Source organism: Tachysurus fulvidraco, chromosome 6 (assembly GCF_022655615.1).
Source record: "Tachysurus fulvidraco isolate hzauxx_2018 chromosome 6, HZAU_PFXX_2.0, whole genome shotgun sequence".
In the NCBI taxonomy this organism is placed as follows: domain Eukaryota; kingdom Metazoa; phylum Chordata; class Actinopteri; order Siluriformes; family Bagridae; genus Tachysurus; species Tachysurus fulvidraco.
In genome coordinates, this window is record NC_062523.1 from 29,026,791 (window position 1) to 29,142,281 (window position 115,491).

At 39.2% G+C, this 115,491-nt stretch overlaps 6 protein-coding genes across 16 annotated transcripts in view; 4 read left to right on the forward strand and 2 right to left on the reverse strand.

The window, feature by feature from the left end:
- The window catches only part of tmem163a (transmembrane protein 163a), a 38,977-nt gene extending 26,174 nt beyond the window's left edge, over positions 1–12,803 (reverse strand). The window contains exons 1-2 of the mRNA XM_027152507.2: positions 12,186–12,803; positions 5,867–5,986 (exon numbers count right to left, since the gene is read on the reverse strand). Coding sequence (XP_027008308.1) covers positions 5,867–5,986; positions 12,186–12,303 — 238 coding nt within the window. The 5' untranslated portion in view covers positions 12,304–12,803. The remainder of the gene's footprint in view (positions 1–5,866; positions 5,987–12,185) is intronic.
- Positions 12,804–14,548: 1,745 nt separating this feature from the next.
- Positions 14,549–23,359, forward strand: acmsd (aminocarboxymuconate semialdehyde decarboxylase). Its single transcript, XM_027152308.2, has 10 exons — positions 14,549–14,806; positions 16,575–16,619; positions 17,783–17,879; positions 17,966–18,015; positions 19,020–19,256; positions 20,894–20,987; positions 22,018–22,113; positions 22,207–22,379; positions 22,946–23,044; positions 23,164–23,359. The coding sequence occupies exons 1-10, from the start codon at positions 14,750–14,752 to the stop codon at positions 23,224–23,226; spliced, it is 1,011 nt and encodes a 336-aa protein (XP_027008109.2). The 5' UTR covers positions 14,549–14,749; the 3' UTR covers positions 23,227–23,359.
- A 943-nt stretch (positions 23,360–24,302) lies between these two features.
- On the forward strand, positions 24,303–31,975 carry ccnt2a (cyclin T2a). 6 transcript variants are annotated; one of them, XM_047814741.1, is made up of 10 exons: positions 24,303–24,515; positions 24,837–24,948; positions 25,178–25,306; positions 25,636–25,696; positions 26,433–26,495; positions 26,743–26,788; positions 29,198–29,361; positions 29,441–29,523; positions 29,619–30,633; positions 30,733–31,975. In XM_047814741.1, exons 1-10 carry the CDS (start codon positions 24,358–24,360, stop codon positions 30,765–30,767), a joined length of 1,866 nt encoding a protein of 621 aa, XP_047670697.1. In that variant the 5' UTR covers positions 24,303–24,357; the 3' UTR covers positions 30,768–31,975. The 6 variants fall into 6 exon arrangements, with proteins under 6 accessions (XP_047670697.1, XP_047670696.1, XP_047670701.1 ...); XM_047814740.1 differs by having other exon boundaries at positions 24,312–24,515; positions 30,730–31,975; XM_047814743.1 differs by having other exon boundaries at positions 24,314–24,515; positions 24,867–24,948; positions 30,730–31,975.
- A 77-nt stretch (positions 31,976–32,052) lies between these two features.
- Positions 32,053–40,947, reverse strand: map3k19 (mitogen-activated protein kinase kinase kinase 19). 3 transcript variants are annotated; one of them, XM_047814738.1, is made up of 14 exons: positions 40,806–40,947; positions 40,238–40,496; positions 39,094–39,285; positions 38,610–38,770; positions 38,344–38,459; positions 38,116–38,219; positions 37,092–37,152; positions 36,376–36,439; positions 35,770–36,014; positions 35,660–35,691; positions 33,587–35,581; positions 33,397–33,498; positions 32,581–33,278; positions 32,053–32,450 (listed from the first exon to the last, which is right to left on the reverse strand). In XM_047814738.1, exons 2-14 carry the CDS (start codon positions 40,403–40,405, stop codon positions 32,339–32,341), a joined length of 4,050 nt encoding a protein of 1,349 aa, XP_047670694.1. In that variant the 5' UTR covers positions 40,406–40,496; positions 40,806–40,947; the 3' UTR covers positions 32,053–32,338. The 3 variants fall into 3 exon arrangements, with proteins under 3 accessions (XP_047670694.1, XP_027008179.2, XP_047670695.1); XM_027152378.2 differs by having other exon boundaries at positions 40,238–40,580; positions 40,806–40,946; XM_047814739.1 differs by lacking the exons at positions 38,116–38,219; positions 38,344–38,459; positions 38,610–38,770; positions 40,806–40,947 and having other exon boundaries at positions 40,238–40,780.
- Positions 40,948–43,638: 2,691 nt separating this feature from the next.
- kif5c (kinesin family member 5C) lies at positions 43,639–77,194 on the forward strand. 2 transcript variants are annotated; one of them, XM_027152377.2, is made up of 26 exons: positions 43,643–44,271; positions 52,152–52,239; positions 52,632–52,705; positions 54,926–55,030; positions 55,965–56,013; positions 56,106–56,161; positions 56,915–57,002; positions 57,142–57,266; positions 58,143–58,247; positions 59,434–59,582; positions 59,773–59,921; positions 61,086–61,252; positions 62,791–62,859; positions 65,423–65,629; positions 66,381–66,527; positions 66,875–67,063; positions 68,159–68,276; positions 68,546–68,622; positions 69,350–69,459; positions 69,724–69,825; positions 71,663–71,723; positions 71,805–71,876; positions 73,026–73,130; positions 73,210–73,426; positions 74,019–74,236; positions 75,970–77,193. In XM_027152377.2, exons 1-25 carry the CDS (start codon positions 44,146–44,148, stop codon positions 74,228–74,230), a joined length of 2,967 nt encoding a protein of 988 aa, XP_027008178.1. In that variant the 5' UTR covers positions 43,643–44,145; the 3' UTR covers positions 74,231–74,236; positions 75,970–77,193. The 2 variants fall into 2 exon arrangements, with proteins under 2 accessions (XP_027008177.2, XP_027008178.1); XM_027152376.2 differs by having other exon boundaries at positions 43,639–44,271; positions 71,663–71,876; positions 75,970–77,194.
- Positions 77,195–80,452: 3,258 nt separating this feature from the next.
- Positions 80,453–107,464, forward strand: lypd6b (LY6/PLAUR domain containing 6B). 3 transcript variants are annotated; one of them, XM_047814493.1, is made up of 6 exons: positions 80,453–80,621; positions 80,723–80,774; positions 104,245–104,377; positions 106,155–106,253; positions 106,403–106,533; positions 106,711–107,464. In XM_047814493.1, exons 3-6 carry the CDS (start codon positions 104,272–104,274, stop codon positions 106,879–106,881), a joined length of 507 nt encoding a protein of 168 aa, XP_047670449.1. In that variant the 5' UTR covers positions 80,453–80,621; positions 80,723–80,774; positions 104,245–104,271; the 3' UTR covers positions 106,882–107,464. The 3 variants fall into 3 exon arrangements, with proteins under 3 accessions (XP_047670449.1, XP_027008181.1, XP_027008180.1); XM_027152380.2 differs by lacking the exon at positions 80,723–80,774 and adding an exon at positions 88,152–88,256; XM_027152379.2 differs by lacking the exon at positions 80,723–80,774 and having other exon boundaries at positions 80,457–80,621.
- Positions 107,465–115,491: the final 8,027 nt, after the last annotated feature.

Sequence of the window (115,491 nt, forward strand, 5' to 3'; positions counted from 1 at the left end):
GTGAATGCATATGCTTATTGTAGATGATATTTTTCATATTTTGCTTTGTGAGAGGAAGAAAGAGAAAGAGAAAGAAAGAAAAAAAATGTGGAAGAAAGAGAAAGGGATAGAAAGAGGAGAAAGGTAAAGAAAGAGAAGAAAGAAATAGAAAAAGGAAAGAAAGAAAGCACACTGTTATATTTGCAAATTTTCCCCTATCTATCTATCTATCTATCTATCTATCTATCTATCTATCTATCTATCTATCTATCTATCTATCTATCTATCTATCTATCTATCTATCTATCTATCTATCCTCCACAAACATTTACAATCAAATGACTGTGTCATTAAAACAAATTACACAGGGTCTAATAATGAATCCAACTAATTAAAATTCAAAATGAAAATCCCATCAACGAATACGGCTTCAAGCGACATCCAGCGTAAATGACATTCAGCGTAAACAACCTTATTGTTCTTGATAATAAACTGAACTATTAAAATAACATTTAGCTAACATTAACACAAGGCTGTGTTGTGCTAACTTGCTATATCGAAAGTTACGGCTAAGTTGCCATGAATTAGCTAGTTAGCTACAATATACAGATTTTCTTTTGCTAGATTACATCACGTACATGTACTGCCTCCTTCTGAGTCCAACCGTCTGACATCGATACTTCTGGAGTTCTCGAGAGTAATTAAACAAAGCTCATACATAAACCGATCGAACTCACGATTCTGAATGTATCCCTAATGACAGTGAAGACGTTGAATGCTCTCTACTGTTCGGGTGACTGATCGGCAAACCAGTTGTTTGTTTTTTCCTGATGGGTTTGGTACTGCTGTTAGAAATTCACATCATTTGCACAAATTAATTAGACAGATCTAATGACATAAGCTTATTAGTAAGTCTGGCTTATTGTTCAGCTGACAGCTGTTTGATGAAGCATGCGCGCTTTATGTGTCTTAGACTGGGTGTATGTCCAATGATCCAGTATGAAGCCATATGCCTTATTATTATTATTATTATTATTATTATTATTATTATTATTATTATTATTATTATTATTATTATTTCTATAAGGTGGTGAATTTTTGTAGATCCCAAAACAGTGAAAACATACATATGAACAGATGCTAGGTGTTTTCTTTGGTTTAACTCTAAAACCATTTTTATTCACATTTGTTTTTATGGCTTTGGATTTATGGGACTAGTCTTTGCTGCTTTATAACTTTTCTGCCTTTTACTCGAAAGAAAACAACATGCAATTGCTTAATACTAATGCTACATAGGTCAAATTGGTGTTAGTATCCATTTATCAGGCTAGGCTAAGACGAATCATTCTTGATCTGATTCACACCTGATTCTTCCCCATTTATTATTAAAGCTTAGCTTGTTGTCTTTGATAAACCACCTCAACTGTATAGTCCGCAGGAAACACATAAGGAATCCTTGAATGATGTTGTTTTTACTGGAGTATGGATGTGTTTGCTACTTGGGTTTTGGAATCTGAACCACTGTACGGAGCTTTTATTGTGAATGAGCTCATATTCTTAAAACAGTTTCACTCTCAGCTGCATATTATAAACGCGCTGTTGTAATCATGTTGTAAGATCATCCAGTGAAATCCCAGGCCGCTTATTCAACATGAGATACCATCCTTGCAGAACACTTAGTTCTGCTTGTGTTAACTCGTCCATAACTACAAGGATTTCTAATCACAGTATCCATAGGGACTCAGATAAGGATGAGTTCTTCATAAACACACTTACTCTTCTCTCTGTTCTTTCGGTTCTCTCTGTTCTTCCTATTCTCTTGGTTCTCTGTTCTCTCATTAGGGGGCACGGTGGCTTAGTGGGTAGCACGTTTGCCTCACACCTCCAGGGTTGGGGGTTCGATTCCTGCCTCCACCTTGTGTGTGTGGAGTTTGCATGTTCTCCCCGTCTCCTCCGGGTACTCCGGTTTCCTCCCGCGGTTCAAAGACATGCATGGTAGGTTGATTGGCATCTCTGGAAAATTGTCTGTAGTGTGTGAGTGAGAGTGTGTGTGCCCTGCGATGGGTTGGCACTCCGTCCAGGGTGTATCCTGCCTCGATGCCCGATGACGCCTGAGATAGGCACAGACTCCCCGTGACCCAAGAAGTTCGGATAAGCGGTAGAAAATTAATGAACGAATGTATGTTCTCTCATTCTCTCGGCTCTGTCTGTTCTCTAATTCTCATCGTTCTCTTGGTTCCCAGTGTTTTCTCTGTTCTTTCTGACTCAATGTTCTCACTTTACTCTCTGTTCTCAGTCACCTGCTTATTAAAGAGAGAGATGTTGATCAGCAGAAGATTTCCCACTCATTTCTACCTGGACTTGAGATTGAAAAACAGGTCAGTGATATTACACCTAATTCAGTTGGTTAATAAATAAGTAACAATAATTAGTCTGTGTTTAATGAGTTTAGATACTCATCCTGATTGGGTTTGTAACATGGATTAAAATGACTTCCTCATGGTTATTTGTCCTCTAAGATGTCTGCAAAGGCATCTTAACTTTTTTCATGTATAATTGAATCCTTGGTCTGTATAGCCTTCATTAATCTTTGACTTGTGATTCATTATTATGAGGCATGCTTTTGGAACCAACAGAAATACTGCTTCTTGTTAAGAAGATCATGAAACCTTTCTTAACCTTTTGTTTCTGTGCACAATGCTATTTTTACCATTCTCCTTTTAATATCTAATAAATATTAATAATATCCGATCTGAAATCATTGCACTGATTTTCGTGGTTATCTCCTCTACATGGGTCAGCCACAAAGAACAAATTTGCCAAGACTGGCATTTGAATGCCATCACGTCTGGCCATAATGCAGTTCCTATCACATGACTTCCTCAAAACTCATAACACGGACAAGGGGGAGAACAAAGCGGGGTGTTCATCGTCTCGAGACTAGAGGGAAGGGTGAGGAGTCACAAGCCCCACCACCTGCTCATGTGACGTTACAGCAGTAGAATGACTAAGCACTTAAACGCAGTAAGATGCCCAAGGAACTGTGCCATAGGAAAGTTGGACTGATCCAGATTTCACACAGATATGTCAACAGAGCTGCACACAGCAAACGGTTGTGTTTGAATATAATGTAAAAAACTACTTGTAGAAATAAAACGACTGCTTAGAAGCACTGTCAGATATCGAAGGTGAGATCTTAGATCTTGGGAACTAAAGTTTGGACCATCTTTTGTTTTCAGTAAGGACTTATCTTTTGAAGCTCTGGGTCGCATCAGATAGACAAATAGCGTTTATTTCTTCCTCAAATAATGATGATACAGACATAAAGAGCTGAGCACCCTGAACACTATCTGTACTGTTTACTCTATGTATTAGTACCTGGGCTTAAAGATGCTTATTAAATATATATTGAAGAAGCAACCAGGCACCATCGTAATAAGATTAGAAGAAAGGTGTCAAGTCTATCAATGATCACAGCATGTCCAGCACATTCAATTCAATTGTCTATCTGTATAGCACTTTTAAAAATGGACATTGTCTCAAAGCAGCTTTACAGAAGCATGGAAACTAAATAAAAATTGTGTACTTAAGCTACTATTTATCTCTAACATTTATCCCTAATGATCAAGGTGGTGAGGAAAATGTCCCTGAGATGATATGAGGAAGAAACATTGAGAGGAACCAGACTCAGAAGGGAACCCATCATCGTTTGGGTAACACTGGGCAGGAAATAATGTCAAAGTAAATAATGTCCTTTCTACGACAGTTTGAATCGTGTGAGCAAGAGCTCCTGATGAACGAATAAGACGGCATCATTTCTGACTTCATTACAGACTTAACACTAATTCCTTCCTGCCGAAGACTTCAAATGGTCACTTCTGAAGAAACGAGCACAAAGCTGACCGACGCAACAGCGGTTCAAAGACTTGGGTCACTCGTGTAGTGTTTATACATTTCTACAGGTGACAATGTTTAAGCCTTAGAATGAGCAAAAGACACCAAAGAAATCAAATGCCACCCAAAAGAGTTGTGATCAGATAATCAATAAGTTGACGGTCATCTTGAGCACAACTGGCTTGATGGATCTTATTCTTAGTAGATGGTTCTCACAGATATTCATTCATTCATTCATTCATTCATTCATTCATTCATTTTCTAGCACTTATCTGAACTACTCGGGTCACGGGGAGCCTGTGCCTATCTCAGGCGTCATCGGGCATCGAGGCAGGATACACCCTGGACAGAGTGCCAACCCATCACAGGGAACACACACACTCTCATTCACTCACACACACACACACTCACTGACTCGCTCACTCATTTTCTACCGCTTATCCAAACTACCTCGGGTCACGGGGAGCTTGTGCCTATCTCAGTCGTCTTTGGGCATCAAGGCAATATACACCCAGGACGGAGTGCCAACCCATCGCAGGGCACACACACACTCTCATTCACTCACACACTCACACACTACGGACAATTTTCCATGGATGCCAATCAACCTACCATGCATGTCTTTGGACCGGGGGAGGAAACCGGAGTACCCGGAGGAAACCCCCGAGGCACAGGGAGAACATGCAAACTCCACACACACACACACAAGGCGGAGGCGGGAATAGAACGAAGCAAACGTGCTAACCACTAAGCCACCGTGCCCCTTCTCACAGATATTATATATATATATATATAAATATATATATATATATATATATATATATATATATATATATATATATATATATATATATATATATATATATTAAGTTACATCCATCTATCCTTACTGTGTGTATGTACACACAGTAAGGATAGATGGATGTAACTTAATAGAAAAATACTCAATGACCAGGTGGTGTGAAGTCGGAACAAAGCAGTATATCAGCAGTAAACAAAGCAGCGAATCAGCGATCCTAAACAAATAGCTTTAATAACAGGACAAAAACAATCAGCAGGATCATAAATGTTTTTAAATAAGATTTTAAAATGTCTGATATTAGTGGCAACAGAAAGGCTCTGAGATTAGTTTGAAACCTAAGCAAGCCATTTACAAGCTTCCTGAAACAACACTGAAGTTCATTTCATAACTGTGTGTGATGGCAGGAAAGTAGGTCAACAGTTAAAAGTGTGTCATGATATTTCCTGGATTAGGAATATAACTTCTGACTGAAAAGGCTGTCCACGTCTCCTTACGTGTTTGGGGAAGCAATTTATAATTTATCTATTTAAGTAAAATCCACTTGTTAAACAAATACATTAAGAAAGAAATACCTACATAAGCACATTGTGCCAAACTGGAAACTGTGAGACTTCCCTCAGTTGAACCTTTGGTTAAATAACCATATTATGATGAGAAGTTATAAAAGAACAGTGTGTCCTGTAGTGAGAAACAGATGACGCACCAGTGTGACCTGGGCTTTAGTTCCTCCAGCTGAGAAGCCTCCATTCACTACCTCTGGTACCTTAAATGTCATTGAGTAACAAGATAAAGAACCTTTTCTCAAAGCCAAAATAGTTCCCATGTCTCATGGAACAGCCAGTGTCATCGCTCCCAACTACTATCTTGTCTATGGAATGAAATGTCTGCTTGGGAGAAGGTACAATGAATGAAACTTTGGGTATTTTCTTCCAACACTCAAGCATATGTTGCACAAGCGAATGCAAAGTCATAAGTGTTCTAAAGTCCTAATTTACGATTTAATTTGCAAAGCCCATAGTGAGCTGAAAATGCCAAATTAATGACTAAATGGTGGAAAATTACCCTCCATTTTTATCTGTATCCAACTATTTAAACAAAGTCCAAATATTTCATACCTCCTTAAGCAGATACTGTGAAATTCATTACTGTTCCGACAAAAAGCAAACAGATAAAACAAAAAGCGTGACTCACTGAAGGCCGCCACTGCCAGGATGAGCGTCACCACGATGGAGATCCATGATACCCATAGTGCCTTCTTCCTGTAATTCTGAGCTTCGTGAGGCTTTAGACGCATGCTGCTCTCCAACAGACCTGACAAAAAAAGGTAAAAAAATAAATAAATAAATAATCAGTTGCACCAGGATCTACTTAATACACTGGCCTATGATTGAGCCATAAAATGTTACACTACTGCAAAGTGGTGCATGAAGACGAAACCCAGAAGAGAAGATCAGAACAGGAGCAAAATGGATCTGTTACCAGATGTATCATGCGGGCAGGTACATGATTTAGAGCTTTTTGGTTTTTTTCTGACTGCAAAACAAACAGTGCAAAGGAAAGCAAGCATGACATAATTTGGGGAGTCCTATGGGTAGCGTCTTTTTTGTTTTTCTTTAATTATCATTCACTTAGATTTTAACCTAGTATATCTTTAGGATAAAAGTATCTGAACATGTACTCTAATATCTTTAAGGATAGAAATGTTTAACAATGGAAAAGTTCATTCATTTTCTACCGCTTATCTGAACTTCTCGGGTCACGGGGAGCCTGTGCCGCAGGTGTCATCGGGCATCGAGGCAGGATACACCAACCCATCGCAGGGCACACACACACTCTCATTCACTCACGCAATCACACACTACGGACAATTTTCCAGAGATGCCAATGCATGTCTTTGGACCGGGGGAGGAAACCGGAGTACCCGGAGGAAACCCCCGAGGCACAGGGAGAACATGCAAACTCCACACACACAAGACGGAGGCGGGAATCGAACCCCCAACCCTGGAGGTGTGAGGCGAACATGCTAACCATTAATACCACTGTGCCCCCCAATGGAAAAGTTGCTCAGTAGAAATTTAATACATCTGTTAAAGCTCTACTTTCAGTAACATTTCAATAAAAAGGAAGATAAAGTTTAAGAAAATTTGACTTACAGCAAAAAGCAACAACGCAAGCATAATGAAGAACCCACCATCTGATTAGTATAGACCAATTCCATAATAGGAAGATATTTCTACAGATGCAAATTCCAAGTCTGCGAATTTATTCAATTCCATAAAAATTCCATTTAAAATTCCATAAAAAACACATTGTGAGGCAGTTTCCAAATTATGCCATAAATGCCAAACAATCCTCTCTGTTTCTCCGTACAGACGTTAATCAAGGGACATGATCCAATAAGCTGTGGAGCAATAAAGTCACAGAAAACAACCCACACACTGCCCAGTATCTCTGCAAAGTCTCTCCTTTGTCCAGTGAATGCTAAATGGTTTTCCTCCATAGCTAAACGCTTCACATAGTGATCACATGCTTCATGAGGTTTGGGATTAGTATGACACCAAAGTTGAAAAAGAAATCTAAGAAATGTGATCCCTCCTCATCTTATACTCTCTATCTCACATGATTTAACCCGACTGGCACACAGGTATACATTTAGTCAAAAGCGTAAGCATATGGTTGTCTATAGCAACAAAATGTTATGCTTCATTATTTTGATAAAAATCCAATGACACCCCTAACAATGGAAACTCTTAGAGAGAATTTTCTTACTTGACATTTATTCAAACCTGGAACCATGGAGAAGTGTGAAAGCTTTTTTTGGAACCTGGGAGCAGTTCCTTTCTGCTACACTGCTAACTTGCTAACTTGCTACATTATTTATTGTTTGGTGATCAGAGGATCTGGATTGAAGCCCCAGCACCCAAGTCTCTAAAGTGTTGATCAGAGGATCTGGGTTTAAGCCCCAGCCCTCAAGTCTCGGGGGTGTTGATCAGAGGATCTGGATTGAAGACCCAGCACCCAAGTCTCGGGGGTGTTGATCGAAGGATCTGGGTTTAAGCCCCAGCCATCAAGTCTCTGGGGTGTTGATCAGAGGATCTGCATTGAAGCCCCAGCACCCAAATCTCTGGGGTGTTGATCGGAGGATCTGGGTTTGAGCTCCAACATTCAAGTCTCTGGGGTGTTGATTGGAGGATCAGGGTCTAAGCCCAGCACTCAAGTCTCCTGGGTGTTGATAGGAGGATCTGGATTGAAGCCCCAGCACCCAAGTCTCCTGGGTGTTGATTGGAGGATCTGGGTTCAAGCCCGAACATTCAAGTCTCTAGGTTGTTAATCGGAGGATCTGTGTTCAAGCCCTAACACTACCCTAAAGCTGCCCTTGAGCAAGGCCTTTAACGCTCTCTGCTCCACTGGTGCTGTATCATGGCTGACCCTGTTCTCTGACCCCAACTTCCAAAGTTGGGATATGCAAAGAAAGAATTTCACTGTGCTGTAACGTATATGTGACAAAAGTAAAGTCTTTTATGCAACGGCCACAACGCTAACTGTGATATTCTTATAGTAGCTTCAACTCAAAGACCTCAGAGCTAAAGGTTACATTTAAAGAAGAAAATTGAAAAGTATGCGATTCAACAGAAGAAATTATAAATCAATAACATCAGCAAATAAAACCAAACATTCATAGGAACGGGGCACTGCAACTCCTTTTGTGGTGTGAGTGCTTACACTGAGAACATCGCCAAGGACTAAATGAAAAGAATGAAACACAATATACAGATGAATCTGGTGCCATATTTCAAACCTGTTTGTACAAATATGACGTATGGAATTGCAGAATTAATCTTCTGTCAGAAAGAAATTCTTCAAGATGAACACAAACCTCAGCTAAAGTGAGTTTATGTATTTGGACCCTGTATTGTCCTTATTGGATCTGCACAGAATGCACTTAAGACTATCCTGAACTTATTAATAACATTAAACAGAAGTATGCTCATAGTGCCATCTGCCTCATCCAGTTTCCAATTAGTTTGCTGGCTCATATTGTCTTTTACTGATGAGGTCAATTCTTCTAGTTATACCTCATATGACCACAAGAGGATGCATGATGAAAGACATACCTGTCAGACTCCCATCACTAAATTCCAGGGGTTTCGTTATCACGGCATAAAAACGCCCTCTTTAAAAAAAAATCGGCATACTACGAAGGACAAAACATGTGAATGTGTTTTGTTTTTATCTGCCTGCTTACTGTAACTTTCAATTTTAACTAGCTAGCTCAATTCCACTGAAGAATATAGTGACAGCTAACTATGCCTATATACAGTATATATGTATGGGGGAACGGTGGCTTAGTGGTTAGCAAGTTTGCCTCACACCTCCAGGGTTGGGGGTTCGATTCCCGCCTCCGCCTTGTGTGTGTGGAGTTTGCATGTTCTCCCCGTGCCTCGGGGGTTTCCTCCGGGTACTCTGGTTTCCTCCCCTGGTCCAAAGACATGCATGGTAGGTTGATTGGCATCTCTGGAAAATTGTCTGGAGTGTGTGAGTGAATGAGTGTGTGTGTGCGCTCTGCGATGGGTTGGCACTCCGTCCAGGGTGTATCCTGCCTCGATGCCCGATGACGCCTGAGATAGGCACAGGCTCCCCGTGACCCGAGAAGTTCGGATAAGCGGTAGAAGATGAATGAATGAATAAATGAATGAATGAAATACACAACCAAAAACTACGGTTATGGTTAGAGTTAGATTATCAAATAGGCCACGCCTACCCGATGACGCAATATCTGTTACGCTGTTCTGAAATCCCTGGAAATAAGTGCATCCCGTATGAATACACCCTGAGAGTTATCTCCATACTTGCATTATATTGACATGATCCTAACTTTTATAAGGTTTGTCACCGGAGAAATGAACATGAAACAAAAGAAGATTTACGATTGCTGCCGCAAGTATATCTCCAATTTGGAAAATGTCAGAACAGTCTTGTTTTGTTATACATCTTATTTGCAATTACATCTACTTAGCATTGTTTCTCAAGCTGGTCTGGCCTTCCTGTACCAGCCACTCTTCTGAAATAAACAAAACAACAAGGCTGGAAAGTCATGTTCCCTTTCTGACGCCTCTAACCATGTAGCATAGACATCATCAGCAAATGAAAAATCTTTATAAATTATTCAGTGGCACAAATTGATTGCTTGGGGGGATTTCATGTGCCACAGAGCAACACTGTGACACAGCTCTCATGGTCAAGGAATACTAATGCAGGCTTTAGTGGATGATGAGATGGTCACTTAGGATGGTGATCTGGAATCACGTTTTCCACGATAAAACAAAATAGGATGTTTCCAGTAAATAAAGTCTTAGCTTTTACCTTATTCTCACTATACTGCAATACAGTGTTGATAAGCCTTTCTAGAGTCATTTATGCCAGAACTCCTGCTGTGTCCTACTCTTATCTTCCTCTCAGATGAGTTGGATTGACTCGAGTGCCGACGGAGCCATGCTAATGAGACAGCAATGCCATTAAGACTACGGACTACGGTACCTTTGATGCTACATAGAAATACTTTCATTATATTAACCAAGACAAATCAGGTATCTCATGTCAGGATAAACAGAATGTTAGCAATCACACTCAGAAGAAGAACATGTTTTTTTTTTTAATGCATTGTGACTCAGTGTAGACAACAACTAGATGCTCTGGTAACTGTGTGTTATAACCAAAAGCACCCCTGACTATCAGACTTGTATGTGTTTGTTATGCTTTTATAATAAGCTCCACTCTTCTGGGAAGACTAGAATATGGAGCATTGCTCTGGGGATTTGTGATCAGATAGGATTTGTGATCAGCATAGCTCTGGGGGATGTGGTAGACTACCGATTCAGGTCTTGGCCCACTGAGCAGAAGGTTGTGACGTTAAATCCGAGGTTCAATTGCCATTGCTGGGCCCCTGAGCAAGGCCCTTAACCCTCAATTATTATGTATAATAATGTAGGTTGCTCTGGCTCTGCCAAATGTTGAATGTTAAGATGATCATTCAGCCACAAGAGCATTAGTGAGATCAGGGTCTTAAGTGGCTTAGGTTTCACTCAGTCTTTCATTCATTCGATCATTCGTTCATTCATTTTCTACCGTTTATCCGAACTTCTCAGACTCAGGCGTCATCGGGCATCGAGGCAGGATAGACCCTGGATGGAGTGCCAATCCATCGCAGGGCACACACACACTCTCATTCACTCACACACACACACACTACAGACAATTTTTTCCAGAGATGCCAATCAACCTACCATGCATGTCTTTGGACTAGGGGGAGGAAACCGGAGTACCCAGAGGAAACCCCCAAGGCACGTGGAGAACATGCAAACTCCACACACACAAGGTGGAGGCGGGAATCGAACCCCCAACCCTGGAGGTGTGAAACAATTGTGCTAACCACTAAGCCACCGTGTCCCCCTTCAGGCTTCCAGTTCATCCCAAAGTTGTTCATTGGGGTGAGTCAGGGCAGGACACTCAAGTTCTTCCTCTCAAACCTCAACACACCATGACTTCATTGAGTTCACTTTACTTCGTGCACAGGGGCACTGTCATGATGGAACAAGTTTTGTTGCCGTAAAGATATACAAAGACGTTCTATACAATTGTTTCATTCAAGGGTCATATAAGTGTGATAGTCAGGTGTCCACACTTATGCCATATGGTGCATATTAATTTAAAATAAAATCTTATTGGGAATTAATTAGTGATTTTATACATAATTATATAAATATATTTAAATATAATACATTTTATCACTATTGACACATTTAGGTACTATAGATTTTGGATATGTAGATATGTAGATACTTGTTTAGTTTGCTTTCTATTAATACTATATAGTTAGTTGTTTATTTATATATTTCATGATTTAAGACAACTGTTCATGTAAAATGTATTTTTGTTGTCATTACAGTATTATATCACATATGTATTTTGTCAGTATTCTGAAAGGTTACTTAAGATGAGATTTAAAACATGTTCAAGGTCGACGATTGTTCTACCACCAGGACTTACTGATACTGATTGTTTACCTTGGTATTTCCACCCATTTAATATCAGCATGTGCTTCCTAACAGTGTGGACAAAATCATGTAAATCAGTCATTTATTCAAAGTGCCTGAAATATAACACAATTTATTTCAAGTTATTAATATTATTTCTTCATTATCAAGAAGCCACAGCATGCAAGAAATGAACCTTATATACATTTTACTTTTAGACAGATTCTGTACTTAACACTGGTTTTTATTCTTTTTGTTTTTTTATTAATGGTATTCAAAGATTCTCACTTAGTTTCACTGTAATTTCACAGAATACATAAAGTGAATAAATAAAGGTTTACTGAAACAAAGGTTATGATAGGATTTAGCTTATGTGTTAAAGGAAGCTTGGGTGTGCGTGATGCTTTACGCATCTGGAGGTGTCCGAATTATTCTGAAAAGTAAACACAGAGCTAGTGGTAGACACGGGGATTTACCTTCTCCTTCCACGCTGTCGGTAATGTTCATCTCTCGGTCTCTCTCGGTCCCGATCCCCGACGCCGGGTCCACCACCAATGATTCCGGTACGGGACATGGAGCCGAGATATCGGCCATGATTCAGGGTGAAATAAGACCGTGTGAGAGTAGTGAGTCTCACACCATACAGGCACATCCGATGCCAAAATGCACCACAACACACCGATCCGTTATATCAATGCAATCTGTCGCACTGATCTGCGAGGAGTCGGTGTCCAAACCGCAGCGCAACACACCTACCGGTATCAGTCCAGTTATCTGCCCTTATCTGCCACGGTATCTGCCCGATCTGCCAATCTGATACACTGGATGTGACTCAGTATGTCTCCGATCTTCCCCCTACACACTGATGTAGTCCAGGATCTCGACAATCTGCCCCGAGTTCAGTCAATCTGACAATCGAGGGCGTGTTTTCTCTCTCCTTGTTTGAGACCAAGTTGTTCTCAAATGACTGAAATTTCCTCCAGAGCGGTTGATTGGACGTGAAACATTGCATGTGGACATTGTAAACAGTTTGGGAACAGCTACAGAACTCGTGCGTGTGCGTGCGCTCTCGTGTGTGTGTGTGTGTGTGTGTGTGTGTGTGTGTGTGTGTGTGTGTGTGTGTGTGTGTGTGTGTGTGTGTGTGCGTGTGTGTGTGTGTGCGTGCGTGCGTGCGTGCGTGCGTGCGCTCGCGTCCGTCTGCGCATCTGATTAGTGTCTGAAAAGGTAACTGTACTCCTAATTTAGTCATAGAGCTTCTTCATGCAGAATACAATGTTTCTGAATACTTATAGAAGGAAATGTCATGAATTAGGGAGCACTTTGTTTATTTATTCTTTTTTGGGTATTTGTTTATCTTTATTTGTCTGGATTCAGTGACTATCAGGAGACAGCAGTCGACCCCATCAATTATCATTGAACACAGTGGCATCCTAAACCGTGAGGAGCTGCTGATATGGAGGACACCAATTACTTTCCAGGAGCTTCCCTTGACCTATATTGTTTCCTTGTTGGTGCAGGCACATGCTCATGGAAGTAACAGGCCCTGTTGTAGCAATTGTGACAACATACCAACTATCTTGCGGGCTGCTGGAATGGCCATTTCTCACTGTGTTGCCTTAGTAGTAGCCTAATGCTGGTCTCCATGGGCTGGAACCATAGAGCTATCTTGAGTGCAGGCAGATGCTCATGTATGGATTAATCAGTTGGTACCTCCAGCAGCTAAGCTCAGCTGTGTTGCCATCAGCTCTGCTGACCACTTGTCAAATCTCACCACTGTGTTCCCAGGTGCTGGGTACAGTATATTTACACAGTAGCCACTGCACAAGGGCAGGTATGTGATCTCTGTTGATAGCCACGATGGTGACCTTTCCACATTCTCCTGAGACCCGGATGGCCGACCTCCAGGCTGGCCCTGAGTAGAAGATTCAGTGGTGTTATGGTGAATGATTTTTTTGCCTTCCCTTGTTACTTCAAATTACTGTAGGTCTCCTAAGTTCTTTCATAAAATGTGCACACTTTTTGAAGAAGGGTTGCAAGGCTTCTTTGAATATCTAACCTGTCTAGCTCTTTAAAGTAAAGCTCTTCTTTAATGTAAAGCAAAAACTACAAAAACTTGGTTTATTTAGTAGTTGTTGGTTTATTTATTTATTTATTTATTTATTTATTTATTTATTTATTTGTCTATCTATCTATCTATCTATCTATCTATCTATCTATCTATCTATCTATCTATCTATCTATCTATCTATCTATCTATCTATCTATCTATCTATCTATTTCTTTATAAAGAATGAAAAACATAGCTTCACAAGTAATATTTTTTAAATTAATGCCCATGTTACATAAAGTGGGGGGCATGGTGGCTTAGTGGTTAGCATGTTCGCCTCACACCTCCAGGGTCGTGGTTCGATTCTCGCCTCTGCCTTGTGTGTGCGGAGTTTGCATGTTCTCCCCGTGCCTCGGGGGTTTCCTCTGGGTACTCCGGTTTCCTCCCCTAGTCCAAAGACATGCATGGTAGGTTGTTTGGCATCTCTGGAAAATTGTCCGTAGTGTGTTAGTGAATGAGAGTGTGTGTTCCCTGCGATGGGTTGGCACTCCGTCCAGGGTGTATCCTGCCTTGATGCCCGATGACGCCTGAGATAGGCACAGGCTCCCCGTGACCCGAGGTAGTTCGGATAAAGCGGTAGAAAATGAGTGAGTGAGTAAGAGTTACATAAAGTAGCCAATAGGGGGCAGAATTGGTGCAGCAGTTGTTTGGTACTGGTCATGTTTGTTATTTTTTTACTATGAATGTTCTTGTGCCAGTTGTGTACAAAACACAACACATTTGCCGTATAATTAATATCCATATTTTCAAATAATATAGCGCTGTATTTCCTCTTTGACATGTTTAATCAGTATGGCTAGACACCAATGGGAACGTGGAGTGAATGATTTTGATTGGTTAGTATAATCAGGGAAGAGGACAAATGTTGACTTTGAGTTGAGCTGAGTTTCTGGTGCGTGGGCTGCATGGATCTCTGTGGGTTCAGGACTGAAGATGAAGATTGATATCCATAACCATATTTTGCCCAAGGAATGGCCTAATTTAAAAGAGGTAGGGAACTTTAGAGCTGTAGAAATATTGTTTATTGAGCAATTGTACAATGTTAATACACCTGCAGGGTTAGTGTAAGAGAACGACGATATAAAATTCCTCCCTTTTGTGCAAGATCGTCCTGTATACACAAGCTCGGGTGGAAAACTCTACAGCAATTGCAGGTTTTCTATCCAATAAGATTATGCATTTTCATTATTTTTGCCTTTATTTACATTCTCATGATTGCTATTTAATGAAATCACCTGCTTTAACAGTGAGTTCAGTAGAAACAGATGCTGAAACTTGCTTTTGAAATCCGCTCTAGTGAAATATTAATCAGTCAGGACCTTGGACTTTCTTGTTCATTTGAGTCAACAAAACATAGTAAAGGATAATCATTTGTCACGTTCACAAGATACAGGTCCACCCTTTATATACTCAAATGTTTTTAATAAAAAATTCTCAGAGCATTATTTATTTTTCCCTATTAGTTTACTTAAACTTTATTTTACCAGGATTTTTACCAGAAGTGGTAAACTAGACTTTTGGTACCCGTCCTGTCTCATTTGGTGCAGTGTAAAATTACCCACTAAAATGGTACCAAACAAAAAACCCAGTACTAGCTGATTAGTTATGTTGCTAATTTACTAATTTCATTTCTAGCTTACATGGAGAAACCACATATAAGCTGAGACCATAATCCCTTTCTGATCGTCTGAAGACACTTCCTCTGTATTTTTACCTGGAAGCAGTTTGTCTTTGATTAGATTCTCTTCGATTTAATTCTGTATTTGTAGCTATGGTTGTAGCCAGTGCTACTCAGTGAAAGTTATAAACCAGTGATTGACTCCTGAAGCGATCATTTAACCCTTATATGCTTAGCTGTATGCTTGGGTTGTGTCTTCAGTTGTGTGTTTCTTTGGCAAATCTATGGTAAATTATAAAAAAAAAAAAAGATTAACACCTAAAGCATTGGTTAGCACCATGCTACCATGTATATCAAATAAAATTGTAGCACTGCCATCGTTAACACTGTTCTGGTATAAGAGTTTGTTTGTTCCTGGCTTCTTGAATTTGAATTTGTCTTGTTTATGTTGTTTGCTGACTGTTTCTGACCCTGATCTTTCACAACATTCTTTTTTTTTTAAAAAGAGCTTAGCCTATTGATGGTTAAATTCATCTTATGTTCCTGAAATTCCAGTAAACCATAATGGACCAAATCTCAATTCATTTTGTATATCATATTCAGGCAGAAGTCAAAGCTAAAAAATGTATAAACACAATTAGAAATAATATTAAACAAGCCTGGGGGGTCACGGTGGCTTAGTGGTTAGCACGTTTGCCTCACACCTCCAGGGTTGGGGGTTCGAATCCCGCCTCTGCCTTTTGCATGTTCTCCCCATGCCTCGGGGGTTTTCTCCGGGTACTCCGGTTTCCTCGCCCGGTCCAAATATATGCATGGTAGGTTGATTGGCATCTCTGGAAAAATTGTCCGTAGTGTGTGAGTGTGTGAGTGAATGAGTGTGTGTGTGTGTTCCCTGCAATGGGATGGCACTCTGTCCAGGGTGTATCCTGCCTTGATGCCCGATGACGCCTGAGATAGGCACAGGCTCCCCGTGACCCGAGAAGTTTGGATAAGTGGTAGAAAATGAATGAATGAATGAATGAATTAAACAAAGTGTACAAGTGAAAGAAACAGCTGTGTAGACTGTATACTGGTTATAAATACTGTATACTGCTTTATAATAAAATCACTATCCATTAAAAGATTTTTCTATATTTCCAGAGATATGGATATGATGGATTTGTCCAGCTCCACCACCACTGTAAGGTGAGTCACACTAAGCTCAACCCAACGAGGGGATATTTATTAGTTTTATTAGGAGTTATAAGCATGTGTACAAAGTGTGTCAGAGTGTAAATTTATAGATGGAGGATACCTATTTTATGATGAAAAGAAAAAGAAAAATAGTGCTCAGTGATGGAAAGTTAACCAGTATGCTAATTTTAATTTGTATGCAAATAAGCATGCATTGCAGACTTGTGCTACATCTATATATCGACAGAGCAGCACCACTGCTTCCTCTGCACCACATTGCAGTAAAATGCTCTAATGCTCAGGATGGAGGTAGGGTTGGCTCACTATGGAGTTGGACTGTGTGTGTGTTGGCTTGTGCTAACTAAGACCCCTATGAAGAATGAGTGGGCAGCACAGGAAGAACAGGCTACCATTTAGGACATGGGGCCAGATGATGGCAGAAGTTCTATTAATGGGATTATAACAATGCTTAAGAACTCATGTCCTTTACAGTCCCATCATTTGTTTATAGAGTTATACTGTTCTTTCCTGACTGATTGACGGTTTGATCTGAGGGTTTAATCTGAGAGGAATGATGTGAAACACTAGATTTTGGCATATTCTGGTTGTTTGAGGTATAGTATAAAGCATAAATTACCCACAATGCCATTCAACATGCTGTTGACAGTGTCACCAATCTGATTTAAAAATTATCTCTAAATAATGACACGTTAGTCTTTTAGAAGTCTCAAATCACCACATAGATCACTAACAGCATTGCATTCTGGGACTTTTAGTCAAGCATTTTCTGCCTCTACTTCACCTAGTACTAAACATTAAGTGAGAAAGAAGAAGCTCTTGTATTTTTTGTTAGGAGACATTTAAAAGAGACAACATATGAATTCTATGCTACTAATACTTACTGTATTAGAAGACTGGATTACTTCAGCCATGGGCTCATTTATTCTCTCAGTTCTCCATCCAGTCTTTTGAGAAGAGGTTCATGCACTTTATGGTTGAAGCTGCTCTCTGGTGGTTGGAAGTACTAAAAGCACCTTAAATATTAAAATTCAACATAACCGTGTTATTTGTTTTTTTATTTTTACATCTGAGCCGTTAATCATGTGATCGATATTCGAATAAGATGTGTCCAGTTTTCTTTCTGGATTCCCTGAATTAATCTGATTATTCCACAGGGAGAAGCCGAAATGATAAAGGAAGGGAAAGTGTTCCGTGTTGTTCAGGAGAACTGCTGGGACGCCGAGGCTCGGATTCGAGACATGGATAAGCACGGTAAAGCTGTTTAAACCGAATCATAAATAAATTTTCAGAAAAACAGAAAAATTTAAATTCACACTGGTTAACTGGATTTCTTTCAGGGGTCACAGTGCAGGCCCTGTCTACTGTCCCTGTAATGTTCAGCTACTGGGTAAATAACACATGATATTCCACTTTACATTCATTCGTTCATTCATTCATTCATTTTCTACCGCTTATCCGAACTTCTCGGGTCATGGAGAGCCTGAGCCCATCTCAGGCGTCATCGGGCTTCGAGGCAGGATACACCCTGGACGGAGTGCCAACCCATCACAGGGCACACACACACTCTCATTCACTCACACACACACACACACTACGGACAATTTTCCAGAGATGCCAATCAACCTACCATGCATGTCTTTGGACCGGGGGAGGAAACCGGAGTACCCGGAGGAAACCCCCGTGGCACGGGGAGAACATGCAAACTCCACACACACAAGGCGGAGGCGGGAATAGAACCCCCAACCCTGGAGGTGTGAGGCGAACGTGCTAGCCACTAAGCCACCGTGCCCCATTCCGCCACTATAGATTTGCCTATCGAGAACGAACAGATATCCAACAAACAATTGTTGATATTAATAATCCAGCTGATATTAAAAAATATGGATAAAATAACATGAAGAACGAATTTTATTTTCCTTAGATTAGTAGTTTTTTTTTCTATTAAATTAATTTATCCAACCAGTCATGTGGGTTGTTGCCACATTAGCTAGTAATTTAAATTGTCCACATGGCTATAAACATACCAATAAAACGCGCTTGTATTATTCCTGTGTGAACACAAGAACAGTATATTTCATCAGCTTTAGTTTCATTATAAACCCGTGGTAGAGAAAGATTTAGTTATTTAGAAGACTGAATCAAAAACTTAACAGCACATGACTTGACAAAAACTGCGGCAGGTAGCGTCAGGCGGCAAAACACTGCATATACAGAAATCGAGCTGTAGTGTGGGAGAAATACTTGACACTGACAAATTAGCAGAAGCTGGAAATCAATCACCCAGGGTGAAAAGCACTATGATCTGCTGTCTGTATCTTTACCTTTTCATCCCCTGAACCGCTAACTTCTTCTAAGCTGCATTTAGAGAAAGTGTTGTGTCCTTCCATACAGGCAAAACCTCAGGACACACTTGACCTTTGTGGGATCCTTAATGACGACCTGGCAGCCACGGTGAGCCGATACCCGAAACGCTTTGTAGGCCTCGGGACTCTTCCCATGCAGGCCCCTGAGCTGGCTGTACAGGAAATGGGACGCTGTGTGCAGGAACTTGGTTTCCCGGGAGTGCAAATTGGTTCGCACATCAACACCTGGGACCTCAACGCTCCTGAGCTTTATCCTGTTTATGCTGTAAGTCAGGGTCAGTCAATAACATTTAAAATAGTGACACAGATTTTTTTTTTGTTGATAGTTCTGCTATATCTTGTTTAAATAATTAGCTGCGAATGAGCCAACCAGGAAAATGTTAAAACCTGAAACCAAGAAAATGAAGATTGTGGATCGCAAACCACTTAAATAAATAAATAAATAAATAAATAAATAAATAAATAAATAAATAAATAAATAAATAAATAAAATGTATCTGAAGATCAGGCTACTCTAGTTTTCCACTCAGGTACAGGTGAAGGTTAAATACACATCGCTTTCTGGATGGAGTTTCTGTTCATATTCTCCACATGGTTGTGTGACTTTCCTCCAGATTTTCTGGTTTTCTTCCAACTAGGGAGATTGGTGACACTAATGTGCCCTAGGTTTGAATTTCCCTGAATTTTGCCCTTGATCAAGAATCTATAGCGAATTGATTTGCAGAGAGAGGCTTTTATTTCTAAGTATGTTCTGTACGAATAAGAGATCTTTAACTCTGTACCGTAAACATGTACCATATTTAAATAATAATAATAATAATAATAATGAATACAAAAATATCAAAACAACACTACTTTGCTAGTTAAGCAGTTTTTATAATTGGCTTTAAGAAGTTTGGGGTTAGTGTTTTTAAAGTTTTTCTCAGAATTTAGAAGTGTTTAGAAGGCATTTGAAAGTTGTTATACAATATTAAGCAAAATAAAAGCAATAATTAAAAAAAATTAAATGACTACTGACATTAAACGATCAGATGCGGCTCCATGTATCTCCACTGATACTTTGATGTATGAACTGACCAGGATAATAAAGAGACCCAGGATCCAGATGTAAGAGTGTTGGCACTTTGGTTAAATTTAAGAAGAAGAAAAAATATTTCTACAATTAAATTGGTAACGTTTGACGAAACAATGTCGGATATATCGATTTTGTTAGATGCTACTTGTCTGCTCTGTGTTTGGTGTGAATCTAGTCTATCTAATCAAAACCAGTTTATTTTAGCCAATTTTCATATATTTTATTAAAATTATTAATAAATTAACGTACCTTCCATTTTTAGGAAATAGAATTGAATCACAGACCATGGAGCAGGAAATTCTCTTTATCACGTTTCACATTTTCAGGGAAACGTTGCCAGAGGTGGGGATCGAACTTGGTACTCCATAAAGTGTGTGATCAACCATGATGCAAAAAATCAGACCCAAGTGCATGATAAAGATGGATTTGTAGTTTATTGACTACATTATGTGACTTAAACATGATATAAAATCAACAGCATATGAATACCTGGATACATAATGGACTTACTTAAACTATAGGAGGCACAATATATATATAAAACAAAGTGCCTGAAAAATATATAGGGCTAAACGTTAGGATAAATGGGAAACAGGAGATCCCTGTAGATCCTGACATGATTGTAAATATGCTTCTGTGCTTTGATTTCTGTTGATCTGGCTCATGTATGTTAGGATTATAGAGTATGTACTGCAGTAAGTAAATGGCTGTAATGTTTAAAGGAAGCCTGTTTAAGATCTGCTGTATATCAGATAATAATATGAATAAAATAAGGTTGTTGACAAACTGCATATGGGTTCATCTATAGTGTTTGTGAACCTTCTCAGGCTGCTGAAGAGCTAAACTGTGCGTTGTTTGTACATCCATGGGATATGCAGACAGATGGGAGGATGGCAAAGTACTGGCTTCCATGGCTAGTTGGTGAGTACGAATTAATTTTGACAAGCCATATTTTCAAGCGAATTCGTTTTGGTCATTTAAATTTGATTCATTCTTAAAGGCCCAAGCATTGTGATTAGTGACTGTTTACTCAGAAGAAGCAGCCTTTATTTGTCACATATATGTAACAGCACAGTAAAATTCTTTCTTCACATATCCCAATGATGGAAGTTGGGTTTCTGTGTAGAGGTCTTCTCAGATCTAAAAAATTTACCCGACCCGAAGTGACCCAAATCACTTTTTACCTGAACCCGACATGCATAATTTTTATTTATTGTTTTTAAGAAAGACCCGAGCCGAGACAAACGCGAAAAAATTAGACCCGGGTTCGACCCGACCCGTTGGCAATTTTTTTTTAACCCGACTGGACTCGAAAGTTGCACACACCAGTCAGACAGAAAAGTAACCGCTACAGCGTGGATTCAAAATTGATTGACATGTCTGTTTCAACGAAAATGAGCTTACCACCAGCCACACGTCACCAGCCACATGTCGCAAGCAGTCTTGGCAAACAGAGGAGAGGTTGGAAAAGGACTTGAGTCAATGCACACACACGAGATACAGTTCGGGTCTTCTGGGGTCCGTTCGGTACAAAACACATTCATTTTAAATTACCCGAGACCCGATGCTGCTATTATTATACCCGACCCGTGTCCGAGGCACACGTGAAACTTTTAGACCTGAACCTGCTCGGGTCTCGGGTCAGACCTCAGGTTTTCGGATCTAAGTGGACCCGTGAAGACCTCTAGTTCTGAGCATAGGGTCAGCCATGATACAGCACCCCTGGAGCATGGATGGTTAAGGGCCTTGCACAAGGGTCCAACAGTGGCAGCTTGGCAGTGCTGGGGCTTGAACCCTATTCCTCCAATAAACAACACAGAGCCTTAATTGCTTGAGCCACCACTGCCATACTGCTCCTATTCAGACTTAGCATGTTATTCTTACATAATAATGAATTAACTGGTAATTTTTAAGGAATAAATCATTGCAGAATATGGACTCTTCCCTACAGGTATGCCTTCAGAAACTACAATGGCTATTTGCTCCATGATCTTTGGAGGTATTTTTGAGAGATTTCCAAAGCTAAAGGTCTGCTTTGCTCATGGAGGTTGGTTATGAAACACCCCAAAACACCCTTTCAGTTCTGATGGTGATAACTGGAACGCATATTGTACAATAATTCCTGCATCATTTCTTCCAGGTGGTGCTTTTCCGTATACGATTGGGCGAATCGAGCACGGCTTCAACGTCCGACCAGACTTGTGTGCTACAGACAATAAGAACAATCCACGTAAATACTTAGGATCGTTTTACACTGACTCTCTGGTCCATGACTCGCTCGCTCTTCAGCTACTCGTTGATGTCATTGGGAAGGTAGGACTTTCTTCACCATCTCAGAAAATACTGTATTACTGAAATATTATATATATCAATTAATTTTAAGTATATGTTGTATTACTAAATACAGCATTCAAGCGTATTTATAAACAACAGGTCACAGCCTGCAATTTCTAAACTTTTACAATTAGCTGTACATCATAATAGGAAATATAAGTTCAAGTCCTGCTTAGAAGTTCATACAGTATTAAGTCGTAAAAAATGTTTGTCTAGGAAAAATGGAGGCGTACCATCTCTTTTTTTTTTTTACTTTTTTTTTCAATATTTATGTACATTTTAAAGACATGTAGCATAAAAGAAACAGAAAGAATTTAACTGTAAATATTATAACAGACAGAGGTATAGATGCTTGAGGCATAGATGAATGTCTTTAACCTAGTGGACCAGTAAACTAGTGGACCAGAGTTAATGTAATCAATGATAGAGACTTAAAAACACTCTTGTACTTCTGGATAAGGACGTCAGCCAAATGCTGTAAATGTAAATGCCAGGTCTCTAAGACGGTCTTTACAATATATGTACTGTGCACACTTCCATTCCAGGATAAAGTGATGTTAGGAACAGATTACCCATTTCCTCTTGGAGAACTGGAGCCTGGAACACTGATAGAATCAATGTGTGAATTTGACAGCACAATAAAGGTACCAGGTTCCTACTGCTGATATTTAAATCCTCCCACAACGCTTACATAGTCAGCACATGAGAACATTTGATCAATTTTGAAAAAATTTTGTACACTTTTGTTTTCACTCATTTGCAGGATAAACTCCTGGCAGGAAATGCTCTCGAATTTTTGGGTCTTGAAAGGAAACAGTTTGAGTGATATGCTGATAATTCAGCTGCCTTTCTCATGGGGAAAGGACATGGGGCCAGAATCTAAAAGTAAAGGTGCTGAAGATTATTTAAAGATTTCTGGAGAGACATTTTCCATCAAATAAAAAATATTTTGAAAATTCTTTGGTGTGATTTGGTCAGTCAGTCATCATTAATTTCTGATTGTATAATAAAGTGTGTTTAAGGAATGAAACAGAATTTCTCTATGTCAAAAAACATAAAGTGGCAATATTCCTTCTCAGACAACCACCAATTATCAACACCATAATTATCAACAATTACACACTTTTTTATTGTCTCAATAACAAATGATAACAGATATAACAAAATACAATGTAATATTATTCAAATCCTGGAATAGTAACATAACATAAAGAAGAGAGAGAAAAATAAATACAAATAAAAAAATACAAATTAAAAATACAAAAAAGGGGTATCAAGCAATACAAGTAATTTAAAGAAATTTCCAGCTTAAAATGAAAAATGTTTGGTTTCTTTTCAGACCACTTTACATTTATGGATATGAAACTTTCCAACTAAAATACGCAGGTTTAAAATAGAAATATGTCATCCCCCCCCCCTTTTTTTTACTTTCCTTGTTAAAAAAATAACATTTTTTCTGTATATAAATTTTTGTCCCACGTTCGACATTGATAAAAAAAACAAGTGTACATACAATAATAAAAAAGGTGCACATTCTGTATTTATATTACAGAATGCACAAGAATCTGAAATATCATTTTTAAATTTTTGTAGAAATTGGTTTGTTGGATAAAATTTGGTGTATAATTTTAAAATATACTTCACTAATTTTATTATTATTATTAATTTCCAATTTATATTCTCAAAGAGTGTCACAATACTGCAGGACAGTGAAGAAACTCCCTAAAAAATGCAATAAATGATTTATTGTCTTTAAACCAGGGTGAAGCTAGTTTGGCTAGATGGCATACAAATCACGTCATAGGTATGGTCTATGTCACGTGACACGTGTCGAAAGACTACATTTCCCATGCAGGGACTACACACCGGATGACGCATAAGCGTAGTGCGTGCGTGCGCGTGTTGTGTTGCGTGGTGACGTCGACGCGTTGTGTACGACTGTTATTGTTGGAGAGCAATGGCGGCGCACCGGGGATCATCGAGCAAATGGTTTTTCTCCCGGGAGCAACTGGAGACGACGCCGTCGCGCCGGTGTGGACTGGAGCCCGACAGAGAGCTCTCATACCGTCAACAAGCTGCAAATCTCATCCAGGATATGGGACAGAGGCTCAATGTGTATCCTGAACTAATCTGTCTTAGCTAGTTAGCTTCAGTTCAGTAAGGTGGCACAGCCTTGGGCGCTGATGGCGCTTTTTCTCCTACTAGGCCGCATTTCCTCCAGCTTATTTGCGTCTTGTTTTATTTGGCGTAAAATTGTTAGTAAAGCTGTACTTTCTTTTTGTTTATTGTGCCTGGTTGCATATTAGGTAGTTGTGCTGTCTGTCTGAGGTGCTCTAAGGACCCTTAGCTTAGCATAGTTCAACTTAGCTTAGCTTAGCATAGCTTAGCATATGTAACACAAGTTGAGTTGAGTCCTTAACTTTGCGTGTCCTCCAGTTCATGTCTCTTCCTTAATTCTTACCCCAGCTCACAACTGACGATAAACACTGCAATTGTTTACATGCATAGGTTTTATATGTACCACTCATTCACCAAGTTCCACAGAAACGTAAGTGTCACGTTTCCTTCAGCTCCTTACGTCGATTCTACGTTCACACGCTAACACGCAACGTTTCGCTTTCTTTTCTCGTGGATGAAGTCTAGGATGTAACGTGTAAATAAACAAACCTTAAAGTTTTCCACACAGATCGATTCGAATTCGGTTTCCTTGTAATATACAGGGAGAGATGTAGACTTTGTATGTCTATTTGATTTCTTTTTCCCCACTTTTCTCTAAGATAATCTCCCCCACTGCGTTATTCTTGGCGGCTAAAGTCGAGGAACAACCCAGAAAACTTGAACACGTCATTAAAGTGGCGCACGCCTGTTTAAACCCTCAAGAGGCTCCTTTAGATACAAAGAGTAATGTAAGTCTGGGTAATTCTCTGTATTCTGTCATTTTTATTTCTTTATATCATGTCACGTGTTAAAACGTTTATTTCTTACATCCACTTTTGAATAAATGCTCAGTTTGTGCAATGCCGGTTTTTCCGGCACCCAAAAACCTCCCCTGCAAATGATCTCCCAGATGATCTGGGTCTAACGAAACAAGCACTCGTAATAAGTTTGCAGAAAGCGTAATTCAGCTGCCACAACTGTCAGCCCATGAACAGAGTGGTGGATGATACTGTGGGTTAAAGCTTATGAGGAAAGACACATTACAGGCATTATGTAATGATTGTCTATTGAACTTCAGGCGTACCTCCAGCAAGCTCAAGAGCTGGTGATACTTGAAACCATAGTGCTGCAGACTTTAGGTAAGTGGAAGTCTGTGTAAGGATGAATGAAGTATGTTACAAGCCAGCGACAGCTACATTGTGCTAAAACCCACACTCACATAGTTTCCTCTTTACTGAGCATTTTAAACAACCTGCCATTGTTTTAATAATCATAGGTGTATGATCAATGCATTTAAATCCTCTGTAACAGGATAAATGTTTAAGGTATGAGAAGCGAAGCTGATACGTGACTTATTACTCATGCATGCTATTCTGTATTGTTATATTTAAGCATGTGCTGATATAGAAGTGTGTTATTTTTTTCTTTTTTTATGTTTATTTTCTGTAATATATCGCACTGTTTACCTAAGGCCTCGAGGGAGTGGAAATCACCGAAAGACGTTAATAATCTTAACTGGACAACTCTCAGTAAAACGGTTAACGTTGGCCGACGTCAGGTGCCGAATTAAGTATGCGATTCCCAATCTGTCATCACTTCGTACACGGAAGGTCCTTGAACTCGCACCCCAGTTATCCGCCGCAAAAACGGTGCATCATTAAAAGCACTTTGTTGTATTGTGGATTAAATAACCGCTTATATCAGCACATGCCTAGTTATCAGCTCTGCTAGCTCCCTACTATTCATTCTCTAGGCTTAATGTTAGTGTATGCATTATTATCTCTCTTTTCTTTCTTTTTCCCTCTCTGTTACATTGAAGACTGTTCTTGCATTGAACTGTAGTCATATTTGATGCTAATGCGCTTTCTGTTGCAGGGTTTGAAATAACTATTGAGCATCCTCATACTGATGTTGTGAAATGTTCCCAACTAGTTCGAGGTAGAGACTTTGTTCCTTAACCCCTTTTTTTAACGGTCTCTACACTTTCCCCACAAATGTTAGCTTTAAGAATACTGACAGTGTTTGTGTGACAAACCATTTGAGCTATGGCTAAGCATGAAGTACAGTACAAGGAGAGGTAACCCCTGTGTTTTGAAGAGAACATTCAGGATATTGTTAGACACGCACCTCCGTTTTGGGAGTCTAATACGCTGTTTTCTTTTTTGTTTTTCTTTCCTCTTTACAGCAAGCAAGGATCTGGCACAGACTTCCTATTTCATGGCTACCAACAGGTTGTTATCCTGAACCTCATTTGTTGCACTGTGACTGCACACTATAGCTTCCTTTACTGCAGGTTCCCCTCAAAGTGTCCAACACCCTCAATGCGCCAGTGGCTTCTGGGACGCCTCTTCCCTCTGGATAACCGGGGGGGAGGTTCCAGGCGGTACCGGCCCCGGTCGCAGTGCGGTGTATTGTACGAGGGATCACTGTTGGCACAGAGGGGTCAAATGCACAATGCGAAGTGTAGTGGTGCTCTTGAACCTCACATTTGCTTGGTTACAGAAGTGCATTTGTCTAAAAAAAAAAAAAAAAGACACTTTGGTAGCCTGAATAGCAGCTAAAGATTACACAGATGTAAACATTACATAGAAGGCCTCAAGGTAAGTCCCCAGAGCCCTTTAAAAAAATTTTAACCGTTTTTTTTTTTTTCCTTTTATTTTTCTGTAAACTTTTTTTGATCAGCTGCTTGATAATTTGTCTGATATTCCTTATACATGCAGTGTTTTACTTGTTTTTACTGTTTTTTTTTTGTTTTTTTTAACTCGTTTAATTTTGAAAACCCATTAAGGACCTGTTTTAAGAATCAAATTAGAATATAATTAAAGAAAGAAAAAAAAAGAAACGTATTTTGCATAGCTGTTTGATTGGGTTCGAACCGATCCTGTCCGGTTCCCAACGTACCACAGCTCCAAAACCAACTCAAGCGTAAAGGTCCTCAACGGGTTACTCATCCAGCTTCCTTTGTGATTAATTTACCATTCAGCGACATGCTTTTAATATTTAATCCAGGATTTTAGTCAGTCTCTTTGTTATTTAGTGTTATTTCTATCTCTGTTTAAAAAAAAATCACACAATGTCTGGATGTGGGACAATTTCTTAATACATGAATTATTTACTTTGTTGAGTCTTGGTGTTTATAATAGATATTTAAAAGAGTATTTTATATATGTTTTATTATTATTTTTTCTTTTAACAGACTTTACTCTAAATGTTCATGAACCAACCATGTTGGATTTCATTGGCTCACTCAAAGCTTTGGAGAAAGAGTTTTGCCAAAAAAAAAAAAAAGCTTTTGCAAATGCAAAATATTCAAATCCCGAATAAATTTTAAACCATATGATTCACATATTTATGCCGCAGTTATAAGGGCTGTGCGGGACGTTCTCGCACGGATCATTCGCAAAGAATCCGATCTACGATCTCCGACGTCCTATAAACTCTCTCAGCCCTCGTACGATTAATAATGTCCTTATTAAAACATACTTACCGGAGTGATTCCTTCTTGCACTTCAGAGCTGAAGTGTGGCAACATTCAGAGTAAAGTCTCATTAGGATTTCCATCACATACACTGTTTTAATTTGTAATTGGCTTTGAATCTCATCCCTGCAGCTCTTCTTTCCCAGAATTATTCAAATGAATCAATAACTGTCCCATTTCCAAACATTGACCTTTTTTTTTTATTGGCACAGGGTTACCATCCAACGTTTACCGCGATTCTGTTTTCAAGTCTCAGTACTAGATTTGCATTTTCAGCATCTAAAACGTTCTACGAAGCAGAATTTTTTGGTATCTGTGACCTGACATGTTTCCGGATGTCTCCAGTGTTTGTATGTTTTTAATGATGATGATGATGATGATGATGATGATGATGGCGGTGGTGGTACGGAAATCTAGTGAGAAATACTGTATCTTTTGACTCTATGGTAGATATATGGATGGTAACTATAATGTGCTTAATATTACCTTCTCTTGTAACACGTGAAGGTTTTGCTCTTTTCAGGACAAACGCATGGCTTTTAAAAGAGACGTGAACGTTTAGTATATACAAAGCCGTCAAGTACGCACGCGTGGTGTTTTTATTATTATTATTTTTTTTTTGCAGAGCCGTTCTTTATTGTACAGCGCAGCACCGAAACGGATTTACACCTCATGGGTTTTGTGTCTCAGATGGGGCTGGGTGATTCAATCGTCTCTAAAAAGCATGACTGACATCCTTGATACCAAGGATATCACTCAGACCAGCCATCATTTACTCAAATAATTAGTTTTACTTACATTTCCGGGAAGATAAAGAGAACGCTACCAGACGGTTTATAAAATAATCTGGATTGTGATTGTAACGATCGTTGTAGGTTGCGAATAAATGAGCAAAATGACAAGGAATGTTTCTGCATATCACCCAGCCCTTACATCAGATAATCTCAGCTTCCTGTTTTTAATAACGTGAATTTCTCCTGTTTAAACACCCTAATTACACAGTGTGCCATGTCCAATCGATTGTTTGAACTAGTTTAGCCTTTACTTTACTTAACAATCTAAAAGTTTACAGATGTATAAATGATTTAAAGAGCCTACTTGCTTAGTCGTGTGGCTGATGAAGGTCTGCTCTCTGTTTGTTCTCCTCCTCCTCTCCACGCAGCCTACACCTCACCACGTTCTGCCTGCAGCACAGGCCCACAGTCATCGCTTGCGTGTGCATTCACTTAGCCTGCAAGTGGTCGAACTGGGAGATCCCTGTTTCTACTGACAGCAAGCACTGGTGGGAGTATGTGGACAGTTCGGTCACACTTGAGCTCCTCGATGGTGAGTGGACCGGTTTTCGTAAGATCACGTAAGACATTTACATACACCGATTACTGAGGTGTAAAATCTACTTCTGCAGAATTGACACACGAGTTTCTTCAGATTTTGGAGAAGACTCCCAGTAAGTTAAAGAGGATTCGAAACTGGAGGGTAATTAGTTCTGTGTGTACGGTATTTATTTTGTAATGATTTGCATGTCATTTTAAGTTCAGTGGTTTAGAGCATTGTGTGTGGTTTTTGGTTTTTAAACCCCTCAGGCAACGCAAGCTGCCAAGAAACCTAAAACAGATGGAGCATCATCCGAAAGCAGCTCTTTTCCTGGCCCCTCGTTAGTCCAGGACCACTTGATGGTAGACGCCATTTCTGGAGTTACAGCAAACGCGACCTTTTCCAAACCTTCTACGTCACTTCCTATTTCCCTGCAGGCCAGTGGGCTTCCTTTGGACCATATTGCTACCACTGTACAAGGCTCTTCGTACAATTTCACAACCCCCGGTGACTGGCCTCAAGACCAAACCCACTCAGACCCGTATGTTTTCAAACAGCTTCCATTGCTCCCTCACCGGCCGGACAAATGCGCAGAGTTCACCGCTGTAAAACATGAACACAAGGCCAGCAAACAGCAATCTTCTGTGTACCTGCCTCCACCCACGTCCCAGCCACAGAAGATGTCCCTGGAGAAATATAAGGAGAAGCACGCAGCTGAATTAGCAGCACAGAAACGCAGGCAAGAGCAGCCGAGCATGGAATCCGAGGTCAGAGATTCGTATGGGAGTTCCAGCCAGGTCGAGCACCGAAAGTCACAACAGCCTTATGCTCTCGAGCAGCAGGGCGGCAGCAGCAGCAGCACTTTCACCAGCTCACCACTAAAGATGAAACTTCCCATAACAGGCCAGGAAAAAGTTCAAGGGGAGAAACGGGAAAAGGCGAGCTCGCTAAAGCTCCGCCTTCCAGTCCAGGCTGAGAAAAGTGGCACGAGTAAAGAGGAGCTGAAGATGAAGATCAAGGTTTCGTCAGAGCGCCACAGCTCGTCAGATGAAGGAGCAAGCAAAAGCAAGCATTCCAGTCCGCTAGTGAGCAAGGAGAAGCACCGGCACCACCATAAACATGGCTATACAAATCCACACCAGCGCAGCGTCTCCACCATCAAGAGCCCTGTGACCCTCGGTAGCGAGTCAGGTCAGGGCTCGAGCGCTTTGCATAAGAGGACACACACCGATGGCAGTCATAATCATCGCTCAAAAAAGAGCAAAGGCTCCAAGCCAGCCACAGGTAGATCCTCACTGCTTTCCTCTGTACAGCAGTGTGTCTCATCTCACAGCTGTGTTCTTAACCCCCTTCCCTTTTTTTTCCCCACCTGTTGCACAGCAGGTGGACAAGGATTCCCCGGAGAGCCGTGGTCCTGAACGGACTGAAGCACACACTACAAGGACTCGTTTAGCACGGTAGAACCGCTGTTAAGAGCCCACGGAATGAACTTGGGAGGACAACACGGTTCATACTCGAGAGATGATAAAAAATAATAATAATAATAATAATTGTGTAATTGCTGCTTTGTGTTCCATATTTCCAAGTGTGTGTGTTACAGGGCCATCTTGATGCAAATATGTTTCTCCACAGGTTAAAATTAAGAATGCTGTAAGGCAAGAAACGTGCAATTATTTCCCCTATTTTATTATTTCTATAATGCTTAACTGTAAGACACTGAAGAAATCCCGACCCCTCATTACCTGACACGCGTCCCTGAATTCGTTAGGATAGATGTGGTCTTTAGTGAGGCGTTAAAACGAGTGTTTATTTTTATTACTTTTTTTTTTAAGTCGTGTAGTTCTAAACACGCTACCTTTGTTGTTTTCCTTTTTGCTACCTTGTATGAGCGACGCATGTTTCAGCCATCAAAGGGATGAAAAATAGCGCCGTTTACAGAGAGTGGAGATAAGTGTACATACGTTTTTGTATGTTAAAAAAAAAGCTATACTCTAAATACTCAGGTTTGGCGCTGCTTGTATTATATTTTGGAGACGTACGTGAATCGCTACAGGAATCAGACGTGAGAGCCCTGCATGAGTGTCATAAGAGAGCAAGGTCCAACACCATGCTAGGAAATCCACCAATCACCTGGCATGAGCCTGTCTGAGGCTGTGCAGCTTATTACAATTCTTTTGTGACCTCCAATATGAACTTAAGCTGGATGCCAAAGGCTGTGCCTCAACAAAAAAAAAAAGAGAGAAATAAATATCAAATAAGGACAAGTATAGTGCTATGAAGTTTACATAACCTTTGCTGTGAAGTGCATTTAAATTTTTCTTGGCTTGACTCTGTAGCCTCCTTGTACAAAGCTGTAAATAAATAAGATATGTTTGAATAATTGATGTCGGAGAAGACGTGACCAGGTCTGTTCTCAGTGTCCAGTCTTTCATTTTCATTTGGTCGGTTTCTTCCATAGATTATTTTTCTTTTTGTACATGCATTCATTCTTTGTGGAGCAAGCAATTTGTGAGGCATTTTACTTTTCAGACACGTTTAGACTAGACTAGTTTTTTTTTTTTTCTTTATCCATTCATTCATTGCAATTAAATTCTAACAATAAATCACATGGTTTCCACTACTTCAACCCCAGCCTCTGTCTATGTTTTCAGTGAATTTCCCATACGGCTTTACTCCGGTCACGGGGGATTTGTGAGACGTCCGTGTTGTCATCATAACTTTTTATTTTGGTCATAATGTGAAAAAGCAGGATTAAAGTATACAGTTCAGACATGGCTGTACTATTGATTGTAAGATTTATCTACAAAAAAAATCTAAAAGATCATGTGTTTAACAGTCATATGTTCACGTTAATTTAATAGCTAAAAAGTGAAGATAATCTGTCCTACAGTACGTAACCACAGGTATAAACATAGTTGAATCCTTTCACAGCTTGAATCTTCTCGAGAGACAAATTGGCACACGTTCCTTTTGAACGTTTGTAGTTTTTCTAATGAGCGTAATGGTCACCGTTTGAACGCTTGCTACTCGCAGACCGCTGGAGGTGAAAGACGAAAGGATGCCTTAATAAATCTGCTGCCGACGGTCTCTGTTTCTGGTCGCTGCAAAGAAGAGCAAAATAAGGATTTAACGGCGTTTCTTCAAGCTGTTGTCTTTATTAGAGGGAGATTTTTAATGGTCAGCAATGCTGCTGTCTTGGTAATCATATTTGGAAGGAAACAAATTACTTACCTGATCAAACATGCTTGCACAAAACTTTTAGCTTCTGCAGAGAAGCCATCAGGTAGTGAAGGCATTAAACCCTTTTGGGCCCCAATATAGAAAAGAGCTGCCATCTTTCCCATATGTGCCAGTGGTGGCTTTCCTGTGGCCATCTCAAAGACCGTGCAACCAATGCTCCAAATATCTGACTTCTTGCCATGACCCGTCTCATTAATCACTTCAGGAGCCATCCAGTAGGGTGTACCATGCACAGACTTTAAGAAATCGCTACGGCTTCCGCTGCGTGACAAGCGGTTAAGGCGACGAGCGCAGCCGAAATCGATCAGCTTGATGACACCACTGGGCATGAGCATAATGTTGTTCCCTTTCAAGTCCCTATGGATGACTCTGTTATCATGAAGGTAAGTGACACCTTCTAAGATCTGGCATGTGTACAGGGCAAACACCTTTTCAGGCAAGGGTCCGAAGCGATTCAGGACATTCAAGATGGAGCCTCCTGGGATGTATTCCATCAGAATGCTGATTACGTTGCCGGAAAGTGCTGTGCCCAGGAACCCCACTATGTTTTGGTGATGAAGGTTCTTCAGAAGGTCTACCTCTGTCTCCAGCCGCTCGTACTCCTTCTCCGCCGTCTCTGAATTTGAGACGTCCAGCGTCACCTGCTTGACCGCGATCAACTGGCCTTGACTCGTGAGTCCGCAGTACACCTGCAATGGTCAGTGAATAGGTAGGTCAGAATTACGTTTTTTCTATCTACTAGTTTCTGTGTACAATATTTTGATTGCTTTATGTTTTTTTTAACTTTTTGACTATATAGTGACTTACAGTTCCATAAGCCCCTCTGCCCAGAATGTCTCCTTTGGTCCATGTGATTGTGTCGTCTACACTGGACCTCTCGGTACGATGCAGGTTAGCCAGAGGAGAAACCTTTTAGACAATAAAAAGATATTTTACCATAAATACCATAAATAATATGATTTAAATTTGCCCTGATGTATAGTTTTTATCGGTGTACCTTACTAAAAAGTTCCTTGAGTTTTAATGGAGCTTCATTTGACACATCTGGATTCACAGACTTTAGAGATTCCACCTCTCTTTCTTCCAATGAAATTAATTCTTCTGCCAAACGTTTCAGCAAATCATCTGTCACAGGCCCCTCGCCCACTTCATCTAAAATCTTTTGGTATAGAGGTGAGCTTGTCCTTTCGGTTGTCCATGTGTTGATCAAGGGTTGTGACGGGCGCTGAACTACAACGGAATCCTCTATTACATTTGAGAATGCGTCCCCTTGTAAGAATTGCATGCTAAGATAGGGTGTTCTGTATGATTGAAATGAGCTAAATAAATCTTCCTGATGATGGAAGTCTAGCCTTATGTTTGTGTCCGAAGGAACTTCTCTGATCATTGACAGCACAGGACTAACTTCGGTCTGTAATCTTGCGTCTGAGTCATTCCTCTCATCTTCCTCAGCGGTGAGTTTATGCTTCCTTTTCTGGTCCTTGTCTACTGTTCCAGGACTTACACCGGCATCGTTCTGTTTTAAATCGATAGCTAGATCGTGTTTTTTCATCTCGGGTGTTTGGATTTCCTTCCTTTTGCGTAGTTTACCTTTAGAAGTTGGGCACTTCTTTTTCTTCCTGTTACTTTCCACGGGTTTTTGTGCTCTCTGTTGTCCGCTTGGTTGTCTCTTAAATTGAGCAGCAGACTGCACCTGTTTGGACCTTTCTACAGAACTGGCTGCTCTAAGGTTTTCGTATATTGGCGTGGCAAACATTTCGAAAATAGCTGGTCCTTCAGCTGCCTGATGGATTTCCAGAAACATGTCACGATAACTGACATAGTCCAGAGATGATTTTGTTCTTTGTGTCCCTAAAATTCCCACCCTTTTTGCTTGCCTTGTTGTCTTCTTTGTATCCCGATTGAGCAGTTGCTTTTGACTTTGGGTTTTGTTCGAAGTCTTTTTGGTTCCGCTCAGCTTTCCTCGATACAGGGACTCTGGAGCCTTCCTCCGGTTTAAGGGTGCATCCTTGAGTTTTGGACCATGATTTATAGCTGCCATCTTTGGCTGCTCAATTTTCTCCTCACTATTAACATTACCTATGAATTCCTTCTCTTTAATTATAATTTTTGATGACCTTCTATTCCTTTTGGACTTACCATAGTCCAGTCTTTTATTTATTTGGTCCAAGACCATATTTGTTTGGTTAGTGTGAGATTTGCATGTTATTTCCTCATCGCTTGTAATCTTACTGGCTTTGCCTGTTTCTGCTGGATCATGATGCACTTCGAGATTCACCGGAGAGACATGGTGTTGGTCCGGGGCAACAAAAGAGCTGGACTGTCCATTTTCAGGTGCAGGTCTGGGCTCTGTTACAGTGTCCTTGGGTTCATCAAGTTCATTTGAGAAAGACCTTGTTAATTCTACACTTTTGTTCATTTTTGTAACATGACCTAAATATATTGTCCTGTTCTCCTTACAGACATTCAGGGCTTGACTTTTTTGTTGCGTGTCTAAAGTCCTCTCAGAAGATTCCACTCTTTTGGAAAACTCTCTTTGTTTTGTTAAGTCCTGCCTTTCTTCAGATTTTTGATGACTTATGAATTTAGATTCGATAGGCACGGGTTTATGTGAACGGATATGTTCTGTAATCCCAATATTCGTCAGTTGTTGAGCAGACGGGGGTGCTACTCGGGGAAAATGTGGTTCTGTCTGTATTTTCCCAAAGATTTGCTCTGTCTCCTCAGGGCTGTTCTCTTCCTCGTCATCTTCATCCAGAGAGCTTTGACTGCTATAGCTGCTCTCCTCGCTGCCTCTTCCTGTGCCCCTTGATCCTCTGCAGCCCAGTCTGGATAATGTCTCTCTCATTCCCTTGGTACCAAAAGATAAGAGACTGGTCAGCTTGGGTGCCAATGGACACCGGAAGTTTGCAAACACGTTCCCGTCTTTGTACTCTCGGTCAAGTGGAGCCAAATGTTTTGGAGTGCGTGGGCACGGAACGTGCTCTGCGTCCTGAATGTTAAGATATAAATGTTAAGTTCCAAATAATATCAGCGGAGTTAACTGCAAGACCATTAGGAAGCATCTTACTTTTTGTCCCGCAACATCACTGGAGCTGAGCCCTGTAATTCATTGAAATCTTGCATCAGTAACATTCATCGAGCGCACCAGTTACAGATTGCTTCTTACCCAGCACTTACTGTTGTGTATATTGGTCCGTACTTGTAGTAGAAAGTTTGCATCAAGTAGGGCCAAGCTTGGAGCTGACTGGCTAAGCTGAGAGAAATGTGGTACCGGAGGAGTCTCGAGTATGGATTTGGTCTTCTCCGTGAGCCTTGGAGGTATGGGCACTAAGGAAGGTTTTCTTGAAATATCATATGTAGGATACAGAATGCCAAATTTGGTAAAACATTTATTCCTCTCCTTCAGGCTTGGTAATGTGTGCCTAGAGAAAAAGGGATGTATAATGTATTTTGTTCTAAATCACTTTGAAAATGCATAGTCACGTTATTTCTATATTTCTATTCTTTTTATTCTGGTATAATACGATGACCTGGAAACAAGGTCTTATGCTGACAGCTGGTTGAACCTGTAACAGTATTCCTCTGTGGACCCTTTGTGTAAAAGTGAGAGCAAGACACTTGAATGTGCATGAGCCAAGAAGGCTTATAGTGGTTGTATGCATACAGGTGCAGCTCTTTAAATGCTATTTGTCCTACTGTGTTATAGTTTGTTCACCACCAGATGGTTATTTGAATGCTAATTATGGCTAATAATCTTTATGCCTATGTGCTCAGCTGGCTCACCCAGGCAACTTGCTGTTCATCTTGGGCTCCATGGCACTACGGAAGCACAAGGCGATGATCTTATCTGTGGACACATTGAAAGGTGGGTCACAGAGTAGCAAGCAGTAAATCATCTCTGTGCCAGGGACACTATAGTATTTGGATAAGACCGACAATTAAAATTACAAATAATTCTTTACCGAGGATAAACTTCATTCACACACATTCATAATTAATGCGGGTTAGATAAAGAGGTTTGCAAGACAAGCAATGCTACTTAAATCTTAGTAAACATATTTATTAATAGGATGACAATATAACCTTACCTCTGTCTGCTTCTTCAGCTGTTTTCAATTATTTATTTATTTTTAAATCTGTTTTTAAATTTTCCAAGTTTTGTCATGTGTAAGAATTATTTCCCTTGCACTTCAAACCTTGCACTTTGTGTTCTATCGGTCCTTACTCTGATCACTTGGCTGTTTTGTGCTAAGTGGCTCTGCTTAGTCAGTTCCACCCCTTCCATTGTCACAGTTGCTTTGTGGGATGGGCGAGACTTGTGAGTATCGATGTGTGTTGACAGGGGTAGGTTGGTGTGTTTAATGCAGTGGAGAGCGCAGCCTCAGGGGGTGGTTACGGAAAAAACAGAGGACAGAGAGCTACTGTATTTCTGTAAAGGCTGTGCAGGTGGAGCTTTGGCATGTTGTCTTTTTGGCTCTCAACGGGATACAGGGACTCACCTTGGTTGACATTGTTGTGGTCTTCTTCAACGGCGATATACGCAAACGGGTGCTTTGCTTCCTGCAAACAAGAGAGATAAAATGTTTTTCTTTGCTCGGAACATCTAACTGATCTGTTTGTCTTTGAGCTTGTATCCCAGCTTTTGATAAGAGTTATTATAGTTCGTAAATACTCTATAGACTTACATTGGCACATGCCATTTGTGTACATAATGCACCAGAAAGATTATTCAGTGGAGAAGAGCATAGATAGTAGATAGTAGAATAAATGGAATACAATTACCCCTATACCCTGTGGAAATATCAAAAACCTCTAAATACTGTATGATCAAATGTTTGTCAACTTCTGACCATCACAACATTATGTGCTTTTTATCCAAACTGTTACCACTGAGGGGGCACGGTGGCTTAGTGGTTAGAACGTTCGCCTGGCACCAGGGTTGGGGGTTCGATTCCCGCCTCGGGGGTTATCCCCGGTACTCCGGTTTCCTCCCCCGGTCCAAAGACATGGATGGTAGGTTGATTAGCATCTCTTGAAAATTGTCCGTAGTGTGTGAGTGAATGAGAGTGTGTGTGTGTGCCCTGTGATGGGTTGGCACTCCGTCCAGGGTGTATCCTGCCTCGATGCCCGATGACGCATGAGACCCGAGGTAGTTCAGATAAGAAAATGAATGAATGAATGTTACCACTGAGTTGTAGGTACACAATTGTATATGATTCCTTTTCTATTCACTGGAAACCGGTTCCAGTAAGGCATAAAACAAGTTTGAAGATGTTGGTTTGAGCCTTGACCTCAACCCCAATAAACATCTTTGGGATGGAGAGGAGATTATTATAACTACAGAAGGGGGGACAGACGCCATATTAATGCCCCGGCTTTGGTTTGGGATGTTCAACAAGCACGACTGGTTGTGATAGTCAGGTGTCCACAGACTTTTGGCCATGGTCACCTTATATATAGCAAAGGTTGATGGAGTCAGTTGTCATCTTTATAAAAGACTATTAAAAAGTTCAGGTGTCATACCCTCGTGTTGGTCGAAGTTGAGAACATGTGTGAAGAAGAGAGACTGTGGGAATTATTACAGTGTTCTGCAGGGAAATGAAACTCTGGCACTACGGGTGCAGGCACTGTTTTTAAAAACACAACACAAAAGACTGCATGAGTCTGCAACTGAGACACTAAGGACGATTTAGCGTAGACGAATCAGAAGCGTAGAATTTAAATTAGGGATTAAATTGAAATGAATCTCACCTGACTGAGTTTGATGTTCCAAAATAATATGGAGCAGCTCATCTTTTATTGAGCTCTTGATCTGAGAGACATAGGTAAGAACCGTGAAGCTCTTATGGTCTTGGATGTCCATGTTTCTGAAGAACAGACGATTGATAGTTTTCTGTTAATAAATGGCTAGGACTGAGACTAACTTGTATGAATCCGGTTGAGCCGAGTCTGTTTTTGTTTATACAATCTTTTCAAAGTCTATCATCGAGGAAATTAAACGAGCTTGGTTTCCTTACGCAGACTGAGCCAGCAGTGTCTTTACTACTTTAGTAGGATCGTAGTCCCATCCCATGGTGCCTTGAAACCCCTCAAAAAGATCCACATCCCTCACTGCCAGCATCAGTGGGGTCAATCCATTCTGGTTTTGGATGTTCACATCCACAGACTCTGTCTCAGTCTACAAGATAAAGACAAATCTGTTTGCCAGGATAGATGGCTTACTTATTATTTATACGTAATTTGGGCTTGGTTTCTGTTACCTTCCACTCTCACACATATAACACCTTTATTCGGACATGGGGGTGGTCGTGGATTGAAATGGGGTTATTGTGTTTAAAGTAATTGCAGATGGCCAATGTTGAAAGTCCACTTTCCAGTCTGTCACAATCTGAGTATCTGAACTGTGCTTCATTGTGTGGCAGTAAATAAAAGCATCTGAATGTGGTGTCATGTTTCCCACCTGCCAAATGGTAAGTGTAAGTCAGAGACTGGTCTGCTTACCAGCAGGTGCTCTAGGGTGTGAATGTCCCCTCTCCAAGCGACCTCTAAGAGCTGAGCAGTGTGGGCTAAAGGTCTCAACATGGCAGTCAATAGCTCCTTCTGTAGGTCTGGCTGACTGACATGCAGTGCTGTCTGGTTGCTCTGGTTGCACAGTGTTGCATCTGCTCCTCTTTCCAAAAGGAAATGCATGACCTGCATTCACACATGAATACAAGTACAGCTTCATTTGCAGGGTATTCGTCAAGTAGCACCATAAGGAAAGCTTCTGTTTGTTTTTGGCTTTACATAATGAAATCATCGGTCATGTGAGTGTTAAGGACAGCATGAGACTCGAGAGAATTATTCTCAGTGGACGCTGCACTCTTTCAGGATGTCGTGCTTGTTTTGAATCTCGAGCCTATATATATATATATATATGCGCGATGTAATCAGATTCATTAACTCATATATTTTACCTTGCACACTTGTTTTTCAGAGTACAAAACATGGCTAGTGATGTGACTCCTAAATTAGCATCATTAAGCATGTTATGGACAAGTTTAATGGTTGTAAACAAAGCATTCCCTTTTGACTCTCTTTCACTGAACGCTTACTAAACTCCCCTTTGGGACGAATGGCACAAGCAGATAAAGCCATTAGACATTATATGTTTTCACCTAGCATCAGACACTATAGCCAGAAGTATGTGCCTTAAAAAAAAGTTAGACACACAATTTTATAGAATGTCTTTGTCTGCTGTATCATTACTATTTCTATAGTAGAAGAGTGGAAGAACTAAAGCATCCTGCACATAGTCCTGACCTCAACACCTTTGGGATGAACTCCAGACCACCTCACCCAACATCAGCGCCTGATCTCATTATCACAAGTTCCCACATTCCAACATCTGGCAGAATGCCAGTGGGGCAAATAAGGGGGAATAAGTCTGGAATCGGATGTTCCGCAAGCACATACAGTATGAGTCCTTTAAATGACTTAAATGGGCCTCATCCCAAGTGCAACAAGAGGTTGGGAATTTTTTAAGGCAAAACACTCATCACAGTTTTCCTTTAAAGGGATTGATAACAGATTCAACAGCAATTTCATTTTACACTCACAGTATTTTGTATATTTTAGTTAAGTAGATTTACCGAGAATCCCTTACCATGTCAAGGCCCATCTGACACGCACTGATAAGAGGAGTAGAGCCCTCGGCATTGTGAGGCTGGTTCAGCTCTTCCCAGGAGTAAAGTCCATCTTCCAATCCTCGGGTCACTGCTTCGATCTCCCCTTTAAAGAGCACATCCACAAAAGTTCTTTCCTCTGTCTTCATGCCGCAATCGTCTTCAGGAGTTACACGAACCCAGATGCGGACGGAGGAGGGGAGCGGCTTTGGTCTTTTCACAGTCTTCTTTCCATAAGTTCTATATTCATAAGGTGTTCATAAGGTATATATGTAAATCTGTCATTCTCTCGCATGCTGCTGAAGTTTTAATTGTACATCAAGCCTGATGGAAGACCATGAGATTATCAGGATTGGACACGAATGAGTGTATTTGTTGAGTCACGGTCTGAATTATCTTAATGCTTGGCAACAGCAGTAAGAATTCCAGGGGATTAATGAGTAACTCTCATAGTTATGTGTTCTATGCACTCGTTTCTTACACATTACCCTCAAAATCTTTTTATTTATTTATTTATTTTTAATTTGTAGGAAAAATATTAACACTTACCCCTCAACCCAGCCGCTCGATAGCTATCCATGCAGAAGAATAACAAATATACGGAGCACATAAATGGTGCAGTCATACGTGTGCAGTCATATATTTTGAAGCGTTATTAGTCTTCATCATTCCCCTGTGCTTGTTTTGCTCTGCATAGAACAATGAGTTTACAGCCTGTTCCTATGGAGACGGTGGGGCTGGAGATCAACAGAGATCTCGGGTTCAGTCTGCCTTTGTGTTGAGTAAAAGGAGCTTTATTTTTCCCGGTGAACTTCAGCATTCTAAAAACTTTTCAGTCGATCAGGTAGACGAGTACGTTGTTTATAAAAACGCTTAACAAAGTGATCCGGTTTTTGTTTTTGATCCGTGCTTATTACCGCTACACACTGTCGAGGCTTTAAGCTACAATAAAGAACTGGTTCACTGTGGATCTAGAGCTTGTTCCATGAGCAAGATGGGAGTACACCCTTGATGGAAAACCACAGCAGGCAGCTCACTTATGTAAGGAATAAAACGCTGTGTGCGCTAAATAATCGTCTTATGCTCATACATTTTTAAAAGAACTTTTACATAACACAAGAACAAGTGTATTAATACAAACCTGTGATTTTCTTTGGAGCTGCGCTACTGTATGAAGAAGAAGCCTTTGTTTATTACAGACACATTACAGCACTTTTTAATCTTGTTCAAGGGCCCAACAACCGTGATAGATTGGAGATGCTGTGGAATGACCCCTCAACCTCCTGATCATTTTCAGCCACCACTTTGCAACATGAGGCAGCACTTATCCGAACTTCTCGGGTCACGGGGAGCCTGTGCCTATCTCAGGCGTCATCGGGCATGAAGGCAAGATACACCCTGGACACTCGCACACTACGGACAATTTTAAAGAGATGCCAATCAACCTACCATGCATGTCTTTGGACCGGTGGAGGAAACCAGAGTACCCAGAGGAAACCCCCGAGGCACGGGGAGAACATGCAAACTCCACACATACAAGGTGGAGGCGGGAATCGAACCCCCAACCCTGGAGGTGTGAGGCGAATGTGCTAACCACTAAGCCACCGTGCCCCGAGTTCAAACTCACTATGGTATAAATATGATATTTAGCATTGGATTGGGCATTAGCATTATTATATTATGAGATTTCAAAGTTATCATGAAATAAGAGAGTTTATCTAGCCAAATAGTGGAGGTGTGTTTGAAAGACAGGATTTGAACAAACACTCAATGACAAGGTCTCAAAATAATTGCACCCTGACCTTTGGCGCCTCACAAAGCTGAAATTCTTGGTAAGGCTACTATTCAGAAACTTTATATCAAAGGTCAATAAGTAAAATACGCATAACTTTCATCAAATTTCCTAATAAGCCAGAGGAGATCCATGGGCGACAATTTTTGGGGAGATTAATTACCTCCAGTGATTTGCTTTACCAACAAATATAAGGCAGAACCAGATGTGCAAACATTTGTTGATGCTCTCATAATCCAGGAGGATAAAGCCCCCACACATTGCTCAACAGTGGTTTGCTGGAACAAACTGCCATAATCTATATCCTCCATAATCATTAGGGTTAAAAATCTCAGAAACTGTATGGAAAGGTCTGGAAGGCAGACTGTGAAGTATATATGTACTATTTTCATCTTGAGACATGCAAATCATTCAGAACTAGCATTACAGGAAGAGCTGTTTTGGAGCATAGATGGATAGATGTGGTCTTTTGGCGCCTCCTGCTGGCAGGAAAGGTTAAGAGCATATTTTGCTTATATGTAAATATATGTTCTGTGAAAATACCTTAATATCAATAGTACTAGTAATCAACTACATCTATCTATCCATCCATCCATCCATCCATGCATCCTCCAGAACAGCTCTTCTGTTTGAACATCATCATCTGTTTGTGAACACTTTTTGTTTCAAAATCAAATTAGTATATTTATTTTTATTATTTTAATTTTATTTATTATTCTTATTTCATATCAGAGCTTGAAAATAGATCTTAAATGAAATATTGAAAAAATAAATGAATAAATAAACCTCTACCCTGCTGAATCTGCAGAAGGTTCTAGAAATCGATGCAGTTGTTTGTGTTCTTGTGCTTCTATAGTTAACAGGGCGTCAGCTGTATAGCATCAGTGCTATAAGGATTTTTTTTTCTCTTTCTTTATTGATTAGACTTATAGCTTGATAAAAAGCAATCGCCATCTGTTTTAGCCTTCTTCTCTTGATAGTCTGATATCTCACTCCTGTAGGAGATTTCTGAAGTGAGCAAAAGCTCAGACTTGTTATAAATAAATAAATAAATAAATACATTTGAGTTAAAAAGATTTTAATAGAAAAGCTAATCATTTTGATTTTATCTGTCTACTACAGTGTGCAGGAGCTAATAGCGAATGGTGCTGTGTAGAGAGAGATAGACAGACAGATGAAGTGTGTGTGTGCGCGTATGTGTGCGAGAGAGAGAGAGATGGAGTGTGTGTGCGTGTGAGCGAGAGAGAGAGAGAGAGAGAGAGAGAGATGAAGTTTGTGTGTGTGTGAGAGAGAGAGAGAGAGAGATGAAGTTTGTGTGTGTATGAGAGAGAGAGAGAGAGAGAGAGAGAGAGAGATGAAGTGTGTGTGTGTGTGTGTGTGTGTGTGCATGTGCATGTGTGTGTGTGCATGTGTGTGTGAAAGAGAGAGATGGAGAGTGCGTGTGAGAGAGAAATGAAGAGTGTGTGCGTGTGTGTGAGAGAGAGAGGTGTGTGTGTGTTTGTGTGTGTGTGTATGTGTGATTGAAAGAGAGAGAGATGAAGAGAGTGCGTGTGTGAGAGAGATGAAGAGTGCGTGTGTGTGTCTGTGTTGTGGGGTGTGGGGTTATGAGTGCCTAGTTTTCCATACCAGGGTAAATCCGAGCTCCACCTCGTTTCCCAAATCCTTATGCGAACTTTTATAAAATTCCGTATATTTCCCGTTTTATGTCATGGGGGCGCTGCTGACTGTCCATATAATCGCCGCTCTACTAACGCACAATGCGCATGCGCGAGATGAGCCTTTAAAGCCGGTATGCTGCGTGATGCTGATGCTGCGGTCAGTGTTTGGTCACTGAGACCAACAGCACGTTATCCAGAGCGTTAAAGACTCCGATCTCACTGCATCTCTGTTCTTTGTCACTTATTAATAGTCTGCTTGAAGCCGAAAGTGTTTACAGTACACAGGTGGAGAGTTTGATTAAATTAGGCTTTTAGACTGGATTTATTTTTCAAATAGTCATGTCTGAGATGTGCGACTGATCTCTACACCGCATCAAGTTTTCCTCCGAGCTTGAACTTTTCAGGACCTTCACCTTTTCCTTACTTGGTCAGGTTCGACATGGTGGACGCGGCGGAATGCGGAGTCAAAGTGATGTGCCGATTCAGGCCACTGAACGAGTCGGAAATCAACAGAGGAGACAAATACATCCCAAAATTTAAGGGCGAGGACACTGTCGTTATTTCGGTGAGTTAACACGATCTCACTTTTACTTTCCTTTGCTTGACCAGGGACGAAGCCCAGCTTTTCCCTTAATAACGCACTAACAGGAAATAGGAATCGAATCCAGTTGAACCCTGGGCTGTGTTCCAAATCACACAGTAACACATTAATATCTCGGCAGTGATGCACTACATGGTTAAAGGTTTGTGGACATCTCTCCATCACATGTTGAACATTTCAATGCCTCTCTTTGCTGATATAATAATCTTTACTTTACTGGGAACTCTTTACTTTCCTCCAGATGTTGGAGCCTGACTGTGGAGATTTGTGTTCATTCAGCAACAAGAACATTAGTGAGATCAGGTATTGATGAGATCTGGGGTTCAGTCGGTGTTCCAGTTAATCTCAATCATGTTCATTGGGGTTGAGTAAGAATCAGGGCTCTGTTTAGGACACTCGATTCTTCCACTCCATCTTTAACACATTATTGTGTACTTGTCTTGATGGAGCAGGTTTGGGCCTCTTAGTTCACTCGGTAGCAACAGTTTAGAGAAGGAACACATATGGGTGTGATAGTTAGGGGTGTACATACGTTTGTGTATGTTGTATAGTTTACAATAAAAGAAATGATTTGAGAATGAAAAGCTTTTTTTCCCCTCTAAATAGAACCAATTCTCGGTTTTTATCTTAGACGGATAATCCTGATATTATCTTTAGGTTTCTGTTTCACCAAATGAAGCTGTTACTTAGATTGCAAATTCATTTTGCTAATGAACTATGAACCGTAAATCTCAGCTGAGCGCTAGACGATTCTTCATCTATTTAGACGTAAATGACTTCGCATTTTTATTTTTTTTAATTATTATTATTATTATTATTATTATTATTATTATTATTATTATTATTATTATTATTGTCATTGTTATTATTGTTATTGTTATTATTATTATTATTATTATTATTATTATTATTATTATTATTATTATTTAGTTTTCCTGACTGAAAACACACAAAGATGTTTTACAATAGCCGAAAAATGTCAACGTGAGCTACCATCCAATCACATGCTTGTCACTATGCAGTCAGACTTTGTCAGTGATCGAGTTGTTGGTATGTTACCCAGACAAAATACAAAACAATAACTAAAATATTAATATAAAGAAATTAACATTGCAATCTGAAACTAAGCATTCAGTATGCACTGGATATTTTAAAACAATGGATGATCTTCTCGTGTTAGCAAGGATTCTTTTGATTACTAGCACATTTGAGGGTTTTTTGTTACAAGTATAACCAAATTGCATTGTGTTTTCATGCTGATGATGTCATGATGATGTCATGATGATGTCATGACAAAGACTTAGCATAACACCGATGAAAGGTTCAGACAAAAGCTTGAGATGTTCTTTATTCAGTGAGTGTGATTGTCTCGGCTGTCTTTAACCCGACTCAGACGTCCACATCACAAAGCTAATTCCCTTTGTGTTTTGTATTTGTTGTTAAGGATGCACAATTTTCCTCATGTTGATATTTAGTGTGAAGAAAAAAAAATTTAATTGATTGTCAGCTTTTCTACATGGAACAATTCAGTCAACTAGCTAATCAAATTAAGCCTAAAATGAACCCATAACCCCTGTATATTATCTCTTTTATAATCTAATCAACTCTAATCTTGTCTGCGTTGTTTTCTTGTGGTGCACGGTCTAATTTTATTTAAAGCCAAGTGAAGAGAATTTTATGCATAATTAGTTTTACTGATTATTACAAACCATCTCGGTCTCTCGGTCTCTGTCTCTATATATGAATATTGACTATATGTATATTGACTATGACATTAATATAAGCAAATACTAAGAGTTAACCAGAGTTTAGTACACAATTTAATGGAATCCTTTATGAATGAACTGACATGAATGGCTAATGAGAGATATGGTTGGATTCTAATCATCTGGCAATGGCATAATTTTTGTAAATTTAACTGTATCACTGGTCTGTATTGTTATTTATCGAATTATGCGCAACACTAGTTGTTTATCAAAATGTAAATAGAGCATGTACTTAATTTGTGTATAGCAAGAAAATAGGTATTTATCCCGTGTGTAGTGGCCATTGAGCAATCCGATTAAAAAATATATATAAATATTATTTTTATTCTGTTTTTAATTAATTTATTTATTTGTTTGTTTGTTTGTTTGTTTGTTTGTTTAGCTCAGAATAAAATCTTACCTTTGCTCATATTGTTCTTAGATCTTTGACATATACTTTGGTGGACAGGAAATTTCACCCTTCCCATTAATTTCTCTGTAGTCATTGAATAATTTACAGTAGATAATGGCTTTAATATGAATAACATTACAGCAGAACTAAATCGTCTTAAATGCATTCTGACAATTTTGCATTCTTCTGCTGCACTTGTTCAGGGATCCGTTCAAATTCACACAAAAGACATAAGATAGCGAAGCTGTCAAGTGACATAATGAGAGAAAATTGCTATAGAAGTGACATACGGTAAGAAAGAGATTTCTCTTGTTCGATATTCGTGCTTGGAATACAGATGAAGTGAGAGAGATTAAAGTGTCTGTGAGGAAATAAAACTGCATGTACTCCTGCTCAGACATGCTGTTCCAAACAACCAATCATGTGCCATTTTGTATGACAGGATCGATCCGATGAATGTGAATTTCCGTAGATGGTTGGGTCTGAATTTGGCACCAACACCATGAACCCATGGACAGCCCTTGTGTGAACAGTCCAGGCTGGTGGAGCTGGTGTCATGGTGTATGGGGAATGTTTTTTGCCACCCTTTGGGCCTATTTTGCCCCTTTTCCACCAAAAAGGACCAGGTGCTGGTTCAGAGCTAGTGCTGATTCAAAGTTGGTTCCACTGGTGAACCTTCTAAGAACCGGTTTACCTTTCCACCGGCTAGAGAGCCATCACAGAGCCGAGTGTGACGTCACTGTATACGTCTCACGTTTCCCAGTGCAGCACAGTTAGCGCAGCAGCGGCAAACACAAACACAACAACAATGGCGTATGTTGCTTTACTGTTAATGCTCATGGCTTTGTGAACGTACATTAGCATCCAAACGCGGCGAATCCAACGTGTACGTACAGCTCCGTGTAAATTGTATAAACGGAGGTTGTAATCGAGAAAGTACATAACATTATTTTATCATTAACACAGAAAAAAGTTAGCCTTAGCATGTAGCTACCAACTATCATGTGTGCTGATAATTGATCATATTGTGGTAAAGTAAAAGTGTATTAAACATTAGTAAACTTTAGGTACATTATCAAATGCGCTAACAGTAGCCCTGCCCACAGCTCCTGACGCAAGCAGTTCTTAAGTCTAGACCAGCAACGTTTTGGTGCTACTTAAGAACCACTTTTCCTGGTTCAGAGCCGGTGCTTTGGCTGTCGAAAAAGAAAGAACTGGTTCTAAATTAGGCTCCGGACCAGCACTCAAACTGCCTCGGTGGAAAAGGTTCATTTGAGTACAGTTCCTCATCATGTGCATCCTTTCATAACCACCATTTACTGATCTTTTAATGGAAACATTTATAATAATGCACCAAAACTGGTTTCATGAACATAACAACAAGCTTGATGTTCTTTAGAGATCTTCCCAGTCAGAACACCATTTTGGATGTGGTAGAGATTCTGGAGAATCTGCAGTAATCGTCTGATGCAGTTATACAGTAAACATGGACCAAAAGGAACATTTCCAACATCTTGTGGAATCCAGGCCTTTTTTGAGAGCAAAGAAGAGGCTTTTATCTAGTATTAGTATTAGCAGTGTTAACACTAATAATGTTCTCGGTGAGTGCATATATATACAGTAGGTATAAAGCTAGTTAATGTGTCTTTTTTCCCCATCAGCGACTAATGGAACGTTTGTAATCCTCCAAAATCGATATCCTTCAGAGGAAATCTGTTCACTCTATTCATATGCTAATAAGCCCGCTAGTATAAATCCTACAGATTTATAACGCATTAACGTTTTATTCTTTTGCAAAACCCTAATACTTGTGTATGTTTGTGAACGTGTTGATCTGTTGGACAGGGTCTTAATACATGCACATATATTACTGTCCTTGGACGTCTAGCTGTGGCTCATTAGCGAGCGTTATGAGGTGGTGAACTGTTCTTTGTATCCTGCTTTTCAGCCTGGAGGCTTTTGTGATCTCTGGGGTGCTGGGGGTTTCACCACAGGACTAAATGCAATTAACATAACTGGAAATGCGGAAAAAGGGATGGTCATGTTTTCTTTTTTACCGGATTTTAGTGTCGTCCGAAGGAACTGAGCACAAAGTATATATTAATGCATTGTTATGTGTATCTGAGCATTTCTATCTTTTTAAAATGTTTGTCTGTGGAAGCTGGTTTATTCAATGACACTTTAATCATAACAACAGAAATAATAAAAATCGGTTCGAAAATGGATAGAACTGATACTATTCATTCTATTCGAAATATACTTTATATATACTTTAATTATTCTCACTTTAAGTCTACTTTGATTTTCTGATTTATTACAATATACTTACATATAAAAATATTACTTAATATTATCAGTTCCTAAAAATATAAAAAAATATTACTTCTATTTTAATTAAATAATAATAATAATAATAATAATAATAATAATAATAATAAATACATATCTAAAATCACTTTTATATATACACTAAATAAAATACTTTTCATAATTAAAGTAGATAATTATAGAGAATAAAATAAAACAGACTAACAGAATTTTAATTATAATGGATTATTTATCTTTTATATAATGGGTGAGTTCATGTTATTTTTATGCACAATGTTGTGTTTTTTTGCAATTCGATTTATTTAAAATGATTTTCCATGATGTCAAATCCACTGTTGCTCAGAGCTTATGGTCTCGGGTCTTTCTCCATGTTTGATCTGTTCAATTTTCCCCCTCATTTCATCTGCAAGCTCGTACAACATTAGCTCAGCGTGCATGAAATGTGTGTTTCTGTGATGAGGGTGTGGAAGAGGTGTGAATATTTATTCTGCGCTTGAGACACATGCACATGCACACGCACACACACACGCACGCACACACGCACACTCACACACTCACACACACACACACACACAACCATATTTGTATTTGATGTATGATTGCCTTGCTATCTGAAATGCTGATTTTTTTTTTTGTTTGTTTTTGAGGTTTGTCTCATTAATTTATTTATTACTCGGCGAATATTGATATTGTTTGGTGCGTAGTGTGACATCTATACCAAACACGTGAGCTTCAGGTACCCTGGAAACAATATCCAATGCAATATCCAGTGCTGTGCCTTATTCATTAGATTCCTTATTCACACGGCAGAACAGAGTTTTGTAACTACTGTATTTGTGGCTGTGTTGTTATTGACACAGCATTTGTTTAGAGATTTAGGGAGACACTTTAGAGTATTGATGTCCTTAAGCCTTGGAATGGAAAGATTGAGTTCTGCAGCTGCACAGCTGCCCTGCGGAAAGGCCCTGACTCTCCCCAGAGCCCAGGCATCAATTATTGACCGAATGTAGACTCCGTTTTGATGCTTCGTCCGTATGCGTGCATGCGTGTGTGTTTCCTGCACACGTGTGGGGGTTTGCTTGCTCACAGAAGCTCTGTGTAAACTGTTGTGTGTGTAGGTTAGGTTAGCTCAGGCGTATATTCTGTGTGGCATATTGGGACTTATTTTATAGTATAGATGTTGTACGTTTATATACGCTGATAGTTTTCAGGTACAGTGCATAAGATTTAATTAAGATTTATTAAGAGAAAAGCACTGTTTTTGAAACAGATCCCATTATAGAATGATTTACTCCTAGTCCCTATAAAAGACAGCACCAATTAATACTGATGTTATAAATCACACCCCGAACAACATGTGGTCACTGTTATCTGACCGATTGAGATATGTTTATGCATCAAGACACACCAGCAATCATGTTTCTACCCTTTCAATCACACTTTCCATCCCCCTGCCACCTAGTCTTATCCGACAGCCAATCAGGAAGCTAGACGGCAGTTTCCGTGGCGACAGGGTCTGTTCAGAGAAAGCTTTTGAGGTCCCTGGACCCCTGTGTGCCTCATAACAAAGGACCTCAGAGTGTGACACAACGTTAACGTTACACTTCCAACATGTTGATTCATGAGTCACGTGAAATTGATTCCGAAATGAAGCTTCTGATTACCGGTTATTGGTCTTCAGTACATCACAGAGGCTTTCAATAAAATGGACCTTTTTTTTTTTTTTAGCTTTTTTAACTAAGTAATAAGATTTTTTACGAAGTAATAAGATTTTGATCACATCAAGGTCAGATGTCTGAAATAGTTTCAACTGCTTACTTTATGTTTGAGTTTTTTCTTAAATGTAATAAAGGTTTTTCCCTGACATAGATTAGTATTTAAGGGTATTTCAGAGACACATTAGTATTTAAGGGTAGTTCAGCGACACAGATTGGTATTTAAGGTTATTTCAGAGACACGTTAGTATTTAAGGGTATTTCATTAACACAGATTAGTATTTAAGGGTATTTCACTGACACTGTTTAGTATTTAAGGGTATTTCATTAACACATTAGTATTTAAGGGTATTTCCCCTGACATAGATTAGTTTTTAAGGGTAGTTTAGCGACAGATTAGTATTTAAAGGTATTTCAGAGACACTGTTTAGTATTTAAGGATATTTCAGACACACAGATTAGTATTTAAGGGTATTTCATTGACAATGTTTAGTATTTAAATGTAGTTTAGGGACACATTAGTATTTATGGGTATTTCTTTAACAGATTAGTATTTAAAGATATTTCAGAGACACATTAGTATTTAAGGGTAGTTTAGTGACACACATTAGTATTTAAAGGTATTTCAAGGACACTGTTTAGTATTTAAGGGTATTTCATTAACACATTAGTATTAAGGTTATTTCAGAAAGACATTAGTATTTAAGGGTATTTCTTTAACACAGTTTAGTATTTAAGGGTATTTGTTTAACACATTAGTATTTAAGGGTATTTCAGAGACACATTAGTATTTAAGGGTATTTGTTTAACACAGATTAGTATTTAAGAGTATTAGTATTTAAGGGTATTTGTTTAACACATTAGTATTTAAGGGTATTTCAGAGACACATTAGTATTTAAGGGTATTTCTTTAACACAGATTAGTATTTAAGGGTATTAGTATTTAAGGGTATTTCAGAGACACATTAGTATTTAAGGGAATTTCACTGACACTGTTTAGTATTTAAAGGTATTTCAGAGACACAGATGAGTATTTAAGGGTATTTCCCTGACATAGATTAGTATTTTAAGGGTATTTGATTAACACAGATTAATATTTAAAGGTATTTTCATCCCTGTCTATGCCACTTAATTATATCTTCTTTTCTACCTTCAGTATTTCAGCTTTTCTTCAGTTTATAACTGCTTTTTTGTCTCAAGATAAAATACGATGTCCACAACATTTTGCCCTATCAGAAAGTGGACGAGACAGTCAGGAATGATTGACAGCTGGGGTAGGAGGAGCTTAAAGCCTTGCATGATGTGGACTACTTTAATACCCACGAGACTTTTCTTTGTGTCGAGGTTGTAGGATTGTCATAAATGCTATTTCGTAGAATAAGTAAAGCTACATAAGTGGATACTGTGGTGTTTGTTTTTATTGTTCTATTTCAGCTATGGCACTATTCCAAACCAAACCGTTCAACCTGCACGGCCACTTATCAGTGTCCTTGCTCTAAAACGATGGTTAAAGTAAAGATAAATTGCTTAGAAATAAACAACATAATAAACAAAATTTATAAGGCGTTTAATTGCGATATAGTTTTAAATAATAAATGATTAAACTATATGTGTCTCTAAATGAATCTCTGTTGACTTTGACAGGGTAAGCCTTACGTGTTTGATCGAGTTCTTCCTCCAAACACAAACCAAGAGCTGGTCTACGATGCCTGTGCTAAGCAGATCGTTAAAGGTATGATTTTCTAATCCTTTTTGAATTTGACAGAATTGTGTTAATTGTGTCTTGTATGCATTTTAGTATTAGCAGTCTAATGTTTTTTCAGACAAACCACTGACAAATTAATGGAAACCCTGGAAAAAGCATGGTTTTGTTTACAGTACATGGTTTTGTTCCCTCGAAAGAAAAGAGACATGATGCTCTTCATGTCTCTTTTCTTTCGAGGGAACAAAACCATGACTCAAATCTCAAGACTGTATAATTAAAGGCTACGGCACTTCAAAGCTGTTCTAGTGGCTAATTGTTTCCTTTAATTTGTCACCCATTATATACCCATGTATGTACGCTAACATTCTACACTAAAAAGTTCTTGAGATTTGTTGAGATTCGACTCGTTTTCTTACCAGACGTTCTCAATGGATACAACGGAACCATTTTTGCCTATGGCCAGACTTCATCTGGCAAGACCCACACCATGGAGGTAAGATGATGTTGAAATCATATGAATGGCACCAGACTCCATTGAAATTCTTTTGAATTGCTGATGTTAAATTGAATAGCATTCCGTCACCAGTTGTGGTGCGACCTTTTCAGAAGCTTTCGGTGGAGTCTCAGCAATGCAAGCCACAGTGTGTATATATGTTAGGAATGAACAACTTGAGTTTCAGTCTAGCACCCAAGCGTTACTTCCTCAGTTCCTCAAAAAAAAAAAAGTAATAATTAAATTCAGAAAAAAGATTTAACTGGAGCTAATCTGGTCATTGGGGGGCACGGTGGCTTAGTGGTTAGCATGTTTGCCTCACAGCTCTAGGGTTGGTGGTTCGATTCCCACCTACACCTTGTGTGTGTGGAGTTTGCATGTTCTCCCCTGTGCCTCGGGGGTTTCCTCCCCTTGTCCAAAGACATGCGTTGATTGGCATCTCTGGAAAATTGTCTGTAGTGTGTGAGTGAATGAGAGTGTGTGTGTGCCCTGCGATGGGTTGGCACTCCGTCCAGGGTGTATCCTGCCTTGATGCCCAATGACACCTGAGATAGGCACAGGCCCCCCGTGTCCCGGGAGGTTTGGATAATCTTGTCATTAACCATCCCAGGAATCCCAGACGAACTAGTCACCTTATTAAAAGACATGCTGATGAGAGAAAATATTAGCTTTGCTTTGTGATTTGAGACCAAAAAAAAAACTGTGAGTGAAAGAAGCCGCCCTGTTAAAAGGCAGCGGGTTCTGTTAATAATGCTAATATTCATCAGGTCATTAGTCCTACCACTGGCCGGGACTTACAGGTCTTCCTGTTTCAGGGCTGAGCTCTGATGTTCAGTCGGAGGCAGTATTTGATAGTATCATTTTGATTTGTGGGTCAAAGAGCTGTACTGAAACCACTGTTAAAGGTGTCTGTTTACAGCAGGACAGGAAATACCAGTCTAGACTAGAGAATAATGATTGTGTCAGTGTTTCTGTAATCAGTGCATGTTTATGATTGGATTCTTGTTGTTATTAATCCATTCGATTGGTTACTTGATTCGGTTTAACGGTTATGATTATGAACGGCCTTGGGAACATTGTGAATGTCGATTTAAACAGTTTAAACATGACGCGCTCAGACCAATTTCCTGCCTTGCACCCAGCGATGGCTTCCAGATGAACAAGATCTCGCTTTGAGGAGTAATGTTTCATATTGTGTGTAATATTCATGAGGCTTTAACCCTTCCCCTGATTTAATCTATACATCTCTGGCCTTTAAAAAAAAGTGCAGCGGGGCTAAAATAACGACAAGGTGTGACTAGCTCGCAGTTCTCACAATATGTCACATGATCAGTGCCAATCAGTACCAGCTGTTTCCCTGGAAACAGACCATTTCTTTCATCGAGCTGAATATAGACTCAGCTCTGTAGTTACTGCACAGATTTGCACACAATCCCAAATACGCGCTAAATGAAACGTAAGCGTCGTCTAAAAATTCTAGTATTACCGATTGTTCCATAAATCAATTTCAATATATTTTATTATAAATCTGTTGGAACGTTTTATCGCATTACAATCAGTGACATTTGATATTCATATGATATTCACTCTCACTCATATGAAGCAAATTTTATTATGAAACATGAACTTCCTTGGAGTCAAATATATATTTTTTCTCTATTTTGTCTATTCCAACGATCTCAAAATCTTTACGCCATTTAAGATTTATTTACATGTCCCTCTGTTTAGACCCTTCATTCATTTCCATGCTTGTTAATTCATTGATAAAATAAAATCGTTAAATTAATACATTTTTCTGGTTTATTGTGTGAAACGTTTCTGGTTCATGAAAGCGTTGGGCTCAGTATAGAGATTGGAAAAATTCAGGCCACATCTCAAAGGTTTTTTTTATACAGATTTTAGCATCGGTTTAAATACAATGAGGTAAAAAATAAATCTAATTTACTTTATCAAAATTCGTACTTTGGTTCCATGTGATTGTAATGAGTGACATTTTACACTATTCGTTTAAATTAAATTTGTTTTGTTAAGTAAAGTAAAGCGTAACTTTTTTACGTAAACTATACTTAATATTCATAATTCTTTAATCTATCTGACTACATGTTCTCTTTTTAGTATAGATGTTTAAATATCATTTGTTTACCTGCATGTACTGTAACATACTAACATGTATGTGTTTTTAAGTAAAGTATGGTTATGTATGATATCTGCTTCACACAGGGGAACCTTCATGACTCGGCGCGTAAAGGCATCATTCCTCGCATCTCTCAGGACATCTTCGACCACATTTACTCCATGGATGAGGACCTTGAGTTTCATATCAAGGTAACAGACAAACCAAGAAAGACCTCTTTAAATTCCTTTGCCTTGTTTTTTTTTCTGTGTGTGTGTGTGTGTGTGTGTGTGTGTGTGTGTGTGTGTGTGTGTGTGTGTGTGTGTGTGTGTGTGTGTGTGTGTGTGTGTGTGTGTGTGTGTTCAAGAACATTGCTGGTAGGTGTGAGTGTGTACAGGAGCATAGACACATGGTGGCAGAGTGAAATGAGTATGTTGACCATATGTGTGTGTGTCAACTCCGATAATTTTCCATGTCACTGCTCTTGCATTCAGCCATGCTTAGTGTTGACTGGTTATTTATTTATTTATTTGATTAAAAGTGCACAATATACACTAAAATTATTTTTAAAATTATTTTTTAGTGTATATTACTAAGGTCATTTTAAGCATATAATCATAATAATAATAATAATAATAATAATAATAATAACAACAACAACAACAACAACAACAACAACAACAACAACAACAACAATAATAATACCTATTATTATTATTGTTGTTGTTGTTGTTGTTGTTGTTGTTGTTGTTGTTGTTATTATTATTATTATTATTATTATTATTATTATTATTATAGCAATATTTATATATATTTTTATAATAATCATAATAATTATTACTATTGTTATACCAATAATAATAATAATAATAATAATAATAATAATAATAATAATAATAATAATAATAATGTGAATGGTTTTGGGTTTTTTACACTTGCGTACCTTTACAAATAAGAGCACTATCAAGAATAATGAGAGCTTTTGAATGTCTGGACACTATTAAGATTAATATTTCATACAGTAAGATATTTTTAAATGATAACGCATCGAGATGTTTATTGCATGAAGGACCAGTTATTATAAACTGTGCTGCCATCAGTACTTAGGTGCAAGGATTACTGTTTCTCTTCTGTCTTTACGTTCAGGTATCTTACTTTGAGATTTACTTGGACAAAATCAGAGATCTGTTGGATGGTGAGAATGAATCTTTTTTAAATAACATATGGATGTGAAATCTAGCAGATGTTCCAGTTTTCATTAAGATCTTTATATCTGCTTGATTTTAGTTTCTAAGACCAACCTGGCTGTGCATGAAGACAAAAACAGGGTACCGTATGTCAAGGTATGTGAAAAGAATTTCACTGCATAATTGAGAGGGTTATTAAAAACACCCCTGAGTCACCTTCATTCATTCATTCATTCATTCATTCATTCATTCATTCATTTTCTACCGCTTATCCGAACTTCTCGGGTCACGGGGAGCCTGTGCCTATCTCAGGCGTCATCGGGCATCAAGACAGGATACACCCTGGACGGAGTGCCAACCCATCACAGGGCACACACACACACTCTCATTCACTCACACACACACACACTACAGACGATGTTCCAGAGATGCCAATCAACCTACCATGCATGTCTTTGGACCGGGGGAGGAAACCGGAGTACCCGGAGGAAACCCCCGAGGCACGGGGAGAACATGCAAACTCCACACACACAAGGCGGAGGCGGGAATCGAACCCCCAAACCTGGAGGTGTGAGGCGAACATGCTAACCACCGTGTCCCCCCGAGTCACCTTCATAAACAAAATTCGTTCGTTTTTAAATAAACGTCTACTCGAATAAAAACTCCAGGATGTCTCGAACTATGAAAACTGTCAGAGCTGCTGTTAGAGAAAATAAATCAACATCTGACCAATCAGAAGGAATCCTGGTATGAATTAGATTAGATATGGTACAATATGAAAACTGTATGATACAGTAAGAGGATGACCTTGAATGGTATATCTACTAATTTCTTCGTCATGGTACAGAACACGATAAACAATATTTCTAAGTGTGTTTTCACGTATCAGTCGTTCTGTCCTGGTTAAAGGGCTGTACGGAGCGCTTCGTGTCCAGCCCGGAGGAGGTGATGGACGTTATCGATGAAGGCAAAGCCAATCGTCATGTCGCTGTCACAAGTGAGTGACCAAGATCGGGACATTAATAATTTACATTTTATATATATATATATATATATATATATATATATATATATATATATATATATATATATATATATATATATATATATAAGTTTTTCTCTTACTCCTTCTTCAGATATGAATGAGCACAGCTCACGCAGCCACAGCATCTTCCTGATTAACATCAAGCAGGAGAACATGGAGACTGAGAAGAAGCTGAGTGGGAAGCTCTATCTGGTGGATCTGGCTGGAAGTGAAAAGGTTTCATATCTGCTTTTGTTTTGGGTTTTTTTTTGTTGGTCTTTGGTTCGTCCTGCCACAGATATGGACATAAATCTGCTATATTATACCGCTAAGGCATATTATGTATTATAATGTATATATTATTTAGTCCTGCTCAAAAGTTTGGGAGAATTTCCAAGATGTGTTCCATTTTTAAAAAAAAAAGAAAACATGAGTGAGAATGCAAAACAAATGTATTTTATGTCTTATAGGTCTCGAGTTAATATGTACGCTGGTGTAGCTGCTCATTCTTCTTGGCATAATACCTCCAGTTCCTGTACATTTTTTTTTGTTTGTCTTGCACAAATTGCATGTCTGAGATCTGCATGCCCAAAGACGTCACGTGACCACTGGCTTTAAATAAGAAAAAAAATCATTTGCATTATCAGTCATATTTTCCAACTAAGTGGAAATGAGTAACATTTTCTTTTAGGGTATGCAAACTTTTGAGCACAACTGTAGATTAATTGAAATAAAGTGAATTGTTGTTTTTTTATTTATCTTTCTCTGCTTGTGCATGTTTGAATCTCTCTCTCTCTCACTCTCTCTCACTCTCTCTCACGCTCTCTCACTCTCTCTCTCTCTCTCTCACACACACACACTCTCTCTCTCACACTCTCTCTGTCTCTCTTTCTCACTCTCTGTCTCTATCTTTCTCTCACTCACTCACTCTCTCTCTCTGTCTGACTCTCACTCTCTCTCACACTCTCTCTCTGACTCTCACGCTCTCTCTCTCTTTCTCACACTATCTCTCACTCTCTCTCTCTTTCACTCTCTCTCTCTCTCTCTCTCTCTCTCTCTCTCTCTCTCTCTCTCTCTCTCTCTGTCTCTCTCTGACTGTCTCCTGTCTTTAAGGTCAGTAAAACAGGAGCAGAAGGAGCCGTCTTGGATGAAGCTAAAAATATCAATAAATCTCTCTCAGCTCTAGGCAACGTCATCTCAGCACTGGCTGAAGGCACTGTAAGTGTTACTGCTCCGATCCTCCTGTGTCTATAGGTGCTTTAAGAAAAGGGAAAAAAAAACATTTGCATCAAATTCCGTAAAGTCTCCAGAACGGTCAAGGATGGATGAAGATGTTTTTTTAGTGGAGATATTTGGTCCAAGATGATATGAAATATGTTATATTCATATTATATAACTTTGCAGTGAAGTCTGTGGTTAATATCAAAATATGAATCAAATTTTATATCCAAATCAAAGTGAGGCAGTGAGACAACCTTGGTTTTAACCTTCAGCATTCTCTAGTTTCTCGGTCACGTCCTGCTTCGCTCCAGCTTCTCATATTCCTTCTGTCGGATGTTACTGTACCTCGGGATCGTCGCACCAGTTGCCACGGGAATTTTCCTCTCTTTATCAATAATCGCGGTTATCTAGCTGGTTGTCTGATATCCGTCTGGATCTTATTAACCTTAATTGGTACTGTAGAACTTGGATTAGGGATGTAAAGGAACACATAAACGTATCCTGATGCATCCTAAATGAACACAAATACACAAACGGATAGTAAGTGCGCTATTAAAATGCTTATCAGAAAGCTGCAGACGTGCGGCGTGCATCAGGACTGGGATAAAGAAAAGACTTTGCTTTCATGTAGTGTTTCTAAGGGCTGTCGGGTTGCCAAGGTTGTCAAAATTCCTCACATTCAGACTTGAAAGTACAAAGGAACGTTTGAGACAAAAGGTGGGAATAAGTCACACATGTGCAAGTCACAAGTAAGTCCCAAGCCATGAATGTCAAGTCAGGGTCAAGTCGAATCTTTTTTTAATATTTCTCAAGCAAGTCTCAAATTTGTGACTTAAGTCTGACTCGAATCAAGTCATATGACTCGAGTCCCCCATCTCTGCAATTTGACACATTTCTGAGATGCATCCTCTGCATTTTCTGGAACCTGGTAATGCTACCTAGATCATTAAAATGGTACAAATATCAGACACACAATTATTTTTTTTAATGGTTTGTTTAAATAGCTTGACTTTTCAAATTAAAGCCATATTTCTTAGCCATATGTCCGGATGCAGGTTTATTAATGAAATGCCCTGTTTTGTATTATACTATACTCAGATCTTATGACACATCTATAACGACTATGCTTTTCATGTCTGGGTGTGTATTTGCATGTCTAACGTCAACGCTTTTCCTCCCGCAGAAGACGCACGTGCCGTACAGAGACAGTAAGATGACGCGAATCCTGCAGGACTCTCTCGGTGGAAACTGCAGGACCACCATCATCATCTGCTGCTCGCCGTCTGTCTTCAACGAGGCCGAGACCAAATCTACTCTTATGTTTGGCCAGAGGTGAAGAAAAAAAACGATAGTTGTTATTTCTTTTATGAGGATTTATTAAAGCCAGTAGCTACGTTTGGTGCCTCTTCATAGACACAGTTCATAAATTTCAGTTTGATATGAGACCTTCTCTCTCTCTCTCTCTCTCTCTCTCTCTCTCTCTCTCTCTCTCTCTCTCTCTCTCTCTCTCTTTCTCTCTCAGAGCCAAGACCATCAAGAACACGGTGTCTGTCAACATGGAGCTGACAGCCGAGGAGTGGAAGAAGAAGTACGAGAAGGAGAAGGAGAAGAACAGAGGTCTGAAGGTCATCATCCAACGGCTGGAAAATGAGCTGAAGCGATGGAGGAGAGGTAAAGAAAAAGAAAGATTAATTCCAGTTCAAATGTCAGTGGGTTTTAAAAGAGGATGACATTAAAAGCTGAAGAACATGAAGAACATAAATGATGAACATAGCGAGGACTCGATTCCAGTTATATAACTTGAAGAGATTTGAAGTAATTGGCCCACTTTCTTCGATCCATCCGCACACAACCGAGCAAACATCATTATTTCAGGGAAGTCGTTTTTTTTTTCTTTCTTTATCCAGATCGTTAATCGAGCCAGACGTCCATCCAACAACGTTAGCTACATGACTAACTAAAGATGACGACTGACATTCAAAAATGAACTGAAGAATATCTATGAAAATAACCACAGCCAGGACCAAGACTATAAAAAATAATGGAGGATGGAAACAATTGTGTCTCGACTTCTTTTGTATTAGTTTGTATTGGAAATCTTTTTGTTTTTTTAAAAAGCAAACTTTTTAAGATTTTTTTTTTTTTTTACATTTTTAAATTTAAAGAACTTTACTCCTCTAGCCATCCGTTAGCATTATGACAGATATGCTCTTAGTGCATTGTGGGTAATACACATTCCCTCGCTCCACCCGCAAGCTGCTACAACGCGTGGCTTTTGTTCATGGTTTATTTTCTTGTAGCTGTTTTTTTTCTTATGATTTGACACATAACATCTAATGAAGTCTTTATAGAATATATAGCATACATAGTGTATATAGTCGATTGTACCTGAACATCTGAGTCGAGAAGATCAGAATAAATGGAGAAACGGTGAGAAATAAAAAAATAAATGAGTAGCTAAAACTCCAGACAGTTTGTTAGGGCTTCCACACCTGGGTTGTTTATCAGAGGATCAGGGTTCAAGCCCCAGCACTGCCAAGCTGCCACTGTCGGGCCCTTGAGCAAGGCCCCTATCCCTCTCAGCTCCAGTGGTGCTGTATCATGGCCGCCAACCCTGTGCTCTGAAATCAACCTTTAAAGCTTGGATATATGAAGAAAGAATTTCACTGTGCTGTAATGTATATGTGACAAAATAAAGTCTTCTGTTCTATCAGATTCTATGGTTTTCCTCTTTTAAATCGATTTGAATAGTTTTCTTTAAAAATAAAAAAATAATTAGTTGAATTTAGACGAACCTATTATCCAACGTTTTCATCTCATACTGTTTTATCTCAGGTGAAGCAGTTCCGGTTGAAGAGCAGCAGAAAAGTAAAGAAATGAAGAACTCAGAAGCCACACCCACGATCGAAAGTCTAGCTCCGCCTCCTCAACCTCTCCATGATACAGAGAAAACCCAGTATGAAGAGCTGATCAATGAGCTCTACCAGCAGCTCGATGACAAGGTACATACGACTAAAAAATAATAGTGTACACGTACGGATGCAGCGTCGTTATAAACAGATATACGAAAGGATAAAATAAGGGAAAATATTATGCCCATTTTTTAAAAAAAAATCTGCTACGACTGATGTAGCATGTGCTATAGTTCAGAGTCTCGAAAAGTTGTAAAGCGCAGAAAGAATTCAAAGGTTTCATTCATGTTTTTTGCAAAAGAATAGAGCCTTTTTAAAAATTTTTTATAATTTAAAGACTGGGAGGGGACACTGTGGCTTAGTGGTTAGCACGTTCGTCTCACACCTCCAGGGTTGAGGGTTCGATTCCCGCCTTGTGTGTGTGAAGTTTGCATGTTCTCCCCGTGCCTCGGGGGTTTCCTCCGGGTACTCCGGTTTCCTCCCCCAGTCCAAAGACATGCATGGTAGGTTGATTGGCATCTCTGGAAAATTGTCCGTAGTGTGTGTGTGTGAGTGAATGAGAGTGTGTGTGTGCCCTGCGATGGGTTGGCACTCCGTCCAGGGTGTATCCTGCCTCGATGCCCGATGACGCCTGAGATAGGCACAGGCTCCCCGTGACCCGAGAAGTTCGGATAAGCGGTAGAAAATGAATGAATTTAAAGACTAACAACTGACATAAAGCCTTAAAAAAATCAAGGATAGAAAATGCAGACTGAACATTAAAATAGCAAACCATACAATTTATAGTAGTACATTAAATTTTGCTGCTGTCAAATATAATACAATGTAAGCTGAAAGCATTAGACAAATAAAAATGATAAAAAGGACTAATACGATGATACTTCAATGATAAGATGGCAAATATTGAAATTTAAATAGGAAACTAATATCTCAGTGTCCTCTATCATTATTGGCCTGTTTATAAAATAGCACTTGATCCAGCACATCCTAATATATATATATATATATATAAGTTTTATTCTTTTAACTATTATATTTAAATTTGATTAATGAAGCCAGGACATACGTTTGTCATTGATTTGTTAAATGTACCCGAGGTTTAAATACAGCACTGGGTAAACGAATATATTTAAATTTGTATTTTGAAGAATTTTTTTTCTTTTCTCCAAACTCAGCATTTTTGATCATTTCTAAAATGTATGTATTTATTCATTTAATTAATTTTTGACGAAGTATTTCCAAAACACTGCCGACTTTATTTCATGGCTTGCAGCCGTATATTGGTACAGTAGTAGCAGTGAAATGTTAGCCACTTAAAACACCATTGTTAAGCTTAGTGATGTTTTAACAAATCTGATTGGTTGAGAATTTCTAATATGTTATACATTTATCTCTGATCTGAAGATGGTAAATTAGCCTAGCACGGACGAAATCAGAGACGTCCCTTCATTCCTCCATCATTGCTGCAGGTTTATATGCTTACTGTGCAGTTTCTCTGGGAAGGATGATACAGGTGGTCACTCTATTTATCTGATTAACTGTCTGTCTGTCTCTTTCTCTCTCTCTCTCTCTCTCTCTCTCTCTCTCAATCACACACACACACACACACACAAAATCATTCTGACCAGGACGATGAGATCAATCAGCAAAGTCAGCTGGCAGAGTCACTGAAACAGCAGATGGTGGATCAGGATGAGGTGAGCTCACTCCATCATGCACATCTAACACAATATCACTCTTACATCACAGAACATTAATAACCTATGCATAACTCGCTTAAGAAACCTGACTCTATCACAACACTCGTGAGCATTTGTAATGGATTTATGTCAAGGATTATACAATTGCAATCAAGCATACAAGAAAGCCAACAAGAAGTGTGTGTGTGTGTGTGTGTGTGTGTGTGTGTGTGTGTGTGTGTGTGTGTGTGTGTGTGTGTGTGTGTGTGTGTGTGTGTGTGTGTGTGTGTGTGTGTGTGTGTGTATGCATGCATGCATGCATGCAGTCATTTTCCCAGCCCAGAAAAACAGCATAACAGTGATCTATCGCCCCCTGCTGGTTAATATTAAGCAACCACTATTTTGAGAAAAAATATAAATTAATATAAAAAAAATCAATAATAAAAGCTATATAATATATTTTTAATGACAACAATAGCTAATCAATTAGCTAAAAATTCTAATTAATTACTGTATACATACAGTTGTATACACACTATACAGTAAACAGTTTTTTTTCTTCACAATTACATTTGCCTCCTCAATTTAACCTGATATTTGTAACCTGGTTAATATGCCAGTTGTAATAAGACCCTGGATATGATCATCATCCTGCTAAGGAGTTCCTGTTACATTTCTTGAGGGCCTTTAAACCACGTTAAACACACAGTGAACATCTATGTGAATCGTGTTGCCATGGAAACAGCTCTATATCATCCACCATCTGGCTTTTGTCCACATTTCATAGAGCTTGATGGCTGTAACATGGGTACAGAAAATGAAAATGATGTCAGAAATACACGGTGTGTGTGTGTGTGTCTGTTTGTGTGTGTGTGCGAGTAAATCAACATTAGCAGCTTGGCAGTGCTGGGATTTGAACTCATGACCTCCTGAATACAGTTGCTTTTGCGTGTGTATGTGAGTGGTGTGTGTGTGTGTGTGTGTGTCTGTTTATGTGCATGTCTGTTTGTGTGTGTGTTTGAACTCATGACCTCCTGAATACTGTTGCTTTTGCGTGTATGTGATTGTGTGTGTGTGTGTGTGTGTGTGTGTGTGTGTGTGTGTGTGTGTGTGTGTGTGTGTGTGTGTGTGTGTGTGTGTGAAAATGCAAAAGCGACAGTATTCGGTTCTTAAATCAGGTTAATTTCAAGTTCCTTGCACAAGACATTTTCTGTGGGCGGAAGGTCATGAGTTCAAATCCCAGCCCTGCCAAGCTGCTAATGTTGGGTAAGGTGTCAGAAACTACAGTACAGTTGCCATGGCGTGTATAAAAACGAACCCTAAGTGCAGGGATAACAAACAACACAATTTTTTACAAAAATAACAAGAGACATCTACAGGGAAGTTAAGGGTCCTTGAGCAGGGCCCTTGAGCAAGGCCCTTAACCCTGTCTGCTCCAGAGGTGCTGTATCATGGCTGACACTGTGCTCTGACCCCAACCTCTGAAGTTGGTAATTGTGAAGAAATAATTTCACTGTGTTGTAATGTACATGGGACAAAAATAAAGGCTTCTATTATGTAAATGAGACAGATGTAAGTCACCCTGGATAAGGATCTAATCTAAGGATCTTAAATACAGTAAAACGATTTTGAGGAAGAATCCTTGAGATGAAGCAGACACAAAAGGAGAAGCAGCCTTCTGGGTGAATAGTGGGATTATAAATCGTAAGCATCGTACAGGTTAAAAAGTCAATGTGACCATGTTCACACACATCACTGCACCTCACTCAAAATTTATTTCCTATTTTCTGCCACTGTTTTTCTGATGATTATTTTCCAATTGTATTTTCTAATGATATTTTCTGATAATATTTTTCTAATTATATTTTGAGTCATATTTTTTCTAAATGTATTTTCAATTATATTTTTTTTAATTATATTTTCTTATTTCTAATATTTCTTTTTTAATTATATTTTTCTAATTATAATTTAAAAAAGTATAATTAGAAAATATAATTAGAAAAAATATGATTAAAAATATAATTAGAAAAATATAATCAGCAAATATAATTAGAAAAATAGGATTAGAAAAATATAAAAGAAAATGTACTTTAAAAAATAGAATAAGAAATCTTTTTTTAATTCGATTTTCTAATTATATTTTTAATCATATTTTTTTCTAATTATATTTTCTAATTATATATTTTTAATTATATTTTCTTATTATATTTTTCTAACCATATTTTTCAAATTATATTTTCTGATATATTCTGATGACATTTTTTATATATTTTTATATTTGATAGATTTATTTCTTCTTTATATTGAATTTTCTTATTCTCTACTATTGGCTATTCTTATATCAAGTACATGTACTGTGTATGATTGTGTATGTAATAAAGAAAATTTCAAGTAAATCTACAGTACCCAGGTTTACCACTCTTTTATCCTACATCGAAAAAAAAAAAGACAATTTATGCAAGTGAACGATGATCGTGCTAGATGAGTTTGAGATGAGATGAGAGTTATATGATGTCTGATTTGTCAGACCTGATACAAGTCTAAACCTCTGACTCTATTTCTCCGTTGTCTGTCCATGCAGCTGTTAGCGTCGACGCGGCACGACTGTGAGAAGCTCCAGGAGGAGTTGATGCGTCTGCATCGTGAGCACGAGGCAGCCAAAGAGGAGGTGAAGGAGGTGCTGCAAGCGCTGGAAGAACTTGCTGTCAACTACGACCAGAAGAGCCACGAGCTGGAGGAGAAAGGAAGGAGTAACATCCAGCTCAGCGATGAGTTAATACAGAAGAGTGTAAGTAATAATAAAAAGAGAGCAAGGTTAATGGGGAGACAGGAAGTATATGAGCAATGCGGGTTTTTATCCTTTAATGGTACAGTAATCCCTCGCCACTTCTCGGTTCAAGTTTCGCGCCTCAGTGCATCCCTGATTTTTAAAAAATATTCATCGGAAAATAAAAATAAAAACGGTTTTCCAGGATGTCAGACAAAGAGAGAAACTCTCTCAGAGGCTTTGTACAAACCCACGGGCACTCAGACAAGGCACATGATCGGTTCCCGGCGTGAGATCTGAGCTGATTGGCTGCGCATCATCGCATCCTCTCCCAGCTTCTTCCCTTGTTGTATCTCGCCACTCTCGTTCACGCTGTCAACTGTGTCTCGCGTATTGTGTTCGAAATTAACTTTTCGTTAAGCCCTTACGATGCCTCCTAAGCGCCGTGCCCCTGCGAAAGATTCCTCTAGTGAGCCCAAGAGGAAGAGGAAGATGATGACCATCAGTGAAAAGGTCAAACTTAGGGACTTCGCGGATTTTCACCTATCGCGAGGGGTTCCGGTCCCCATTAACCGCGATAAACGAGGGATCACTGTATTGCAGATTCAGCCTTGTCTTTCAGGTCCGTCAATGTGACGATTTAAACATTCTTGTATTTGTAATACTGTAAGGAGATACGTAAAAACCTCATTCTAAGCACAGACGAAGGAGATCGTAGGTACTACAAGTGCCACGCAGTGACCACTGCCGTGTGCATGTGTCCCTGTTCCAGACACTTCTATCCAGCGTAGAGAGGGATCTGGCCACGCTGCAAGACGTGAGTGGACACCATAAAAAGAGATCAGCAGAGATCCTGAGCATGCTGCTGCGAGACATCGGTGAGATCGGCAACGTCATCGGCACCAGCGACCTTAAGACGGTAAGAAATTACACACACAGACGTGGACTTTCTTGACTGGTGTTACTCTGAGACCAAACCCTAAAGTCCTGATTCTGATACACGCAAAGAGCTTGATTCATCGTCAGAATGAAAAAAAAGTCTGATAAAAAGGTTTCGTTATGTAGCAAAGTGAATATTTTAGTCATTTTTTTAGCATTCTACAACTTTTGTTACAGAATAACATATAATCCAGAAGTGTCCAGAGTTTTATTCCAGTTATACCACACCACATCTGGCTCTGTATTCGCTTTAAAAGAGACAATATTCAATCATAGTATTCTAAGTAGATCCATACTTCCACTAAGCTTTTTTTTTTCCTCCGACAGTCAGCGGAAGGTCCCGGAGCGATGGAAGAAGAGTTTACCATGGCGCGCCTCTACATCAGCAAGATGAAGTCAGAGGTGAAGTCGCTGGTGAACCGCAGCAAACAGCTGGAAGGAGCTCAGGCCGAAACGACACGAAAGATTCAGGCCAACGAGAAAGAGCTCGCATCCTGCCAACTCCTCATCTCACAGGTCAGCTGTGATTCATACAAGATATACTGTATAGATGAATAGATATTTCACAGCACAAGACTCGGAGTCAGGGTGGGACACTCGAGATGTTCCACTCAAACCTTCACACACCATGTCTTCATGGAGCTCTGTGCTTTGTGCACAGGAATGTTGTCATGCTATAGAGGGAAATTGTAATATATTTGGGGCCAACAGTTTGGGGACTGAAATCTAGCTATAATGTACCTATAGCGTACTTATTACCTCTCTTAGGCTAAATAATAAGCCATGGTTTAGCGTGTTAATGTGGTTTAAACGCTACCATGTGCACTCCTCTGGTCCACCATGGATGTAACAACACTGCAATAGCATTCTAGGAATTCTGGATTATAGTAATGTATTAAAATAAACGTTTTAACGTTTAAATGCTTTGTATATAAAGTAGGGATGTACCGATACCACTTTTTCTCTTCCGATCCCGATCCGAAATCTGTGTTCTTTTCTACCTTTAAAACTAAATAATGTATAATTATTCAGATTTATTTGTTTCTGGCAAAGCAACACAAAAATGCACATTACTGTATGAAAAATTAAAAAACAATATTATTGGTCTTAAAAAGTGGATGGGTCCTGTCCCACCCACATATAATGGTTCCGACGCCCATGACCACGGGTATCGGATTAGGATCGGTCACGCACCACCGATACCCGATCCACTCAAAATGCTTGGATCGGCATCGATACCGATCCAAAATATCGGATCGGTACATCCCTAATATAAACTAGCAGCTGTGATGTAATTTATATACCAGCACTGCTCGACTGGTCCCACCGTCGCTCAGGGTAAGAGGTAGATATACAATAAGACCCTTTTCTGTTCTGGCACCGAGGTGGTGGAATGAACTTCACCTAGATGTCTTCAAACAACAGGTGAAGACCATATGGCTAATGTCCTGTTTCATGCTAAAATATTTTATATGGCTAATTCCCAAATCTAAAGCATGCACTCATTTAGCATAAGTGTAGTGTGCTTTAAGAAAAGTCTCGGTCTTGACAGATGACTGATTGTGTGTGTGTGTGTGTGTCTGTGTCTGTGTCTGTGTGAGACTGGTCCAGCTTCAGGCCAAGATTAAGTCCCTGACCGACTACATGCAAAACATGGAGCAGAAGAAGAGACAGCTGGAGGAGAGCCAGGACTCACTGATGGAAGAGCTGGCGAAACTCCACGCTCAGGGTGTGTCTCATACAAACGCATCTGCAAAAACACACACACACACACACACACACACACACACACACACACACACACACACACACACACACACACGATGCTGCTCAGATATTCCTGTAAATACACAAAAAGTACAGAAATGATGCAGTACCTTATGGCAGTACCTTATACCTTTACATCCTAAAGACCCCCGAGTTATAGACACTAAAGATGCTCTAGTATATTAACCTATAAAAAATAGCTCTTGTGTTTTTGCATGTTCACTTCTGTAGAAAATATGCATGAGGTGTCTGTGATGGACAAGGAGAAGGAGCACATGAGCCAGATGAAGGATGCTGAAGAGATGAAGGTACAGAAAAATGTTTTCCCGAACACTTATAACACTAAACAGAAATGCAGTATGTAGTGCAACTCTTAAAGGGGAAGGAGAGGGGGGGAGGGAGAGAGAGAGAACAAACAAGCAATATTAGTGATGCTGAATGTTGAGCTACAATTTAAATCTTTTTTTGATTTCAATGCTCTTCCTGGTCACTTGTCTCAGGGCTGAAAGAGGAATACGAATGCATATATGTCTCTATACTTTCAGTGCTGAAGAAAAAGCTAACAGGAACTAGCAAAAAAAAAAAAAGAAAGAAAGAAAAACTTGAATTTAAATAAAGTGACTAATCTGTGAACACAGAACAAGTGAGCACAATAAATGAAGGAAAGGAAATAAAGAAGACTTTATCTCAGATGTGCCCTCTAGTGGTCCGGTAGGGAAATGTCCCAAATATCTGAAAATCATTCAAATAATTTGCAATGCTATCTTTTATTTTTTATCTTTCGATCAAAAACTGTTTTGCAATTTAATTAAGTATGATTATGACACTTTCTTGCTAATTTTTTTGCATTTCTATGTGATGAGTTTGTTTAGAATTGTAAATAAACAAATTCTAAATAGTGAACTCTGTGTGTGTGTGTGTGTGTGTGTGTGTGTGTTTGTGTTTGTGTTTGTGTTTGTGTTTGTGTGTGTGTGTGTGTGTGTGTGTGTGTGTGTGTGTGTGTGTGTGTGTGTGTGTGTGTGTGTGTGTGTGTAGACGGCATTGCAGGAGCAGATGGAGAGTCACCGCGAGGCCCATCAGAAGCAGCTCTCACGCCTCCGAGACGAGATTGATGAGAGGCAGAAGATTCTGGATGAGCTGAAAGAGTTAAGAGCTAAAAAAAATAATTTAAAAAAATAGAAAGAAAACGTATTTATTTCAGGAGATATTTTACGCAAGATATATCGACAGACATGGTCCACAACTAGTCATAGTACCCGGCTAATACAGGTTTCTTTAACTACTTGGCCTCTGGCTTTATCTATTTAGTACAAAAATGAAGTATCTCATGAACAGAACGTGTGAGAAATAAATTATCTCTATTCTCAATATCTCACTCAATTCTTTCCATTTTCTTTTTCCTTTCCCAGTATGAATCAGTCTCTTCAGCTGGAGCAGAAAAAGCTCATGTCTGACTATGACAAGTTACGACATGAGGAACAAGAGAAGGATGAGAAGCTTCAGAAGCTAATGTAAGTAGACAGCTGATGGCGCTGTAAAATAAAAAAGAAGAGACAGACAGAAACGCTGAAATAAATGAATGTTATGTAGTGATCATCTAGTGATCCTGATGCCCATTTCTTAAAGGAGGGGTCTCCGATGTTTGAAAGCCAATGTTGACATTTGAAATCACCAAAACAAACACGCCCCTAACCCAAATGGGTCCCACCCCTGTATTGATAGCTCCGCCCACACATACATACGTAACCCAGGCGACTAACAGAAAGAAATGTGTCTTTATCATAGCTGAAGGGAAGAACAATACGATTGTAGATAAACAAACAAGCAAAAATGCCACACAAGCATAATGATGTAAAGGACAAAGGCATATATTAGTTCTGTGTAACAAAGCAAAACCAACGTTACTCACCTATCGAGAAGGAAAAAAGCGCCTCGGCGTCTTAAGTAAAGTCGGCCACATATTCACAGGTCGGAGTTTCCCGAGTCGATAACTCCTGAGCTAAACGCTGTTACTACACAAAACGCGGTTGTAGCTGCCTCTCTACATTACTACGATAGAAAAGAGGTGTTATTTGTGTAGTAACAGCGTTTAGCTCAGGAGTTATTGACTCGGGAAACTCCAACCTGTGAATATGTGGCCAACTTCCTGCTCCTTCAGTTCTCTCCAGCGCTGGAAGGCTGATCCTATATTAACACGTCCTACTTCTTGTCCTTATCGTAAGTCTTTCTTCTCTTTCTTTCTTTGTTTTTATCCTCCATGTCAATGTTAAAACCGCTTTCTGCTAATGTCACACATGCCCACTGAACACTCTCTCCACCCATATTGACAAGACATGCCCCTTTCTGCTCATTGGCTACACGTTTGTTTTGATTTTTGTTTTGCTTGTCGTCCCGACTCGGTTTTCTGAAGCATTTCTCAAACAACGGAAACCCCACCTTTAACTAGAGATTCTCATTCTTCCTATAAGAGGACAGTGTTCTATGTATGAATACATAACAAACAAATCAAAAAAATCTCAGAATTGAATATTACAATGAAATATATTTTTACGAACTTTCATTAAAGAACAAAGAAGAGTAATTTGTTGGCTGTTAGCTTTTTTTTTTTATTTCCATCTTTTGTGTTTAAATATTTACAGCTTCTGTGGATAAATATTTGCATTTAGCTCGCATGCTAACGCTAATGCTTGTGTGATCACATTATTTTTGCTAACGTTTTCTGTTCAAAAGTATTTGCGATGGACTTGCTTATGAAAAATATATTTTTATTAGCATTATTAGCTAATGAACATCGTTCATCAACATTAGCATGTCATTAAGAGGAGGAGGAGGAGGTCAATTTTGATCAATCTTAAATGGATAATATTCAGGCTTTGCTGCTAGATTCTATACAAAAGAACAACAGCTTCTCTTTCACCATTTTCAGAATTTGCAGACTTAATTAGCGGTCCTAGTGCTAAGCATTGTGGGTAATGTAGAAAACTATTAACCAGAGGAGTGAAAATAGACTGTCATGTCAGTGAAACAAAAAGAAAGTCTCAGAAATAAACCCTTAAAGAAACCAGTAAACAATGGGGAATTATTTGTTGACTGTTAGCTAGCTAGCTTTGAAAATATAGAGCTAGCTTGCATGCTAATGCTTTTTCAATGCATCTTCATTTCATGTTTAGAAATACATCTGGGCTTGTTGAAGAGTCAATATAATATATTTGTCTACACTGATTTCCTTATCCTTCGGTCATGAAATGGACTTGAGGAAAATTAGCAGCGATTGTGTGATTAGCATATTAAAGAGAGCAGATTAAATTCTGGCACATGAAGGATTTATGTTTTTTCTCTGTGAATTAGTTTGTTAAATGAAAAACGGGAACTGGTCAAGGAGGATCTGAAGGGTCTTGAGGAGACTGTGGTAAGTTCACAGTGCACACGATCCAACAATTCCATGCTAAATACTTGCTTTTTACCAGCATTATTTCTCCTGCTTTCTCAGACAAAGGAACTCCAGAGTCTCCACAATCTGCGTAAACTCTTCATCGACGATCTTAACACACGTGTCAGTACAGTAAGTGTTACGACACCTTGGCAGCGACTCACCGCTTGCATTTAGCAATAATCCTATGGGCCTTTCTGCTGACACATCCTCCAGATGTGCTTTTGGCTTCAGGTCTGTGTTTTCGGTCCATTAGCTGACTGACTGATGAGGATGTAGGACATGCTCTAACAGCCAGACAGGAGATATTTCCTTTAAGCTCAGGAAATGGTGTCACTAGAAGTGAGGATTGAAACGTGAAGTAAAAGCATCACCGCCTTATCCAGTCGATGATTAAGCAAACTCTTAAAAAAATAAGTACAGGTGTGTCCTTAACTAAAAATTCGCCGACCTCAGCAGTCATATTTACTGACATACAGGGGTCTGGGTTTAAGAATAGAGTTACATTTCCTTCCTTCCATTTAGCTCCTGATAATGAGTCGTTATTTATGTAGTTATTTATGTATACTTTATTTGACACCGTTTCAAGCAACATATCATGTACGTTTTAGATATTGGCAGATAATATGTAGTATTTATGAAAGAATGACACCTGGTACTTTTAATGTGGAGGAACATCTGCAAATCAAGTTAATTAGGGGAAGTTGTGGCCTAATGGTTAGAGAGTTTGACTCCTAACCCTAAGGTTGTGGGTTCGAGTCTCGGGCCGGCAATACCACGACTGAGGTGCCCTGAGGTGCACCAAACCCCCCCCAACTGCTCCCTGGGTGCCGCAGCATAAATGGCTGCCAACTGCTCTGGGTGTGTGTTCACTGTGTGTGTGTGTGTGTGTTCACTGTGTGTGTGTGTGTGTGTTCACTGTTGTGTGTGTGTGCACTTTGAATGGGTTAAATGCAGAGAACAAATTCTGAGTATGGGTCATCAGCCTGTCAGCTTCGTTGTCTTTAAGTAAAATAAAACAAAAAGAAAGAAAGACCTGTCCCTCAGCACTGACACTGAAGACTCCTTCCATGAATACTACATAGTCCTTTCATAACAGAACATTTTACATCAACAGTATTATAGAAACTATATTAATATGATTTTATCTTATTTAAAAATAACAGTAAAGCAGAATCTACTCCCAGGCTCTGATTAGATCAGAACAAGGATTTAAACTCACAGCCTTCGGGTCACTGGGACAGAATCTCAATCCCTGAGACGACTTTTTCTCTCTGACAGAATATAGAGTTGGACTCGGAGGAGGCAGGAGGCAGCCTGGCTCTGAAACAGAAGATCATTTTTCTGGAGAACAATCTGGAACAACTCACCAAAGTCCACAAACAGGTTCGTAACATACAAATGCATAGACCTGCATGTTTATGGGATGTATTGTAGTGTGTCAACTTTTCAACTTTCTCTTAAGTTGGTGCGTGACAATGCAGAGCTGCGCTGCGAGCTTCCTAAGCTGGAGAAGCGTCTACGAGCCACGGCTGAGCGAGTAAAATCCCTTGAGTCGTCATTGAGAGAAGCGAAGGAGAATGCCATGAGAGACCGAAAACGCTACCAGCAGGAGGTGGAGAGGATCAAAGAGGCAGTCAGGGCCAAAAACCAAGCCAGGAGGAGCCACACAGCACAGATCGGTCAGTGTCTCAGTCAAATCATGACTAAACTGAACGTAAGACCTTATTAAGGTTCCCTTTTGAGTCTCAAGGCTTCTTCTTCATATCGTCTCATTGATTTTTTTCTCACCACTATGAAATAAATATTACATTTTATATTATATTCCTGTAAAGCACTTGTTGAAGCACTATACAAATAAAATCATATTGAATAGTCTTGACAGACCAAGATAAAGGTAGTTTTGTTTTATTGTTTAGTCTATAAATCTTGTTTTATTGGTTAATACAAAAATAAATCAAAAAATACAAAACAATCAAACTACCAAATTAAGGGAACGATATTCAGCATTATGTCGTGTAGCCAGAAGGGGGCGACATATCCACACTTATTGGAATAATTATGCACAACCCGCTATTGCAATTTTAACTAATTAAAAATGACGTATTAAATTGATTAGATCACTGCTAGACTCGTTAAAAAATGCACACTTTAAATTTATCAGACCCAATATGTTTATGTCAAGGACCTGAGTATAACCTGGATGACTTTTATTACTGTCGCATATCTAAATTACCAATGTTTACTGAATTTTCTTGACTGTATGCCCCGTAGCCAAGCCTATTCGTGCTGGACACCACGCTGGACATCACGCAGCAGCCTCTGGCTCACCGAGCCATTCCATCAGAGGAGGAGGAGGAGTGCAGAACCAATTTCGTCATCACCATCACCAGACTGGGGCGGCTCAGCAGCAGCAGCAGCAGCAGCAGCACCACCATCATCACCACAGCAGCAGCAGCAGCAGCAGCAACAACAGCAGCAAATAAAGGATGGTAAGTCACAATGTAATTCACAAATTGCAATAATTTCCTGAAAATTCGAATGAATCACTATGAGCTGAGGAAGAAAATCATTTTTGATTGAAGATGGCTGAAGATTTGAAGTGTACCTGAAAATTACCTGAAAATCCTCATAGCTCAGATGCACAGCAAACGCTCACACATCATCGCTCATTCCTGACATTTAAAGATCCTGTGATAATTGTGCACCATTTCTGGGTATCGTTCATTTCTCCATGCCGGATTTGTTTCATACTAATGAATAGCTTCAGGTGTGTTAGAGCGGTGGAAACACTCTGTAGTGGATTTCAGACACCAATTTTTTTTTTTTTTTTTTTTTTTTTGGGGCAACCTGAGGAATATTTACTGCTGCCACAGCTCTGCACCAGAGATTAATGGGCAAAAGTCAAGCAAATACTTGCTGATTTATGGGGTGCCCCCGGAGGTATTTTTTAGATGAGACGTTTCCTCCCGCCGTATTCAGACAAAATTGGCCTTCTTTAGATCCGAAGAGAAAAACAAGAAAAAGGCCGTAGATCAAGTTTCTCCTAAAAATCACTGTACAATCATTGTACAAACTGCAAGTCTAAATCATCACACTTTTTTGTCTCCAAAATAATTCCACGTTGGTTCCGTCTGACATTATTTAGCTTAGGAGGAAAAATCTAAATGATCCTCGGGTTACTTCGGTGCTGTCCTGTGTGTTTATCCAGGTCACGATGAATGGTGTTGTGCTAACAACCGTGGCTAATTAACTTTCAGGAGCATGTAGAGATGTGCTTTTGTTTTGAAAGCAATCACAGTGTAACATAAGCAAAAGAAAGAAAAGGTACAAAAAAAAACTTGTGTCCTCAGAAAGGAAGAGAAATCTTGGGAAAATGTCCGAGACCAGGACATTAACTTTAAACCGTCCGGCGTTTTCTAAGGAGCACTGGGCATATATGGATTGAGGCTTGGCTTCGTCTCCTCACGGTTACATAAGCAGGAGTCAGTTTGGGATTGTTCAAGACTGGAAAAGCAATGTTGACTTTTTGATTTGAAGTAGATTCATCTTGTTAGATTCTCAGTAGTGTGTGTGGTGTGTGTGTGGTGTGTGTGTAGTGGTGGCTCAGCACTTACTGTTCTGTTCTAGTGGGAATCCTGGGAGTTTGAAATCCCAGCACTGACAGCTACAAAGCCAGGATTGGGACCTTTGAGCAGTGCATCGTTCAGCTTTGTGTGTGTGTGTTGGATTCGACTCTTTAGATTAAAGATTAAACAAACTTTTTTTTTCCTTAGTGTTAAAATCTCAACATTCACACACCTATCTGTATAAAAAAAAAAATACAGTATATCCGTATATATCTGTACTCGTATCTGTTAGTACGCATTAGTTCTAGTCAATAAATTATTCATGGTTATAACTGTTGAGTCAGATGATAGTGAAAAAGAAGCAAAGCCATTTTCACAGGAAGTAGATTTAATGGGATTATACAGATCAACGACGTGTTATAAAGTGAGTGTACAGAATGTGGATCCTTCTCCAGGATCTATATCTGCTATTTCTGTCAGTTACTCGATATTTATTTCTTGTTTCCAGGACTGTTGTATCCTATAAATGCGATGTTGCATTCTCTTGCAGATCTTTCCATGTACTATAGAAATGAATGAATGAATGAATCAATCAATCAATTTGTCATGAGAAATTGCAGTGAATTGATCAAACTTTTCTTTCTCCTTTATTTCAGTCAGGAGAAGAACAGCAACATGTCCTGGGACCATTTGGACTTTCAGTCTTGAATCCACATGGTCATGTTTTTGTAGTTCTGGAAAACCGACAAACTGCTGTGAAGCCTCTGATTACATTCAGTACCGGATTTACGTCCTTATCCTGTGGTGGACTGGTTTTGTTCTCTCTCTCTCTCTCTCTCTCTCTCTCTCTCTCTCTCTCTCTCTCTCTCTCTCTCTCTCTCTCTCTCTCTCTCTCTCTCTCTCTCACTCACTCACTCACACACACACACACACACACACACACACACACACACACACACACACACACACACACGCTCATTGTGACACTCTGACACATAAAACTGACTCTCAAACACACGTGAAAACAAGATGCAATCTAATACGTTCGACTGAGCACGATTAGCGTAACCCTCGCTAGTCCCAAAACCTAGAGGGTTCTTTCCTGCTAGCTACTCGTGTGATTAGTGTCTCGTATGACTTAAATAAATCAGCTAAATCCTTAAAGAAAGCACAGGAAGCTAATCACATAGGACCTCTGGCTATATGTTACACCTCACTGACCTAATGTTAGAATGGTTGTTTGCTGCTTAACGTGTTTCTCAGTGTTAATGCTGCTCTGTGTGTGTGTGTGTGTGTGTGTGTGTGTGTGTGTGTGTGTGTGTGTGTGTGTGTGTGTGTGTGTGTCTGTGTCTGTGTCTGTGTCTGTGTCTGTGTCTGTGTCTGTGTGTTTTATGGGTAATACACACATCATCATCATCTAAACAGACTTGTGTCTCTTGTACAGTTTCTGAAAAAACAAACTGGACTAGAATTACAATCGTGTTATTTTAGTTGTGCCAAACAATTGACCAAAAATCCAGATTGCCAACTGAAACAATGGAGTCATGAGAATCTTTAACACCCTTAAGTGTAACTTGAGGGCTTTTCCTTGGTTCCTAGAACTGGCAGCAGCTCACTATGTCTTTGGTTTTTAGTTTTTTATTACCTGGCTAAAGCATGTAGAGGCACAACAGGGAATGTAGTCTGCTTTCGAACTCACACTGGTCTGATTAAACTTTAAAGCAGGAGATGATGTCTGTGGTCATGTGACCCCACGATCCAGCAGAGAGAGTGAGAGAGTTTGTGTGTGTGTGTGAGAGAGTGTGTGTGTGTGTGTGTGTGTGTGAGAGAGAGAGAGAGAGAGAGAGAGAGAGAGAGTGTGTCGTGTGTGTGTGAGAGAGAGATACAGACAGACATACAGAGATAGAGAGAGAGAGAGAGTGTGTGTGTGTGTGTGTGTGTGTGTGTGTGTGTGTAAGAGAGTGAGAGTGTGTGTGTGTGTGTGTGAGAGAGAGAGAGAGAGAGAGAGACAGAAAGAAAGAGAGAAAGAAAAAGAGTGTGTGTGTCACTTGTGCTGGACTCAAGAGCAGAAGTAAAAATGCAGCCTTAGAGTTAAAATGTCTGCTATTTATTTATTTATTTATTTATTTATTTATTTATTTATTTATTTATTTATTTATCATTTTTAATATATAATCAGTTTAAACTTTTTCTATACTTATAAATTAATATTTCAAATTCATTTCTTTCTGCTATTTATTGTTACACTTTTTGAAAATTATTTTTGGCACATTTTTATTGAACATGTTTAAACTTTTTTAATGATCGATTTATTTTTTTGTCATATATTCTGACTAGATATTATATTTTTTCCTTTAACATTGTATCCACACTTTTATGCTTCATGTCAGAAATGTCTAGAAAAGAATCATCCTAATTATACTCGTTATTAAATAAACAGCAAAAGGGAAGTCTGCGGATGACAAAACCTCAAAGTACTATTTTTTAGAAGATTTACAATATACAGAGAAAACAAAATATGCTGATGCGGACAGATCAACGGACCGTGAAGTGTGTATGAAGGAAAACATATAATAATAAGCCATGTAAGAATTTAAAGCTCAAGCACCAACAATAGTAAAGTGTCCAAGAGAAAATAAGGATTTTATATTTAAGGTAATCATTATTATTATTTTATTTATTTTATTTTTTGTTACAAAAATGAGGTGGGAAAGAAAACATCTGAACTTTGCACCATTATATTATATCCTTCAAAATAACCGTTTATTCAATAACTATTCAATCTCAATTCATACATTTTATAAACAGCTTGATTCCAAACATAACTCTTAATGTGCTCACAGTGCATCATGGGTAATATGAGCAACCGATTCCGGGTAACTGAGACTACTATGCAGAGGTGGGAGTAAGTCTCACACGTGCAAGTCAAGTAAGTCTCAAGTCATGAATGTCAAGTCAAAGTCAAGTCGAGTCTTTTTTTAGTATTTGTCAAGCAAGTCTCAAGTTTCAAATTTGCGACTTAAGTCTGACTCGAGTCAAGTCGAGTCCACCATCTCGGAGTCATTTAACTCAAGTCCGAGTCAAGAATCAAGTCATGAATGTCAAGTCGAGTCTTTTTTAATATCTGCCAAGCAAGTCTCAAGTCTCAAATTTGCGACTCAAGTCTGACTCGAGTCAAGTCATATGACTCGAGTCCCCATCTCTGCTACTACGAATGAACAGAAATGTTTGTAATCTTATTAAAGCAGATTTGACTTTATGCTTCCTAACATTTGGGTCACACTTGTGGTACAGTAGAAACGTTAACACGGATTGACTAATCGTTTCTGATGCTGAAGGATCATCTAGACTTCTAGACTTTTCTGATCAGCGTTTGTTGGGTGCACAGAAAAGCAAACAGCCGTTTCGATTACGTCTCACTTCTTACGATCGGTCGAAGTCGAATTTCATTTGCTGTCCGTTTCGAATGCTGACTATCCACTCTGTCCATCGAGCAGAGACGAAAGCAAAAGTACAGCAGATAAACTCTATCATATCCAGGGGCGGTTCAAGGATTTCATCTTTAGGGGGTTTTAGCCCTCAGTGAGAATTTAAAACAAGAAGAGTTATTATATGACTACATAGTAAGCCAAAAGTTATGCTATTATTTAAAATGGCAAAAGTGGACACCAAAATTTTATGCATGATGTAATGATGCCAGTCTTGAATCAAATCAGTCCATGCATGTGTGCATTCTCTACTAACAGTGTGTCCAATGAATGCAGTTATTTTTACTTAGTATTGAATGGATTGTTTGCATTAATATTTTGTTTGTGCTACAACTCTGGTAATAAGAATAGTGAATTTCACCGGTTTTGGTTGCCGTCTTTGCGTCTTTCCTCAGATTAACGCTATACATAAATGCCTCCAGCTCTGCGCGTGCACGCTGCGCGTACCTGTGCTTCTCGGTTCAGATAAAGCAGACAGCTGATGACGCACGCGCGTAAAAGCAAAGTAAAAAAAATCGCTCTTGGATCAAACCGATAAATGATTTTCTTTCCCATCGACGACGTGTCCTGCATTTTAACGTAATTTTTATTGTTTATAAGAAAAAATATATACTAGTTTTTAGGGTGGCTGAGATCACAGACAGGGGGGCTGAAGCCACCCTAAAAAAGGTCTAGAACCGCCCCTGATCATATCTACCTCGTTTATATGCAAATGCACAGTTATTTATTCATATAGCCATCATGCTCGATAATCAGCATCTGATTTTTGCATTTGTACACATTTTTTTTTACACTAGCTGTTTTTATCACATCTTCAGTTCTTATTTAATAAAAAAAAATGCGAGATTGTAAATTGAAATATTTGTAAACCCTTATATACATCTGACAAACTGTTTTGGGTTGAAAACATTTCAAGATCTGAACACATTGTTATCTTGTTTTGTATTTATTTATTATTTTTTTGATTGTTTGTTTTAATTGATTTATTTTAATCAAAAATCAAACTTTCCTGGTTGCCGCAGTGTTATTTGTTGTTTGGTGTCATTCTGAAATGTAAAGTTGTGAACAGATCTTGTGACCATGATATTATGCAGTATATTGTTCTACTCTTACAATATTAGATATCCTGTTCATTACAGATCAGTATCCACACACACACACACACACACACACACACACACACACACACACACACACACACACACCTCTTGTGTTTTTGTTTAGTATGGACACACGATTTAGTGGATGATGGATCAGAGATGTTGTAAATATGACTGAAGGAAAGTCTGACTCCGTGTACAGACGTCTATGTTCCGTCATCTTCAATGGTGCTTCTAGGACAAATCATTAATTAACATTTTTATATTCTGTTTGTTGAGGACTGAGAATTGGTGTGAAACCCATCATTTATTTCATATGCATAAAAGCTAGGGTGATGGAGTAGTTCTGGTGGATGATAAAGTGTACAGAGGGAGACACTGATGTTCTTCATGTATAACTGCATGTTGCAGAAGGAAATAAACTTTAGCTAAACTTTAAACCGACGGTGTGGTTTTTGTTACCTTCACGTGACACACCTGCGATTAAGACACGCCCCTATCAGTCCTTGTTTTTGACCTGAACACGCCCCCGTTTTTGTTTGGCCACGCCCCTCTGGTATACTCGCCCCGCCTCCACGGTTAAATCTCTCCAGCTTGCATCCTGTCTAATGGTCAGCTTTGGTTTGTTTCAATTTTCTTTTCATTCACAAAAAAGTTGAAGCGTGAAGTTTTCCGGCGCAGCACAAAAGCTCCACTAAACAAAAGCCCAGTTTATCCAAGGTAAGTTTATTTATTTTGTTGTGTTTTAATTTAAAAGTAGAGTTTGTTTATATTCTGTGTTAAACGCACGCGCGTTAGTAAGCAAGACGATTTTTCTGTAGATCATTTAGGATTTCTGTGGATCTCTGGAATCAAGGAAGTGTGCGTGTGAAGGTGAATTGTGGGTTATTTATTTTTGTTTTATTTTATTTAATAGAAGCGAAGCCTCCTTACACGTCTCAGTCCATTATGACAGATACAGGGTCATGTAGGGACTGTGTGTGTGTGTGTGTGTGTGTGTGTCTCTGTGTGTGTGTGTCTCTGTCTCTCTCTGTGTGTTTGTGTCTGTGTCTGTGTGTCTGTCTGTGTGTGTGTGTGTGTCTGTCTGTGTGTGTGTGTGTGTCTGTCTGTGTGTGTGTTTGTGTCTGTCTGTGTGTGTTTGTGTCTGTCTGTGTGTGTGTGTGTGTCTGTCTGTGTGTGTGTGTGTGTCTCTCTGTGTGTTTGTGTCTGTCTCTGTGTGTGTGTTTGTGTCTGTGTGTCTGTCTGTGTGTGTTTGTGTCTGTCTGTGTGTGTGTGGGGGGGGTCTGTGTGTGTGTGTGTCTGTGTGTGTGTGTGTCTGTGTCTGTGTGTGTGTCTCTCTGTGTGTGTGTGTGTGTGTGTGTGTGTGTGTCTCTGTGTGTGTGTGTGCGGGTCTGTGTGTGGGTGTGTGTGTGTGTGTGTGGGGGGGGGGGTGTTTGCATGTCTGTGTGTGAGAATCTCCTAGTGTTATATTTAGGAGTAGTATAGCATTATAATAATTTTGTCAACATGAGGTCCTTAAAAGTAAAGACCAAAGCGCAGATGCTCTCGTGTGTGTGTGTGTGTGTGTGTGTGTGTGTGTGTGTGTGTGTGTGTGTGTGTGTGTCCTGCTAAGACCAGTGTTCCCAGCAGACACCTACTAATCCTGGTCTGTAACACGATTTAAATTCCAAGAAAATCCCCAAAAGGCTTGTGCTGTCCCACTACTGCAGTCCGTCTTTCCCAGACTCTGGGCTGAACTGATGAGAAAGAACATCTTTATACCCTCGTTTGGGGTTTTCTCAGGATACAGTGACAATATTCCTGTCTTTGATGTCTTTTTTTATTCTGCTTCTTGCTGCACCTGTTTTTTAAAAGCAGCTGGACCGTACAACAGGTGCACAGTGCAAATGGAGAAGGATCCAAAATTGCCTTTGAGCTGAAGAGCTGTTCGGTTCGCTGTTCAGTTCCCTGTCGGACACTTTAAACTGATAATAGATGTTTGCACATTCATGCGGTGGTTAAAAATCTCTGATCGCAAAACACTTGCCAACATTAACAGCTCTAAAAACTGCAAAAACAATAAATAAATCCCTTGTGTGAGAAATGAACACTGGTACAATTACTTTTACACTCGATAATTTCTTTAATTAATAAAGATTATTTAAGGAACAGAAATGACTTGTGGTGTATTGGTGGTATTTATTGACATCCTACTAAGACAAATACACTTAATAATTAATGAATCGTAATGGAAGTGGTACTGACTGAGGATGTGTTTACATTCGCAAAATAATCAGATTTAAAAACCAAAAATCTACAAACAGTCATTAACAACCATTTTTAGTAGTGAGTTAAAAGCCGATATTTTATAATGTTCCGAGTGTAATTTCAGACTGTTTTAGACACTTGCAAAGTCTAAAATGTTTCTTATACAATAATCAGGGAAAAAAATAAATTTGACCAACTCAATGAATTTTTATTTATTTATTATTATTATTATTATTATTATTATTATTATTATTATTATTATTATTATTATTATTATATTTTTTTGTTTTAATATGTAAAAATATGTGATTTTTAGTCAATAACCACAGAATAGTTAAATGTTAAACTGGAGTTGTTTAATAGTTATTTAAAAAAATGACAAATTTATGAATTTAAAAAAAAGCTTGTATAGACTCAAGATTCATATAGACATATCAAGAGTCATTGTACACTTGCATAATGACCCATTGAATCGGGTGTGTGGGTGTCTGTGTGTGTGTGTATGCGTGTGTGTGTGTATCTGTGTGTGTGTGTGTGTCTTGTCTGTTTGTCTGTCTGTGTGTATGTATGTGTGTGTGTGTCTGTCTGTGTGTGTGTGTGTGTGCGTGTGTCTGTCCGTGTGTGCGTGTGTCTGTCCGTGTGTGCGTGTGTGTGTGTGCATGTGTGTGTGTGTCTGTGTGCGTGTGTGTGTGTGTCTGTCTGTGTGTGCATGTGTGCTTGCGTGTGTGTGTGTGTGTGTGTGTGTATGTCTGTGTGTATGTCTGTGTGTGTGTGTGCGTGTGTCTGTGTGTGCATGTGTGCTTGCGTGTGTGTGTCTGAAGTTATTTAAAATGTTATTTAAATATTATGTAATGTTATCTAATAGTTATTTAAAAAATGACAAATTTATGAATTTAAATAAAAAAAAATGTAAAAAAAAAAATAAAAATCCTGTATAGACTCAGGATTAATATAGACGAATCAAGAGTCATTGTAAACTTGCATAATGACCCGGTGAATCGAAAACCGAATTGAAATGGGAGTCTAAAGATTCCTGTCTCTATTAGAGATGAATGAAACATCTGGATTTTTAGTGTCCGGTTTTTTGGTGTCCGGTTTAAAAAAAGTCTCTCTATCGATACAGAGCTTTGTTTCTGGGTGATTTCATTTTTCTTGCTTTCAGAAAAAAAAAGTTGTTTTCCGTAGTAAGAGCGTCCTAAACAGGAAAAAAAAAAGAATGTAAATTAAATTCGTTATTAAAATGTGGCTCTGCTTAGAGCAAGGAACGCTGACAAACTTCATATCTTAAAAATCAGGTCTGTTACAGAGCTGTCATTATTTGCACATTTCTGTTTGCAGTAGTTGTGGAGAAGGAGAGAGAGTATTTTGTGTAACGTCTATATTCTTAATCTCTTTATGTTCGTCGTTAATGGAGAAGCTCTTTTTTTTTTTTACCACGTTGTGTTTTTTTAACGTTGTTTTGTTTAGCATTCCTTCGCTGTGAGAGTAGATTAGGGTCTATTCTTAAAGGATGTTTGCAGTCGTTGCCCAATTCTGCCAAGCCGAACTCCTCCCTTCAGTTCCACACCCTCCGTCCAAAGACATGTACGTACAGAGTGCCATGGCAAGTAAAACGGACCTATTAACTCCTTTTATTACACTAGGAACTGCTTGAGTTTATAACATACGTACAGTTACAGAAATATACTGAATGATTTAGATTAACAGAGGAGGATGAGTTCTCTTTTGACGCTGGTTCCTCTCAGGGTTTCTTCATGTTCTTCAGGGAGGTTTTTTCCTTACCGATGCTCATCGTGGCTAAAATTTAAAATGTTCTATTTTTTTGTGACGACGTTCTTTGATAAAAGTGTTTTACAGATAAAATAGAATTAAATTAGATTCAGTGAAATTTCTCTAATCTGATTAGAGATTAAATGCTGGTTTGGATCATCAGTGCTCGAATACAAGCAAGCACTGGAGTGATCATATTTTGGTCCACACGTGAACCACTGAAAGGGGCGTCATTTTCCTTAAACTTATTAACGACTATCATTATTTCATCAGGGGGACACGGTGGTTTAGTGGTTAACACGTTCGCCTCATACCTCCAGGGTCAGGGGTTCGATTCCCGCCTCCGTTCTCCCCGTGCCTCGGGGGTTTCCTCCGGGTACTCCGGTTTCCTCCCCCGGTCCAAAGACATGCATGGTAGGTTGATTGGCATCTCTGGAAAATTGTCCGTTGTGTGTGTGAGTGAATGAGAGTGTGTGTGTGCCCTGAGATGGGTTGGCACTCCGTCCAGGGTGTATCCTGCCTCGATGCCCGATGACGCCTGAGATAGGCACAGGCTCCCCGTGACCTGAGAAGTTTGGATAAGCGGTAGAAAATGAAAGAATGAATGAATTATTTCATCAGTCATGTACTCAGTCCCCTTAAAAAGATTTCCAAATTGTTGCACAAGTTGGCGTTTATTGATTGGTCTAGGCGCTTCGATGGCCAGTGCTCACTGGTTCTAACCAAAAGGTAATTTTATCACTGAGACTTGGTGGGAAAAAAAGACCAACAATTATTAATGTTTAATCTATGATTTATTAAAGGGTAGGAGGGTAAACAGTTTATGGGCAGGGTGAGAGGTGTCCTTAATGATGATGCAAGCTTTATGCGATGCTTCCTCAGTAAGTCTTGACATCTCTACACTTCACATGCTATAAAAATAAATGCATCTTAATACTGAAACATTAACACAAACAGCATGACAGTTTACGTCCTTCATGTGTATGTGCATGCTTCTGATAAACAAAACCGCAGACTTTACTGCATTGAGCCAAGCATAAGAATTCCTTTCTTGTCATTTCGGCATTGAATCATTAAAAAAAAAAAACGTGTAACAAATTAAGCCGTAATTCACACTGACAAGGAAACCAGGGTTTCTGTTTCGTAGGGGGAAGTTTTTAGGTTTCCACTCGGAAAACCGTCACGTGCTCCATGTCCGAGTCTGCAAACATAGCCAGATTTCCTTCACTGACATGATGCATTGCACCAGCATTTCTTCACCTCCAGTATCTCTACTATAATTACATATCTCTCCCCTCCCCTTCTCTTTCCTTTTCCCTTCCGTATCTCCCTCCATCAGTCATTTGGTCCGCCGATGAGAGCTGAAGCAGAGCGTCTCTCTCCTCTCCTCTTACCTCTGCTGTCAGTGTGGAGTCTCTCCGTGCCGTTTGGAAGATCACAGGCGGTCTTGTTCGCTTTGAAGCTCCTCTACAGATAGCCGGACAGAGAGGGAGACTCGGATATGAGGGATCTTCCATTAGTCTGTCGGAATGCTTTCTCAATCCAAGAGCGATCCTCCGGATCACATTCCCCCGCATTCTGTAGCCTTGTATCTCTGTAGTAAGCGTAACCGCCGTTTCCTGGCTGAGAAGGAACTGCAGACGTTCTGGATTTCGGTTCTAAGGTGTTACATGGTGTATTTAGGCAGAGCTACACGAGTCGTACGGCTTCGCTCAGCCAAACTCAGGTTAAGAAGAGACGAAAATACTGAGATGATGGGATGGAGGTTTTGTATAGGTCCTTGACATAATGATCTCACCATGTTGTAGATTAAATATGGCAGGATGATTCTATCTAATATCTTGTCAGTCTAGTCTTTTAATCCTTCAGGCATTTATTCTTGGTCTCTGGAACAGACCCTTTCAATATAATCGCTACTCAGTATTCTAACAATTAGGCAATCCTTAAAAATATTTTGGTTTGCAGTAACAGTAAAAAAAAAAAAAAAGGTTTGGTAGGTAGGTCTATATATATTATATAATTATTATTATTATTATATATATTTTTTTTTTTCAAGTTTCAATGTAAAAAAAACGTTCAATTTTGTTGATGGTGATTACGTAGGTATGACTTTAAACAAATTAGCATATCGTGACGTCACTGACTGGGTCTTCAACCCGTGCCTTCGGGCGCATCATCGCAAACCTCATTTTGATGCTGGACAGTTTTTCCAGAACTTCGTGCCAAGTTAAAGCGGTGTTGATCTGTTTTAATGAATTTTTTAGATGTATTATGGCGCCCGAACCCATATGACTTTGAACGGTGACGGCAAACATTTTGTTTACTGCAGCCGCAGCCATCATTACCAAGCGCGAACCGTTGTCTCTGACAGTGAATGAGTGTGTGAGACGAAGCGAACGCACAGGCCATAGTGTGACATCCGGTAACCGATAGTGTAAACATAGAACAGGTCACGGGTTTTTATTCGTTTGTATGTAGGCCTAGGCAATTTATATATTTACAATACTTACTAAAATATAATTAATATTATTTTATTGCCTTTGTATTAGTTGTTTAAAGAGTAAAAAAAAAAAATTGGTCGATCTTAACGCAAATTTACGACCGGCAAGTCGGTCGGACTTAAAGCAAAATAAATAAAATTTAGTCGATCCTAAATTGACCGGGTCGGTCGGGTTACGGCAAACGAGAATATTTTTAAGGATGGCCTTATTAAGGATATTAAGAACTCGCACGTTTTTTTTTTCTGCGTTAATGCTTTTCAGTCTTACTCTGATAGGGTGGTTAACTGCATCTGCTGCTGTCAGTTTAACTCCAGCCAATTACCGAGGAATCCGAAGAATGGCCGCACACCGCAAATTAGTTTTATCATCCACACGTAGGCGACTGGCTCTTTCTCGGACGTCGGCTTTCTTTCGGGAGAAATGTCTTCTGTTGAAAGGTCGAAGCAGACAGCTGGTGGAGAGGAAAGTCTATATAGTGAAGTATGGAAGGAGGCTAGAGGTCCGGAGAGAACATGTGGGGCTGTTATCTCAATAACACTTCTCTGTCATCTTCTTTTGGATTGAATTTAGAGTTTGGCAGTAATTACCAGTTTCAGTATCGTGTCTAGTCGATAAGATGATTTACGGTGAATTTCCCTGATGATCTCTACTGTTTCCATTTGGCAGAAAGCAGCTCCGGATCTTTCCGACGTTTTTTTTTTGTGCTCAAATACTTTTGCTAAGTAGAAGGTTGTATCCCACTTCAAATAGAGGTTTGCCCCTCTCCTTGAAGTACCATGCACAATCCCTTACCTCTTAGCTATTTATGCTTATCAAAACGTAGACTATCATTATACCAAGTCGAGCACTCCTATACTTGGCATGCAGTGACGACATGATTTAAGAGTTCGGAGGTGGGTCACGCTGGAGGGTTAAAAAAAAGATATTTGTCACAAGAGTCTATTTCTGCAATCCTTAGGGTTTATGAAAGGGATGAGATGAGAAAAGCAGTGAAAGGTTTGTGCCTTTCTTAAAGGGTTCTTCTTGAAACTTTATCTGACGAAGAAAAATACTCAGTGCTTTACAGACTGTATGGACTTAGTGTATCGGTATTTGACTTTTAAGAGCGTGGGTCAATGAAGACCTACCCTCAGGCCTTTCCACATGCAGTTTGGATCCAAGTCATCAGCTTTATGTCCAGCTTTTTGTAATAACAGTGTAATATGGCACACATCGATCTTGGTGTACATTTACAGCATTTGACAGATGCCCTAATCCAGGTTGGCTTATACAACAGTGGCAGCTTGGTGGACTTGGGATTCAAACTCACAGCCTTCCGATCAGTAGTCCAACACCTTAGCCACTAAGCGCAGCCTACCCACAACTCCTCCACAGTCCTCATACCGGTGCTGTTTCCACTAACAGAAGTCATACCTTGGTCTAACTCATGTTGAATTGTATTTTTTGGTTATTTTTCTGCTTGCTTATCAATCGACGTCTCCTCCAGCTTTCACTTGTAGTCTAGTGTGACACACGGACATGTTCGTTTTAAAGGGGTACAGGTAGTCATGGGTTCCTTGGGTGAGAACTTATGTCTTGGCGACATTCAGGGGGGAAAAAAAACAGTTTAATATATAACTGAAATGTAACTCCTATTACTTAAAAAGACGTTGTATTTTACACAGTGCTACATATTAGCATTAGTGCTACATATTTGTACATTGTCTCTGAAGTGAACGCGTGTTTGTTTAAGGCAAGTTCCCGGTTCTATCAGTGTGGGTGATAACCTGTGACCAGAGCGACGGAGGGAGGCTTTAACCATACAGATAAGAACTGAGCCGAGGCCATTGTCCATTCCGTGAGTATCACCTCGACACTAAATGGAACGATAGGGGAGGGTCAATCCTCGGCCTTAGGGCCACCTTAGGGCTCATTGATAAAAGGGAGATCCTCTGTCTTATCTAAATGTGAGAACAGGCTTTTCTGAGAAAGGGAAGTAGGAGCCCCAGGCAGAAAAAGTAAAGGTGCCATCCTGTCATTATTTTTCCTCTTTATTGCTCAGCGTTAGCTGAAACTTCTCCATTAGGTAAGCCGTCATTAGTTGATGTAGGATAGAACAGAACACCATTGTCAACGCGTTGACTTTTGTACTCTATAGATATTTGAAAAGCCCAAGCAATCAAGACAATTTGTGCAAAATAATTGACATTAGGAGCACCAAACCTAGCGTCAACACCTAACTATTAGCCTGCATGCTAAAATAATGTGAAGACGTAAATTAGTTTTATTACAGTTCTACTTTCATTTCTTCATGATTTCTTTTTGGCATACAGACAGGAAAGTTCTCTATAAATAAGCTCTATAAAATAAATAAATGTGTATGTCTAACTTGCTAGGAAGATCGAGCCCTACAGTATTTAGGATGCTAGTACGGAGTCGTATGTGAATACATTTTACGGGAGTGCTGTTTTTTGAGATTTTGACATTTTCAATTAAGCTTGCAGAAGTGCTTAAAAGTATCTATCAACAAATACATCCTGAGACTGGTTTATTAGGTCATGGATTAAATATACCATCATGAATTATGAAATCCACCCAGAGAGCAGTTTTTTGTTCATGGAGTCTAAGGGGGATCTGAAAACATTGGTATTATCTTCGGTAATATTTTAACAAAAAGATTAAAGTTGCCGTGCCACACGTATTTCATTACTTTTGTGGTAATGAAATACGTGTTGCCGTGCCACACGTATTTCATTACTTTTGTGGTAATGTCTGACTCTGTAACATGTTTTGTGGAAAAAATGCCTTGGTTACCTTGTTTCAAGCCATTCTAGTGTGGTATAGAAAGCCTGCAGGAAGACTCAGCTCGATTTGCGCCGGTTCTCATTAATATTCAATGAGCTATGCTGCTTGGCTCCGATTGGCTAACCGCTAGGATATGAGAGCATGACTATTCATTCACCCAGCACAATAAGTAGCCTAGGATAGAAGAACTTTGTTTACAATCACCTGGAATTGCAGCAGAATGGCTTCTTCAGGTATACTGACGTTCAGCCATCCTTGCTGTATGGGAAATTCACTGAGCTACATGAATTCGGTGGGCGTGGTCTCAAGTGGGAGAGCTCATGAATAGTAATGAGCTCGATCAATTCCTGATTTCTCCGCTTATTTCTTTTCAGTGGCTAGAGCTGACCGGGGAGGTAGCAGTTAATTTTCACATTCCCGACACAACACAAACACACATGGACCTGACACATATCAAAAAATACAAGTAAAAACAGTTTTGTGTGGAAGGGCACCTTTAATAGAGCTTATATATAGTCTAGCTGTATACTAGAAGTTACTGATTATGCGGTAAATTGTGACGTCTTGGAATGGACTGGCACAAGAGTATATTCCCATCTGATTACCAGTAAAAGCACTGGATCTACTGCCATGCCGAACACGAGCGATTGAATATATTGCAGCATGCACTGTGGAGTTAGGAAGACTTTTCACTTCTATAAATAGAATGGTGAAATTCTTTTCTTTCCTTATTATCATCATGGACATTTCAGGAGATCAGAACCTTGTAATTGGCTGACTAAGATCTTTTACAAAGATGAGATATGTCCATAGCTGTACTCTAGCTCTAGAAGCCGTCAACACCTCCATAGCATGCCGTTTGGCTCGGGATTTATCAGAAGCCTGTGACGATCATCAGATGCACAATCGACGCAGCTGGCTCATATCCATATGATATGTGAGAAAGCATCAGAAGAATAAGGGCTTGCCTCAGCTCTCCCACACAGGATAAACATTCAGGAATCTCTGCTGAATTACCTTGGCTGCTGTCCCAGGTGAGACAGCTAAAGGCTTTTATTTAATCTTAACTTGATGAGGCGATGCAGGGATAAAACCCAATCTCTCATCATCTTGGGAGATTAGATCTGAGCAGCTCCAAATCAGCAATTGAAAAAAGCCCTGCCAGAGATAATAGCCACTTGGGTCTGGGCTTTCTGCTTGGTTTAGCTCAACCAGGACATTGTGGCAATTTAATTTCTTCCCAAAGACCTCTGGAACTGGATTGAGAGTGATCCAGACTATATAATAATCCAACCCAAATTTCACCAAGTTGCACACCCAATTAAACCTTTTTAAGTCCATGTGTAAAGAGTGAAGCATCTCTCTTTATATTTTTATTTCAGGTTGTCGGTGAGGTTTAATTTAAAGGAAGAATGTACATCATCAACAGGTTAGATGGAGGTTACTTTGCTGAAAACACACAACAAAGTAAATTAATAAAGAGACCAGATTTTGGATTAAAGTCTGTGTTCTACTGGAACATAGAGTGCTTCTGTGCTCTTTAATACCCCTTTTCCATCAGCTAGAGAGCCATCACAGAGCCGAGTCTGACGTCACTGTATACGTGTCACGTTTCCCAGCAACGTTAGCGCAGCATCGGCAAACACAACATCAGCAATGGCGGATGTTGCTTTACTGTTAATGCTCATGGCTTTGTGAACCTACATTGGCATCCAAACTCGGCGAATCCGACGTGTACGCGCAGCTCCATGTAATCTGTATTAACAGAGGTTGTAACGTTATTTTATCATTAACACAGAAAAAGTTAGCCTTAGCATGTAGCTACTTACTATCATGTGTGCTAATAAGTGATCATATTGCGGTGAAGTAAAAATGTATTAAACATTAGTATACTTAAGGTACATTATCAAACGTGCTAACAGTAGCCCCGCCCACAGCCCCTAACGCAAGCAGTTCTTAAGTCTGGACCAGCAACATTTTGGTGCTACTTAAGAACCACTTTTCCTGGTTCAGAGCCGGTGCTTTGGCGGTCGAAAAAGAAAGAACTGGTTCTAAATTAGGCTCCGAACCTGCACTCAAACTGCCTCGGTGGAAAAGGGGCATCTATCATCTTCATTTTGGCCAAAGTACATTTCAACTGTCTTTGGTTCCTCACGTCTTCCAGTGCGAAAGGCTACATTACTATTCATTGGATGTTGGGCAGTTAAAACTTGTGAAATTTAAGCATGATATTTCTGTATAAAAAAATTACCTTGAAAAACAAAAACAAACAGCCATTTTCCATTTATCTATACACTGATTGCTTGTTTTATTCGAAACTAATCTAGACCGTTAAGATTGAATGTCATGTTGTTTTATATACAAATTATATAAGAAGCTCCGCATTGTTGTCATTTTCTGCTGTATGTCTATGTACAGGCAAGTGACAAATTAAAGGGACGGTTTGTGTCCCTGTAAATAATGGTATTGCAAATCAATACAAAATGAAACATGATTATATTTTAGATTGAAACATCTCTGATGCCAATTGAATAGTTTGACAAGTACAAAATTGAATTAAATTATTGCATAAAACAGGTACCTTTTCACGAACATCGACACATCACCTAAGGGCCTTTTTACACCCGGTCACTTCATGTGTTGTCTCTGATCCGATAGCTATCTGATTTGTTAAAACTGTTCCATTTACATCAGGCCACATAAACGCGTCTCGGCGAATCTGATATCGATCCGATCTTTCTACTCCCGCCCAAAATGCAAATATATTTTTACCACATTTCCGGGGTAATTGAAATGGAACACGCTTTGGTGTATATACTTAAATATATTTTTGTTTCTACATGTTTTACAAAGCTTTTGTTGGACGCTTTCATCGCCCCAAAGAGCAATAAGTGCCTGCGTGTCGTCCATGTTATTTGTTTCTGGCGCGATGCACGACTCGCGAGTCACCTGCGAGTGACGTACTTCCGTTTGGGAGGAGTATAGCGCTGACGTATGTGGCTTGAACAACCACATTCATTTACACCTGTCCAGTTACATCTGAAATGCATCCCAGACCACCTCCTGAAGTGGTTTGAGCGATCGGATTTATATCCGTCTCGAAACCGTTTCCGAGGGCATTTAGACCTGGTCTTTTTACGATCGGATAGCTATCGGATCACAGAAAACGCATGAAGTGACCAGGTGTAAAAAGCCCCTAACAGAATATGTTTTGAAAGAATGGTGTTCGTCTTACCAGCAAAGTTCCAGGAATCTAAACCAAGGTGCAATAAAGCTGTGATGTCCAAACATTTGTTGTTTTTGTGTTTGTTTTAGCTTTTTCGTACATCGGATTATCTAGTCTTAGTGTGATTTTTGTTTGGAGATTGTTTTTAAATCAGTAGAACATGATATGCCATCAGTCATAGGTGTTAATCTGCCAAGAACCGATCTGTCAGTGAAATGAATTGGTAGTACATGCCAGCTATGGTCTTAGGAATTTGCAACACTGGAACCATTTTTTGAACAATCTCAAATTGTGAGGGCCTGATTCATCTACTCAGCGCTGACGTTAGTGATACCTGAGACTAGTTTCTCTTGGGGCCTCGTCCAGCCCTCTCTTTGGCCTCGAAGGCAACAGACAAACTCATCTCTATTTCCCAGCCAAGTGAACCGCACAAAGGGAAACCTTGTTCTGGGACCGCGATCCTTCTACACTCACGGGCCAGTGAACAGGAGAGCCTCTACAGACTGATGGAGGAGGAGGGGAATGAACTCGACGGTGTATACGGTGTAATCAGTTGGCCAATTAAACAGACCTTGGTCTCTCACCCACTTGTAATGAGAGAGCCAGTGAGTGACAGGTTAGTTTCTTGTGAGGTCTGCAGGCAGCTATCGTCTTTAACCCGACCTATTATCGTCATTTTGGTCATGCTGTTATATACACCACTCAGAATCTTATCGTCGTTTGTTTAGAAAAAACGACTACTGTAGGACCGCAGATATCCGTTCTATCTATTATTTTAAATGAACACATTATATACAGTACATCATCTCACGCTCTACTTGTATTAAGCCCTTGTTAATGAAAAGAGCTTGAAGGGAAAGCTTAGCTCGCAGCGAAGATTGTTTATTTAGTACAACGATAAGAGATGAATGTTCAAGAAACAGTATGATCTTAATCAGCTTTGAGGTTTCATGTACCAGCGAATACTCGGTACGTGGCAAAGGCCATGCGAGATCTCTAAAGCATGAAGTGAAACGTGAGAAATGTGTAATTTTACCAAAATGCTTGTTGGACTTGTTGGAAACGCTATGGAAGAGGATCCGCCGGGCCTCCTTCTGAAAGTTAGCCTTTCCCCGGTTCGTTGCAAGGGCCAAACAGTGTTGGGTTTTACTACCTTTATCTTAACATTTGGCTTTTCTAGTTTGCAAAGCTCCAGAAAAAGAAATGACTTGTGCTTTGCTGTAAAAGCCTTTTCCAAAGCAATTTGTAAAGTCACAATATAATTTCTTGCTACAGTTAAAGATCTACAACAGGGAACTGCCTCGGTCATAATTCAAAACGCTGCCCTTAACAAACAAGCCTGAAGGAGTAAAGGATTTTCCGCCCTCGCCGTACGTAGACACACCGAGACCTGATCAGATAACAGCAGTGCTTTATGCTCACAAATTTATTACCCCACAACAGTGCTGTTTTTTTTTACCCGCTAAAATGCCTTCAGGCAAACAAAAAGGCAATTTTATGACCCCTAAATATACAGAGTTGGATACCAGGTGGATCTAGTGAATAATGCTTAAGACGTAAGTCTGTAGGTTAAAAAAAGTGAATAAAGTGAGACGCTGTGTTCCGCCGTGGCAACCCCTAAAAGGAAAATCCGAAAGTAGAAGACAAAGAAGAAGAAGAATGGATGAAATATGAATTAGAGGAATACCCATATACACTGGGGGGAATTCGTTGCTTAATGGTTAGAGAGTCTGACTCCTAACCATAAGGTTGGTGGTTCGAGTCTCAGGCTAGCCACGACTGAGGTGCCCTTGAGCAAGGCACCAAACCCCCCCAACGGCTCCCTGGGTGCCGCAGCATAAATGGCTGCCCACTGCTCTGGGCATGTGTTCACGGTGTGTGTGTGTGTTCACTGCTGTGTGTGTGCACTTTGGATGGGTTAAATGCAGAGAACAGATTCTAAGTATGGGTCACCGTACTTAGCCGTATGTCACGTCACTTTCACTTTGTGAATAAAGCGCTTAAAGTTTCATCCAAAATTTGTTTAAAGGCAGTTCAGAAGTCAATTAGAATGTGTTTTGGCACAAAAAAAGTTTCTGTTTTTCTAGTAACAATATACTTTACATTTATACACACCAGAAGTATGTGGTCCTCTGACTCTCCCAGCCATATGATCCCTAAAATGGTTTCCCAATGCACAGAATTGTCTAGAAAATCTTTGTACATTTTCCCTTCACTGGAGCTATGAGGCTCAAACACTGTTTCGGCATGACACTGCTCCTGTGCACAAAGCACAGTGCTCCATGAAGACATAGTGTGTGAAGGTTGGAGTGTGATAGATCTCGATTGTCCTACACTGAACGCCTTTGGGATGAATTGGAACCCAGACTGAACCCCAGACCTCCTCACTCTTACAACATCAGGGTCTGATTTCACTGATGATCTTGTAGATGAATTAACACAAATCCCCACAGCCAAACTCCAACATCTAGTGGAAAACCTTCCCAGATGCTTGTATGCTATTAGACAAATGGAAACTTTAATGCCTGTGGTATTGAAGCTTATTTGTGCCAGGAATGAGAGATTCAATCTCACAGGTCTTCGTAGGCTACCTCAGCTAAACAAAGGCAAGTTTGCCAGCGCTTTAATTTTGATGAAGGTCAAAACGCTTGGACTGAACCTGAAATGGTGCTTTACTGGACAGGGAACAAGCTGTTATGTTGCACACACCAGGAAGTAAATATACTGGATAGGAAGCTTTGTGGACACAGAACTAGTACTGAATAGTGCTCTATCATGCTGTCTGGTAGATAAGGCATGGTTTCTTTCTGTCTGTCGTTCCTTCTGGAAGAAACTAAAGAATTACAATTAAGTTCTGAGGTCCGGTTTAGGGATGCTAACGCATGTTCGTATTTTTTTATCGGTCGGTTCCTTTATCATCGTGTCTTTCTTCTTAGAATGGACAAGACTCCATGTCTTGTCAAAGTGCTCACAGTAGCTTTTGGCATTTCCAAAGTTCATGTCATGTCCTCAGCTGTACTGCTCATTCCAAAAGAACCACAGGAGGTCATACATCAGTCTGGATTCTTGAGGTCTTCACAGCAGGGAGATCCTACATGTCTTTTTTTTTTATTTTTTATTGCTGTTGTACTGTCCTCAGGCTATTGGTACTTTTACAAGCATTGTCTGTCTACTGACTTGGTCAGCGCTGACAAATAACAAAGAATAGTACCACTTAGAAAGGGGTCATAAAAGTGACACAAAAAGCCTCGTGGGTTAACATCCTGTTCTCTCTCTCTCTCTCTCTCTCTCTCTCTCTCTCTCTCTCTCACTGGTTGACTAACAAAAATAGGGAAGCAGTTTATAATAGTCTTATGAATCTTATGTAAATCTCCCAAAAAATTTTAGACCTCATGGAATCAATAATTTATTTATAATCTGCTATTGTTTATATTACGTCAGATTTAGTGGTTTTCATTAGGGATATTTCGGGGGTCATTTTTTTTTTTAGCTTTCAAGTTGTCTTTGAAGAATTCAGGATTAGAACACACGACTACAGGGTGCATCATAACGAATGATTAATTAATTTTTTTTTTCCTTGAGCCCTCAGCACACTCAGGAAGATGTGGGTTTGCGTGACAGCTCCTTACATTCTCCAGAAGCAGAAATGCGATCCGATCCCTCTTTCTGTCCATGCGGGCTTTCCGTAGTAAGTGCACTTGAGTGTCAGACGCATGACTGATGAACCTCGCGCTCTTTGAGCTGATGATCTGAGCGTTTCATGTCGGCAGGTGTGTCTCTCAGGCAAGCCGTTACATTAGATCCAGAACTTTTATTTATTAATTAATTAATTAATTAATTGATAATAATAAAAGTGCTTAGAATATCATGCAATGAATGTGTGATTCTTAATGTACAACTTAACTTAATGTAGTTGTAGTAGAACATTTCCTTCCTTTGTTCCCATGGACATTTAGTTTATCTGGGATTCAAACATATGACCTTCCAATCAGTGTTCCAATGACTTAATAACTAAGCTACAGTACCACGATCCCAGCCATGGACACTTGGTGGATCTGGGATTCGAACTTATGACCCTCCAACATATTACCACTAATCTACCAAGTCCCTGATTGGACGCATGCGGCCTAATATCCTAGCGCTCGACGGCCTAATATCCTAGCGGAAGTTCCACTCTAACAAGATAATCAACGTTATTCACTTCACTTCCGTTAGTGGTTTTAATGTTTTGTCTGATCGGTGTATATTTGATAAGTTTGACATCACTAATCCAACCTCTGTCCCCAACACCAATTAAACACCATTTTAACAATTCTAGCAATAACCGTGTCCCCCTGACATGTCGGTGTTAGACAACCGCTAATGTCTCCCAGGATTACTGAAAATATCGCAATGTACCACTTACTATTCACAGATATTTCAGAATAAATATATTTAACGTATTTATTTTGTTTAGGGTGAAAGTTCCGTTTCGGCCTTTGTTTTAAATTAAAAAGCCGACGTGTCAGTCGAGTCCTAGCGTCTGCCGTTGCCAGGTGAAACGCATTGTTCACATATTTTTTCTTGTAGATTTCTAGTAAACAAAACCGTAAATCCTTCATCGGTCACTTACCGTGTACATAATTTACTGTCATCTCACGGAGGTTCAAATCAAGTTGACTTGGTCAGAAGTTAGCGGTCTTTATATCTAAATTACAACGTGTGTGGCCACAGGAAGACGTTTACTGTCATACAGCACCGAAGCGAATTCTTCACAGCCTAACATACTGCTTTTAATGCCCCACTAATCTTCCTCATCCTGTCTCTGGAAGATTTCTGTTTACATGTCGATCTTTCGCGCAGTTAATCAAATTCAACACGAATTCGAGCAAACGGCCGTCGGAGCCGTCGCCGTCTCCGTACGCTATTGTTAAGCATATTTTGTGCAGTGATTTGTTTGTGACTTTCTGCAAACATCGCCACTTAGGATTCAAGTTTACTTTTCACTTTGTTCTCTAAAGCCCCGTTCTGAATAACTGCTCACAGGGACGTACTTGTTTATCTTGTGTGTTTTACAGTACCTTAGTCTAACTGCAGTATTTTTTTTTTTTTGTCTTGTGCATACAAATATACCACTAAAAGTCGTCGCAGCGGCGATCAAACAAGCGAAAGCTAGCTACTTTATAATACATTACAAGGCTTAAGGACTGAACACTGGTATGTAAGGATGTGGTTTCAAACCCAACAGACGGATTAAGATAAGCACTTCAGTGTAGGAAACAGTATAGCAAAGGGTTCACTGCTCTGTAGAAGTCTAAATCGTCTTATTGTGTCTTGTACCGCAGCAAAACTCGGTACTTATTAGTCAGGAGGTGTTGACGAATTTCACTAAAAGCAGATTTACGTATATGTAGGCACGCATTTAGATAGTATGAAACTATCCCGTGCTTCATTACTCCAGGAAACACAAATGCCAAGTTGTATATTTTAATTGGAAGGTTTATAACCTGCTACTGTGTGTAACTGATCTCCGTACAGCTGCGGAGTTCTTTAAGGTAATGATATGCATTTGTATCTCATCAACACTTCATTTCCTTGTAGAAGAGACGAAATGTGTGTCATGCCTACGGGGGACAACACGTCATGAAGTGATCGAGCGTGCCCCGGGGTCGTTAAGTCCTACTCTTTTTGCTAAATGCTCGAAAAAAATTTAGAAGTAAAAGAAATAGCAAAAGACGTTGTGTTTTGTTTTGTTTTTTGTTTTTTTGGAAGCTCGTCTAACTGAGACACATAGTGTTAAATGCAATTGTTTTAAGAAGTCTTAAAGGTAAAATGTATGAAAACCGGTTACATGATGCTTCATCATTCAGCTTAGGTATTTTTATCATCATGTCTAATGTAGCAAAGTTTTGTTATTTTATTTAGTAACGGGATATTTACAGATTTTACAGGAGACTCGTATTTACACTGACAAGGAAAATGCAACTTATTTTACTCAGGGATATCACAGAAATGTTTAAACTGCTGGAATTAACCTTCAGGTTTTTCCACACGGTGTAGAAATATTATACTATTTTAGCTTTTCTTTTCTTTTCTTTTCTTTTCTTTTCTTTTCGGATTTACAAATTGTTTGTTTTTCCCCCAACTAAAATTTCATTTTAGGATTTTGAAACGTTTCAAACAAAGAAAGTAAGCGTTCTAGGTCCCTAAAAAAAATGTAAGCAAAAATGCAATACTGAAAATCACATTTTCGTCGTTTCTATATCCGCTACTGAAATGTAAAATCAAAGGGATCGTAAGGTTTTGCTCAGAAGTATGAAAACCGTGCCGGCTCGAGTGCACGCTGTCCTTAATAGCAAAAAAAAAACGCAGCTCGGCTTTTTGTCAGTAAGGATATTTGTAACCAAAACTGCTGTATTAAAAAAATCGTAAAAAAGATTTTTTTTTTACTAGCGCTCCCTTGACTCTCTAACCCCACTGTAGGTAGTATATTCAAAGGGATTTGTCACACATTGTTTTTAACAGCAAAATAGCCTTATGTGTAATTAACTGTCATACCAGTCTGTCATCACACATACTGTAGTCTCAGTAACTCTGTATATTCTGAGAAGGAAAAAAAATCTCCGGGGGGAAAAAAACGAACTTTCTGAATCGGCAACCTGCGATGTACACAAAGCACATGGCAGGTGGTGTGTCTGTGTGTGCTTTGTGTGTTTAGTGTGTGTGTGTGTGTGTGTGTGTGTGTGTGTGTGTGTGTGTGTGTGTGTGTGTGTGTGTGTGCGCGCAGCCAGGTGCTTGCTCTTAAAACAAGAAGCTCTCCACTCTGGAAAAAAAACAAGCTCTGGAAAGCCATTAAATCTCCCAAACCCGGACCTCTCCTGCTGGGAGTGTTCTCAGAAGCTGTTGTAATCCTCACTGCCTCCTTCCTCAGCCTTCATGGGAACCAACACCCCGTTACCTTCAGGGAATCCTGGGAAAATTGCCGAATTATTTCCAGAGTTCTGTCTGAAGGACGGTTCGTCGTCGAGGTGTTTGGAGCAGTAACACGGTTATTATTTTAAATAAAGCCGAATGTCTAGTGTACAAAAAAAAAACACTGGGTTTGATCCCAGCCATGGACACTTGATGGATCTGGGATTTGAACTTGTAGGAGAATAATCCATTGTGTTGTGTGACGCAGCCTACCAGAAAGTTTATTTGACAGCATCTTGAAGTATTTTATTTCTCTTTTGCTACAAAATTTTAGCCACAATTAAAATTTTAGATTTAGTAAAGAATTATTATGATTTATTCCTTATATTTTTTTTGCTGTAATGTATCTATGAGAATTCCAGCTAAACTTTTTCTGGCTAACTTTTTTTTTTAGCCGCTAACAACCAACTTTTCTCATTTTTCTCTCTTCTGTTACTGAAAAATCGTACAGCGCGCTCGCGTCTCCATCTTCGATATACCAGTAGTATCACATATCAAGTAACAGCTTCACTTTAAGGAGCTTTAGATTCCTTTGCCATGAGCGTATCAACAATCATGTCTTTATTAGACTGTTAAAATCAAGCGTGCGCGATACGAGGGCCTGTGCGAGTTGTTGTTATAGGAAAGTCAACGCGTTACAACTGGGATGTTCATAGAAACCACTGGATTTTTGTCTCAGTTCATGGTTCAGAACTTATTTGGTGACAACAGCACTGAAGTGACGAGGACAAAATGATTCAAAATCAGAATATATCGTAATATACATACATATGATTTCATTCGGAATCTTTACCTGCTCAAACTGGACAGCCCTAAAAATTCTGAAACATATTCCCACTTATTCTAATTCGTTAAATTGGATGCTACACAACATGTCTTGTTAAACCATGATACCTCATTATGGGAAGTCCTAGCTCACTGGTTAAGGTGTTGGTCTAGTGATCGGAAGGTTTTGGGTTCCAATCTTAGGGCCACCAAGCTGCCACTCCTTGGCCTCTGAGCAAGGCCTTTTAACTCTCAAATGCTCAGCTGTATAAATGTTTTAAAATGTAAGCCACTCTGGATGAGGACCGAATGCCATAACTGTATTAAATGTATGATGCCGTGCCTATGACCTGGGATCAGGACAAAATTGGGTGATGTGTTGATAGAAAAAGCCAACTGATCCCCTGGACCGGGGACGATATCCTCAGGTTGTCTCCTTGTGTGTTCTTATAAGTTCTCACTACACAATAAAATCCAGTCCTTCAGTCCATTAGGTCTATTAATGTGACGTAAAGTGGAATGAATGGACGTAGAAATAATGCAGTTACGTAACTTAAAGTTAAAGACGTAATTCAGTAACCAAGTGTAACCGGAAAGCATTCCCTACCCCCCGAGTGTGTGTGTGTGTGTGTGTGTGTGTGTGTGTGTGTGTGTATGATAATCACCTTTACGCTTCCTTGCTAAATTCACACAGTGGCCTCAGGCTGCTGCTAAACAGCTTCCACCATACACTTCTCCAATCCCAAGCCTGCCTTCATTCTCAGGAAGTTGTGGGGTCAGTGATTCCTTTAGGGAAGGGACTAAAGAGGAAATTGGCTTCCCCTCCCAACCCCTTCTTCACATGAACAATCTCGGTCCGCTCCGTCGGGCTAATCCAAAAGTCCTCTGAATCGGGCCACTTTGTATCCACAAGCTTTTAATTCTACGGCATTAAGGTAAGAATTTTAAGACAGCACCAGCGTGTGTATTAAGTTTCTGAATCTTGAATCGTCACAACAGGGATGTAGAGAAAGGGAACATTGTTTCTCTGTGAATGAAATACACGAAGGCATGTGAAGTTTTACTTCCGGAATAACTTTCCTTTAGTTTAGTAGTTTGTTTCATTTAAAAAAAAAAACACTCACTATTTTTGGCTCGGTTGTGTTGTTGTGTGTGGATGCAGCTAGGATTCTATCTACAAGCATCCAAGCTCATCTCATCCTTTAGTGAGCCTCGTGTTACTTACGTGTTACTTAGACACTGAAAGCAATTACAGCTCATTATAAAACTCTGTCCTGACTTGCAGGATGCTCATAAAGTAAGAGATATGCAGCAGGGTGGCGTTACTCGGTTACATGGAAATAACCTGTGCTTGTGACAAGTTAATCCAGACTGCTGAGGTGGCACGATTAACACTAAAGACCGTAACATGACTGCTGACTCGGCAATCAAGGCACCAGCATGTGTTCTGTGTTGAATTGAAATTCATTAGAAATTAATGTATCTGATGCTTCAACACACGTTCGCCTCACACCTCCAGGGTTGGGGGTTCGATTCCCGCCTCCGCCTTGTGTGTGTGGAGTTTGCATGTTCTCCCAGTGCCTCGGGGGTTTCCTCCGGGTACTCCGGTTTCCTTCCCTGGTCCAAAGACATGCATGGTAGGTTGATTGGCATCTCTGGAAAAATTGTCCGTAGTGTGTGTGTGTGTGTGAGTGAATGAGAGTGTGTGTGTGCCCTGTGATGGGTTGGCACTCTGTCCAGGGTGTATCCTGCCTCGATGCCCGATGACACCTGAGGCACAGGCTCCCCGTGACCCGAGAAGTTTGGATAAGCTTTAGTTTGTATCATTTTGACTGGACTTGTCTGTCTTTAAAGAGTCCCTAAAGTGTTAGAGTCTGTGTTGTTTTCTTCGGACATGAGGACCCGAGGGCCATTGTCGGCGATGCCACGTTGACTCTTAACTTTGTTTTAAATCAATGTCACTTCTTAGTTATCAATAACACCATCAAGGTTTCCATGGAGATTCAAAAGCTTTTTATTAAAGGAAGCTGTGAAAACTTTGAGGCACCATTTTTCAAAATGCTGATATATATGATGGTATGATTTTCTGGTCATTTTTTTATTTTGAGAAAGAGAGAGGATCACACACACACACACACACACACACACACACACACACACACACACACACTTCCATATATGGTGCCTGATGTCTTTGTAGGCTTTTACGACTTAGTCTTTATGGCAAGACACAATTAGGAAATCATCATTAAGAGTGGAAGTATCGTACCAGTAAATCCTCACGACTAGCAGTGACTAATATGTCATATGAGGATATTAGCTTTCTGGAATACATGATAATGATGTGTTACAGTTACAGTGTAAAGGTGGGCTGACAACCACCAGCAACATGGGTCTTGGAGGATGTGGTATCCTAGTGGTGAAGGTGTTGGTCTACCAAATGGAAGGTTGTGAGTTTGAATCCAAGGTCCACTAAGCCAATACTGCTGGGCCTCTGAGCAAGGCTCATTACCTCGCAATTGCTCAGATGTATAAAATGTAAGTCGCTCTGGTTTACAGTGTACTGGTGCGCTGACAAGACCAGCAACATAAGTCATGGGGGATATGGTAGCCTAGTGGTTAAGGTCTCGGTAGGCCAATTGGTAGTCCAACAGGTTCACCAAGCCACCACTGCTGGGCCAATGACAAGGCTCTTAACCCTCAATTGCTCAGGGGTATAAAATGAGATAAAATATTGCGCTGGATAAGGGCATTTGCCATTGTAAACTGGGAATATGGATCATATAATGTTTATAAAAAATGAATTAAATAGTGCTGAATAGAAAGGAGGGAATACCATCTTATTGCTCAGCCTTATTATTGACTGCTTAAATTATTAGACAATTTTACCATCAGCCAGAAACTCCATCGTTGTGACTCGTCAAAATGTCTCCGAAATCTTTGCGAGATCAATTCAAACCTCCATCGCCGTCACTTACCGCTTAAACCTACGGTAGTTAACGTCGGCACTTCAGCTTGAGCAAGTTAATTAGTTCGAATTCCTGCACGCTCGCTGGTTGTGATGTGATGTAACGATCTTATCCAGCCTTAATGATTAACCTTCGGGGTCAGCACACGCTTCTGCCCCTTACTGCCGTAACACCCAATAAAGAGACGTTTTACCTCCTGACCTTTTAGCAGCATTAGCTTTCTTTCCTTGATTTCTTTTCCCATTAATAGTCATAAGAGGTATTAAGGTTTCAGTTCATGAAAGTGTTTTGTGCTTGCATGTTGCTATGAGCTGCTATTTATCCAATCTAATTTAGACACCTTAAGCAAACACCAAGTCAATCAGCTGATAGAGGAGTCGCGGTTGTATTTTGTCATGACAGCGTTAGATTAGCTCCAAAGTTATTTTGGCGAGACTCGATATGTGTGGAAAATCAAATCATCCATAGCAACTGAACAAAGAATATTAAACATAACATAATAATGGATGAATGAATACTGTACAATTATATACTATTTAAAAAAAGAGTATTTTTACAGACCTTCAGAGAGTTATTTTATTCTTCCTCTGTTCAGTCTGAAATACTGTAACATGACATCACCTAACCGCTGTTAAGCCTTAAATGTTAAGTACACAGTGAACACTGACAGTATCCCTGTGCTATTATACTGTATGCACTATCCAGATTGCACAATAATTACAATACGTATGTTAATATAATACCGTGTGCAATATCACGTCGTGTGCAGTATCATAGTATGTGCAGTATCTCGTCTCGTCTTATCATTAAAAAGACAGAGTTAGGCTTCAGTCCTTCAGGATTTTTTTTAGTCCAACTGTTAACGATTTTTATTTCTGGGATTGTAGAACACAAATAAGATAGGAATTGAGATCTATTCCTCAATCGAGCGAGAGAGAGAGGGGGAGATTTATTGTACACAAAAATAAGTGATAATTAGTTTAGACAGAAACAATTAGACAGCTTAATATTAACCCTACGCCTAACCCTAGTGAATTTGTATCAATGCTTTTATTCACCCGAATCCTTGCTCCTCAAGTCGAGGGTTTCGTTTTCATCTACCTCTTTTTTCTTTTTTCTTTTCATTTCAGGTTCTCTCTTTAACCCGTTTCTGAAAGATGGCTGTTCCCGTAACCGTGTACCTCTTGGTAGCTTCCAAGCTGCTTTTGGCTGAAGTGAAGTGTGACAGCATCAACTTCTATAATATAAGGCCTCCTGTAGATGGTGAGTTTTTTTTTTTTTTTATCTTCTGTGATCCGTGCAACAACTCTTTTATTTGTACCGAGCCGGTCCTGATCGCCAGTGATGCCTCGAGATACGAGTGCTTTGACATACAAATTTTTTGAGATACAAGCTGTAATTCGACCAAATTTTTGCTTTGAGATGCGAGCAAATTTTTGAGATACGAGCATCCGAGCTGCCGCCGCCACCAGAACAAAGATCCTCAACAACCACGTGTGCTCTGTTTCCCCCGCCTCGGCTTCCCGCGTCTCACTCGGTTAAAGCCGCCTTTCCACTGTACACGACAAACGACGGCCCATAAACCGGAAGTCATTCATTTCCTACGGAGAGTCGCAAAGGGGCTGCGTGAGGTGACGACCACCTGCGGATCCGTAATTTTGATGAAGAAAATTAAGCGAAATTAATGTAAAGAAAACAGAAATTGTAGCAATGAAGTTCAGTTAAGTTAAAAGAATTTCAGTTAAGTTCATTAATTTTAGTGGTTTATTTAAGTTCCATTTAAGTGTAAAGAAGCATTAAGAGTCTACAGTACGAGTGTGAGTACTGTAAGTGAAAAGTGAAAGTGTAATTCCTCCTAACTCCTCCGCCTGTTTACTCCTCCCTCAACCTCCGTGCGCATCTTCTGTAAGATAAAAGCAGCTTATTTTTTTAACATTCTCTTTTATTACTGTATGTTTTTATTAGGGCCTGGCAAGTTAACGCGTTTTCATCGCGTTAACGCATTAATTAATTAACGTCGACAATTAGTTTATCGCGCGTTAACGTACTGTTTATTTTGAAAGTCCGTTGCTCACTGCGTTTGAATACACATAGATAGACTGTAATAATACAACCGAATACAACACATACCATGGGTCACAGGAGGGGTGGGATGTTTATCAGTAGGCTACTGACTGCTTGGGATGAGCATCATCTCGCGTCTCAACCAATGAAAGCATTTGTTTTGTGCCTAAGAGAGCTACAGCGCGAAACAGAAAATATCTGGTGCGGACAGAAAAAAGGAAAAAAGGTACCGAAATCTTCTGGACATAATTTTTTTTAAAGGTTCTGGACATAATTTTTTTTTTACTAAATAAAAATGTTAATGTTTTATTTAATAAAACATTAACGTTTTAATGTTTTATTTATACGTCAGTGTTATATTTAATTTGATTACATTAATGTTTAAGTTAAGATTTACAAGAAGTGTTAACTGCTACTAACTTTTAACTGCTGTAAAAAAAAAAGCACTTTATTTGTTTAAAGTTTTGACAAACCAAAGGTTGTTGCACTTTTGTTCATACAGCAGTACTTTGAAAGAATAAAATTACGCAATACACTACTTTTGATTTCATTATTGAATTTTGCGCATGCTGCGATTAATCGCGATTAATCACAGAAAAATCATTCGATTAATCGCGACTGAAATATTTAATCGTTGCCCAGCACTAGTTTTTATACAATATTTGTCATTTATAAATACAGCTACTGAACATTTTTCATATTCAAAACACATAAACAAAACAACTGGAGTGGAATTTTGCGAGCTGGAACTTATTAATGGGATTTAATAAGCAAGGTCACGGAACGAATTAAACTCGTATCTCAAGGTATTACTGTATATCAGAGGTCATATGGCCCAGGTTGCCAAGTTTTGAGCGTCCTCATACACCATGTTGTGGATTATGAATTGGGAATAGCTCTTGTCCTAGTTCCTTATAGCATGGAGTTCATATTCTACTGTTAGTATCTATAACATGGCCGATTGTATGTGTTTCAGCGACTCCATATCCTAACAGCTTCAAGTGCTTCACATGCGAGCAGGCGTCAGACAACTACAGCTGTAATCGCTGGGCTGAAGACAAGTGGTGTCCTCAGAGTGAGCGCTTCATCTTAATATAAAACATCCTCTCACACCAAATAACTCCTATTCGTTTTATTACTGTGTGTAGGAGATGGTGTTTATTCGAAGACTTGTTTTGTGTCCAAACATTAATATAAGCTATATATATATTCCTGTGAATACAGATACACAGTACTGCATGACCATGCATCATTTTGGTCGACACGGGAGAACTAAGTTTGTAACAAAAAGGTGCGCTTCGTTTAACGACTGCAGGTTGAGCGGATGCCGACGTCACGGGAACACACACCACACGGTGAGCTCACACACTCACAGCGCCATATGTGTGTGCTGTTAATGCACGTGTTACTCAGTCATCTGACGCATTGAACGAATACAGACCGATAAAACAGTATAATGCTTTCACTGTGTTTTCTAAACGTCATTACATCGTTACAATCACATTTTTGATCGTGACTTCGGCTTTTTTCAGGAATGCGTCTCATGCTGTGAAGGCATGGTGTGTAACGTGGAGCTTCCTACTAATCGCACCAACGCCGTGTTCATGAGGATTCGGGATTTCAGCTCCGCCGCGACACGCAGCAGCATCTGGACTCGCTTATTTCTACTAACTTCAGCTCTCGCAGTGCTTTTACCTTTGTGAGAATATCACAGTGCTTTTAAGCCTGCAATATTCCCTGCTGGAATACCATTGGCACATCAAGGGATTCCGGGAGTCTTGAGGAAAGCAAAAGGTTCGTCCTGCCTCCTCAGTGAAAAAAAAAAAGCTGACCCTGACCCGAATGAACGTCCAGCCAACCGGTGTGCAAATCCAAACCAAGAAACTCTTAGACTTTGTCAACTGTTTGCTAATGACATGCTCAATAGGAAAGAAGAAATAAATCATTTAGCCGTAAGGGCGATGATTCCCAGAGTAACGCGGCATTGTTGTCAGCATTAACTCTCAGTGGAGGTCATGAGGGACTCTGGGATGGTGGGATGGACCTCGTCCAGTGGCTTGGAGCCCGGGGTCTGTCCGAGAAAAACCTGAACACAGAACTCTCTGGAAGAGATCTGGCACGAAGGCTTAGAGACAGAGGACAGATGTTTTTTTTATTATTTTTTTTTGCTTGAATTTTTACTTGTGACTCACAATACTAGTTAACGCAATGAATCGATGGTCACTTTGAGATATTAATTTAACAAATATTCATATCAGTATTTATGAATAAAGAATGAACATGAAAGTAGTAGGTATTATTATTATTATTATTATTATTATTATTATTATTATTATTATTATTATTATTATGTTGGACTTTTTTTGTCATTTACATCAATATTTCTTCTTCTGCATCAAAACTGAAATACTTGCTCTCAAGATCCCACATGGTTTCATAATGCATTTTTTTTTTATTATTTCTATTTATGTAATTGAAGGTTCTGTAGGATCCTGTGTAAGCTGCCCAAATTCCCTGTTTTGTAATCGGTCACAGACTTTTAGACTTTTTCAATCAATTGGTTTTCATCAGGATTCTTTGTGCTCGTTGTAAAACTTAAGCTTTGAGGCTTTATGGACTTCGTCGCCGTCCGACTCCAACAAGACTTCTACTGCTGAACACAAAGCCAGACGCTATTTCTACCAGTTCTGTCTAGACTAATGGGATTGCTTTTTGTCTGACTAAACATGACCGTGAAAATATGGCTTTTTCATTTACATTGGTGTGTGTTTGCGAGTCTTACTGAGAATCGTTGTTGACTGACGGCGTTGAGGTGTCCGTGTACGCGGGTTAAACATACAACCCTGCGCTCCCCTCCCCATGTTTTTCCGAAGTGAAAGTGGTAACATGTCCATGGCATTTCGAGCCACCGATTAACTGCCTGAATGCAGACTGGAAAACCGTTGATTCTTGTTTTTTTAGAGTTGAAACTGATGTGGTCTTTTGGTATTGTAGCTCATCCACCTCAAAGATCAATGATCAGAAAGTTTTTAATTCAATTGATCTGTCTAGTGTTTCAATAATTGACATTGTCTCAAAGCAGCTTAACAGAATTTATGTTACTATTTATCTCTAACGTCTATACCTAATGATCAAGCCTGAGGTGACGGTGGTGAGGAAAATCTCCCTGAGATGATATGAGGAAGAAACCTTGACATGAACCAGACTCAGAAGTGAACCTCATCCTCATTTATGCAACGTTGGACAGGAAATAATTAAAATGTAAATAATGTCCTTTCTACAGCAGTTTATAGTCGAGTGGAATTGTGTAACCGAGAGCTTCAGAGGAACCAACAGGTCAGCATCATTTCCAAGTTCACCACAGACCCAACACTAATTGCTTCCTGTCTGAATGTTTGCCTTCTGAGATGTTTTTTTTTCTCACTAGTGTGGATGTTTGAGTTGGCATTGCCTTAAAACTTCACCATCTTGTCACCTCTGACCTCTCTGGCCACCGTCCTCTGTACTCTATTGATAGTATTTTACGGAATTGTAGAATATCTAGAAATCTCTAAAATGTTCTAACTATACTACAGTCACCGATGTTTGAGATGAACATTTGTTTATTCTTTTGATGTTTATCTGCATGACGTAGCGTATTGTGCTGTATAGTGGCTTAGTGGTTAGCATGTTCGCCTCACACCTCGAGGGTTGGGGGTTCGATTCCCGCCTCCGCTTTGTGTGTGTGGAGTTTGCATGTTCTACCTGTGCCTCGGGGGTTTCCTCTGGGTACTCCGGTTTCCTCCCCAGGTCCAAAGACATGCATGGTAGGTTGATTGGCATCTCTGGAAAATTGCCCGTAGTGAGTGTGTGTGAGTGAATGAGAGTGTGTGTGTGCCCTGTGATGGGTTGGCACTCCGTCCAGGGTGTATCCTGCCTCGATGCCCGATGACGCCTGAGATAGGCACAGGCTCCCCGTGACCCGAGGTAGTTCGGATAAGCGGTAGAAAGAGAGTGAGTGAACGCTTGATGGATAGCAGAGGATTTGATGCGTGGCTTAAGCCTTTACGTGCTTTATTTTTTTTTACTTATTTATGGATTTATTTTTACCTTTGATTGAATTTTCTGCAAGTTTCATGAACCCGATTTGCCCAGAATCTAATCCACCTTCTCATACTTAAAAAAAATGGTATTTCAAAACATTTAATTGTGAAGTGCTTCAGTCAAAAAAAAAAAATCTTCAGTATTTTTTTTAAGAAAACGATAAAAGATGTAAGCTAATGTCATAACAGAAAGTGATCTCTTGCCATGTCTATTTTATATATATCATTAAAAATAAATAAATAAATAAATAAATAAATGGAAAAATAAAATAAAGTTCAAATAAATTCATTTGATTTGGGAAAAACAAAATATCTTTATATATATATATATATGTGTGTGTGTGTGTGCGTGTGTATATTTATATTTAAATAAATATAAAAAAATTGTGATTATTTGATTTGGTTGTAAGACAAATACACAATTACATTTAATATATGCTTCAAATATGATAATCATCAACTGCATATAGTCACAATCACTGTATCACTGATGACGACTCCATGACAATTTCCAACTGATGACACTGCAAACGCTTTCACACACGTTACACTCATTCAGCAGCCATCAAAGACTCAGGATAGATCCAGCAAGAAGGGTCAAGAAGAGCTTTAGATGGAGGTTGTCTCCTGTGGTGCTGCGTAAACACGAAGCTCAAAGCAGATGATCGTGTTCCTACAAATAAGCTCTGTGAACTTTCAGCACGTCTCACAGCAGGAGGGAACTCGGAGGAGCTGCGTGACCTTCGCCTCGTGCTCGTGTGTGGAAGTGACTGGAGTTTTATTTATGTTGGGGAAAAGGACAAACAAACTGAACAAGTGGATTAAAACCTGATCATTGTGTAAAAAAAAATCTTGCCTCTGTGAGGAAATACTGAAACTTTAATATTCAAGAAATAAGCTCTGCTTTAAAACAAATTTAATCGTACATCATTAAACCTGTGCATTTTCCTCATGTAGCACGGTGTTGTACATTCCTTCACACAAGAAATGTTGGCACCCTTCCATTGTCTCCTTTTCCTTGAAGGGAAAATTGAAACTGTTCTATGCTTTTATGTTCTATGTTTTACTTTATGAAGATATATTTTTGCATTTATATTTGATTTTTTTTTTTTTTTTTTACATTTTTTACATTTTTAATTTTTTTTATAATATGGTCCTGATTGTGCTTGATGAAATTTTAGCTTATGTTATTTTAATATACATCACTTATATCTTGTGCAGGACAGCAACAATAAAAGATCTTTTAAAGCAAATTACCAAAAATAATAATAATAATAATAATTTAAATAATGGATAAAATGTTTTATTATTTATTTATTTATTTTTTTAATACTATTTAAATATTTTATTATCTTTTATTTTAAATAATACAAATATAATAATTTAGATTTTATTTTAGTTTTTAATTTTTAATCATTTATTTCTTTTTGCCTTTATTTAATCAATTAATTATGAATAATGCTGTGTTCTCTCTCACCAGTGTATCATCACATGACTGCTGTAATACAGTAAGGATTAACACAGTTTTGGAAACATTCTATAATACCTCTAATTTATAATGTCTATGTTTTTTTTTCCTGATTGTTAGACCCAGCATCCAGATTTTGTCTCTGCTCCCAGCGTGATCGCTCTTTACTGCTACAGGGTTCAATTTCAAGCTCTAATTAAGAAAAGGTGGGGATTTGTGGTTGATTTTTAAACCACAGATGATGGCAGAATGTCTCAGAAAAGGTTAGTGTTGAAGGATAAAATGACTCCTGGGCAGAAAACACATCAAAGCACTCATCATTCAGGGTTGAGAGAATGAAGAAGTTTCACGCTGACATTAGTGAGGAAACAGCTTAATAAATCACCACTAGATGATTATTAAGTAAAGATCAAGCAATGATCTTAAATCAGTATTTGTACCATATTCTGTAACCCGTTGGTGTCAACTGATCATGAGAAAATAATTTGATTTGCGACATTGGATTTAGTTCATTTATAGTACGTTAATAGGTGTACGTTAATAAGATTCTATGTTGTAAGATACACACAAAACAGTTACGTACGCATACTTTCAACAAGGAACATTCTGTTTTCTCTGTTGTTCACATTTTATTTCTTTTTACGTTATAAAACCGTAACATTATTTAATGTTTTTTGCACCCTTCAAAAAGGGTGTTCCAACAAATCAATATTCCATTAAATTAATTTTTTTAATATTAAATCTCTTAGTTACCTGTGCTTCTAATAAATAAGGTCAGATTTTATTCCATGATTTTAATCACCATCATTTTAGTAATAAATAAATTAATTAATTAATAAATTAATAAGTAATATCAATATGATATAAATCTAAAAATAAATAAAATCAATAATAATAATAATATCAATATGATATAAATATAACAATAAACAATCTAAATAAAATGAATAGATAGATAGATAGATAGATAGATAGATAGATAGATAGATAGATAGATAGATAGATAATTTATACTAAAAGGATCACAGTTGGTATTTATTTTATATATATATTTATATATATATATATTACTCTTTTCTCTCATAATGATAAATGCCTGATACAATTAGTTTACTATATGTTTATTTATATCTTTATATTTAATATTTTATAATTGCCTATATTGAGGATGGTGTTTGAAAAGCTTTTTTATTTATTTTATTTATTTATTTATTTATTTATTTATTTATTTATTTATTTATTTATTTATTACATATATTCGATTTTTTTAAACAAACACAGCAGAGAAAGTAAGAGAGTGTTTGTGCATCTGTCACCTAAATCAGACCTTTCTTTAACCACCTACAACTCAGAAAAACCACACGGCATTACGTTTAGGTTTTGTGAGGCTGCGTTTATAGGCTCTTGTGAGGTTATTTTCTTTTCCAGCTCTAACAGACCTGTTAGTGTTTTATTTAAGAATAATTGTACATCTATATTGGAGATGGAATAGAAGGATGATGTGAAAGAATTCATTCAGTATATAGGAAATCCAATTTTTAATTTATATTAATCTAATCTGTGAGTGAGTGACATGTAGTATACGCAACTTGATCCTGTTTTCCAAAGGGTGCATGTAGTGTCTATCCACGGACAAGCAGGGAATGCACTTAGACCCTTTTTTTTTAAAAAAAAAAAAAAAAAAAACTTTAATGGAGGGTAAGATCTGGTGTCCGTCTTTCCATCGTGAAAGGGCCTCTGTCCTCGTCCTGGTGCTCATCACTGTTAGTATTGTCTCTCATGATGGACAGGCCTGGTGCTGATAATCTGACTGAGGATGTCTCATAATGCTTTGAGATGCTTTCAGGAACCATAGACAAAGATGTAGGCTTTATATTTGGACACAACCACAAAGGATGGTGGATTTTCAGACAGCACTGGTTTATTAAGTAGCTGTGATATATTTACTGGATTTCATGTGTGAATGTGTGATCATGTCTCTGACTAAGCGCCAGTTGGAATTTTACTCTCTGGGATATGATTCTTTAGTCAAGGAGATGAGTTCCCAAGCATCAGTGTTGATTAACTCAGCTAAAAGATGTTTATCTGTTAATGCTCTGATTGAAAATATATCTGATCATAGACGTACCTGTTAATTATGACAAATCTAACCGTAGGTTTTAATTATGATACAACGGAGTTACTGCTATCGCTATGACGTTAAGCATGTTTCACAGCAATTTACCATGTTTAACAGAAGTATTATGTGTGATTCTTGTGTTTTTGTTAATTATTTGGAACGTCCACAAAAAAAAAGACAGTCTGGAATATTCAGTGGAAAATATATATAATTTAAATAATAATGCAAAGCTTTATAATATAGCTTTATTTATAGTATCAAAGATTTAGGCCGACGTTCATCCTGCCTCGTTCATAAATATTCAACCAGAAGATACCAAACACTGAAAATTCTGGCACCCTGGGGACAGACAACACATCCTAACACCACATATCAAACACACACACACATCCTGTCTGAATACACACACACACACACACACACACAGCGGTGCTTTCAAGTGTACATTTCACCAGTCAGGGTTATGAGCTGCTGATGGATTGATGTACTCTGTATGTAAATATAAGCAGATTATTTTTTTAGTGGAATCATTTTAAAAATACCATCACTGTAACATGCTGATGCTCTCCATGACTGGGAAAATGTTGCTCAGTGCTGTGATTGTGAACAGATCTCAAAAACAAAAAGGCTATTTATAGATACGAAGGTCAGAACAGTGAAATAGTACACTCTGCTCATGTGATTATAGCCAAAAGTATGTGAACACAAGACCATAATCCCAAGTGCTCCTCTGAATATGAACACGGAGTTGGTTCTTTTTTACTGTTATAAAAATCTCCGTTCTTCCCTTCTGAGAAGTCGTGTTGAAGCGTGACTTTGGGGCTTGTGTTCATTCAGCTACAAGAGATCTGGTTTATCAACCTTAACCTTCACTGTGTTTTCAGCTACAAGAGGTCTGGTTTACAAGTTCATCCCACAAGACACAGTGTGTAGGACACTTGAGATCTTCCACTTTCATCAACCTTAACCTTCACACTGTGTCTTGTGGAACACTTTTATTGGTGTGATGGTCAAGTATCTAAATATATTTGAGCATATAGCATATATGGAATGTTGTAGATAAGAGCTAAGTGGATAAGATGTTGGATTACTTAGAAGAAGGTTGTAAGATCGGATCCCAGGTCCATCAAGCTGCCGCCACTAACCCTTAGTTGCTCTGGATAAGGACTTTTCCTAGGCTGTTAAAATGTCTGTGGTTTTTATACTTAAAGCAAAAAATCTTAAGAATGCTTTTTTTAAGGCTTCTTTCACAGTGAGTGAATTAAACAGTGTATCTAGTATCTTAAACAGTTGACGCCTTCGGCTGAGGTTTCTGCAGGCATCGTCTTGAGCAGAGCATTAGACATATAGTAATGTAATTGTAAATGTATTTATGTTAAATTTTTTCATTAAAAAAAAAAGTATTACTATTTTTCCCTACTATTATTACCCACACTACTAAGTAGCTACTAGTATCCTCCTTGTTCTTTGTACGTTCTGAGATAACAATGAGGATGAAATGTTCATTACTAAAGATCACAGGATGATGAATGATTTCAACCTGAATATAGTGAGGAAGACTCGGGTGTAGGTCAAGGCTAAAAATAGATACAGAGAGTATTGTTTTCCTGCTTTCACCATCGTTTAACAGGATCACGGAAAACAAACACGTGGGGTAAATGGGATTAGTGCCTTCAAGTGGCTTTGGATATCATTGTGCATCTCTCCAGTGTTGATGGAACAACAGCAGCTCCGTTTCTAAAATTAGTGGCTGCTGAAGAAGATACAAAGGTTCAAATGTAGGAGGCAATTTTATAGTTTGTCAGCTATTAGTTTTAAGAAACCATTTTAAAAGGAATAAAAAAAAAACGTACATTACTCTAGTTACAAATGACTAATGCTCTTCCCAAGAAGCCACCCACAAAGACCTCAGTCAACGGTGTGTTGTATCTCTGTTTGAGATACACGATATACCGTTTAAAGAGCATTCCTAAGATTTTTTGCTTTAAGTATAAAAACCACAGACGTTTTAACAGCCTAGGAAAAGTTAGAAAAATACCAGAGTTCTTTGAAAGTTTTTTTTTTAATTTTTTTAGATGTTTTATTAATCTAGTGGTAAATTAGTGCTTGGGTTTACTAAGTGATAATCAGATGGCATGTTGAACTGCTTTCGTTCTGTGCTTGTGCTCGTTCTGTGATTTATGACCGTTAAGCTGGTGTTAACTGTGCAGCTGCCTTCAACTTGCAAAAGTACACAGGCCCAATATCCATCATGTAAAAACGCTAGTTACAAAAGCAACCTAGATTTTGTGGTTAGCACGTTCACCTCACACCTCCAGCGTCCGGGTTCGATTCCCACCTCCGCCTTGTGTGTGTGGAGTTTGCATGTTCTCCCCGTGCCTCGGGGGTTTCCTCCGGGTACTCCGGTTTTCTCCCCCGGTCCAAAGACATGCAGGGTAGGTTGATTGGCATCTCTGGAAAATTGTCCGTAGCATGTGATTGCGTGAGTGAATGAGTGTGTGTGTGTGTGTGTGTGTGTGTGTGTGTGTGTGTGTGTGTGTGTGTGTGTGTGTGTGTGTGTGTGCGCGCCTTGTGATGGGTTGGCACTCCGTCCAGGGTGTATCCTGCCTTGATGCCCGATGACGCCTGAGATATGCACAGGCTC

Bases quoted from the DNA above. Each gene is read 5' to 3' on its own strand.
- kif5c (XM_027152376.2), top strand. From the start codon at position 44,146: ATGGTGGACGCGGCGGAATGCGGAGTCAAAGTGATGTGCCGATTCAGG. The intron at 52,240-52,631 runs GTATGATTTTCT...TTTTCTTACCAG, and splicing joins TGCTAAGCAGATCGTTAAAG to ACGTTCTCAATGGATACAAC. The intron at 61,253-62,790 runs GTACATACGACT...CATTCTGACCAG, and splicing joins ACCAGCAGCTCGATGACAAG to GACGATGAGATCAATCAGCA.
- map3k19 (XM_047814738.1), bottom strand. From the start codon at position 40,405: ATGAAGACAGAGGAAAGAACTTTTGTGGATGTGCTCTTTAAAGGGGAG. The intron at 35,582-35,659 runs GTAAGATGCTTC...CTTAACATTCAG, and splicing joins GTGATGTTGCGGGACAAAAA to GACGCAGAGCACGTTCCGTG. The intron at 32,451-32,580 runs GTAAGTAATTTG...TCTTCTTTGCAG, and splicing joins GTGCAAGCATGTTTGATCAG to CGACCAGAAACAGAGACCGT.
- acmsd (XM_027152308.2), top strand. From the start codon at position 14,750: ATGAAGATTGATATCCATAACCATATTTTGCCCAAGGAATGGCCTAAT. The intron at 19,257-20,893 runs GTAAGTCAGGGT...GAACCTTCTCAG, and splicing joins AGCTTTATCCTGTTTATGCT to GCTGCTGAAGAGCTAAACTG. The intron at 22,114-22,206 runs GTTGGTTATGAA...CATTTCTTCCAG, and splicing joins GGTCTGCTTTGCTCATGGAG to GTGGTGCTTTTCCGTATACG.
- ccnt2a (XM_047814740.1), top strand. From the start codon at position 24,358: ATGGCGGCGCACCGGGGATCATCGAGCAAATGGTTTTTCTCCCGGGAG. The intron at 25,697-26,432 runs GTAAGTGGAAGT...TTTCTGTTGCAG, and splicing joins CATAGTGCTGCAGACTTTAG to GGTTTGAAATAACTATTGAG. The intron at 30,634-30,729 runs GTAGATCCTCAC...CCTGTTGCACAG, and splicing joins AGGCTCCAAGCCAGCCACAG to CAGGTGGACAAGGATTCCCC.
- lypd6b (XM_047814493.1), top strand. From the start codon at position 104,272: ATGGCTGTTCCCGTAACCGTGTACCTCTTGGTAGCTTCCAAGCTGCTT. The intron at 104,378-106,154 runs GTGAGTTTTTTT...TATGTGTTTCAG, and splicing joins TATAAGGCCTCCTGTAGATG to CGACTCCATATCCTAACAGC. The intron at 106,254-106,402 runs GTGAGCGCTTCA...CTGTGAATACAG, and splicing joins AGACAAGTGGTGTCCTCAGA to ATACACAGTACTGCATGACC.